We start from the raw sequence: 123,912 nt of genomic DNA on the forward strand, positions 1-123,912 counted from the left end.
CCGTCGCAGATGTGTAATTGCGACAGTTACAACCGTTGCAAACTGCAATTTTAACCGTCGCAAAGTACTTATTTTCTTGTAGTGAGAGTATATACCCTTTGGTGAGTATATAATAAAACTACTAACAAATTATACTAAATTAAAATAAGTAACTTATTTCATTCATTTTTTATTATTATTACAATCATCCAATGCCATTATATATAGTATTAGTTAATTCAAACTAAGCACCGACTCATCATTCTTCTGGATCTTTCTAAGAGCACAATTAATCATTTAAATTTAACTAATGCAACTTGGGCCAATTCTATTCTCTAAGTCCTATGTTGATTCATTACAACTTACATGTGATGAAAAGTGATATCAAGTCAAAAAAATGTCGAGAAATACCAAACATGTTTTCTGTATGAAAAATAAGTTACCTCTCTTTCATTTCATACATAAAACTAATTTGATGTTTCACGTCATTTTTTTGTCTTCATATCAAACTCTTCATCACATGTAAGTTGTGCTATTTTATCAACTGCAATCCCACCATGAACATACAAAATTTCAATCATAAATACACTGACACATTTTTCTTGCTTTATTCATGTTTGAAAGAGTTTATCATTTTCCAGTATTTTATTTGCGGGGTTCAATAAGGTATTGTCACACGAGTCACAATCAAAGAAGGTGACACATAAGGATTGACGTTACAAACAACTCTCTTCTTACATTTCGTACAGTTGCAATCAAAGGAGGTGATGCTAGAGAGATTAGTATCCGACATAAATTCGTAATTATATGTTTGACTACTTATTGAAATCTAAATCATCATATATCGATCTAACTCCCACAATTGTAATTATATGTTTGACTACTTATTGAAATCTTAATCACTATATATCAATCTAACTCTCACAATTGTAATTATATGTTTGACTACTTATTAAAATTTAAATCACCCTATGTACCCAAAAAAATTTAATTTAAATCACCCTTTATCTATCTATCTATCTAACTCACAATTGTAATTATATGTTTGACTAATTAAAATCTCAATCATCTTATATCGATCCATCTCCCATGATTGTTCGGAAATGAATTCCCTGACCACAAGTAAATCCCAACCATCCATTTTATTTATGTCTTCTATTTATTTGATGAACTTTGAATCTGAACAATCAAAATAGTATGACTACATGACTGCAGGATGTCCCGGAAGGAAATCCAGGTCCCGATTGTACTAAAAAAATGTTGACTACATGTAATCAAATTTTGACATACAAACAGAGTAACACACCCCATGACAGCAGTTAAGATGTCTTAATCAATTTCTCTTTTCAGTTTAAAACTAACAAATCAAGTAAGGTGTTGTTTCCCTCTTCACCTTCATCAATGTCCAAAAATTTCACCAACAAAAAACATAACCCACACACAACACAGCCAAATAAAACCTTAACAAACCGACAAAACAACAACAACAACTGAATCTAATCTAAAAAAACATTAAATTCTCCGATGAAACGAAACCACAGTTCCCACCACCACAACCACCACCACCAAAACCACCACAACAACCACCAGAATCCACCACGAAAATGGCTCATAATCCCAACCTTAACAATCTCTCTCCTTATCTTCTTCCTGATCATACTTTTCCCTCATTCAAAACCCTCTTATTCATCTTCTTCTGAAAATCCAAATTTTACAACCCATTTCAATCTTCCAAAACTACCCAAATTTGCATACTTGTTAACAGCAACAAAAGGGGAAGTTTCACAGCTCAAAAGGGTTCTTCAAGCAACGTATCATCCAAGAAACTATTATCTTCTTCATCTTGATCTTGAAGCTTCTGTTGAAGAGAGGGTTGAGATTGCAAAGTATGTGAAATATGAGAAAGTTTTTGGTGTTTTTGGGAATGTTATGGTTGTTGGTAAAGGTGATTTGGTTACTGTTAAGGGTCCTTCTATGATTGCTTCTACTCTTCATTCTGTTGCTTTGTTTCTTAAAAGGGTTGGTGATTGGGATTGGTTTGTTAATCTTAGTGCTTCTGATTACCCTCTCTTCTCACAAGATGGTTAGTGTTTTATTGTTTTTATTTTGAAGTTTAATTAATCTCATATAGATTGAAATATAGGCAAAATTAGATTAAGGTTTTAAATTGCGGTAGTGGTCACATGTTTTATATCGGTCACGATCTAGTAAGTAGAGATACAAACATGACACTGACACTTATACATAGACATTGGTAATAATTTGAGAAACTGGAAGTGATTGAATGTAGCAACAATATGTAGGTGTTGTGTTAGTGTCAGATACCGACATATGTTAAACACTAGACAATAGACACACCTTCAGTTTGATGTGTCGGTGCTACAAACATCCTTAATATTGTGGAGAATCATAGTTAAATGAGGCTGATGCGCCTCAATTGCGGGTATATTGTAGTCATGGAGTCATCAAAAACCTTGATGTCGTGTGTGGCTCTCAGATCATAATAACTGATTTTCGTTAAAACCCTAGTTGTAGTTACATTGCCATCTTTGATATTGGTCTGTGGTTTACTTGCTAAGGCTTTTGACAGTGGAACCCTTGTGTCACCATGAAACGGGCCATTCTAGCAATTCACTATGTTTATTGTACTGACCTGTGTAGAGAGATAATATCACTTAGATAAGTAGTTGGAGAACTTTGAGTGTCTGCACCTCCCTTATGCAAATGCTCCAGCTCTCTTAAATGGTTTTCGTTTCTTCTCTTCAATTATTTATAGTGTTGTCAAATAGTAGCTATCGCAGCGGTATAGTGTAGCAGAATTTTCACAAACCATTTTTGTTCCGCAATACATGATTTAGTGGAAAGTGTTGCCAAATAGTGACTATAGTAGTGCTAATGTACTCTAGTGTAGCAGAATTTGAACAAAAGCTATTTCCGCAATCCGTGATTCACCAAAGCTAATTATTTATAAACAATGTGATATCCTATCCGCTCATACTAGCTACGGCCACTAACTAACTAGTGTAGTTATCTAACAATAGTCGTATACTTGGCCTTCTGCAATTCCTGCTACATACAACAGAGAGTGGCAGAAGTTCGGATGATCCTTCTAAAAACTTCATCAGCTCCAAATCTAGCGTTCGATTTCTCTATAATAATTCCTGTTAACAAGATATAATCAAAATCCCAAATTTTGAATTACATATTATTGCAATGATTCCCATCTCATTTAGTGCTAAGATCCACACCAAACAAAAATAGAGCCAATGTCATTGTGTTGAACTTTGAAGTTTGAACATGATTATCATTTTGTAATTCTAGGGAGCACTTTAGAGCACTGATTTTGCAGGAGACTAGGTTGTTACAGTCCTACAATTTATTCATTGGTTTATGTTTTCTCCATTGTTGGGTCCTTGCTCCGTGTCTTTTCCACCGTAATGGTTCTTGTTCTCCATCTTTGCAACTTCTTTGCTCCTGTTTTTCGTATATTGACGCAATAGATTTTCGGGTTGCTGTCATTGAGTATCTAATAGATACTTGGGTCGAGCCTATCTCAACACCTACAATACCAGTTTGTCAGGTAAGGGATGTCTCCCACTTATATACTCATTTTCAGCTATATCTCATCCAATGCAAGACCATTAACAGATACTAAAGTTTTAGATTCCCATTTTATACAACTCAAATATATTTATTTTGCCGGAGTTATTGTTGTGGATCCTAATAAACTCTAATTTCACAAACATAATTTTTTTTGTTTATTTTGCTGACTGATTGCCATATACCTTGTTGCTTCAGATCTCTTGCATATCTTTTCATTCATGCCTAGGGATATAAACTTCATTGAGCATACAAGTAATTTGGGTTGGAAAGAGTGAGTATATTACTTATATCTGTTGATATTATTCTCAAAGTTTGTTACTAAACTTGTATAAAGTCTATATATGATCATGATTTGTGTACTCAAATCGTAACATCGATATCAGGTTTCAAAGAGCCAGACCTATCATTATAGATCCGGGTTTATATCATTCAAGGGTATCTAGTGTTTACTATGCAAAAGAAAAAAGATCTCTCCCATCTTCGTTTAAGTTATTCACAGGTATTTGTTTTATGCTTTCTTTCATTTTTTGTTTTCGTATTTGCTTGTTTTTATATTTACTCCTAAGCATATATGTATGCATAAGTTGCTTTTAGCCTCTTACTATGCCTACAATTATGTCATATATGTTTCTTGTTTATGGTCATACAGATTAGTATATTATTCATTATATGTCTCTTAAGTCTGCATAATATGTTCCTCACATACGGTTGCAATCTCGAGGTTGTCAAAATTGGGAGTTTAAACAAACTAATTTTTCCTATGTGAAATCGGCTCGTACAAGTTTGTCTGATTAAAAACAATATATATATATATATATATATATATATATATATATATATATATATATATATATATATATATATATATATATATATATATATATGACATATATACTTATAGAATAATATAATTGCATCAATAATTTAAAATTTCAACTCAATTATAAAGCAAAAATCTGACATGAAATCAAATTAACAAAGAAGAAAAGGAAGCAAATGTGAAAACTGTGATGAAAAAAACGATAAAAAACTTTGTCAAAAATTCCCTTCGAGTCCAGTCGAGTAAACTAGGATCATTTTTGAGTCAACTCGAAATTGATACCTAGGCTCGTGCAATTGTGCAATTTGATCCATGAGTTAACTCATGATTTAACAATCTTGGTTGCAACTCTCTAGTCAATAGAATAAATAATGCAATATTCTGTTTGGGATTAATAATCTAATTTGGTATTCGACTGCACTATATTGAGTCTATATAAAATCAACCCCGCTATGTAGTTCACACACACACGGTTTCACCGTATGTCTTTTTTTGCTTTCTCTTTCAACATTTCTACAATATCAATCTTTAAAACTGTTCTATATACTGGAATTACGACTGGCCAATAGCTATATTTGTTGAAAACTGCTCCACATGTTTACCTCTTATTTTCAAAATATGTTTAGCACAATCCATAAGTTCTAGCTCAACTGGAAAATGTTGATATTGCTAGGTTGGACGCCTCCACCCGGGTTCAAACTCGGGATCTCACAGTTCTGTGAGTTTCAGTGGCGCATGACACTTCATCTACGGACCAAAAGATGCCCTTTTGCTTGGTCCTAACCTTACATGTACAATTTTCAAATGCTTCTCAAAATCATTTACCTAACAGCATTTTTGGTTTTCAGGCTCTGAATGGGTTGTCCTTACAAAACCATTTCTCGAGTTCTGTGTATGGGGTTGGGACAACCTTCCTCGAACTCTCCTCATGTATTATACAAACTTCCTTTCATCGAACGAAGGCTACTTCCATACCGTCATATGCAATCACAAGGATTATCAAAACACAACCATTAACAACGATCTGCGTTACTTAAGGTGGGACAACCCACCAAAACAACAACCATTGTCTTTGAAATTAGAGCATTTCAAAGACATGGCGCATAGTGGTGCGCCTTTTGCTCGGAAATTCGACAAGGATGATCCCGTTCTTGATAAAATCGACAAGGAACTGTTGGGAAGATCGGACGGTGGCTTTACTCGTGGTGGTTGGTGTATTGGTGATTCTCTCAAGGGAAAAGATCCTTGTGGTATTTATGGAAATCCTATTGTTGTAAAACCTAGTTTAAGATCCAAGATTCTAGAGAAATTGATGTTGAAACTATTGGATTCTGAAAATTTCAGGTCTAAACAGTGTAAATAGTCTTTGACTCTTTGTTATTAATGTGAAAATTTAATTTTGTGAACAGTTATGCTATATTTTGACCAACCTCTTTGTTTTAATGAGTTAGTCAAAATGGTCTTATATTAAGGGGCAAAAGAAAAAGTGAAAAATGGTATTATAATTAGGGATGAAGGATGTGATATGTTTCTTTTGGTCTTAACTATTTGATTCCTAGGAGAAAGTGGCTTAGTAATCCAAATTTTGGATGAAAAGTAAGTAAAATTTGTTTAAGAATTGTTTCGGTTAGGAGTAGACCATGGATTCTTCTGCAAGATTAGTTCTTAACTAAAGTTTATTAACCACTTAAACTCAAGTACTCAACCACTTAGTTTAATATTAAGTTATTTGATTAAAGAGCTTCTTTTTTCGCCACCAAAGTTCTTAAAAATCGCTCTCGTCTAGATTTATCCATCCCGACAAAGAAAATCATTGTTTTTTCCGGATTAGCAACATTCGGACGCAAGAAAATAGTACGCCAAATTAATATTAGGGCGGTATATTTATAGTTAAGGTACATCCACCTAGCTCCTAGATCTTGAAAAATACTTTGTAGATTATATTGGGCCTTCGTTTGAGTATCGATCCAAAATGGTTTGGGAACTGCTATTAACACCTCCTATATAAGTCATGTTTTCCCCTAAAATACTCTTGTCTGAAAGTAAACTTTCAAAAGCAATATAATATATTTCCAAGTTAATTTACCTCTCAATTGAACTTTGAGTTTATATGATCTTTTATACATGTTTGAGTGTGTGTGTTTTTTAAAAAAAACCAAAAATTGCAACAAAATCAAATTCCTTTAAAGTCAATCCCAAAATAAAAGTTTGATATTTCATTAATATGACACACAATTTTTTCTTGTGTTTATCTTTCTCTAAATGGAGAATAAATGAAGAGATAATAAATGGAGGGAACCTGAACTCCTTAAGAATGGGATCATGCCTTGATTTCCAATGGACCAATTGCAAATGGTTGCTAACAAGATAATATTTGGTTATTTGAGAAAATTTCTCATCCCACTACCCACTTTCTCACCACACCTCTGGAAATTTCATTTTTGCCCTTGGTCAAAAAATTCGGAACGCGTTTTCCGAATTTTTTTAGTTCAAATTTGGAAAAAAATCGGAAAACACATTCCGAAGTTGTTTTTGAAGGCAAAAAAAATTCGGAAAACGCGTTCCGAATTTTTTGACCAAGGGCAAAAATGGAATTTCCAGGGGTGTGGTGAGAAAGTGGGTAGGTGGGATGAGAAATTTTCGTTATTTGAGGCTCCACCCGATCAATCATAAATAAAAGCATTGTCAAAGTGATTAATATGATCCAATTAGAGAAAGTACTATACACAATCCTAACTACTCGAAAACACCATACCACACATGGCTATAAAAGGAGGAAGGGGATTTTACAAAAGTTACAGCAAGGTGTTGTAACGAATTTGAACCGTCCGACTTCTGATCAGCGGCTGAGATCGTTTTGCTTTATAAAATTGTATTTAAAATGTGGACCGATTGATCTCTCAAATCAACGACCAAAATTTATTAATACGTAAATCCGTGTGTGCTTAATTTACTGCAGTGAATCCAGATCCATAGGCTAGGCACTGAAAAAACAAATTGTACTGAAAAAACAAATTGTTAACGGCAAAGATCATATTCATCTTCCATTTTTAACGGCAAAGATTAATTTTACAAGTGATACTCTATTCACTACAGTAAAAAAAATACCTCACCCCACACACAATACATGAAAACTATGTAAGTAAACAGTCTATTAAATTTACAAACCATTTATAATAAAGACAAGAGAAATGATTTTTCCTTGCTATGAGCCACTTCCATGAGACAAGCTTAATGTCATCAACCACTTCTTCTAAGCAGTCATTTTCCATATTAGTGCTTGCCTCCTAGCTAGTTCGATTTTTTTATGTGGTTATATAAGCACAATTGTTGCAAATCCAAGGCCAGTGAGACCACATTTCTAACCCTTATCAAACTCAAACATAACAAGTTCTAATGGAGGTGAATTTAAGAAACTCGAATAGAGAATCCAAGTCCTAAATTAACATCGATAACATAAAGAAAACGAAAAACACTCTGAAGGAGGGGAAAACAAATCAAACGTGAGGCGCCATATGTATTCCCCATAACACATGATATATAACAATGTCCTAAAATTTGTTTGTTTAAGAATTAGGGATCAATCAATTACAAAATTTGCAGCTCAATAGTATTTAAAATTCTTAAATAATCTAAACCATCATAGTAATTAAACTATGGATTAAATTAAAGTATCTTGCACAATAACAAACCATCATAGTAACAAACCATTAGAAAAGGTATCTTGCACAACAAATTGTACATAAAAAAACTTAGGTTATACAACTTCATTTTTAGACCACACTCACATTGGTTGAAGTAAAAGGTGAAATTTCAAATCAACATCTTCTACTACAATGTAGTAAATCTTTGGGATCTCCTTTCAATGAGTAAGTACTGAAAGAATGAGAAACTTCACAACATAGGAATCCACAATTTCAGTTCAAATTCCTCCTTTTTAGGCAATAAAAAAACTCAATTAGGTAATGATCATATAATCTAACCATATATCAACATAGATACACTTTTATAAAAAAAAAAAAAGTTATTCTTCCCTATAAAATGTGTTTATAAAATTGTCCGTAAGTCATAGTCCAATTGACAAAAAATGTCGAAATTGTTAGACCGAACATCATAATCGAAGTTTAAATCACGATTTTCTCACTTACGTTTGTGAGTTTATAATAACTTTATTATTTCGTCTATCTACCAAAATAAAATGTGTTTATAAAATTGAGTAAGCAATTGATATGTGGCGCGTGGGAGTGAGTGGAATGGATAAATAATATTCCCATGCAATGCAAAAGCAAACAATAGTGGGGAAGGGTACAGACCGGACCAAGAAAAAGTTTCATTTGGTCGGGACACTAATTCGACTATAGTACATCACTAAAGCACCAATATATACCTTTTTTTATTATTTAATAATTTAAAAACACTCATACATCTCATTCTTTACCTTAAATTTATGATTCAGAGGTCCAATGCACGAGGTAATTCTTATTAAACAAGTTTGAGAATAGTAGATGTGAAAAAAAAGAAAAAAAAAATGAATAGTAGATGTAAGTTTATCACAGTTAGTGTGACAAATTCAAAAAAAATTAAATAGTAGGAGCAATAAGCATGTATATAATTGAATTTATGATAGTTTTCATTATAATTAAAATTATAAACATGCATCATAGTTTGTTTTTTAAAAGGAAATATACACCAGAGTTTTTTTTTTCTGATAGAATTTCACAAATATATTTTTCATATGTTTCATATTTTAATTTTTTTTTGTAAGATTCATATTTTAATTTTAATATCATCAAAAAAATATTTGGCTATTCAATTGTTTAATCATTTATTACTCATGTGATTTACATATGTTTTCTTAATGATATTCACATCAATATTCACATGCAAGCAATTAAATAAGTTGTTAATTTTATTAAAATTTGAAGTCATGATCTCCTTATCACAAACTTGCAATCCTTAATTTTAATTGTAACTATTTCTCTATACTCATTTAATATTTGAAAGTTACATTAGACATGATTGATTCCATTTGAGCTAAGTGAACTCATATAAGTGTTTAAATTAAATCTCTCATGACACATTTTTTTCATCTACAAAGACTCAAACTTTATAAGTTCTTAATGAGAAACCAATTAGACCATATATAATTCAACAATGAACTTTACAATATATAATCACATGATAATTTTAGTCCTAAAAATAAGCACATGATCATATATAAATTAAACTTCTAATAATTAATTACTATTTGCTAACAAACAAAGACTGGTCAGCAACTAGCACACTGATCTCTCTGTCTTAGCACAGTACTTAAAATAAAGAACCTTACTAGTTAAGAAACACACCACCTTCTCAAAACCCTAGAAAGCAACAAAATAAAATAAAATATTATATAAAGTATATGTTATGGAGAGGGAGAGAAGAAGAGAGTGAACAAAGCAACACAAAAAATTATATATAAATACTCAAAACACCCCTCCTTTACTTTTGCTACTCATTTTGGCTCCTCTTGTTTCTTTCTTTGCTTTCTCTCTTCTATCTTCAACTCATCACAAACACAAACACATATACACAATACTCTTTTCTTCTCTTTATTTTGTTGATGTGATATTTCTCTCCACTATTATCTCTAACCCTTTTACAAAAGAAAAAGCTCCAAAGAGAGAAACTATGACTTTTACATCCATACAAGCAGCTTATCTTGATGCAGCCAACTGGCAACAACATGAGGTAAATAATTTTAAGTGTTTTTTGAATTTGGTTCTTCCTTTTGTTATTTTGTCCAAAAGAAAAAATAATTCAAAAGATAAAAAGGAAAAAAAATTATTCTTGTTACTTTTTTTATACCTCTTCTTGAATATACCAAAATATTTGATTTCTTATCACCTTTCTTTCTTTATTCTAAATTTATATTTGTTTTTCTAATTATTTTTTTTACTTTTTGTGTATGTTGATATTTCAGCAACAGAATCATCTTCAACATCCGGGAAACGGTGGTTCCGTTTCTCAACAATTGTTTCAAACACCACCACCAGCACCACCACAGACGGAGTCTCAACCTCATGGAGGAGCAACAACCGGTGGATCAATTAGGCCGGGATCGATGACTGACAAGGCAAGGACGGCAAACATGCCTATGCCAGAAGCAGCACTGAAATGTCCACGTTGTGAATCAACCAACACAAAATTCTGCTACTTCAACAACTACAGTCTCTCTCAGCCCAGACACTTCTGCAAGACTTGCAGAAGGTACTGGACAAGAGGGGGTGCTCTAAGGAATGTCCCAGTTGGCGGAGGCTTCCGAAGAAACAAGAGATCAAGCAAAAGTAGCAACAATGGTAACTCAACAAAGTCTCCGGCTAGCTCTGACCGCCAAACCGGTAGTGCTAGTTCAACAACCTCAATCACATCCAATAATAATCACTCGTCCGCCGATATATTAGGCCTTACACCTCAAATGTCATCATTAAGGTTCATGACACCATTACATCATAACTTCAATAACCCTAATGATTATGGAGGAGGAGATTTAGGGTTAAACTATGGATTTAGTTACATGGGAGGAGGAGGAGGAGTAGGAGATTTAGGAAGTGCTTTAGTTGGTGGAAATGGTAATCCAATTTTATCTTCAAGTTCTTTGGAACAATGGAGGATGCCTATGCCTATGCCAATGCCTCAACAACATCATCAATTTCCATTTTTGGCTAATTTGGAGGGTTCAAATGGTAATTTATACCCTTTTGAAGGAAATGTTCAAAATCATGAGATGATAACAAGTGGTGGATATGTGAGGCCAAAGGTGAGTTCAACTTCTGGAATTATGACTCAACTAGCTTCTGTGAAAATGGAAGAAAGTATTAATAGGGGCTTTTTGGGAATTAATACCATCAATAATAATAGTAATCAAGGAAGTGAACAATATTGGAATAGTGCTGTTGTTATTGGTGGTAACTCTTCTGCAGCTAATTGGAATGATCATGTTTCTGGTTTTAGTTCTTCTTCTAATACTACTAGCAATCAAATGTAGAATTTTATAGTGTTATGTGTGTGAAGTGAAGCTTATTATGGTTTTGAATAGTGGCTTCAATTTGAGTACATCAATTGCTTATTTAGATCAACTGAAAACCCTAGGGATATGTTAACTTCTGTTTTTTTTCCTTCTTTTAATTTGGTTTTTATTCTTATTTTTATGATGTTTTTCTATCTCCTTTTAATAGGTTTAGGTTACTTTGTATGAGAAGGTGGAATATATATATAGTAACAATATTGTGAGTTCAAATTATATCAAAAAAAATATTGTGAGTTCAAAAAGGAATGGATATTATCAATATTTTGGGCTGAAGAATTTTGTTTTGATTTAATTTAATTTTTTGGCAAATTTCATAAGTTGTTAGAGAGCTGTGATCATAAATATCATCATCCCTCAAAATAATTAACACTTGTTTATACAATAACAATGCAAAATTAAATATATATGTTGGCAATTTTTGTTTTATCAAATAGTCGGTGGTTAGAAATTCATCGCTCTATATGAATAAGAGAGATATTTCATGTTTGAATTTTAACCCTGTTATATAATGTGATGTATCTATTAACTGAACTATGCTTACGAAACTAATTAATCATTACCTAATTAATTCCTTTTTTTTTACATAAACCTTATCTAATGTTAATCATAGTTCCAAATGAGTATATATATATATATATATATATATATATATATATAGGGGAGGGATCAAATTACACTGGTGTAACATTTGAGTAATGTTACACCGCGCAATAACGCTTCAACGAATACAAATTTTACAAAATCCACCGTTGGATTGAAAGTTTATATCGTATAGATCATCCATGTTAAATTTTACAAAATTCTAAAATCGTTTGATAAGTTTTTTATATAGATCAAAATTAATGGTTTATGCGTTTTTATTGAATACCGTTAATCTTGATCTATCTCAAAAACATATAAAACGATTTTAGATTTTTATAAAATTTAACATAGATGATCTAGACGATATAAGCTTTCAATCCAACGGTGGATTTTGTAAAATTTGTATTCGTTAAAGCGTTATTGAGCGGTGTAACATTACTCAAATGTTACACCGGTGTGATTTGATCCCTCCCCATATATATATATATATATAACTATAATTGTGGTTGTAATATAATTTTTTTTAGATGTATTTGAATTTTGTAACAATACCAAGGTTTTTTTGTTTTCACTCACTAGTTCCTAGGAGAAGGGGGCCTAGTAGTCCAGAGTTCGGGGTGAGTTCTGGTATTAAGTGGTTTCATTCCCCTCCCAAAGCAGTTGTGGGGGACCGAACCATGATCCTCTCTACCAAGTACAGCGTCAATCACCACTAAACCTACTAACATTTATTATCACTATCAAGGTTTTGTAGCATATATAACTGCAACTACAAATTTAGTGTAAAGTAACATCTTTTATTAATCACTTGCTATACTGTTTAACTAATAGTCAAAGTCAGCTTTGATCAAGAGTTATACAGGAACTTCTGTTTGAGAGAAGAGTAAAGTTATAGAACAAACTTAGTAAAATATACTTGTCTTTTCAATCACTGTATAAATTGTAGATATATTAAATACACACCTTAAAAGTGCGATTTTGTTCTATTAAAATTCGTATTTCTTCTTTTTTGCCTTTTATTAAGATTCTTTGTTGGACATATGTCTTTAATTTATTAAATACATATAATTTTTTGTGTGTGTATAGTTCAGTTGACACAAACATTTGTAATATGCAGAAGTTGGAGTTCAAATTCAAATTTTGTTATTTATTCATTTTAAAAGTAAAATTTAGATTACGTAGCCGAAAAATAATTAAATATGCAATTATGCCTTTCTAATATTCAACCCAAAAAACGTTTGCCTTCATATTCAGACTGGATCTTAGGAATTCAGACATAACACACTTACACCATTCTATCAAGTCGAACACAAGATATGTTGCGCACCTTCTATTTATAGAAGGGGCAGAAGCTACCAATTTTTTTACTTAAGACCCATATCCAGGACAAGAGTTTCATCCTCTCTACTAAATTCTTAGTCATCGAAGACCCCCCAACAAAGATGACATTATTTTTGGAGGTCGAGATCGACCATACAACATGTCAAATTAAAGGCATACCTTGGCTAATCCGGCTCCCAACCCATAGCCCAATAAAACTCTCAAATAAACCAATAATATATACCCGAGGGGACACAAACTCTCTTCCTAACCATCTTATTCAAAATTATAGTAATTAATAAATCAATTGTAGGTTTTACTTTAAAAGCTATAGATAATGTGACAGTAAACCAACACAGTTTTCAGCTAGTTAAAGCATCCGTTCCTCATATATTATGGATTGCTTAAAAATTGTTGAAAAAAAGATAAGATTAATGTTTATTTATTTATAAACATCTTCAAATACAAAACTATACACAATCATACATCGACCCAATCATAGTACATGTTAAAAAGGTTGTGATTGTTATGTTTGTTACAAATTGATGAAAAACGAGGACACAATACCTATTTGTACGGGAAAGTAAAAAATAATCAAGGACAATATCTTTAATTCTAAAATTCATGATGTTGTATTTTGGATAAAAATAAAAGAAAAATGTTATCGGATGCTTTATTATGTGTGGAATTTTGTGCGGTGAAAACCTCATGGTGGAATTTTGTATATTTTTGTTCATTGAATTATAAATGGTACTTATGTTTAGATCTTAAAATTGCCTATCAATCCTATGAGCTTAAGTTAGTTGACAGGACATTATATTATATATGCAAGGGTTGGAGACTTATAATTTGGAACAAACGGAGTAAACAATAAGTCATTTAATCACATAACTTAATTTTTTTAATTTTTTAATTTATGAACGTATATTCAAATACTTTTAATTTAAATTTATGTCAACTAAATATTTCTCTTAATCAAACACCTTCTCTATATTCAAATATACTATAATTTGTATATACCGTATATATGCGTCTAAATTATAAGCCGTTTTTACTCTCTCTATCTCAATTTATACTAGTACCTTTTTTTCACCATCCGTATCCAACCCATTGTACCATCTAATCTGATTCGACAGTCAGTTCAAATATAAAGTAATTCTAATCCCCTTTTGATTGCTCCTTATATCAAGTACAATATCAATCACAATTAGAACAATTAATTAATAATTGGTTGATTTATACTAGCTAGTACTCTATCCACACACCTTCTCTATATTCAAATATAGAGTACTAGTATAAGTTTTTGATTACCATTATTAAGTACAAAAAAGAGAGAGTAATTTGTATTTTAACGTTGTGAAAGAAAATCTACGAGTCAAGCATAGTCAAAGCACAAAGATCTAGCAAATACTACAAATCTACTAACAGTATTACTGCCACACACACATAATAACATAAACAACATGACATGCCAAGGAATACTAGAATGTACTGTCACACACATCACATAACTTCACGCGACTAAGCGCGTGAAACTCTCACACTTCAAAAAAAGACAAGGAATTGCTTTGTCAGTATGTTTTGGACCATAGGAATCACAACATTGGTTATAGTGATTGGATCCTTCGTTGCACGCGCCTCAATGTAGCATTGGAATTTGTAGCTTTGAATTGAACATTCTAAATTCAGATATGCATGCTTTTAATTCTTATGGTGTGTTACACTGTTTTCTTTTTTTATTAGTTTGCGTCCAACCAAAGAATACTCTTGTTTGTTTCTTCATTCTTCTTCTGTGCCAGATGATACTATTAGTACTGCACTTTCCTTTTTCTTTATTTGTTACAAAATCTACTATACACTATACTCAAATTAGGGTATGCTAACTAAAATGGAACCCCTAGGACAACATTTTATCTATCCAATTTTTATCAATAGTTGACAATTATTTATAGCTTCCAATTTCAACTGTTTGATGTGTTTGATGCATTCCGATCTGTCGATTCATAGCTTCACCAATCGTATGCTAATTGAAGTAGATCAATTTTAGCTTCGATCGATCTTTTTTATGAGGAAAAAAAAAAGGGGACGAAAATATAGTATTTTTTATTGGGAAGGAGGTATTCAACAGAGATTGAAGTAGAGCTCTTAAGATGGACTATTCAATTCGCATCGATCAAACTGGCCATCACTTTGTGGCATTTTAGAAGTCGAGCTATAAAAGCCCTCATCGTTTAATATGGGCTCCAGAATTGGTGCCCAAGTCCGACCATATTAGCTACTGGCTTTTTAGGGCGTTTGTTTTGTTTATATTTAAAATTAGTTTTAACTAAATTTAGAAAACTAAGTAATTCGAATTTTTCTATCACTTGAATTTTTCAATTAACTAAATTTACATTTAAACAGAAATAATTGAAGCTAAGCACATATTTTCACATAATTAAGTTTAAATTTATAAAATAAATAATTTAAAATTACTATGTATGTAGGAGTAAAAAAGTACAAGTCAATAAATAAAATACTATTCCATTGATAATAGTAAATATTTAATGGAAAATACTAAACAATGCCTCCAGGATACTAGTTAAGCATATTAATATGAAAATTTGTCTTGAAAATTGTATATTCAATGTCTCAAAAGTGTAAAATTAGCTTATCACCATTAATTTTATCTTTTAATTTTCTTTTTTGGTATGCTTAACAAGTGTCTCAAGGAAAACTATTTAGCATAACCCATATTTAATTTGTTGCAGGAAAAAATAGAAAAAATATAATTATTTTTTAATAAATATTTGATATATATAGCTATATAGAAAATAAAGCTATAGCTCAATAAAAATCAATGGCATAAAAGACTATGTTACAGTTAAAACCTATTTGTGTCAAGTTGAATTTTCAAATATATATGAGCCAAAAATAAAGTATGTTAATCAACACTACAATATCCAAATGCTTGGAATTAACTCCCACAAGAGAATAATATGATGAAAAATAAAATGGTGGCTGCAGGTTCTAATCTTTTTGAAAGTTCCTCTTGATCCACACCCATATAGTAAATAACGACAAAAATAAAATATAATGGTACAAAGAGTATACATTTTTTATATAAAAGAGGAAAATAAACTTTTAGTGCTTATAAAATTTGAAAATTGGATTGGCTATGTTGAAAGAAAGGAATCTTTGTCAAGGTATATGGCTTTTGCTAGAACCAAGAATGTTTTACCAAGAAGGAATAAAGCATATTCAAAACCTAGAAAGAGATACTTAACATCTCACCTTCACTCACGGTTGGTCGGTCTTTGAGTCAACATATTATAGTTATTAGTGAGTTAGTAATAATATTGTTGATACAAGTTCACTTCTTTTGTTGTTGATTGTGTTGAAATTTCATTCAACAATAATGGGAACATATAATTTTGGATTTGATGAACTTGATCCCAAAATTGTCGTTTTTTTGAAATTTGGGCATGTCATGATGATTCTATATGTTCTTTATGGGGTGAAATGATTTGGAATTGGAGTGACAACCTAGACCAAAGAATAAATTGAAGTATAAACCTTGTACTGATGGAAAGTGTACTAAATGGAATATCAATAGGGCTCAGAATTCCAAGACACAAATAAATTTATGCACTCAACATCTAATGAGTGTGATTTAGTTGGTTAAACAATGTTCACATCGAACATTTTATAAGTGAAAATATCCATAAATTCAATGCCTTAAGGTTTTTGGTGAAAATATGGTGTTAGAGTCACTTTAAATGGGTCAGTATGTCGATCCAATCTAGTAAGACTCTCCCTCATGGCCCAACAGTCTAGAAACTAGTTTGTCATCTTCTAGAGCATCAAACATCGTGTGTTTGATATATCTCTACTCAGATTTTTGTGATGGTTCGTGTGTTTGAATGATCATGTTAGAAATAATATAAAATCATTTATGTGACTTTTTTCTAACAGCTTAAACTTTTGGGATAATCGGTTATTTGACATGGTATCAGAGCCTCTAGGACTAAATGGTCTAGAGTTCGATCTCTGCTCCCCTCACTTTCTAATTAAAAGTGGAATTTAAACATATAGTAGGTGAGTCTATGCATTATCCACGCTTCAAGCTCAAGTGAACTCTTGCGTGAGAGGATATGTTAGAAATAATATAAAAGCATTGATGTGGCTCTATCCTAACAGCTTAAGCTTTTGGGATAATCGGTTATTTGACAATTCATTATCGTTAGGGAAATTTGATTTGTGGTAACAAGTGGTTGCTACTTCAAGATTGGATTGTGATCACTTGTGTCATACTTTGTTGGAAATCAATTTCTCTACTAATTTATAGCTAAATTGTGGGCTATAAGTAAAATGTTACCGAACAAGTAATTTTTGTTAAACAAGCTTATAAACTAATCAATTTGTTCAAAATAACCAACCTATTTTGTGAAAAATATTGTCTTAAATGATTGGCATTTTAATTCTCAATACAACATTATATTTTGAATTGTATGCTCTAATTACTTTACATTTATACTAAAAGTGAATAAACTATTTTCTCAATCTCAACTCAATTTTATTGGCTTGCTCTCAACTCAATATCTCAATCCCACTTAACATTTAATGTAATATACATTATATATATTATTTTTGTTACTCCATTTAACAACCACCGATGACCGATCTCTGTTAGAATTTATGGGAAACATAATATGAATTCTCTCTTTTTAATAAAAGGCCTTAATAAAATTATTTTCATACGAATTGAAGGAGCTAGGTGGTTTTAGAATTGGGTATTTGGTCTAACTTATCCTTACAAAATCGGCTTGTAAGGTGAGAATTATCTTTACTTTATAAACACATATTCAGGTCATCTCGCAATTGATGTGAGATTTCTTAACAAACCCCCTCACGCCCAACTATGAGTTTGGTACGTGGATATAAACGGTGGGTGGTCCGATAGTGAGAACCTAATAAAATGTGGCTCAACGGATCGTGAAGAGTCTCATATACCATCTTAAAATTGAATCTTGAGACTAACTCATCTATACAAAATCGATTTGTAAGATGAAAATTATCTATATTTTATAAACACATATTTATGTCATATCGTAACTGATGTGAGACTTTTTAATAGACCGAACCGAAAGTAATATAATAGCATTACATTGTTTATATAACGTGTAAAGTTTTATAATGTGTAAAGTTTTATAAAATGGGGAGGGAGAGTAAAATTTCTCCCACATTCCCACTCCCTCATATCGTTGTCTCGTTGGTGATCTTCATGGACAGATGCATGGACTGAAAAGGAAAGAAACTGTGATGCCAATTAAGTTGTGTTCTGAATCCTCACGTTCTCCCACATGTTCTCAATCATGTACATGTTGCTGGAATTTAGATTCCCCTCCCACTTTTTTTATCAATTAATTAAGTTCAATATACATTTATTTGCTAAGCAAAAGAAAATAATTGAGAAGATGTGTCCCATCTTGACATGACCCATATCCACTTAAATTAACATATATACGCCACTACACACCTTATAGCTCTGCTTTTTCTTTATTCTTCAAGCTTGAGGTCCCCTATCAATTCTTCCAAATTAATTTCCTAGAGCAAATTAACCCTATTAACAAATAAAAAACATCAAAACAAAAAAATAAGACCATTTAAATAGAGCTTTCAACTAATTCTTATAAACATGAATAAAAAAAAATTAAAAAATTTGAAAGTATATAAGAGTTGACTAAAAAGTAAGGACAAGAAAATTGTGACAAAAAATATTTGAGGGATAAAAAATTATAAGAATTAAAAACGAAATTTGAGATACTTATAGGGACCAAAAAAATAAACAGCAAAATAAAACTACAAGTAAATAAGGACGCACACCACCACAAACTAGAACTCATCAAAGGCACTGCCACGGGAGGAAAAATACCCCTAGGGAAGATAGATGTAAGGATCAACCACAAATAGGACAAGTCAAAGAGGGACTGCAATCTCTCTGACCCATTGAGACTTATCACGACATCCAAACAAACTTGATTGGTTCCAGCATAAAGTATTGTAAATATCTCATTCGTAAAAGGAACGGGGGAGCCGGAGTTTTTACCTATAACCACTTTCAAGTAAAAGTTTTACCTTATTGACTAGACATACGACATAAAATGTTCCTTCCGAAAAGAATACGCCATTTCGAAATTTTCAGATAGTACACACAATAGTATATCAACTTAATAACGACTCTGATCTATCTCTTCTACCCTCATGTCCAAAAAAGCCTAAAAAACACTGAAACACCACGATGAGGCACTGGCTACACATCCAACCATCGAAGAATATCATACCAAACTGGTGAGATTTGATTACATGGATCTAATGAGTGATCAGTTGATTTAAGCCCTAATCCACCTAACACATGTAGAAACACTAACATCCTATGAAACCTTGATACGTGACACGATACCGATACGATGATACGAAATTTTTTTCAAAATTCCCGATATGATACGTCCGGGATACGTTATTTAAAAGTTAAATTTAAAATTAAATATATAAGTGCACAATATATAAACATAACTAAAATCGATAATGATAAAAATTAACATTCAAATTACTCAAAATAAGAAAACAAGTGACAATTACATATATTAAGTTAAGTACTACCCAAAAAGGGGTGAGATGGGTAGCTCAACTGGTTAAGCTAGTTGAGATAAGCGTTAAGGAGTTGGAGGTCCAGAGTTCAATTCATGATAAGGATAAAAACTAATAAAGACATAGTTGGTAACATCACACTTTAACATTCAATACTTAATAGAAAATACGAATTGAATCAGTCTCCTCTCCTATACGTTTCCATCATCAAAGAGGATTAATTGCCCGATACTTTTTCGATCGATACACGTATCGGAGAAGTATCTGACAAGTATTGGTTATATTTTATTTTAAAAAATAATATCAATTGTCGATACTTCTCCGATATGATACTTCTCCGATACGTGTATCGGAAAGTATCGAACGAGTATCAGTATCAAGTACGTATCGGATACGATACTTTGTCATTTTTAGAGTATCAAGACTTCACAGCTAACATCCCTAACTAATTACGCCCTCCGTATACCAGATAAAATTAATGGGACTGTGGGTAACAAATTGATCATATGCTTGTTTTCTTTTTGTTTAATTTGAGTGTTATCCAGCCTCTCGATACAGAAACGGATATATACCGAAAGTATAAAAAACAAATTATTGACAAAGAGATTCTTTGTCATGTTTTTCTCTTATATGAGAATATGGCATTGTATATGGACCCCTTATTTCATGTGTCCTTTTCAAGCTAAAAATGCAATCCCTCTTATCTTTTTTATAAGGAACACTTGAAAGAAAAAAATTTGGTTATTTTTATTAGAAATTTTGATCAATTTTCAAATGTTTTAAATGTTCAATTTCATTTATGCTCTTATTTATTATGAAAGATGATTTAAAAATAGGAGAATGTTAACATGTGCATATATGACACATGTTAAGGAAGCAAAAATAGAAATCATGCTTTAAAATTTGTACATTTTAACTTTTCAAGTATTAAATGTTTTGTATCATTAAATATTAAATTTCTATATTAAGATACCTTATCATGTGCCCCACATGTTAACATGACCCTTAAAAATAAGGTGTTGTTAACATGTGCATATATATGCCCATGTTAAGTAGTAATAAATGAATCATTATAATAAATTATTCTTTGTTGGGTCCCATTTATTTTACTTTGAAAAAAGCAGCATTATAAAGTGTCTCAAAATTTTTAAAGACAAAATTACCCTCAATACACACTCAAACAGTGGTTATTGTGTTAATGCAGAATCGCTTCATCTCCTTCCTGAGTAGGAATCAAAGCGCACACAAAACATTTCTCCTTTCTTTCTTCAAGAGGTAGAATATTTCTCCTTCCTAAGTGGGATTTTTGTTCATGGGTTTGTTTCAAAATTTGATTTTGACAATGGTATGTGATAAGAATCTCGAAATTCAAATCTCCATTTTGATTAATTTAATTAACAATGGTAGTGTGCCGTTCAAAAAAAAAATTAACAATGGTAGTGCTCATAATCAATATTATGGTGGCACCCTTTCCTCAGAAAACTAGAACCTTTTCTCAGAAAATTCATTTTCTTCAGAAAACCCAGCATCTCGTGCTTCAACAAAGGAACTAGAACCTTTCCTAGTCCAACATTGACCATAATATCAGACTTTGCTTCAACAAGTGAGTCCCTTAGATTTTGGGAAACGAAAGAGGGGAGAAACAAATCGCGTATGTCGTGTTACAGGGTGTGAGGGTAATTTTGGCAGAATACAAAATAAAGGATCTTTTTTTATATTTTATTTTACTGAAATTAATTTTTCTTTTGTTAAAAATAAAAGGCAAATGCTAAATAGTGCCCTAGGGGCACTCGTTAAGGATTCAAATTTAGAAAGTTTTACTTGGAAATAGTGTAGTCAATACAACAAAAGTTTATATTTTGATGTTTTCCATGCACAACTTTTATTTTATTTCTTTTTTTGGTTCCTTAACTAGTGCCCCGGGGGCACCGGTTAGCAAGACCCAAAATAAAATAGGTGGACTAGCACACATTTATTGCTACTTATCATGTGCCTTAGATGCACAAGTTAACATTGCCCTAAAATGGTATACATGGAATAAATTTAAATTTTTAAATGTATTAAATGAAAATAACTATGTTAAATGTGTTTCCTTGATCTGTGTGATTTTTTCAAAGTATTCCTTATGAAAAGGACCGAAGGGAGTATATAAACACTGCAAACCACACATGCACAAATGTTCTCAAATTAATTAACTCAATAGTTGTGAGTTTATTTACAGATTTACTTTTTTTTTCTTTTTTATATCAATGTTAAATTTGTATTTGTGTATTAATATATTGGCTAAATTGCAGTTTTGTCCCCCCACGTTTTATAATTGTGCGATTTTGGCCCCCCACGTTTTAAATGTGCGATTTTGACCCCCCACGTTTAATAATTGTGCGATTTTGGCCCCCACGTTTCAAATGTGCGATTTTGGCCCCCCACGTTTCAAATGTGCGATTTTGGCCCCCCACGTTTGCCCCCTTTTGCATTTCTTGGTCCCCGTTGACTATTTTGACCAAAATTTGCTGACATGAATTTTTTTTTACACGTGTCTTAATTGTATTGGCCAACCAAAATTTATTAATTTTTTTATTAAAAAAAAAAATTTATCATTTGACCTTTCCTTGATTTTTCTTATTTTTTTTAAAAAAAATAATAAATTTTGATTGGCCAATACAATTAAGACACGTGTAAAAAAAATTTCATATCAGCAAATTTGGTCAAAATAGTCAACGGGGACCAAGAAATGCAAAAGGGGGCAAACGTGGGGGGTCAAAATCGCACATTTGAAACGTGGGGGGCCAAAATCGCACAATTATGAAACGTGGGGGGCCAAAATCGCACATTTGAAATGTGGGGGGCCAAAATCGCACAATTATGAAACGTGGGGGGCCAAAACTGCAATTTAGCCTGATATATTCTAACAATTTGAATGAAAGAATTACTTTTTAGTAAATTTTTGTTTTTACTAATTTACCGGACTAAAAGTGGACTTGTAGATTAATTAGTTAACTAATACTTAATTACAATCTTAAATCTGGTTTGAATATAGAGTGAAGATCAGTTTTGACCTCTCACAAATTTTGAACGGAACAATTCAATCCGTCATAAAAATAAATTACCCAAATTAGTTTTTAAGAATAATTGTGATCCCTCACAAATTTATAAATGTATTTTAGAAAACTGTTTTTAAGAAAAGAAAAACAAAATTTCTTGAACTTGTTTTACTTTTTAAGTTTTAAAATAAAAACTAATACAGAGAAAATAATTTTGTAAAATTGAATTACGTACCAATCAAGTTTTTTAGGTTTTAATTTTTAAAAACTGGGAAACAGTCACTTAATATATTAGCATAGATATACTTAATTCACACCCAAAGAAAACAAAGTTGTTCCGTAACGGGTTCAAATTTATTAATTTGTACATTTAAAAGTGAGACAATTCATAACAAATTAGAGGTAGAATATTTTGAATGCATGATGCATGTGTAACTCTCTAGCTTTTGCAAAGTGCATTATCGTGTTGCTCGTTCAAAACAAATATATATATGATGACATAAGACATGCATAGTGGAGTTAGTTGCGTGTGCCAATAAATAATACGATATAGTATAGAACACAAGTCGATTTTGCCACACTTGAATAAGACTACACTTTGAATACCATTAAAAAGAAACTACACTTTTTATGTGTTAATGGTTATTGGAGAAGGTTCGTGATAGTCTATAATTTTGATTGTTTCTCTTAAAAATTGAATTTAGGTTTTTCAAAACAATTGAAGTTAGGTAACATATTATTGGATGAAGATCATAAAATTAAAAACATAAATTTAACATAAACTTAACATAAATGGAATTAAGCATCAGATAAATTAAATACTTCATCTTTATTGTTTTTGGGTTCCATCATGCATGCCGCGATTTTTATCAAAGGTCTTTGGACGGATTAAGCTTGAACAGAACATATCTCACCATGTAACGTCACATTCTAACTCGATCGATCCCTTCGTATTGTACTGAGAGAAATTAGAGAACATGATTCTCACATCATCGTTGGTCTGAAGTTTCATGTTGGTGTTCGTCTAAGACGACTAGCGGATGACATTACTCAATACTGACCACCCTTCTTGAATCACATCACTTGACTTGAGACAACAGTTGAGTTGGTCTAGCTGGTGCTTCAGATCGCCCATGGTACATTGACATTGATCTTGAACAACAGATTTGGTTTTTTGTTGTTGTAGTAAACTGCAGGTATGTGAGTGTTCTTTTTGAATGAAAAAATGTTCATTTTTCTGGGTTGTGAATGAATGAAAAATGAAACAAACAGCCCTATTTATATAGGTTTTGGTGCATTTTTTCTACACAAATTGTCTGGTGCGGTTTGTTTACTACTTAGTAGCGGATTCAATTTGCTAGATAACCTAGGAACTTGGACGGTGGTCGTAGTTTTTAGTCTTTGGTAAACTGTCAATGGTCAAATATGGTGATTTGCCACCAGAGTGATTGTTACATGGCTTTGACCAATCACACGCAACCGAAAATTTTATAAATTGAAACTTTTCTTTTCTCTCATTCTCATTTCTCTTATCCCATTTCTTCTTTCATTTGTATTAGTTTAGCATTTTGTATTTTCGTTATTTCAAACGTAAACAGTCACATAGTCCATGGCCGGTTAATCATAACGATCTCATCCATGTTCTTTGATGACAATGATTGAGATCGTTATGCTAATCAGCGATAACCTTTTTAGGGCCTATTTGAATCATTATGACTTATAACTTAGAGACATCAATCCAGATTTTGCTTTTATCACTAGAGGGAGATGTCAATTGGGGAATCTACTATGTCGCTATTTTTTTTATTACTTTTGATGTACTACTTTTCTATCCAATGTAATTTTTTAGTTTATTTTATGTTGTTCAATGTAATTTTGCTACTTGTTGTAGTAAAATCAATAGAAAGATCCTTACTAAAATTTAAAGTTGCAATATAATTCCTAGATTCCCCCTGTTTATTCGTAACAGATCTGTTTATTACTATTTAAATAGCGAATGTCAAATAATTCAAAAAAAATTCTAGGGTCTCTCGGGGGGCATGAAATATGAAAACGTTGGTTAATTTGAATATTTTTTTATCCATTCGCTACATATATAAACTTCATATTTATAACATGGTAAAAAAAAATCGACAATCAATTTCCTATCATATAATCGAATTAAAATTAAGACAAATGAAAGAATTTAGCATGACATGCGAGAAAATTCAGGGTGCCAAAAAAAATTATGATAATCAACACAGTGACCCTTTTTTGGTGCTACATGTACAACTGGTATATATTGGCCCTTAACTTTCCAATTAAAAAAGAAAAATTCTCTTCCCACTCCACACATTTCTCTTTTCCACACTAATAAAAATTTTGTGTACTAGGGGGTTGAAAAAGAAACATGACGGGTGGGAAGAGAATTTTTCATTAAAAAATTCTTTAGTTCAGCCCAAAATAGGTTCTAAATACAAAGATGACCCTAATCATGACCTCTTCATTGTTCTTTTAACCCTTCATTGTCTTTTTTATTATCAGTTAGAGTAAATTTTAAGGTGTTATTTTCTATTTTAAATATATCACGTGTGTTGTAATTTACTTTATTTAAATATGGACATTGTTCCTTATCTTGTAAACTTTTTAATTTAAATTATATAAAAGTTTCAAAGAGTTGCACACAAGATGTAAACTTTGTATTTATAACATGGTAAAAAAATCGACAATCAATTTCCTACCATACAATCAAATTAAAATTACTAAGATATTATGGTTCATAGGACATACTTGATCTATATAATATGTTTATAATTGAAAAAGAGCTGAAACCACTTGATGTCAGAATTGACCCCGAACTAGATTAAATTGGTGGTGAAAGCAAAGAAAAAATTATGTTGCATTAAAATTGATTTATCAATATATTAAATTATTTGTCAAAAAATTAAGGGTAAATAGGGTTTTACCCCCTGCAAAATAGGCCAGTTTTGCGTTACCCCCCTGCAATTTTTTTTTTGTGATTACCCCCCTGTAAAATGAAAATTCCATCATTTACCTCCCTCAGTCGATAACATGGATGCTGACTGGACAAAATTGATGACGTGGCACGTACAAGTGGAATTAATTTATTTTATATTTATTTTTTTATTGTCAATTCATTAATGAATATATAATTATTATTTTTTTTTAATTAAAAAAACTGAAAAAAAAAAGAGAAAAAACGATAGTAATTAGGGTTGAAGGTTTATCTTCTTCAATATTGCTATAATTTCATCCTTCTCTCCAAAAAAATCAACAACAACAAAAGTTATCCCCTCTCTAGGAAAAGAAAATCAATCAACACACCAATATACTCAACACTTAAATCTTCATCACTTACTTATTCATCATCTTCAAACCCAAATCTTTATCACTCTTTGGAATGTTTAAATTTTTTGTTACTTTGACTTAGTTTTGTATCGTATAGTTGTGGTTATAGAAGAGAAATAATTTAGGGTTGTTAATAAGATGTGAAATTTGAGAGAAATTTGGGTAAGAAGATTTTGTTGATTGTGTGAGATTTGATTTGTGATTACACCGAAAAGAAGAAGAACAAGAATGTTTATAAATAAATTCTATTAACAATTTTTTTTTATTTCTTTTTCTTTTTAAAAAATTAATAATTATATTAAGTTATTTATCTACGTGGCACAAAAACTTTAATAAAAAATTAATGAAAAGCCACACATGCATCCCACGTCATCAATTTTGTCCAGTCGACATCCATGTTGTCGACTGAGGGGGGTAAATGATGGAATCTTCATTTTACAGGGGGGTAATCACAAAAAAAAATTTTACAGGGGAATAACGCAAAACAGGTCTATTTTACAGGGAATAAAACCTTATTTACCCAAAAATTAAATTAATTGATTTATCTCACACTTCTCAACATTTAAAATGTACGAGTCAAACCATTTAATCTCCATTTTAAGGTTTGTATTTTCCTTTATAATTTCATTGATTTAGAGACTAAATTATCCTATTTTTACCCTTTCAAACACGAAAATGGTTATGTATATTATCAAAATGAATTATCCACACATTTCTCTTACATTAACAATCTATTCTGCTGCCATTACCATCATCCACATATTTCTCCTCTCATTCAATCTTTCTTTTTTCCTTTTCAAAAATGAATTATCCAATTCTAAAACCCCAAACAACACCTTACCAACATCCACAAAATCTCATCCCACAAATCAAAAACTGCAAAACCATACAAGAATTAAAACAACTTCACGCTATTTTCATCAAAACAAACAAAGCACATGACCCAACAGTATCAACAGAACTTCTCAAACTCACTGCAACCTCAAATTTTCGTGACCCCATTTATGCACTCTCCCTGTTCGGCCAAATGCCTCAACCAAATTGCTTTGCTTGGAACACTATCATAAGGGCATTTTCTGATAGCAGCAGTAGTAATGCTAATAATGCCTTGTTGATTTTCTGTCAAATGATGTTTGATGGAGTTGTTGAGCCTAATAGCTTCACTTTTCCTTCTGTTTTGAAGGCTTGTTCAGTTGTTGCTGGGTTGGAAGAAGGGAAACAGGTTCATGGTTTGGTTGTAAAGTTTGGATTTGTTGATGATGAATTTGTTGTTAGCAATTTGCTTAGGATGTATGTCTTGTGTGGGAGTATTGAGGATGCTAGTGTTTTGTTTCATAAGAATGTTGGTGATTTGAGTAGTGAAATAAGGGTGAGGGATAAGAGGAGGCAAGAGGGTAATGTGGTTTTTTGTAATGTTATGATTGATGGGTATGTAAGAATTGGGAAAATTGATGCTGCTAGGGAGTTGTTTGACGAAATGCAGCAAAAAAGTGTGGTTTCTTGGAATGCGATGATTTCTGGGTATGCTCAAAATGGGTTTTTTAAGGAGGCCGTTGACTTGTTTCATAGGATGATGGAGATGGGAGATGTGTCTCCGAATCGGGTGACTTTGGTTAGTGTTTTACCTGCGATTTCGCGGCTTGGAGCACTAGAGTTGGGGAAATGGGTGCATTTGTACGCTGAGAGGAAAGGTGTTCGGATTGATGAGGTTCTTGGTTCTGCTCTTATTGATATGTATGCTAAGTGTGGGAACATTGAGAAGGCTATTCAGGTCTTCAAGAAGTTGTCGAAAACTAATGTTATAGCTTGGAATGCTATGATTGGTGGCCTTGCAATGCATGGTAAAGCCAAAGATGTGTTGGATTGTTTTTCAAGGATGGAAAGAAGTGGAATATCACCTAGTGATGTTACTTACATTGCAATTTTGAGTGCTTGTAGCCATGCAGGTTTAGTCGAAAAGGGTAGATCAATTTTCAATGACATGGTTAATAGGGTTGGATTAGAGCCTAGAATAGAACACTATGGGTGCATGGTTGACCTCCTAGGACGTGCTGGTTATCTAGAAGAAGCCGAGGAGCTTATAACGAATATGCCAATAAAATCAGACGATGTCATATGGAAGGCCTTGCTTGGTGCTTGTAAATTGCATAAAAACGTCGAAATTGGTAGACGCGCGGCAGAGGTTTTGATGAAACTTGCTCCTCATGATAGCGGGGCATACGTGGCTCTTTCGAACTTGTATGCATCGTCGGGAAATTGGGATGGGGTTGCTGAGGTGAGAATGATGATGAAAGAATTGGATATAAGGAAAGACCCTGGATGTAGTTGGATTGAAATCGATGGTGTTATACATGAATTTCTTGTTGAAGATGATTCTCATCCTAGAGCCAAAGAAATACATTCAACGTTGAAGGAAATTTCCAACAAGTTGAGCTTGGTAGGTCATATTCAAGACACTACACAAGTGTTACTTAAGATTGATGAGGAACATAAAGAGAGTTTGTTACACTATCACAGTGAGAAAATTGCTGTTGCATTTGGATTAATTAGTACATCACCAAAGACACCACTTCAGATTGTGAAAAACTTAAGAATTTGTGAAGATTGTCATTCATCAATGAAATTAATCTCAAAAGTTTATCAACGTAGGATCATTATTAGAGATAGGAAACGTTTTCACCATTTTGAAAATGGTTCATGTTCTTGTATGGACTATTGGTAGTTTGACACTCTGCTACTGAGTGAATCTAACTTCCTTTGCTTGTCATTGAATATAGAGCCTCTGTAATCTGTATTTATTCATTTATATACTTACATAAACAAGTATGATGCATTACTTCTTATCCTAGCTATTACTCACTCTTCCTTTCTTTCATCCTTTTTTTATTTGTTGTCAAGATCTATTACTCACTCTATTTAAAATTAAATGTAATTTAAAGTTCTTTTATAAATATTAAGAAAAATAATATTGAAGTTTCTATATTAGGCCACATGTTATCCTTTTTCAATAAATTAAAATGAATTGTGATTGAAGTATTGCATGATTATATATTATATATGTTGTTATTTTGATTTTTTAAAATATCAAATATATTTCAAAATATAGAGTTAGTTGGCCCTCCAAAACTATTCCCTTCAAAATCCTCCAAAACTCCTCCAAACTAAATAATAATTTACCAACATAGCGTGCGTGACACAAATGTTAGATACTTAAGTCTCTTATTGATTCAGTCTAGTGTTTAATCTATGGAAAGCATTTTTTTTGGGAGATATCAACATCTTAAAATAATTGCAATTAGCTCGAGAAAATTAATCTATGCAGTTACATGTAAAGAATTCTTTTGGTTTACAAAAATCGAAGTAAAAATTTAATTGAATGACAACCTAGGAATCATTATTTGAAATTAAGTTGTTTAGATACCATATGAATATATGATTCTAATTTGGAATCATCCTTTCCATCCTAGGAATCTAGCAACAATATAGATAGTGAAAGAAACAAAGTTAAGTGGAAGGTAGGATTCATCTTGATTTGGATGTTACTAAAAAAATATTCAATAGTATGCTAGTTTTTTCTTCTTTTATTTGACAAAAGGTTGGTTTCAAAGTCCATAGACAAATACTAATTGCCTTAATCAACAAAAAATAGTCTAAATGACAAAAAATTGACTCATAGCACATCAAAGTATAGGTTTAAATTTCATTAATAGATAAGTAATAATCTAATATGCAACTAGAACACCAAACTTGTTAAAAAAGTTTCTGATATTGTTTTTCTTTTCTTTTTCAGCTGTGGTCAATGACTCAATGGTCACACATCTCTGTTTCTTTCTATATATGCATAATAATACATTGCTAATTTGCTACATCATAATTCAATTTGTTCAGTAACTAACACTTTAATCCCCATTTCTCACCCATTATCTAACACGGTTCGATATCCACAACTTCGATCGGAAGGAAACCGTAACCACTTGATGTCAGAATTTATCCGAACCAGGTTAAACGGTCCAGTAAACAGGATGACAGTGGAAAATAAAAATTTTAAAAAAGCATAAATTTCCTAAAATATAAAAAAAAATAAAAAAAATTAAGAGACTTCACACTAAAGCAGAAGCATCTGGAAGACCCTGCATCAGATCATTAGCTCTCGCCGGAGCTGCAACCGACGACGAATTCCTCCGCTTACCGGCAACCAAAGCACGGCAAATCGGACAGCTAGACCGATTTTTAAGCCACAAATTAATACAATCAGCATGAAAATAATGCTTACAACAACTCAACTGCCGGAGTTTTTCACCGTCACTGAACGCCGACAAGCAAACAGGACACTCACCGGCGATTTCCTTCACATGAACATCCGTCCTATACTTCAGTTCAGATATAGAAGCTGCTGATTCACCGTTTATAGGTTCATCAGAAGCAAGTGAAAGTTCGCCGGAGTTTTGCTCCGGTCGCCGGCGACAAAATGGAAATCCAAAAGCAAAGATGAAGGTATAGATTAAAGCTGGTATGGTGACAATAGCGATAAGAGCGAGTAGGAATTCGAGAGGAGAGAGATCAATGGAGCTAGATGGACCGGGGAAAGGCGGTGGTGGTGTTGTTAGGATTGCGATTTGTGCGGCGGTTAGTGGTGGCGCTGAGAATGGTAACGGTGGTGGATTTGTGGTTGGAGTTGAAGGAGTTGCGTGTTCCATGATGAGACCGTAAGAGAAGTTAGAAGTAAGTGTGACTGTTGTTTATATGTCATGTGGTTTGTTTTTGGTTTTATAATGAGCTGGTGATCGAACACAGGATCTATAGAAAACTATCCAAATCCTTTACTACTAAAATATGTTAGAAGTGACCTCGAATTATATTAAACTGATAGTGAAAAAAAAAGTCACGTGGTTTGTTTTGGTATGATGAAAAAAGTGGTTGAAAATAATGTTTGTTTATGACAAATGAAAGTGATTGTTATGTTTTGGTTTGGGTTGTTTGAGGTGTATTAGGAATTTTTTAGTTTTTAATAATTGAGAAGGGTGATGGAGTGAGAAGTGAGAATCAATAAAAATATGGATTAGATTATCGATCGTTAGTTGGTTCAGTGGTGATTAATGCTGAACTTGATAGGAAGAATTACGGTTCGATATCCGCAACAGTGATGGGGAGGAGACTTAAACCATTTAATGTCAGAACTGACTTTCGAATCAGATTAAATTGACGGTGAAATTAAAATAAAAATAAAAATATGGATTAGGTCTTAATTAAGAATATAAATATACACATTCACATTCATGTATAAGAAATAAAAATTATAAAATTGTTGATGAAGGTTGGTTTAATTGGAGAGGGTTAGACAATTCAACTATCTTGAATTAAGGGTTAAAAGATTAGGAAGTTTTTTTTTACGGTAGTTGGTAAGAAATTAACTAGGTGTGATTTCAACTCTCATTGTTGAGATGAAAGATTTTTTAGTGGATTATTTATAAGTATAATCGTAAATGTTCTTTGCATTTTGAGGTCTGTTCTGATTCTGATGATTTTATTCATTTATATGCTTATTTTATCAAAGAAAGATATAACTCACATGTTACGATATACAATTGAGACAAGAAAGTCTTTTGTAAGCATGTGATCATGAGTTGTTAATGTCAACGTGTTAAGTGGATCTATATACTTTGAAGGATTGATCTATAACTTCGGACCAAAACAAGGTCTAAAATGATAAAATAAAATAAAAAACTTTTAAGTACGACAAGTAAAATGTCTCATAAATATAAAAAGATATACTCCCTCCGTCCCAAAATATAAAAGGAAAATCGGTCAACCAAAATCAATGTATCTAGTCCAAATTTTTAACCAAATACATCAACTTTATTTGACCAATTTCCCCTTATATTTTGGGACAGAGGGTGTATCAATTAACATGCTTAACTAAAATATTTTTCATCCACTAACAATATATTGGTTATGTACCAAAAAAAAAATATATATATTGGTTCAAGTGGTGCAAATCTAAGCTCTTTAAACATGTGGTCAGAGATTCAATCTTTAACTCTTATATATAGAGAAAACATTAACTGGTGGTGAAAATTTAGTATCTATGATAATCCAAAAATAAAATAGAAAATATTCTGCATTTCCAAAAGCAAAAATGTTTAAATAAAAGTACAATAAATTATTATTATTATTATTATTATTATTATTATTATTATTATTATTATTATTATTATTATTATTATTATTATTATTATTATTATTACTATTATTATTATTATTATTATTATTATTATTATTATTATTATTATTATTATTATTATTATTATTATTATTATTATTATTATTATTATTATTATTATTATTATTATTATTATTATTATTATTATTATTATTATTATTATTATTATTATTATTATTATTATTATTATTATTATTATTATTATTATTATTATTATTATTATTATTATTATTATTATTATTATTATTATTATTATTATTATTATTATTATTATTATTATTATTATTATTATTATTAACAATAGAAAGAACTCTATTTTGTGTTAATGAATATTTTTTAGAGTTCATTTTAGACCTCAATTAGTGTTTGTGTACTTGACTTCAACTAAGTGGATGAAGCTTCTGATATATGGCTGCTTATTCCACAAGTAGTAATGACAACCGACAAGATTGTAGTTTTCGGTTTATTAATAAAACATAAGACTTAATTGTCTTGGAGTCTTTTTGGAATGAGAGTGGATTCCCTGCATAAACATCATTATAGTTCAACATAAACATTTAGGAGTTTAGCTCTTTAACTCTTGTTCTTGTTTCTGGTGTTTGATGAAGTGAATGTGCGCATAAATAACTTCATTTGTTGGTTTGATTAGTTGATATCAATAGTTGTAGAGTGGCAATAATTTTTTTTAACATGTTATATGTAGCAAGTTTCCACCACATAACTAATCTCTGTAGGAGAATTGAATTAGTGCTCAATCGAATTTTTTTCATACGCAAAAGTTATATAGAGCTTGTGTGGTATCCTATAATAAATATTGGATGGAGGGAGTCCTATAATCCTATATATCTGTCAAAGTTTAAAATTACATTAAATACTTTTATTTTTCAATAATAACCTTAACCATTCTCTAAACTTCCACAAATTCTTAAAAATCTCCCCTTTCAAATACTGCAGCAGCTCCCATACCAGAACCTGAAATGATGCAAAATTCAATAATGTTATCAAACAAGGAAATGTATAATAGTACAATCTCTCACATTTAGATACTAATGATCACAGAATCATATTTTCTTGCATTTGAATTGGAGAAAGGTCAAAAGAAGAAATCACCTATGCACATTGAGATTACACCAAAGCGACAATCCTTGCCACGGCGCTTCATCTCATTCAACAAAGTTGCGACACAGCGTGCACCTGAATAATAGACAGGAGGAAAATTCACCAAATATTGTAAGCATCAGAAAGTCAGCATTAAATCGATTTATTCAAGTTCAACTCTTGTGATTGCAAGATTGCTTGCAATTATCATAAAGTACAAACATATTAGTAGTTCAGTCGTTGCAATAATATAAACATTATGCATATGATTAGGAGCACCAAAGTTTGATCATGGGTTAGAACAATCTTCAGCCAGACTTTACTTACTCGCGACCGAACTGCAGATTACTAAGACCTCTATATTTGAGCTTACTCTTGCTTTAAAATAGAAAAAAATATGGATTCAAAATATCTCAACTTTACCTGTTGCACCTAAAGGATGTCCGAGAGCAATGGCGCCACCATTGACATTGACCTTACTTGGATCAAGCCCCAATTTTTTGCTGGAATAAACAAATTGTGATGCAAATGCCTACACAAGACCATCAAATTGCTAAATGCTTAGAAAATTTGTAATAGAAAGTTATTTGTTATCATGAAAACTGATAAAATTTTACCTCGTTGATTTCAAACAAGTCAATGTTACTAAGTTCAAGACCGGCCGATTTAACTGCAGCTGGAATAGCAAAAGCTGGGCCAACACCCATGACAGAAGGATCTACACCAACAGCAGCAAAACTCCTACAACATTTAATTCATAGATTTTAATCTTAAAGGAATAGCGCTCGACACATAGTGATAGCGATAGTGCTTGACACATTCAAGGACCAAACTGACTGTTAAATTGTATCATTATTGTATACCTGAAGATTCCAATAATAGGAAGCCCCTTTTGGACAGCCACACTTCTCTTCATGAGGAGTACTGCTGCAGCACCATCACTAACTTGGCTAGCATTCCCTGAAAATAAAAATAGTTAGAGGGAACATATTCACAAGCTATCAGATTTTTTCATAGTAACAAAAATTAACAAGAAAACGTCTTTTGAGTACCTGCAGTTGTGGAACCATCCTTTCTAAATGCAGGCTTCAACTTTGCCAGATCAGTCAAATTTGCGTTCGGCCGGAAACCATCATCAACGGAAACAATAATTTTCTTCTCCTCTCCAGTTTTAGGATCCAAAATCTTCATAAACAAAATCATCAGTATAATAATATTACAAATCTTAAAAAAATAAATTCGTCTTGGCAGTTGGAACTTATACCTTTGTAGAAACAGGAACGATTTCTTCTTTGAATTTACCAGAAGCTGTTGCAGCTGCTGCGCGCCTATGAGACTCGACCTAATTAAACATTAAAAGAGTCAATTCAACTTCATAATATTTTTCATAGATTCTTTTTATAGTACATTAAATGCATGTTTCATGCTTACAGCAGCCTGGTCTTGCTCCTGCCTTGTCACACCATAACGTTCCGCAACATTCTCAGAAGTGATTCCCATAGGAAGAAGGCAGTCGCGGGCTTGTACAAAGGTTTCGGTCTGTTAAAATAATGAAAAAGTAAAGATAAGTAAACTAAGTTTCAAAGGAAAATGTGTGGAAAAGATAGGAACTAGTTATGTGTTCATTGAAAGAAAATTTTATTATACAAACTAGTGTTTAAGCACAACCTATTTATATAATCATGAAAAAATGTGGTTAAAATTATTTTCATCTGTAACATGTCCTCATAAACTATTATGAAGAGTTTATTGAAATAAAACTAGAAACAGCTTATGAACATTTCATATGTTGTTTTCATATGCTCTCCTGAATACCCTGACAAAGTGCTTATATTAGTATATAAGCTCAAATAACATGTTCACAAGCCAATACAAAGACATCCGTAGTCTAATCAACTCAACTTCTCTAACTAACTAACTAATTTAAGAGGTTATTTGTGAGGACTTTGAAAAGCGCAACTTCAACGTACCTTTGGATTAGTTTTGCGAATCCTTGAAATACTATCTTGTGACATACACTCTAATCCAGCTCCAATTCCTTCATCAAATAAGAGGAAGAACATTAGACCAAAAATATTACAAGGTCGTAGCATTTAAATATAGTATAGACTATAGAATCATTCTTAGCTTCTTTTCTTACCAATGTCATAGAACCCAGCTTTTATGTAAGCAGCAACATCAGAAACTGCTTGAAGTCCGGATGAACATTGTCTATTGACAGTTCGAAGTGGCACAGTCTCTGCTTGAAATATGGAGCAGATCAATCATGTATTGGAAATTAAGCTAAAAGAACATACTAATTTTAAGCATTAAATCAATTTTTTTCATCACTAGCAATAAAACTTAGTCTTCCAGGGTTTACGACACTCACACTACGCACCAACCAACCACTTCGATTTGACCCTAGTGGTTAAGCATTAAATCCAATGAAATCACCTTGTGAATTCGCTCAACAAGTTGTATATATCATGTGCTTGTTATCATTGATGGATGAATAAGGAATGAAAAATTTACCCGGGAAACCAGCATAAAATGCAGCCATTCTGCACTCAATTGCTCTTTCGGATCCTGGTCCTAAAACTGTGCCGACAACTATGTCTCCTACTTCACTTGGATTCACATTTGTTTTCTCTATCACAGCCTACACAATATAATTCATAAATAAGAAATCAACAATAGAAGAAAAAAACAATAATTAAGAAAAGAAGCTTAAGATAATTTTGAACCAAAACATTTTTTAATTGATAATATCAATCATAATCCAAATTAAAGATTCTGTTTCTCTAAAGTTAAGATCGAGAAACTCAACTGTTCTGATTTTTATTACATGTTTTTTCTCACAATCTCAATGGTTTAACATGGCTTTACTGTAAAAAAAAAAAGGCTTTTTTATTGCAAACATGCATTTGGATCCAATAGTATGTTTTCCCTAAAGGTACTCCATGATACTTTGTGTCGAAAAGTACAAAGACTATTCGAAAAACATGTATTTTATTGGCGACTCTGCATGTCTCCTTTCACCCCAGACATTTCAGTTTGAGTCGTCTGACCCTCTAAATGCGAGATTTGAATGGCAGTTTGCCGCATTATGCAGACAGACTAGCTTGTGGGTGAGACTCAACCACTGTTGGTAAATCATTTTGTAATTTATAACTGGTCTCTAAAGTCTAAACCATTTTTCTTATCTGATATCACCTTTTTCAATCTTTTACATACCAATTGATTAAACAAAGAAGTTTACCTTGAGAACTGAGGCTAGTAGATCATCTGGAAGGGTATCCTTGAATCCCCCGCGCTTTGCTTTGCAAATAGCAGTACGATATGCACTGATCATTATTGCAGTAAAATCAAAGTCAAAAGTTTATGATTGCCCTTAAAAAAGTCAAAAAAATTAAAAAACAAAAACATGTTCACCTCTATGAACCACTCAGATAAACACAGACACCATGCACAAACACACCAACATCAATATTAATTTGAGAAAATAGAATATTGTAATTGAATCTAATTACTTGTGTCAGCTTCACATCAGTGACACCAACGCGTGTCGAATACCAGACACACTTTCAATACGAAGTGTCTATCTATGAAACATTGACACACAAAGATGGCGCTAGGCTAGCCCTTTTGAGGGGTTCAACTAAACCTCCCAAACTTAACAAAAATGTAAATATACTTTTTGCAACACTAGCCCAAAAAGCTCAAGTACTCAAAAGTTTGAACCCCTAGATCAGGATCCTAGCTCCGCCATTGTTCACACATACACGGACACTGCACATGACACTAACACTTTGACACCAATAATAATTTGTAAAAAATGAATAACAGAATCTAACTACATGTGCCAGTGTCATGTCAATGTCTCAATGACATTGACACATGTCAAACACCAGACACGCCTTCAATAATGAAGTGTCAGTGGCTGAGTGCTAAATAGGATCAATAGTTTAAATTCATATTGCCATGTACTGTAAATTAAAGAACTTACGCTACAATGACCACATCATTTTCAGATCCACCTGTTTGACCAGCAGAACAGAATGTAGCCTGAAAGGTAAAAAACAAAACATCTATAATCAAAAGATACAACAAAACACATTACTACATGAAAATTGTATGAAGATGTAAACTTACAGATAGATCAGTGGATTGATGAGTATGAGATGATGAAAAAACTGAATTTGAAGAATTTGGATTTAGATGTTCAAGAAGAACTCTCTGTCTTTCAATTGCTTTCTCCATTTTTTTGAACTCAATCTTTTCTCTATTGTTCTGCTTAGTATAATATACTACCAATATAATATAATGAATGTAATAAATGATAGAAAGAAGAAATTGACTTGAAGAAAATTGAGTAAACGCAATGACAAGTTGCACACACAACAACTAAATATTATATAAAAATAATAATTAAGACAAATAAAAAATCTTTTTTTTTTTTTGACAAATAAGAAAAAATATATGAACATGTTGTGCAGTCAAACGTTGAAGCTTACCTGGAAGGTGCTATAAATTAGTTTCAGAAAAATTGGACCTTCTTCTAACATGTGTATAAAAAATATTTGTTTGAAGAAATTAATCTAAATAAATTTAAATTATTTTGAGAGATTAATGTTGGTAGTTGTACACAGATGATATTTTAATTTAAAAAAATTAATTTTATTTTGACAATAATAAACATCATTTGTATTGTTTTTTTTTCCACATTAGTATATTTTGTTAGCTAAATTTTTTCTTCTAGAGGTCAATGCTACGAGAAAAAATATTGAAAAATGAAAACGTGTTTCATTCATCCCCTTTAGCTCACATCATACCAAACTATACGGGTCCTACATAGGAAAAGGAAGAAAACATTTTTAACATGCTTTTCTCTAATTTTAAAATAAAATGTTCTCGTGAGTCGTAGCTCAATTGATAAAGACATTGCAAATTATTATAGGGACTGAGATTCGAACCCTACTACTCCCATTTATCTTAAAAGGTGAAATTCTAGTCACTAGAGTATTGTGTAGGAAGAAGGATTTTAACTTGGTCGTCTTTGTCTTGTATTCCAAGTCATGTTATACAAACAACAAATATTCTCAATCCTATTTGTGAAGAAGCAAAGGAAAATTGTGGAGACTCTATATGGGGTTCAACCAATCAACATTGCAAATGTCATCTTGTTTCTTGGGATAAGATTTGTCGTTCAAAAGAGGAGGGTGGTCTGGGATTTAGTAATGTTCGGATACTGAACCAAACTTATATTCATAAACTTGTTTGGAAAATTGTTGCGGATGCTGACAAGCTTTGAGTCCAAGTTATGAAAGTCAAATATAATTGTGGCATCCTTTATACCCCTAATATTACAGCTCGAAGTAACCCCTCAAACATTTGAAAAGTGTTGATTTCGAATTTAAAAACTAGTTAAAAATAATTTTACAACCACTGAAGAGATTACTGGGTTGAGTCGCGGACTAAGTCGCTCTCTTTAAGACGTTTCGTGGCACTGCCCAAAATTGTGCAAGCAGATTATCAACCACGCCGTCCCCAGGATAAAACAACCCAGTTACAACTATATACCGATATGCTACCGCACTGTAGAAATCGGTCAAAGAATACACCTTCTTGAATGGTACTACAATACCACTCGAATTGATGATACGACATCAATCTATAATTCATCGGTGATTCAGTGGTACTACAATACCACTCAAATTGATGCTACAACCTCAATCTATGAATCAACGGTACTACGATACCACATGTATTGATGATACTAGAATATCAATCAATATAATGACACTAGGGTCACTCCAATATGGTATTAAGACCAATCTTCAATCCAAGGGATAATGGTGCTAAGACCATTATTTATTTGAACGAACTAGTGATACTTTTATCACTCTTAAACCAAACTACCGGTAATAAGGTTTCTCTTTTATTCAAAGCTTCAACTTATAAAATATTCTAATATACACAAGTAATTTTATTAGAATTAAAAGTCTAACAAAACAATAGAACAAGTTCAATATAAACATATCAAACTTAAAATCTACGAAGAAAGTCCATTATATTCAAAACATAATTTAGAGTGAAATAACTCTCAAAATCATCTTTAGTTATGAACCTTTATCAAAAACACCATAACATGACTAATATAACCTATATTCTTCATTCATTAGTCACAATGCACGGATATATGAACCGTAAAAGCAGTTACAATCAAATTGACGAAGAAAACCATCAATTGATAAAATAAAAAATTAACAAGTGATCTTATATCAATTAGCAACAAGTTTAGGGAATTTATGACGTATCCAAATAGATTATTGGCATCACGAAATTTGTCAAGTAAACACCATTGCATGTAACAAGTGAATTCCCATTAAGCTAAGTGTTAAATATTAAATTGAAAAACAACAAGAATATTTATATAGATGCAGTCAAACTTACTGCCACAGATGCAAAGTGGTTTGTTGTTCCCGCAATAGCTTCAAAACCTTCTTGTAAGGAGTTTGAAATATTATGATCATGAGATGCTTTGAATTCACACTATGTGATTGTTTGGCTCATGATCATATTATCATTTAGATCACTAGATATTCAACCTGATTTTTTTTTTCTCTGACGGCAGCCTAAAATGTGTTGTATTCTCATTTTAGGTTGATTAATTAACTAGAGTTTATTGTCCCATAACCTTAAAACGGTTACATAGTAACTTAACAGTTATGAAAAATAAATCACAAATGAATCAAATAAATAAATCTGAGACTTAATTTATTTATTTTCTCAAATTATACTAGTATGCTAGAACATATTAGTATGTTCTAGTACCCGATATGAGACTTGTTAGAAAACGGTTTACTGACTTTATAAAAAATAGAAAACGAATTTTTCAAAATTGGCAACGAAACAAATTATTGGCTGAGTCGCGTACTAGGTCGCTTTCTTTAAGACGTTTCGCGGAACTACTCGAAGAAGTGCACTGTAGTATATCAACCGCGAAGTCCCCAGGATAAAACAACCGTTTTTCAATTAAATACCGATAAACTACTGCACTGTAGTATCGGCCATAATAACACCAAATATGGTACGAAATTTCGAACCACTCTAATTGATATACGAATATCAATTCTACGGCTACAACCGTTCAAATTTTGAAACAACAAAATAATTTTCGAAGAAAAAACAGAGAGAAGGAAAGAAGCAGTTTTCTCAGAATGCAGAGAAAAAGAAGTGAGTTTCAAACTGAAGAAATGAAGTGTATTTATAGGCAAGTAGGGAGCTGGAATCAGAGGATTTTAAGGAGCTGAATTTGCTCAGCCAAAATTCAAACGTGACAAAAAATTAGGGACACGTATTTTTGACCGTTTAACAGATAAAAATCTGTTTCAGACTTGGTCTAAGCACATTTAACATGTGCGAATTAAGGGACACGCATTAAAGAAATTTAAATTCAAAAATTTCTTTTTCTTAGTATTAAAAAATTAATATATCACCCAAGCCCGGCCCATCCTGAACGGACGGACGGCGGCGCGCGCGTGTGATATTCGACATTGTGTGCGGTCTCCCTTTCTTACAAAAATGGGTACCCCAAGGGCACACCCTTGGTTGCCACCTTGTGGTATATAAACACTACCAAGTAGTGTGATCTTTCCAATGTGGGACTCAAAGAGTCTTTTTTCAATTCACACTATTCATGGTTCTTACACTTGTGTTTATTTCAATACCAAGTTCCCTCCAAATTCTTCATCATGTTCCAACAAGACTCAATTTTATTTTCAATTCACACACCAATGTGAACTTTGTCCCAACAAAAAGTTATTTCAAAAGTTTGGGAGCTTGGCAAGCCTCATATCAAATGCAATAACGTTACTTATAAAGTACATTTCATTTGATAGTCCGGAAGGATTATTACCAAATTGTGGTGTCTTGGAGAGCAATACTCAACTTCTACTCCTATGAATGCAACCGAGCATTCCACCTCATACTATGTAATGGGTGGGGATTTGAATATATATTGGACACTCGAGTGTTTGAGAATATCTGCAACTTGATTGAAAAATTGAAGGACCCATTGTTGAAAATAATGATAATTCTGATTGGGATATATCTATCGTATTAACCCAACTTATAGCTTTAGTAATAATTACAACTGTTCAACTAATGTTTATCCTTTGTATGGTCCCATTTGGCATTGGCAAAACCCAACTCAGATTCACGTCATTCTTTGAAAGTTAGCCCATGGATTGTTGCTGAAAAATGAAGTTAGAGCACATCGCCAAATGCTAGTCTATAATACTTGTCCCAAGTGTCAATCTCGCCCAAAAAACCATCTTGAGAAAGAGATGAAGTCCCCTCTTACATCTCTATATCAAAATCCGAATCGAAACTACATGTATTGGTCAAAACCTCCTCCAGAGTCATTCAAGTCACTACAAATAAGTCTTATGTCCATGGTCAAACGCCTTGAGTGGCTTAACTTTCAATTGCATGTAACTATCAAATGAAACATCAACAAACAACCATATCCAATATTCCCATACTAATTGATAATAAAACAAGACTCCACTCTCATTTAAAACAGGGTGCGAAAAGTAACCCGTTTGCTTTCATACAATTTCAAGCCCAATAGAATCTAACTATCAAATGAAACATCAACAAACAACCATATCCAATATTCCCATACTAATTGATAATAAAACAAGACTCCACTCTCATTTAAAACGGGGTGCGAAAAGTAACCCGTTTGCTTTCATACAATTTCAAGCCCAATAGAATCTTGATTTATATTTCTCTTCTATTTTCTATTTTTTTTTTTGACGCTTTTCTATTTAAAAATTAGGCTTAAATATAGTTTTGGCCCCTCAAGTTTACTAATTGCTCGATTTTGGCCCCCCTGGTTTGAATTGCTCGATTTTGGTCCCCCATGTTTACCTCCTTTTGTAATTTGTGGCCCCTCTTGACTATTTTGACCAAAACTATGCTGACATGGATATGCTTTACATGTGTCTTAATTTAACTGGTCAAAATAAATGTGTATAATTTATTTTTAAAAAAAATAAAAAAATGAAAGCCAAATAGGCAAGGTCACGTGAGAGTTTTTTTCATTGTTGTCATTCCCAATTACTTCATCAGAAATAAATCTGAGATATTCAACATCTTCTTCTCATCTCATCTCATCCCAGGTTCTCATATTCTTCTTCTTCCAAATTAATTTGGTACTCTATCAACTTGAACAATTTTAATTGGTTGCTTCCATGTTTAACTCACTTTCTCAAATTTCGTGGGTAGAGTTTGAACCCTAACAACGAAGAAATCAACAACAACAACGATCTCGACAATTCCTCCGCCACTTCCAAACCAGATACGAACACATTTATGAGGCAACCAGATACGAAAATTGACTCTGCTGCACAACCTGGTGCAAGTGGATCTCAAGTTCAAGGATCACAAACTGTTGCACAATCTAGTGCTCAAATTGGTGCACAAACCGGTACTCAAGCTGCTGCAGAATATGGTACTCAGATTGGTACTCAAATTAGTGCAGAAAATGGTACTCAAAATGGAGTAGCTAATACTTCAAATCCAAAAAAAGGAGCCAAAAGGGGAAGGAAGAAGAAGAATGAAGATGCAGTGGGCACACAACACTCAACAAAAAAACCATAGTCATATGTTTATGCATTTACATATTTGTTGTATTTGTTTTTGGAGTTGACAAGACTATTGGCCATTATTAGGCATATGTCAAAGTTTAATGGATTGTAATGTCTTTTTTTTATCGTGTTTTGTTTATTTTGATTTGAAAAGAACATAATGTCATTAGGCATATGTCAAAACAATTTGCCATTAGGCATATCCTTCAAGTATGAATGAATATTTTGAATTTGCAACATGTGATATATGACATGCTTGAATTAACAAAATATGATAGAGTTAAGCAATTTTGATTGGTATTAGTAGTTTCCATAATGTGATTGAATTGGAAATATATAACAAATGTAGAATTTGATCACCATGTTAAAATTCTGCACTGTCAATGAAAAATAAAATTCTGGAAGAAGGTTTGAGTTATGTAAAAGAACCTAAAATTGAAGTTGAGAAATTGAACTTAAAATTGAAGGTTTCTAGTGATCTAGAAGAAGCTGATGATGCCCCAATATAGTTTGATTCCGAATTTGATTTTTTTTTCTTCTTTTGAAAATTTAGTTAAGCCATTCTTCAACTCCTTCCACTGTTTTCCAATGCTCACCTGAGCAGCTTCATGAAGAGCGGCGGAATTGGGTTTGGAAGTGGCGGAGGAATCGTCGAGATCGTTGTTGTTGTTGATTTCTTCATTGTTAGGGTTCAAACTCTACCCACGAAATTTGAGAAAGTGAGTTAAACATGGAAGCAATCAATTAAAATTGTTCAAGTTGATAGAGTACCAAATTAATTTGGAAGAAGAAGAATATGAGAACCTGGGATGAGATGAGATGAGAAGAAGATGTTGAATATCTCAGATTTATTTCTGATGAAGTAATTGGGAATGACAACAATGAAAAAAACTCTCACGTGACCTTGCCTATTTGACTTTCATTTTTTTATTTTTTTTAAAAATAAATTATACACATTTGTTTTGACCAGTTAAATTAAGACACATGTAAAGCATATCCATGTCAGCATAGTTTTGGTCAAAATAGTCAAGAGGGGCCACAAATTGCAAAAGGGGGTAAACATGGGGACCAAAATCGAGCAATTCAAACCAGGGGGGCCAAAATCGAGCAATTAGGAAACTTGGAGGGCCAAAACTGCATTTAAGCCTAAAAATTAAAAATCACTTTATTCGTTCAAAATAAATAAAATCTGACTGTGTTCTTCGTAATTCAGAATTGAACAATCAAAACGCAAAACGCAAAACGCAAAACGCGATCTATCTGAATCTAAGAAAAAGTTTAAGCTATGGCTTTCTTGAAGGGAAAAGCAGTGATCACCAAAGTGGCAGCTTTGGCGAGATTTGGTGTGCTACCAGGTGCCATGGTGGCTGCTCTCGTTTACTCTCCTCCTAATTACGCTGACAAACAAGCCCCTGCCACCACCAATTAGGTAAATTATTCCTTCAATAATCCATTCTGTATAATTCATTTTGGTTTTTGTGATTCATAATTTAATTTTTTTTGTTCTTGTTTTCTTGATTAGTTTATTTCATTAACTAACTACTTTTTGTTGGAGAGGAGGTGGATTCATGCTGGAGAATTTATAATTCGATGGAAAATGTTATATTGAATCGTTAATTTAGTTTCTGAAATAAGTAAATATCAAATTTGAGCCTAAAATCGTAAGACATAATTAATCACTTAATCGTAATTTTTAATGGATTATTTTGAAATGTTGTTAATATAGGGGACTAGATTGATAGAGGCCTGTTTGGATAAACAGCTTATTTGCAGCTTATAGTATAAGCGCTTATGTATAAGCTTACATAAGCTATTTTTATAACTTAATCGTAATTTAACGGATTATTTTGAAATGTTATTAATATAGGGGACTATATTGATAGAAGCCACGTTTGGATAAATGACTTATTTGCAGCTTATAGCATAAGCGTTTATCATGATAAGCGCTTATGTATAAGCTTACATATGCTACTTTTATAAAATCAGGTTAAATTAAATTGGTTTCGTATATGCTATAAGCTGTTTTCATAAGCTATCTTGGAGAACTTATTTAAATAAGCTGAAAAAAGCGTATGAAAAAATGTCATAGACTATTTTTATAAGTTTTGTCAAACTGTCTCACTAAACTTATAACACTAGATAAGCTGAAGTAAGCCAATTCAAACAGGCCCAAAGTCCTACAACCAAATCGTGTATTTACTCTTTCTGAAATTGTAAGGTGATGTCTACGTAGTCTTTAAAATTGAAATTAACGAAATTTCAAAATATCACTGATTTTGAAAATTGTCAATAACATTAGATCCTGCCCAATTAATTGCAGGGACTGGTGTAAAAAGACTAATATGATTAAAGATTTTTAAATTCAGGAGCTATTTTGGAATATTAATAATTTCAAAAGATTAAATTGACAATGCCTTACAATTTTAAGTACTAAATAAGTGATTTACTCAAAATGCTGTTTTTTGTTGTTTGTTATATTTATAATGATTACATATTGCTAGTTTGGGTAGATCTGTAACCTATCTTTGGTTGTTGTTATGGATTGCATGACTATTGTTGCTACTTTCTTTCTGTTTTCTTCTGAAGTGATGTGCGACTTTTATGCTTTTTTTTCCTTTCTGAATATCCATTAGGTTTTAGAATGCTTTTTCTTGTCTTTTGTGTAGTTTATACAACGGTGAAGTGTAGTAGCATTTTAGATGGGGCAATGATGCATCTAATTTGATGTATTCAAATCCTTAAATTGGGTTTCAAGTTGTAGTTAGAGAAGAATTTGAGGGTTTCTATTAGTTCCATAACTTTGTGTTCAGATTAAAAAAAAACCAGTTGTTTCTTTCTCTTTGTGTCTCTATTATTCTCTCATTCAATAAGTTCTTGAGAAAATGGGTATTGTGCTTGTTGGCAATACCGTACGGGGGTGTGTATATGTAATAACTAACAATTAGAGAGAAGATGTTGGAAATTCTTGACTTATTGAAGTAAATAAAAGCATTTTGAAACATATTAACTCATAATAGTTGGTCAATCTTTATTTAGGAATTTTTCAGTTGAACAAGGGCCAATTATGTGTTGCGATGTATTTTATCAATTAAAAGTATTTATATTCAATGTTATCAATGAATGCAACAATCACATCACATGGCTTCCCCATGATAATTCTGTTAGTGGTGCGGAAGCAATACAGAAATTACAGCCAAATTTTGTTTTATTTCCGGGGATTAGCTGCAGGAGTTAATTGAGTGTAGTGGGATCAATCAAAAATCATTTTGTCAATGGTTGACTGTGTAATATAGTGATTTGTTTAAATTGCGTTATGCAACAGTACTATGGTATCCGCTGTAGCAATTATTTCTGACATCATTTTGTGCTATAGCTGTTTGTTCAATAGTGTTTGTTCAAATTCCGTTATGTTATAGTGTTGCTATAGCTGCTATTTAACAACACAGGAAAAAACAGTGTAGACTAAGATCCTTTGCTAATGATTTTTCATAATTATTTATTAGGTTTTTTAATTCCTTCTAATCACACTGCCTTCTGTTTGACCCCCTTTTCACATTCGAGCCTCCATTGGTTTTCTTCTCATCTGACCAAATTACTGTAGGCAAGTTTGCATAATCTTCTTCTCACTAATTGCTATTCCATACTTCTCTTGAACACGGTTCATAATCTTGTATTTTCTGTATGTTCACTCATCCACCACCGCATCTAATCCTCTACATTTATATTTGCTTTTGTTTGGCACTTGACTGCCCCACATTTTCGATACCAAATTCTATTCTCTGTGTATGGAAGTTTTTAATGACCTGAATTGCGATGCTTATCAACTACTTGAATTTTCTAAGGTTCTGTTTGGTTTTTGTTTTTGTTTCTGTTTTCAATTTTTGTTGTCTCTCTTCTAATACCTAAATCTATTAATATAAGTTCCTTCCATACATGTGAATGGCAATTAACATTTACTCTTGTTTGCTATTTTGGACTCAAATATCTTCTCAGCCTTAGCTATCCAATAGGACCATTTTCATCATAGTTGGGCAATTCAACTTTCTAAAAATCCTTCTTAAACTCATTTGGAACCTTATCTTCAAGTTTCACCGAGTGAACATCAAGATGCCTTTGATCACACATTTTACTATTTCTAACATTCTTAGAACTTCCTGCAAGGTAGCCTCTTTTTTGCTTACCTAAATCCTTCAACAATCAAAGAATTCCATCCATACTGTCAAGTTTCTCATTTATCCAAAATCTCGCATCTGATTCTTGTGGTGGAATTGGAACACTGCATCTTGGCATTCATGTCTTCCGTGTTTCTTTCTCCAATGAAAATCGAGAGTGTTTTTTTGAGGCACCCAATTTAATCTCCCTCCTTTTGTTTATTTTTAATTGTAGAACATATTGCCTCCTAAACTGTGACTGCCTATGCAGCTACTATTAGATCAGCCCTGCCTTTAATTTTGTTTTATTATTTTCTATCAGACCTTCAGATCATGAAATTTAATATTCCATGTATTGTTAGCTAAGTCATAGAATTTTGTACTGGGCCTAACTCAACCTTACAAACCGGCTTGTAAGGTGAGGATTGCTCCCACTTATAAACATATTTTCAAGTCATCTCTCAACCAATGTGGGACTCTTAACACTAAGTAACATGTACCTGTAAGCTTTTTCTTTCTTGCGGCATGTACCTGTAACCTAACTTAATATTACTCCTTAATACATGTGTTTGCTATTGTTGAAAACAACTGCCTTTAAATTTAATTGTTAGTGACTCACAAACATACCAGTAATATATACTTTTCTTTTTACAGAAATACCTTCAACATAATTGAATCTTATTTTGTGACACTATTGTAATATTATGTTGAACTGGTGAACTAACAGTTTAATTTTTCTGATGGAACAGGTGCACGAGCGCTTCATGAAGAACATCAGCAATATGTGAGCTTCCTTTAATGAAGCATGTTCTGTAATAAACTGTGTGACTAGTTTTATTGGAATATTTAGATTGTGATTTTTTAGGGAGACAACTTGTTTCGTATGGATTTTGTGAAGTTCGACTATTTTATTTCTTTCGCTTCACTGAGAATAATTACAAGCAATGCACATTCCCATTTATTATCAAGAGAAGTGCTACATAATGCAATGTTTTTCATACAAATTGCACAAAATTTGAGCAAAATTATGTACGGGAAATCTTTGGAAGTGCTAGTGCTACATAATCCATAATCTGATGCTCTCTCGGTTTCAAAACCAACGCATTTTAGGAAAGAAAAAAAAAAGTTTTCAAATGAATGTCGTTTTCAACTTGCAATGCTTATTAATTATTACTCCCTCTGTCCCCAAACTTTGGTCTTTTTAGAGTTTTGCACGTGGATTAAGAAATAATAAACATTAATAAGTTAAACCATTTTTATCCTTATTTTATTAAGAAAGAGAAAATTCATTTAATAAATGCTTTAGTTTTTGTAAGAGTATAAATGGTAAAGTATCACTAATTATGTCTTGGTTTTTCAAAAGGACCAAAGTTTTGGGAAAAAACTAAACAGTTAAAAGGATAAAAAATTTGGGACGTTAAATTGTGCCCTCCATGAACAATACTCTCAAGACATTACTTTTATTTTGCATATATAGTGAAAAAATACCAATAATTAAGAAGAATAATTTGGTAAAATAACTATTATCTTTCTTCTATTCATTGTATTTCTTAATTCTTAATATATTGTAAAAAATTTAAACGATATTGAAGGAATATGGTACTCATTAAAAAGAATATCTAAATTCGGGACATACATTGTTACATTTGCTTTTGCTAGTATGTTGCTTTTGTCTATTGTTCATCAATTATTGTTCCTTGAATTATTGCCATTGCTTTTTCTTTTTTGTCGTTATCATCACTAAAAAGAAATAAAAGCATGATTTCTACAATTATCACCTTTTATTTTGGAAAAAAAAAGATGCTTTGCTTTGCTAAAAAAAAAAAAGAAAAAAGAAAAGAAGATGCTTTGCTCTAATGACATTATAGACTATATATATCATATACTATCTTTTAAGGACATGCACTATCCCCTCTGAAAACTTTTACCGTGTGAATTCAATCTATCAAAATCTTTGCACCTTGTTCACTTGTGACAAAAATGGCTGAAGGTCTATTGTTTAACACGATTGAGAAGCTGATTGGAAAGCTGGGTTCTGTGGTTGTTGAAAGCTGGAACATGAGAGATGATCTTGGAAAGCTGGTGGAAAACATGTCTGAGATCAAGGCTGTGGTTTTGGATGCAGAGGAGCAGCAGAGCACCAACAACCATCAAGTTCAACTTTGGTTGGAAAAGCTCAAAGATGCTCTTGATGATGCAGATGACTTGCTTGATGACGTCAACACTGAAGAGTTAAGGCGACAGGTTATGACCAATAACAAGAAGGCTAAAAAGGTTCGCATCTTCTTCTCGTCTTCTAACCAACTTCTCTTTTCTTTCAAAATGGTTGGGAAAATTAAGGAACTTGGTAACATAATTGAGTCCCTTAATGTTGATAAAAGAATTTTTAATTTTACAAATCGCACTCCTGAGCAACGAGTTTTCAAGCGAAGAGAAACTCATTCCTTTGTTCGTGAGGAAGAAGTCATTGGAAGAGAGGAGGAGAAGATAATGTTGCTAGAGAAGTTGTTTGACAACAACATCAATGTGAAAGACAATGTTTCAGTTATTTCCATAATTGGAGTTGGTGGACTTGGAAAGACTACACTTGCTCAACTTGTATACGGAGACAAAAAAGTGAAACAACATTTTGAATTGACGAAATGGGTGTGTGTTTCTGATGATTTTGATGTAAAAGGTATTGCTGCAAAGATCACTGAATCAAACACTAATGTTGAGATGGATAATGTGCAGCTGGAACTTCGCAAAAAAATTGAGGGCAACAGATATTTGCTTGTCTTGGATGACATTTGGAATGAGGATGGTGATCTTTGGCTTCAATTGATGACACTACTGAAAGACGGAGCAAAAGGAAGTAAAATAATTATCACCACGAGAAGTGAGAAGGTAGCCAAGGTATGTCGTTCATCTTCAATCTTCTTTTTAAAGGGTCTTGATGAAAAACAATCTTGGAGATTATTCAGTCAACTAGCTTTTGAGAATGAAAAGGATCTAGAGAATGAGAATTTGGTGTCAATTGGCAAGGAAATTGTGAAAAAATGCTCAGGTGTTCCTCTCGCCATTAGAATCATTGGATGCCTAATGTTAACCATGGAGGATTGGTCAACTTTCAAGAACAAAGATCTTGTGAAAATTGATGAACAAGGTGGCAATAAAATTTTTCAACTTATCAAACTAAGTTATGATCACCTCCCCTTTCATTTGAAAAACTGTTTTGCTTTTTGTTCTTTGTTTCCACAAGATTTTTTAATTGAGAAGCAAATGCTGATTCGACTTTGGATTGCACAAGGATTTGTTCAGTCATCAGGCGAAAATATCAGTTTAGAAGATATTGGTGAAAAGTACTTCATGGATTTTGTTCCAAAATATCACCGAACGGTTTGGCAAGGTATGTTTCCAAATGCATGATATTCTGCATGATTTGGCCAGTGTTATTTCAAGAAGCGACTATGTTTTAGTTAATGAAACGGGGCAACATGTTGACAAAGACATTCGTCATGTCTCTTTTGGCTTTAAATTTGATTCTTCCTGGCAGGTTCCAACTTCTCTTCTCAATGCTTACAAACTAAGGACATTTTTATTACCACTTCATACAATTTATTATGAGTTTTCAATGGAAGTGTCTGCGCATGCTTGTAATTCCATCTTGTCAAGTTTTACACGGTTTCGTGTGTTGCATCTTAACTGCACAGTGTCAATGAAGATTCCATCTTGTATTGGTAGGATGAAACATCTAAGGTATCTTGACCTTTCTTTAAGTCATAGAGTTAAAGAGCTTCCAAGGTCTATAACTGGATTGATTAATTTGGAGACTCTTTTACTCAATCATTGTTTTAGCTTGAGAGAGTTGCCCAAAGATCTTTGGAAGTTGGTAAGTCTTCGACATCTTGAGTTGGAGAGGTGCTCTGCATTAACTTGTATGCCACGTGGAATAGGAAAAATGACTAAGCTTCAAACACTGACACAATTTGTGTTAGATACGACTTCCAAAGACAGTGCTAAAGCTAGTGAGCTATGCGGATTAAGTAATTTGAGGGGAGAACTAGAGATAAAAGGCTTGGAATGCTGGAGGCATTGTCCTACAGAAGCTAAGCATATCAATTTAACAGGGAACTCACATCTTCATCGGTTAAAATTAAATTGGAATTCACTAATTGTTGGTGATGTCAATGACCTGGAAAAAGATGATTCAATTCTACAGGACATAGTGCTGCACTCCAACATCAAGGTCTTAATAATATGTGGTTTCGGTGGTGTCAGAATGTCTAGTTTGGTCAATTTATCTTCAAATTTGGATGAATTGAGTTTATTCAATTGCACGAGATTGCAACATCTCCAACTTGCACAGTTGCATGTCAAACGCATCATCATGAATATTTTGCCTTCCCTTGAGTGGATAGTCAACGACAACAATGGTGATAATTCATCAACATTTTGTGCATCACTCACAGAGATAGATCTTTATATGTTACCTAATCTTAAAAGATGGTGCAGGTGTAGTGAAGAAGAAATTTCTAAGGGTTGTCGTCATCAATTTAAGAGTCTTGATAATTTATCGATTGATAATTGTCAAAATCTAATTTCCATTCCACAGCACATAGATATCAAGAAAATAAAGCTTTGGAATGTCACATCAAAGATATTACAACAAGCAGTCACTCATTCCAAGGTGGAGTTTCTTGATATAACTTTAATACTTAATTTTAAATCTCTATGTGGAGTCCTTCAACATTTCACTGGAGTGTGTGAATTGAGTATCAGTCGTTGCGAGGAGTTTGATCCGTGCAATGATGAAGATGGTTGTTACAGCATGAAATGGAAAGAACTCACAAACCTCAAAGTGTTGACTTTTGAAGGAATCCCAAAAATGAAATATTTGCCTGAGGGGCTTCAGCACATTACCACTTTACAAACTCTAAGAATCAAAGATTGTGTCAACCTTACATCTATACCTGAATGGGCAACATCACTGCAAGTGTTAGATATCAAAAAATGACCGATGGTGACGTCTCTGCCTGCGGCGGTGGAAGATCAATAGGTCCGATTTGTGATTTATCACGTTCTCTGCTGTGGACAAAGTTATCAACTGAGGTATGATTGAAACTATCTAAAATTAATATGTTTTATTTGTTTATTATTCCATTCCTCATCTAATATATGTTTTTGTTTTGGCATATGAAGTTAAATTGGAAGCTTGCTTAGGGAGGAATGAATCAGCAGTTAGTGTGACCAAATAAATAATTAATATGTCCCTTACATTGAGGTAAGCACGACTTCACAACTTATACATTAAGTTAATATTAACATTGTCTATTAGTCTTATATCATTATATAATGTGGAAATTTTTTCCTATTAGCAGGTTAATAAAACTGCTCAATGGACATCAATAATGGACCGGACATCTAACCAAATTGTTAAGAGATATACTGTCATATCTGTCTTAGGATGTCGAGCTTTCCCATCTTTAAGAATGATGGAAAGATGGTAACTACTCAAGTCAAAGCCCCTAGACAAGCATAAAATGTGTAGGTTCTGTCAATTTTCTCCTCTTCGGTTTATAATGATGGTATAAAATGTGTATGTTCATTTTTGCTAGCAGGTTGAAACTTATGTTGATCGTACCGATTTCTTATTTCAACCTAACTTCTCAAGAACCAGAATGTGCCTCTCAATGGCGTCTCCGAGTTTTAGGAGGCTACGTGCAAAATATAAAAGTGGTCCTTTAATAAAAAAAATTATCGATTTAAATTGCATATAATATATATAAAAAAAATATTCTTATTCTTGTAAATATGTAAATTATCAATATTATTGCATTAAATGAAATCAAATAGGACAAGAAATACAAAATAATTATCTTTGTATATAATGTCAAAAAGGAACATCCTAATCTAAGATTAAATTTTATGCAACGATTAAAATGACTAGAACTATATTTACGAGTATAGATAACTAATCTATTGATACTCATGTGATATTTTATGAACATTAACAACTAGTATTATTTTAGGGCCTAAAAATTAATCTATTAATATAGATATGCTATTTTATAGATATAAATAATATATAAGTAATATTATAGAACCTCAAAATTTTGAGTTGAGGCCCTCAAAATTTTGAAGCTCGATGCCGTCGCACATGCCGCACATGTGTGCAAGCCACCCGCTGGTGTCTCTACTCTTACATTTTTTAAGTGCCTCTCGTATAATATTTCAATTTAGCTAGTCTCCTAAATGTGTTTATCTAATTACCCTCTGAGGTTTATTATAAGGGTTCTGAATTATTTCTTGTTTCTAGCTGAATTTATAAATATGGTTTGCAGAAATTTGATTACATATTCACATTTTACCTCCATTGCTTGTTAGAAAAGTTAGAGTTTTTCATGATTTTGGTGTCGTTGATAAGTGATAACTATTGGTAATATTGTGTGGTTCCTGTTTTACCAATCTGCACAACCAGTAAAGCTTCTACCATGATAGCACAGGACACCTATTATACAGGGCTTGTCCTGTGTCCGACATGTGCCTGCAAAGTCATACCATTTCAATTGACATTCCAATTCACAATTCTCATATAATTTTCATGACTAATTGAACAAATTAAGCAGAAGAAATCAAACTTTTAACCATATATGTTAATAAATAAATGATAACAAATTAATCAACCGAGTCTTCAATGAAATTTACTGAATACTGAAGACTTCAACTATGTATTTATTTTTTTCATGATATGATATTAGTTACAACTATATAAATGTCATAATTTAATATAATGTTTATTGAAATTTTTGTAATCACAACTATGATGGCATCAACCACATTTATATAAAATTTATGGGAGGATATCACATATTTTTTTTCTACTTATATCTACCTTCTTTTTGGTTCTTATCAACTATGATGGCATCAACCACGTTTATTGAGGGAAGACTCAGCTCTCCTAATAAACAAAACATTCCTGTTGTATTTATCATCCGTCATTACTAATAAAAAAATATGAATAAACAATCATTAAATTCTTAAACAAAAGAAGAACAAATGCTTTGACCTTACATTACATCTTTGCAAACTAGATCTGATATCTCTTAACAAAACACTCTGAAAACTTGTACCTGTCTGAATTCACTTGTGACAAAAATGGCTGAAGGTTTGTTGTTTAACACGATTGAGAAGCTGATCGGGAAGCTGGGTTCTATGGCTGTGGAGACCTGGAACATGAGAGATGATCTTGAAAAGCTGGTGGAAAACATGTCTGAGATCAAGGCTGTGGTTTTGGATGCAGAGGAGCAGCAGAGCAACAGCCATCAAGTTCAACTTTGGTTGGAAAAGCTCAAAGATGCTCTTGATGATGCAGATGACTTGCTTGATGACTTCAACACTGAAGAGTTAAGGCGACAGGTGATGACCAGTGACAAGAAGGCTAAGAAGTTTCGCATCTTCTTCTCATCTTCTAACCAAATTTTCTATTCATTCAAAATGGCTGGGAAAATTAAGGAACTTGGTAAGATAATTCAGGACCTTAATGTTGGTAAAAGAACTTTTAACTTTACAAATCGTACTCCTGAGCGACGAGTTTTGAAACAAAGAGAAACTCATTCCTTTGTTCGTGAGGAAGAAGTCATCGGAAGAGAGGAGGAGAAGAAAGAGTTGCTAGAGTTGTTGTTTGACAACAGCATCAATGTGAAAGACAATGTTTCAGTTATTTCCATAATTGGAGTTGGAGGACTTGGAAAGACTACGCTTGCTCAACATGTATACAACGACAAACAAGTGCAACAACACTTTGAATTGAAGAAATGGGTGTGTGTTTCTGATGATTTTGATGTAAAAGGTATTGCTGCAAAGATCATCGGATCAAAAACTAATATTGTTGAGATGGATAAAGTGCAGCTGGAGCTTCGCGAAAAAGTTGAGGGCAAGAGATATCTGCTTGTCTTGGATGACATTTGGAATGAGGATGGTGATCTTTGGCTTCAATTGATGACACTACTGAAAGACGGAGCAAAAGGAAGTAAAATAATTATCACCACGAGAAGTGAGATGGTAGCCAAGGTATGTCGTTCATCTTCAATCTTCTTTTTAAAGGGTCTTGATGAAAAACAATCTTGGAGATTATTCAGCCAACTAGCTTTTGAGAATGAAAAGGATCTAGAGAATGAGAATTTGGTGTCAATTGGCAAGGAAATTGTGAAAAAATGCTCAGGTGTTCCTCTCGCCATTAGAATCATTGGATGCCTAATGTTAACCATGGAGGATTGGTCAACTTTCAAGAACAAAGATCTTGTGAAAATTGATGAACAAGGTGGCCATAAAATTTTTCAACTTATCAAACTAAGTTATGATCACCTACCCTTTCATTTGAAAAACTGTTTTGCTTTTTGTTCTTTGTTTCCACAAGATTTTGAAATTGAGAAGCAAATGCTGATTCGCCTTTGGATTGCACAAGGATTTGTTCAGTCATCAGATGAAAATATAAGTTTAGAAGATATTGGTGAAAAGTACTTCATGGATTTTGTTCATAAGTCTTTCTTTCAAAATATCACCAAACGATTTGATGGCAAGGTACATTTCCAAATGCATGATATTGTGCATGATCTGGCAAGTGTTATTTCAAGAAGTGAATATCTTTTAGTTAAAGAAAGGGGGCAACATGTTGACAAAAAAAATCGTCATGTCTCTTTTGGCTTTAAATTGGATTCTTCATGGAAGGTTCCAACTTCTCTTCTCAATGCTTACAAACTAAGGACATTTTTATTGCCACTTCATACAATTTATTATTATGAATCTTCAATGGAAATGTCTGCGCATGCTTGTATTTCCATCTTGTCAAGTTTTAGTCGGTTTCGTGTGTTGCATCTTAATTGCACAGTGTCAATGAAGATTCCATCTTGTATTGGTAGGATGAAACATCTAAGGTATCTTGACCTTACTTTTAGTATTAAAGTTGAAGAGCTCCCAAGGTCTATAACTGAATTAATTAATTTGGAGACTCTTTTACTCAATTATTGTGAAAGTTTGAGAGAGTTGCCCAAAGATCTTTGGAAGTTGGTAAGTCTTCGACATCTTGAGTTGAATGGTTGCAGTAGCTTAACTTATATGCCACGTGGAATAGGAAAAATGACTAATCTTCAAACACTGACACTATTTGTGTTAGATGCGACTTCCAAAGACAGTGCCAGAGCTAGTGAGCTAAGAGGATTAAATAATTTGAGGGGAGAACTAAAGATAACAGGCTTGCAATGCTTGAGGCATTGTCCTACAGAAGCTAAGGACATCAATTTAATGGGGAAGCCACATCTTCATCGGTTATCATTAAATTGGAATTATGAAGAAATTGTTGGTGATGTGAATGACTTGGATAAAGATGATATAATCCTACATGACATAGTTATGCACTCCAATATCACGTCCTTGAAAATAAGGGGATTTGGTGGTGTGACAATGTCTAGTTTGGTCAATTTATCTACAAGTTTGGATAAATTGACTGTAGAGGGTTGCACAAGATTGCAATATCTCGAAATTGCACCATTGCATGTCAAATGCATCTGGTTGTGGGATTTGCCGTCCCTAGAGTGGATAGTCAACAACAACAACAACAATGGTGATAATTCATCAACATTTTGTGCATCACTCGCAGAGATAGGTCTTGAAGATTTACCCAATCTAAAAGGATGGTGTAGGTGTAGTGAAGAAGAAATGTCAAAGGGTTGTTGTCATCAGTTTAAGAGTCTTGATCATTTACTGATTGATGACTGTCGTAATCTAATTTCCATTCCACAGCACACAGATATCAAGGTAATAGACCTTGGTGATGTCACATCAAAGATATTACAACAAGCAGTCACTCATTCCAAAGTGGAGTTTCTAAAATTAAATAATATACTTAATTTTAAATCTCTACGTGGAGTCTTTCAGCATCTCACTAGCGTGTGTGATATGCATATCAGTAATTGTGAGGAGTTTGATCCGTGCAATGATGAAGATGGTTGTTACAGCATGAAATGGAAAGAACTCACAAACCTCAAAGTGTTGACTTTTGATAAACTCCCAAAAATGAAATATTTACCTGAGGGGCTTCAGCATATTACCACTTTACAAACTCTAAGAATCATAGATTGTGTCAACCTTACATCTATACCTGAATGGGCAACATCACTTCAAGTATATATACGTGGATGCCCGATGGTGACGCCTCTGCCTACAGCGGTGGAAGATCAATAGGTTCAATTTGCGATTTATCATGTTCCCTGCAGGGGACAAAGCCAGGCTCCATCATCAACTGAGGTATGGTATAAACTTCGTTTTCTATTATTCTAAAAGAGTTCACTTTCAATCTAAAATTAATAGGTTTTATTTGTTGATTATTCCATTGTCTAGTTATATTGGAAGCTTGCTTAGGGAGGAATGTATCAACAATTAGTGTGACCAAATAAATAATTGACATCCCTTTCTTTGAGGTAAGCACGTGACTTCCTAACTTACATTAAGTTAATATTAATTACCTAGCTAGTTAACATTGTGTATTTAATGTTATTTTTCATCATGATAATAATATGTACATAAGATTAATTTGTTAACATTGTGTATTTTATGTTCATATTTGCTGGCAGGTTGAAACTTATGTTGATTGTACTGATGTATCATTTCAAGCTAACTTCTCAAGAACTAGAATGTGTCTTTATTCTTAAATTTTTTAAGCACTATTCGTGTAAAATTGCTATTTTTTCTAGTCTCCCAAATGTGTTTATCAAGTTACCCTATGAGATTTATTATAAAGGGGCTGAATTATTTGTTGTTTTTAGCTAATTTATAAATATGGTTTGCAGAAATTTGATTATATATTCACACTTTATAATGCAATATTTCTCTTAATTGAGATAAATTCACGGAGATTTGAGACAAAAAAAATAAATAAAAACTTATTTAATGAAATGCCTTAAACTTGTTTGAGTTAAAATAAAACTAGAACGCCAAAACCAACAATGAACTGGTTCAAGTGGTAAGGGTTTTGGTTCACTTAAGCATGTGGTCAGGGGTTCGATTACTGGCTTATGCGTATGGAGAAAATTTGGTTGTGAGTGGACAACCCATCTCGTGTGATCACAGGTTCCCCAACGGAGATTAGTCATCGCTAACAGCGGTGGAAACTTCTACCAATATCATGGTAAACCAAAAAAAACTAGGATGTCAAAACACAACCAATCCTTATACACAAGCAAACCCTAAACCCTAATTTGTTTTCCCTCCATTTTATCTTGCAATTTTTATTAAAAAAAATATAATTTTGTCTTGACTAGAATTCGAACCCGCAACCCTTCAGTGCAAGGCAATATTTCCAACCACTATGGCAAGTATACCAATTGTGATTAAAATTATGTGCAATAAGTGATAAGCACCATCAAAAAGATATCTAAAAAATATGACTCTATGCATAAAAAAATGTACGGAAAATAAACAAACATTAAAAAGATTATATAAAGTTTATTAAAACAAATTATAAAAAAATATAGAAACAATAACAAGATTAATTTAATTAAGATTATAGAAAGTTTATTAAAACAAATTATAAAAAAAAATGGAAGAGAAGATACAAAACATAAATTGGAAGATGAGTGTATTTGCAATTGTTAAAAGTTATGTGGTACGTAACAATTGAAAATTAATTATATTTTAATAATATTATAAATCACATTTTAGTAGACCAATATACTTAAGACACTTAGGATGGGCTACCTAACCCAATCTTATAGAATGGGTAGTTAAAAATTTGGCTTTTAACAATATGTCAAATGGGTGTTCTGGAAAAACCAGGGATAGGAGAGGGCAGAGGCGGAAGCACTGGTGTTCAATGGTTACAAAATATTAATATGTCAAATGTTCAAATTGAAACCGATTGCCTCCAAGCAATGTTTTAAGAACCGGACCGGAGGTCGAACCGTTGTGACACCTGGTTCAAGGGTCAACCGGTCGGATCGGTTCAACCGTTATTGAACCGTTTTATATTGAACCGTTCATATAATTTTTTCACGTGTTTGAGTCTATGGTTGGAAAGGAAAGATTTTTGATTTTTTAACCTTTCAATTTCAATCCATCGTTTTTTTTAATTAAAAAATCAGTTTTTTTTTTTTTTTTTTAAGTGAGAGAAAAACCGGCCGGTTTTTCCGGTTCACCGGTTCACACCGGTTCATACCGGTTCACACCGGTTTTTGACCGGTTCCACTGACTAGCGGTTCTTGCTAGTCGTCCGGACCGCCGAGGGCACCGGTTCGTGGTCGAACCGGTCGGACCGGCCGGTCCGGTTCGGTTTTTAAAACATTGCCTCCAAGTGGTACAAGCTATAAAAAAGAAGTCTAGAAACAACACCGAGTTTGGTGTTATTATTGAGTCGTGTCATAGATTATTAAATATGAGTCAAAACTGTAAGATCAGTTATGTTAGCAGACAAGCCAATCGAGTAGCTCATGATCTTGCGCAGGCAACACGTTTTAATGTTAGTCCCCAAATTTTTGATTATTGTCCACCTTATATTGAAACTATCTTTTATTTATTTACTAGTTTACTAGTAAAAGGAATGTTGAATTGCTCCTAGGCCTTCATTGTGATGATGTGGCACCTCTAAAAAAACTCCATATTTTTAATGAAAATTTACCAACTTCTCTTAATTATTAAAAATATCTAAAATAAAATTTATCCTCCACAAATTAAATTTCATGTCTAATGATTAATACATGAATAGAAAAAGAAACCCCCATAATTCCAAAAGACTATATTTTGGCATATATAAAATGATAAATATGGATTAATAGAAAACGTAAATGACTAAATAATTAAGAGTAACCTAAATATCCATATACTTGCCCAAATAAAAAACTTAATTCGTATATATGGATCAATAAAACATTCATACGTAAAAACCAAAAAAAATATATCCATATGTCACTAAAATATGTACATATAAATTATATGTATATATATAATTTTTAGTATTGTTATTAAATATGATATATAATCTAATTTTCTAAAAATACCAAGATAAATCATATTAATATATTATTACACATTGCAAGAGGTTAAATCAATAATCAAACGATTAATTACAAGGGATAAAAAACAATTATGATTGACCCTTAGGTATTCATATGATGCAACTATAACTGCAAAATTATTATTATTATGTTATACAATTAACCCTCATGATTGTTGGAGTTCCTTTCAATAATTATATATAAAAAAAACTGTATGTTTTACCACAATGGTCTTTAAAAATATTGATACTCACACATCACTACTTGCTCATGGTCTCATATTTTGTAATCTTATTTTTTTCTTTTTTGTGTTTTCGAACCTTCTTTGTAGTAATTTCATCAAGTCATGTCTACTCTTGAGTAAATCAACTACACTATCTTATTGTTTCAAGGAAAAATGTAATTCTATTTTCAAATGTATTTTCCTCATTGTTTTTGGGATAGGTTTTTTTTTTCTTTCAAATATAGCAATGAAATGTATATTCAAGAATAACATTGCGACAATGAAAAATATATATAACTGCAATTTCTTAACTTTTTTTTAGTGGTACTTGGTTTTAATAGAGAAGATTTGGAAATGTAATACAAGTTGGTCGTATGAAGCAAATTTGGAAGAATTTAATCTCTACTTGGTTATAGGTGTTTTCATATGCTTAATCATCTTGGTTAGGATTCAAATTAGTGGATTGGGCTGGTACGAAGGTTTTCAAGTTTGCAATTGAGCTAAGTTGTATTTTAATTTTTTTATTACTTTTAGAATAAACTCATTTAAGTCACTAAGAAAAATCGTAAGATTTCATTTAGTTTCTAAGACAAATATTAAAAGTATCTCACTATCTACCTTAAATTTTGTTTGATTGATGAAGGAAAAGTGGCGTAGCAATTTAGTCACTACTTTACAATTTATACTTTTTTATTACACCAACATTTTAACTACTAATTTTGATATTTCATTGCTTAAAAAGACACATAAAATTAAAGATGCAAACAAATTAAAGAGAGGATAGTGGCATAAACCTCACTAAGAAAAATAAAATTAAACCAAAATAGAAAAGAAAAAGAATTAAGCATATGGTGAAAATGATAAACGAAACCACTAGCTAAATAATTCTGACCAATAAAAGGCAAAGAAATCTTAATAAGTAATATAAAATGTTATATTATATTTATCTATTTTATTATTTAAATTAGGGGGGTGTATTGAATTGAGATTTGAATGGATTTTAAAAGACTTTTTTATAATAAAAATGTCTTGAGGTATTCAATCAAGACTTTTATAAAATGTAAACAAATCTCGTGGTATTCAATTAAGACAATCAATATTTTTTTTTCAATCCAACGAAATCTGTTGGTATTCAATTAAGATTTCTCATGATTTATAAAATGTCTTGTGGTATTCAAAAATATATAGATTTGAATGGATTCTTTCTTTGAATGGATTTTAATGGATTGTGTGAGACTTTTTAGTTGAAAATACACATACATTTTTCTTTCAACAATCTCACGTAAAACATCAAAAAAATTTCAAACTCACTCCAGACTTTTTTTCCTGTGTGTTTCTTGATAGTTCTCTCCCACTCCACATTCTTTTTCTCCACCACCACAATTTCCTAACATATGCAACTCAACCATTCTTTTTCTCCACCTGAAGGTTGTCATGGAAGGGACGTACATAATATTTCTATTCCTTTGAAACTCAATTGATCAAAACGATTTTCTGATTTTTTTTTTTATTGAAAACGATTTTCTGCTGCCTTATAAAATTGATCTTTAACATAATTTTGTAACCAAGAAATATATATATAATTCTGCAACTTTTTTTTTTTATGATTAGTGTTTTCTGATAAAGTTTTTAGTTCTCTTTTCTTTTTTATGATTATTTTAAAAAAAAATTGATTCATTGATTTTATTTGTTTATATTAATTCCTTGATGTTTTTTAAGGAATGATTGATTGATTATTATATTTTTGGAAGAAATTTGTATTGAATTTATTGAGTCGTTTAAATGTTAAAATTCCATAAAGTTCTTTGAAATCTCAAAAGTCTATGTTATAAAATCTCACAGAGTCTTGTGTTAAGAATCTTGAATGTAAAACGTCGTTCAAAAAAGTTTTTTAAATCTTACAAAATCAATATAATCTCACAAAGTCTTTTAAAATCTTCAAGATTTTCTTTTGCCAAAATAGTCTTTTGAAATCTCAATCCAATACACTCTCTAAGCATAATAATATTTAGGAGATAAGATATTATAGTTATGAGTGAGTACATAGTGAGATAGTCTTAAGAATAAGATGACATGTTGAATGTTAAATTCTTATAATATCATGCAAACTAAAAAAAGAAGAATAGTATTTCTTAATCTTTGTACTATCGAACAGGTGGAGGGTGTTGAAAAAACTGTCATACTAAAAAAAATGACCAACCAAAAAAAATGTAAAAAAACAATAGACTAAAAAAATTGGGAATAATAAAGTCTGGATAAAATTCCACCAAGTCAATATGTGAGAAGAAACTTCAAAATAACGAGAGGGAAGTAAGTAGAAAAGCTACTTGATAACTTGAATTGCATAGAAGGAAATAAACAGTTACGCTATTCGATATGTAATTTTCAAAAAACGAGATCACGCGGTAAATAAAAGTATTTATATATGCTTGCCTCCAACTCTATTGAAATAAATAAGGGTTACATCAAAAATAAAAAGCAAGGCCACATTTTACTATACAATTGCAACTAATATAAAGAAAGCTACGATTACACTATTAAAATAAAATATAATGCATCTTTTCAAATTTATAAAATATTATAAGTGATCTATTACATTAAAATATAAAAAAAACTACGATATAAATCAATGAAAAATATCATTTCTAAACAACTTTTTTATTTATTTGTAGACACGGGCCGACCCAAGGGTAAAGCGGCCCAAGCCTTAGCTTTAGGCCCCCAAATATAATTTTTTTGGTAAAGGATTTAAGTCAGCCACTATATATCTTTATCTTTTTAAGTATATATATATATATATATATATATATATATATATATATATATATATATATATATATATATATATATATAGAGTCAGGATCCGTTGACACCAACTAGTTTGACACCAAATGTTACACCTCTCAATAACGTTTTAACCGATATAAATTTTATAAAATCCACCGTTGGATTGAAAGTTTACATCATATAGATCATTTGTGTAAAATTTCAAACAAATCCAAAATCATTTGATATGCTATTGAGACACATAAAGATTAACGGCATTTAAAAAAATACAAAAACCGTTAATTTTGATGTATCTCAATAACATATCAAATGATTTTGGATTTATTTGAAATTTTACACAAATGATCTATATGATGTAAACTTTCAATCCAACGGTGGATTTTATAAAATTTATATCGGTTAAAACGTTATTGAGAGGTGTAACATTTGGTGTCAAACTAGTTGGTGTCAACGGATCCTGACTCATATATATATATATATATATATATATATATATATATATATATATATATATATATATATATATATATATATATATATATATATATGTGTGTGTGTGTGTGTGTGTTATTCTATTTTCAATATCCATTTTTCACCTTTTTGTGGACTGAAGTTTAAATATTGATTTGTGGAATAAATGTGGTCATTGCAGTGTGATGATTGTGGGGCACGTCAATTTGATCGGAAGTTTTCCTTCTATTTAAACCATGGATTTGGTATGTTTTGTAAAAAAAAAAATGTATGTCTCAACTACATTAGAAATCATTTGAATGTATATGACCTATGCAAAAGTTTTGAAGTTAAATGTTATAATTTATTTTACGACCAATAATACATTGAAGATAAGTTAAATAAGCTATTTTAATATCTATTATTTAACTATATAATATTATTATATTTATAACAATTATTATTTTTCATTTATAAAAATATTTTAATTATATATTTAATCGAACCCGTGCAACGCACGGGTTTACCCCTAGTTATTATAAATGAAATGTCCCGCTTAAAAAAAAAAAAAAATATGTACAAGCTAGTTTCCCATCAAATAGCAATAAGTACAAGGTTTCCACAGCTAATCATGGTCCTCACAAAATATTGAATATAATTATGAAAAAAAAAATTATTAAGTTGAATATGTTAAATTTTAAGCAGAATTCCAAAGCAAAAACAACGAAATGAGATTCATAATCAATCCAATTGATGATTGTTGGTGCCGCTACAAGTTTTGGTTGCACCTAGTGTCTCTGCTTATTTATCTTTGTTTTATTAAAAAAATTAAGAATAAAAAATGTAACGGATAATGGAGACATTTTGTACCATACAATCTCAAGAAACACGTGGTTGCTATAACATTTATGATCTGAAATTTTGGCCATAAAGTCTGTAGCGTTTGCTTTTACTAGCATGTGCTTTTTTGTCCATCGATCACAATTATTGCTATATTACTTTTATTTATTAATGAACTGAATCATACAGTATTATCCTTAAAGAACACTACCCCCTCTGAAAACTTATCCTGTGTGAATTCAATCTCCCAAAATCTTGTGCACCTTATTCATTTGTGAGAAAAATGGCTGATGGTTTATTGTTTAACACGATTGAGAAGCTGATCGGGAAGCTGGGTACTATGGCTGTTGAGAGCTGGAACATGAGAGATGATCTTGAAAAGCTGGTGGAAAAAATGTCTGAGATCAAGGCTGTGGTTTTGGATGCAGAGGAGCAGCAGAGCAACAATCAAGTTCAACTTTGGTTGGAAAAGCTCAAAGATGCTCTTGAAGATGCTGAAGACTTGCTTGATGACTTCAACACTGAAGAGATAAGGCGACAGGTCATGACCAGTGACAAGAAGGCTAAGAAGTTTCGCATCTTCTTCTCATCTTCTAACCAACTTTTCTATTCATTCAAAATGGCTGGGAAAATTAAGGAACTTGGTAAGAAAATCAAGGACCTTGATGTTGGTAAAAGAACTTTTAATTTTACTAATCGCACTCCTGAGCCACGAGTTTTGAAACGAAGAGAAACTCTCCCCTTTGTTGGTGAGGAACAAGTCATCGGAAGAAAGGAGGAGGAGAAAGAGTTGCTAGAGTTATTGTTTGACACCAGCATCAATGTGAAAAACAATGTTTCAGTTATTTCCATAACTGGACTTGGAGGACTTGGAAAGACTACGCTTGCTCACCTTATATACAACAACAAAAAAGTGCAACAACATTTTGAGTTGAAGGAATGGGTGGTTGTTTCTAATCCTTTCGTTGTAAAAGGTATTGCTGCAAAGATCATCGGATCAAAAACTAATATTGTTGAGATGAATAAAGTGCAGCCGGAGCTTCGCGAAAAAGTTGAGGGCAAGAGATATCTGCTTGTCTTGGATGACATTTGGAATGAGGATGGTGATCTTTGGCTTCAATTGATGACACTACTGAAAGACGGAGCAAAAGGAAGTAAAATAATTATCACCACGAGAAGTGAGAAGGTAGCCAAGGTATGTCGTTCATCTTCAATCTTCTTTTTAAAGGGTCTTGATGAAAAACAATCTTGGAGATTATTCAGTCAACTAGCTTTTGAGAATGAAAAGGATCTAGAGAATGAGAATTTGGTGTCAATTGGCAAGGAAATTGTGAAAAAATGCTCAGGTGTTCCTCTCGCCATTAGAATCATTGGATGCCTAATGTTAACCATGGAGGATTGGTCAACTTTCAAGAACAAAGATCTTGTGAAAATTGATGAACAAGGTGGCAATAAAATTTTTCAACTTATCAAACTAAGTTATGATCATCTACCCTTTCATTTGAAAAAGTGTTTTGCATTTTGTTCTTTGTTTCCAAAAGATTATTTAATTGAGAAGCAAATGCTGATTCGACTTTGGATTGCACAAGGATTTGTTCAGTCATCAGATGAAAATAGAAGTTTAGAAGATATTGGTGAAAAGTACTTCATGGATTTTGTTCATAACTCTCTCTTTCAAAATATCACCAAACGATTTGAAGGCAAGCTGGTATGTTTCCAAATGCATGATATTGTGCATGATCTGGCAAGTTTTATTTCAAAAAGTGACTATTTTTTAATTAATGAAACGGGGCAACATGATGTTGACATAAAAACCCGTCATGTCTCTTTTAGCTTTAAATTGGATTCTAAATGGCAAGTTCCAACTTCTCTTCTCAAGGCTTACAAACTAAGGACATTTTTATTACCACTACATTATGCTGGCAATTATGAAATACAAGTGTCTGCTTGTAATTCCATCTTGTCAAGTTTTAGACGGTTTCGTGTGCTAAATCTCAACTGCACAGAGTCAATGAAGATTCCATCTTGTATTGGTAGGATGAAACATTTAAGGTATCTTGACCTTTCACGTAATCGGATTGAAGAGCTCCCAAGGTCTATAACTGAATTAATTAATTTGGAGACTCTTTTACTCAATCATTGTTATAGGTTGAGAGAGTTGCCCAAAGATCTTTGGAAGTTGGTAAGTCTTCGACATCTTGAGTTGGATGAATGCTATAGATTAACTTGTATGCCACGTGGAATAGGAAAAATGACTAATCTTCAAACACTGACACTATTTGTGTTAGATGCGACTTCCAAAGACAGTGCCAAAGCTCGTGAGCTAAGAGGGTTAAATAATTTGAGAGGAGAACTAGAGATAAGAGGCTTGGAATGCTTGAGGCATTGTCCTACAGAAGCTAAGGACATCAATTTAATGGGGAAGCCACATCTTCATCAGTTGAGATTAGAATGGAATTCATGGAATTCACAAATTGTTTGTGATGTGAATGACTTGGAAAAAGATGATATAATCCTACATGACATAGTTATGCACTCCAATATCACGTCCATAGCATTAACTGGATTTGGTGGTGTGACATTCAATTTATCTACAAATTTGGATGCATTGTGTGTATACAAATGCCCAAGATTTCAATATCTCGAACTTGCATTGTTGCATGTCAAAAAAATCACGTTGGGAGATTTGCCGTCCCTAGAGTGGGTAGTCAACGACAACAACAATGGTGATAATTCATCATCAACATTCTGTGCATCACTCACACAGATTGATCTTTATCAATTACACAATCTTAAAGGATGGTGTAGGTGTAGTGAAGAAGAAATGTCAAAGGGTTGTTGTCATCAGTTTAAGAGTCTTGAAATGTTATGGATTTATGATTGTCATAATCTAATTTCCATTCCACAGCACACAGATATCAAGAAAATGCTCCTTAGTGATGTCACATCAAAGATATTACAACAAGCAGTCACTCATTCCAATGTGGAGTTTCTTGATTTAAATAATATACTTAATTTTAAATCTCTAAGTGGAGTCCTTCAACATCTGACTACATTGTTTAGATTAACTATCGTGGATTGCACGGAGTTTGATCCGTGCAATGATGAAGATGGTTGTTACAGCATGAAATGGAAAGAACTCACAAACCTCAGAGTGTTGACTTTTGATGGAATCCCAAAAATGAAATATTTGCCTGAGGGGCTTCAGCACATTACCACTTTACAAACTCTAAGAATCAAGAAATGTGTCAACCTTACATCTATACCTGAATGGGCAACATCACTGCAAGGGTTATATATCGAACAATGCCCGATGGTGACGTCTCCGCCTGCAGCGGTGGAGGATCAATAGGTTCAATTTTTGATTTATCATGTTCCCTGCAGGGGACAAAGCCAGGCTCCATCATCAACTGAGGTATGGTATAAACTGTCATTTTCTATTAATCTAAAATTAATTGGTTTTATTTGTTGGTTATTCCATTCCTTATCTAATAATATGTTGTTTGTTTTGCCATATGAAGTTATAATGGAAGCTTGCTTAGGGAGGAATGTACCAAATAAATAATTGACATCCCTTTCTTTGAGGTAAGCACGTGACTTCCTAACTTACATTAAGTTAATATTAATTACCTAGCTAGTTAACAATATTGTGTATTTAATGTTATTTTTCATCATGATAATAATATGTACATATGATTAATTTGTTAACAATTGTGTATTTTATGTTCATTTTTGCTGGCAGGTTGAAACTTATGCTGATGTCTCATTTCAAGCTAACTTCTCAAGAACTAGAATGTGTCTTTATTCTTATTTTTTAAGCACTATTCGTGTAAAATTGCAATTTTTCTAGTCTCCCAAATGTGTTTACCTAGTTATACCCTATGAGATTTATTATAAAGGGGCTGAATTATTTGTTGTTTTTAGCTAATTTATAAATATGGTTTGCAGAAATTTGATTATATATTCACACTTTATAATGCAATATTTCTTCTAATTGAGATAAATTTACGGAGACTTGAGACAAAAAAAAAACTTATTTAATTTTTTTTTGACAATAACAAAATGATATTCATTCATTCAAATTGATAGATTACATCAAATACAACCACATAATCAACATCGCTAAAAACATAAAGGATGAATCTGCGAACAAAACTCACAGCATCCGAGTTAATAGCATACAACGGCAAAATGCCTACAACAAATAATATGATAAAGTTAAAGTCACCGAAGTATCCATGCCTCCGGATCTGCAGCGTTGAAGCCCAAATCATTGGTTGAATCTGTAATTGACTGAAGCCGATCTTTTCAATAGAAATCAAATGAATACCGCAACAATAAGGGACAACAAAAACGTCGCACAAGACGACGAACAACACAACGCCGCACTCAGACGGCGAAATCACAAAAAAGAAAACACAAAAGAAAAACTTGATCAATGTAAAGATCACTTATTTAAATAAAAAGTAAAGGAAAAACAATTATGAGGGGTGATTTTGGGTCAAAAATTGACCCTAAAACCACCCCTCCTTGGTAGATCAAGAAAAAAAAAAAAACTAGGTTAAGGTGGGGGTGGCGGCTATGAAGAAAAGGAGAAACTATGTTTTATTTGAAATGGTCTATAATGAAATAGCCAACTTATTTAATGAAATGCCTTAAACTTGTTTGAGTTAAAATAAAACTAGAACGCCAAAACCAACAATGAACTGGTTCAAGTGGTAAGGGATTTGGTCCACTTAAGCATGTGGTCAGAGGTTCGATTACTGGCTTATGTGTATGGAGAAAATTTGGTTGTGAGCGAAGAACCCATCTCGTGTGCCTCACAGGTTCCCCAACAGAGATTAGTCATCACTAATAGCGGTGGAAACTTCCTACCAATATCATGGTAAACCAAAAAAAAAAAACTAGGATGTCAAAACACAAACAATCCTTACCAAGGTCAGCACCAATTACCACTAGACCAACTAATAATCGGTGAGTCCCAATTAATTCTACAGAATAAGGTTATTCAAAATGCCATACAATTCCATAAATGAAACATTAATGCAATTTATAGAGGAGGAACAATGAAAATGAAAAACAAGAATCACCCTAACACACTTTATTCATTTCTCTTCCTAACCATTTTTTTACATGAAACAATTGAATGTCTAATAAACAAATCATAAAGTATGAGACTATAATATATTACAAAACAATCCAATATATAGTGACAATTCTAGATAAATGAGAATTTTTAACAACTGAAACCATGACACACAGATAGAACAATAATGAGAATCAATGCAATTATGATAGCAAGAACTATGAGCTTGATCTTCATATTCTGATACCACATTTTTCTCCTCAACTGTGTTCCTTGCTGCCTGAAATCTTGTGCCTGCAAAATCATACCATTTTTCTTTAAGGGTATTGAAAGTATTCTATTACCAAAAAACCGAAAGAAAATGGACAATGGAATTTTCTTTTTTAAGAGTTTCTCTTTGGAGTTTAATCGTATACATTGTCATCGTAAATTAAGCATCTAACCTGAGAACGAAGGTTCTCTGTTTTATCCACCAAAACCTCAATTTTTTCTCCCCTGTCAATAACCTGCACATATATAAGATATCGTTAATATATAAGATATCGTTAATTGAAGCACGGATATATACACAGACAACAAACATGATACTGACACAGACACGTAGACACAAAATAGGTCTTCGATATAAAGTAACGATACTACATAATTGATATAGTATCAATATGAAGTTCATCACTACCTTGTCAATATTTTCCATCATAACTCCTTTGACTTCAGAAACTTGAGCTTTCACTTTAGCAAGCTTGCTAACTTCCTCTGGATGTTCAACACAATATTGCATATGCTGCTTCAACTTTGGTCTAAAGCATATATATCATAAGTATTAGAGACTAATAACAAGTATATGAATATTTTGTATAGCCAGTTTAGGACTCCAAATTTACGAAATATCAAATTACTCTATAAATTATCTAATGTCAGTCAAAATGTTGCCTCCATCAAGTAGCTTTATTTCATCCTGACATTGTGGCTTGTTCAAGTTGATGCCACGTCATACAAAATCCTAAGCGCAAGTTTCGTTTTGGTTAAAAATTTGAATTTTTATGCGTAGACTCCTCATTAGTGTTAATTGGTTATAGGATTTGGTGACGGAAGTCCAATACACATATAAAAGCTTTTTAAGTTTTTAACCGATCGATATATAAAACTTATAGTTAGAATTTTGTGTGACATGGCATCAACGTGGATAAGTCACGGGTCATTTAATTTGACATATTATCAACTTAAAAAAGATACTCGGGTACTCGACAGAGGCAGCTACTTTGTTTGACCTTAAAAAAAATTCGAGGAGTAATATGATATGATATTTTGTATATTTAGAGCGCCAAATTACTAGAAATTTACAATTTCAAAACCCAAAATGGCTGTTTAATCATATAATTAAGTACCCAAAATCTTTGTTAAGACTTCTAGTAGTTGCTGTTGTAGCTCTTCCTCCACCATATCTTTTGTTAAAATCATCCTTAATCCGTTCAAGAAAAGCAATTGGAATTTGTCTTTCAACAGACTCCACTGCTACTACACAATAAGCTACAAAATAGTAAAACAAATTATGAAAAAAGTTCAATATGAAAAATGAAAACAATATAGATGAATGAAGTGATGAACTACTTAAGATCAAAATTTATTTTCTACAAAAATCATAAATTTAAGTTGATGCCACGTCATTCAAAATCCTAAGCACAAGTTTCATTTTGGTTAAAAACTTGAATTTTTATGCGTAGACTCTTCATTTGTGCTAATTGGTTATAGGATTTTGAGACGGAATTTTGATACACATAAGAACTTAAGTTTTTAACCGGTATAAAACTTTTAGAATTTTGCGTGACATGGCATCAACGTGGATAAGTCACGGGTCACTTAATTTGACATATTATCAACTTAATAGAGCTACTCGACAAAGGCAGCATTTGGAATTTGTCTTTCAACAGACTCCACTGCTACTACACAATAAGCTTCTTTTCTTACCAATGTCATAGAACCCAGCTTTTATGTAAGCAGCGACATCAGAAACTGCTTGATGTCCGGATGAACATTGTCTATTGACAGTTCGAAGTGGCACAGTCTCTGGATCAATCAATCATGTATTGAAAATTAAGCTAAAAGAACATACTAATTTTAAGCATTAAATCAATTTTTTCATCATTAGTATTCCAGGGTTTACGACACTCACACACACTACTTTTAGTTAAGTCACTCAACAATTCGTATATATCATGTGCTTGTTATCGTTGATGAATGAATAGGGAATGGAAAATTTACCTGGGAAACCAGCATAAAATGCAGCCATTCTGCACTCAATTGCTCTTTCGGATCCTGGTCCTAAAACTGTGGCAACAACTATGTCTCCTACTTCACTTGGATTCACATTTGTTTTCTCTATCACAGCCTACATATTATAACTCATAAATAAGAAAACAACAATAGAGAAAACCATGGAATACTTAAATAAGAAATCACATTTGTTTTCCATTCCGCAGCACATAGATATCAAGAACATATACCTTAAGGAAGTCACAGCAAAGATACGTACTACAGCAAGCAGTCACTCATTCCAAAGTGGAGTTTTTTTTTTTTTTTTTTGAACGGCAAAATGATATTTATAAATATAAAACGAATTGGAAAAAAGTACAAGTGGTACTCAATCCACTTCTAAAGAAAAAGTACAAATAGTACTCCACCCAATCCAAAGTGGAGTTTCTTGTTGTAGAAGATATACTTAATTTGAAATCTCTAAGTGGAGTCCTTCCACATCTCACTAAAGTGTGTGATTTGAGTATTATACTTTGCAATGAGTTTGATCCGTGCAATGATGAAGATGGTAGTTACAGCATGAAATGGAAAGAACTCCCAAATCTCAGAGTGTTGACTTTTAAAGAAATTCCAAAAATGAAATATTTGCCTGAGGGACTTCAGCACATTACCTCTTTGCACACTCTAAGAATCAGAGAATGTGTCAACCTTACATCTATACCTGAATGGGCAAAATCACTGCAAGTGTTAGATATCAAAGATTGCCCAAAGGTGACGTCTCTGCATCCAGCGGGGGAAGATCAATAAGTTCGATTTGCGGGTATGGTTGAAACTATCTATCTCTATTAATCCAAATTAAATACGTTTGACTTCTTTGATTTTAAAAGAGTCCTCTTACAATTTAAATTAATAGGTGTGATTTGTTGATTATTTCATTCCTTATCTAATAACATGCTGTTGTTTTGCTTAGGGAGGAATGAATCAGCAGTTAGTGTGACCAAATAAATAATTAACATCCCTTTATTTGTGGTAAGTATGTGACTTCACAACTTACATTAAGTTAATATTAACTACTAGCAAGTTAATTTGTTAACATAGTGTATTTGTTAACATTAAGATTTGGCTTCCTAATTGTTGTGTCTAATGTCATTATGTCTTTCTTAGGATGTTGAGTTTTCCCATTTTTAAGAATGATTGAAAGACGGCAACTACTCAAGTCAAAGCCCCTACACAAGCATAACAAGTGTAGGTTCTCTTTGTTTTCTCCTCTCTGGTTAATATGTACTATGTTCATTTTGCTGGCAGCTGGTTGAAACTTATGTTGATCGTACCGATGTCCAATTTCAAGCTAACTTCTCAAGAACTAGAATGTGTCTTTATTCTTAAATTTTTTAAGCGCTATTCGTGTAAAATTGCAATATTTCTAGTCTCCAAAATGTGTTTATCTAGTTGCCCGCTGAGATTTATTATAAACGGGCCGAATTATTTGCTGTTTTTAGATGAACTTATAAATATAGTTTGCAGAAATTTGACTATATATTCACATTTAAACTTGCCTTGCTTGTTAATAAAGTTAGAGATTTTCATGATTTTGGATTAATTGATAAGTGATAAGTATTGGTAATATTATGTGGTTCTGAGTTTTACCGATATGCACAACCATTTAACCTTCTTCCAGTTTGGGAATGGATTCTCTCAAGTGTAATTTACACTTGAGAGAATAAAGTGTGGTTTGTTACCATTGATCAAGAGAGAGAAACATACAAAAATTTAGAGAAAATGAATTTAGATGATGTTATATTACACTTTACTCTCTCAAGTGTAAATCACACTTGAGAGAATCTATTCCCTTCCTTTTTTGAGTATGCATGCATGCTAAGAATGCAACAATCACATCATGGCTTCCCCATGATAATTCTGTTAGTGGTGCGGAAGCAATATAGAAATTTCAGCCAAATTTTTGTTTTATTTGGGGGGGATTAGCTGTAGGAGTCAATTGAGTATATTGGGATCAATCAAAAACCATTTTATTTTGAAAAAAAAAAAACAATGTTGCCAATTGTGGACTGCATAATATAGTGTTTTGTTTAAATTGTGTTATGCAACAGTACTATAGTGCCTCTATAGCAATTATTTATGTGACAACATTTGTACTACATAGCATATCACGGAACAATAGCGATTTGTTCAAATTCCTTTTAAGTTATATTGACTCTATAGGTGCTATTTTAATATCACCCACAAAACTGTGCAGACTAAGATCCCTTGATTTTTCATATTTCTTAGGTTTTTTCTTCCATTCTAATCACACTGCCTTCTGTTTGACTCCCCTTTTTCATGTTCAGGTTTCACCAAATGAACATCAAGATGCCTTTGATCACGCATTTAACTATTTCTAACATTCTTAGAACTTCCTGCAAGGTAGCCTCTTTTTGCTTACCTAAATCTTTCATAATCAAAGAATTTCATTCATACTGTCAAGTTTCTTTGTCATTCATCCAAAATCTCGCATCTGATCCTCGTGGTGGAATCCATGTTTCTCCAATGGAAATCGAGTGTTTTTTTGAGGCACCTATTAGATCAGTCATGCCTTTTATTTTGTTTTATTATTTTCTATCAGACCTTCAGATCATGAACTTTAATAATCCATGTACTGTTAGCTAAGTAATAGAATTTTGTACTGGGCCTAGTTAAACGTTACAAACCGGCAGTGAGAATTGCTTCTACTTATAAACATATTTTCGGGCCACCTCACAACCAATGTCAGACTTTTAACACTAAGTAACATGTACCTATAACCTTTTTCCTTTTTTGCGGCGTGTACCTATAACCTAACTTAATATTACTCTCGTTTATTCGCAGCATCAAAGTGGCGATAGCGCCCTACATCAACAACAAAATTGGGACCAATCCCATGGACATTGCACAGAGAAGTTGGTACTTGAGGCAGACTCACCAAATCATCAGCAGTCAATCTCACCTTTTTCTTTGTATCTCCCTTTTTAGCTGTCTTAGCTTTTCTAGTGTTAAAAGCATCAATTATTTCTGAGGGTTAAACCGACAACATACTCCCTCATCAAAGTGATACTTCCCAGAGAAGGGAAAGTGAACATTCATAACATAAAAAAGAAGACAGTACATGGGAACCGAACAAGTCCCAGAGAAGTGACTACAGAGCCTTTCATCAATTGAAACGGGAGAGAGCCCCCAATCTTGTGAAGGACCAACATTCACGTCAAGGTAATCAAAGACTCTCTCTTGGGTATCGTACGACAACCAAATTCAACTCTCAAGAACCCTAAATATCTTTCCCCATTTCGAATTTATCTAACCTAATCTTTAAACACCGATAATTCCTCTCTCATATACACCGAACTTTAATTTTTATCAAATAAAACCCACCAATAAATATGCAAGGTTAAAAAAGCAATAAATTAATAAGCATAAGCAATGCAATAAGAAATCAAACTTACGGGGTTGATTATGCAAAGGAAGGTATTAACACCCTAAGCATCTGTAGTACTCTATAGAAACCTTTGTAATATATATGTTTTTGGCTAAAGTTGTTTGCTTGTAAATGATTGGGTAGATGAGAAAAGAAATATCTTTTTGTTAATTTTTTATTTGGAAGGACATCAAAGTCTTATGCCTACGTACTAATGAATGATCAAAACCTCGTAGTTCGGGGTAAAAGTAATAAAGTGATTTGTTTGATTGTTTTTAGGAGAAGAGACAATTTGTCATCTTAAATTAAGACTCCTTTAATCCACCACAAACATGATGAAGATTGATCTTTGCTTCACAATAGGGAAGAGCTCCAACGTGGATATTAAATCAACAAATATGCCACTAACTCTCCTAATTGGAAAAGAATCAATATCTTTCGATCAAATTTTATGGGGAATTTGAATTTTCAACCATAGATTACTCATATCTAAACTTTTTGAGAAAAGAGTGTTAAACGTGATGAAGATTGATTTTTGTGAGTTTTTTTATTTTATTTTTAGTCTTTTGAAAATGTTTGGATAAGCTCAGGTGTGTTAAACCATTTATTGGAAAAAAGTTGAAAATCTCTTTATGAAAGTCAAGTTTTCTCAAAACGGATTTATTTTATTTTTTTTGAATATAAGTTTTTTTGAATTTTTAGGGTTTTGTGTTTTGAAAGCCTAAAAGAACAAAGATAGACAAGTAAACATGCAAGCATGCAAAAATCACATAATGACACAAAGTCAACAAAACAATCTCTTCCCTTAAATTTACCCAAAATTAAATTAAAATTAAATTAATTTTCTTGAGTATTTTTTGTAATTTTTGTTTCAAAAGAAAAGAAAACTATTTTTTAGTTTTAGTTGTTATTAGGCATTATTTAAAAGGGGGTGTAAATAGAATGAGCTTAGAACCCAACAAACAAACAAATAAAAATAAATAAATAAATAAATAAATGAATGAGTAGTAAAACGCAGCACTGCTGCTATGTTGTTGTGGTTGTGATGGTTGGTTTGGAGAATAGTGGAGTGAGAGGCGCAGCACTCTGCTGCTTTGTTTCTTTTATTTTTTCTCTGTTTTTTCGCTCTCTATTTTTGTTTTCAATTCCCCTCCCCTTGTTCTTCTGATTTCTTCTTCTCAATTTATAGAGCAATTTCTGGGGTTTTGTCCATTGGATTAATTGAGATTGAATTGATTAAAGTGAGGTTTGGAAGGAAATTTGAATTTGGTGTTTTTGCTTTTGGTTAGAGTGTGATTTTGGTGAAAGAAAAGTGATGAAAAGTTGGAAGAAAGCATGGGAATAGAAATGGCATGCTCTGTTCTTCTCTTTGTTTTGTTTGACTTTTGATAATAATAATAATAATAATAATAATAATAATAATAATAATAATAATAATAATAATAATAATAATAATAATAAATAAAATGAAAAGGGTGGAGGAAGAATGCAGCAAATACGCTGCTTCTTATTTATTTTTTATAATAAGTTAAATATAATAATAATAAGAGGAAAGAAAATAATAATAGTAATATAATAAAAAGATTTGACTTAAGTTAACACTTTTTTTAGATTTTTTTTTAATAATAAACAAATTGACATTTTTTGGATTGTTTTCAATAAAAATAAAAACTTATCTAATTCGACATATATTTTTTTGGATTTTGTTAGTGATGTATAAAATGCAATGATGATGGGAATATGAGGTGGGATCTTAGGTAAAAAATTGAGGTATGACACTTACAAAAAAAAATTAATATATTAGATTTAAAAATATATTAGATTTTCCGTCAAAAAATAAAATAGATTTAAAAATTAAAATAAAAAAATTATCAAATAGAAAAAATAAATCACGCAAAAAAGAAAAATGCAGAGAAGAGAAGAAAAGAAAAACGCAAAGAAGAAAAGGGCAAAATTATCATATTTAAGCCTTTGAATTCTATTATAAAAAAAAAAATATGATATAGATTTGGGCTTAGTAATTGAGTTGGTTTCAAAAACTGAAAATAGAAAACCAAAACATATTTTACAAGTTTCAGTTTTTTAGTCCCCAAAACTGAAAAATACAAATCAGTTGTCAAAACTTTTTTTCAAAAATAGTTTATCAACAAGTTTTTAGTTTTCTAAGTTTTAAAAACTAAAATAGAAAATTTGAGAAGTGTTTCAAACAAGCCCTAAATATTTGTGTATTTTCCAACATAAACCTTTCTTCAGTTATCACTCTTTCTTTTGAAAAAAAAAAAGAAGATGCTTTGCTTTGATAAAAAAAAGAAAAGAAAAGAAGATGCTTTGCTTTGATAAAAAAAGAAAAGAAAAGAAGATACTTTGCTTTGCTTAAGAAAAGAAAGAAAAGAAGATGCTTTGTTGTAATGACATCTTTATAAACAATATCATATACTATTGAAAACATTTACCGTGTTAATTCAATCTCTCAAAATATTGTGCACCTTATTCACTTGTGACAAAAATGGCTGAAGGTCTATTGTTTAACACGATTGAGAAGCTGATTGGAAAGCTGGGTTCTGTGGTTGTTGAAAGCTGGAACATGAGAGATGATCTTGGAAAGCTGGTGGAAAACATGTCTGAGATCAAGGCTGTGGTTTTGGATGCAGATGAGCAGCAGAGCACCAACAACCATCAAGTTCAACTTTGGTTGGAAAAGCTCAAAGATGTTCTTGATGATGCAGATGACTTGCTTGATGACTTCAACACGGAAGAGTTAAGGCGGAAGGTGATGACCGATAACAAGAAGGCTAAAAAGGTTCGCATCTTCTTCTCGTCTTCTAACCAATTTCTATTTTCTTTCAAAATGGTTGGGAAAATTAAGGAACTTGGTAAGAGAATTGAGGCCCTTAATGTTGATCAAAAAAATTTTAATTTTACTAATCGCACTCCTGAGCAACGAGTTTTCAAACAAAGAGAAACTCATTCCTTGGTTCCCGAGGAAAAAGTCATTGGAAGAGAGGAGGAGAAGAAAAAGTTGCTAGAGATGGTTTTTGACACCAATGTGAAAGAGAATGTTTCAGTTATTTCCATAATTGGAGTTGGAGGACTTGGAAAGACTACGCTTGCTCAACTTGTATACAATAACAAGGAAGTGCAACAACATTTTGAGTTGATGAAATGGGTGTGTGTTTCTGATGATTTCGATGTAAAAGGTATTGCTGCAAAGATCATCGAATCAAACACTAATGATGCGATGGATAAAGTGGTGCAGGAACTTCGCAAAAAAGTTAAGGGCAAAAGATATTTGTTTGTCTTGGATGACATTTGGAATGAGAATCGTGATCTTTGGCTTGAATTGATGACACTACTGAAAGATGGAGCAAGAGGAAGTAAAATAATTATCACCACGAGAAGTGAACAGGTAGCCAAGATAAGTGGTTCATCTTCAATATTCTTTTTAAAGGGTCTCGATGAAAAACAATCTTGGAGATTATTCTATCAATTAGCTTTTGAGAATAAAAAAGAACCAGAGAATAAGAATTTGGTGTCAATTGGCATGGAAATTGTGAAAAAATGCTCAGGGGTTCCTCTCGCAATTAGAAGCATCGGATGCCTATTGTATTCCATGGAGGCTGAGGAGGATTGGTTAACCTTCAAGAACAAAGATCTTATAAAAATTGATGAGCAAGGTGAAAATAAAATTTTTCAACTTATCAAACTAAGTTATGATCATCTACCCTTTCATTTGAAAAAGTGTTTTGCATTTTGTTCTTTGTTTCCACAAGATTTTTTAATTGAGAAGAAAATGTTGATCCGACTTTGGATTGCGCAAGGATTTGTTCAGTCATCAGATGAAAATATAAGTTTAGAAGATATTGGTGAAAAGTACTTCATGGATTTTGTTCATAAGTCTTTCTTTCAAAATATCACCAAACAATTTGATGGCAAGGTATGTTTCCAAATGCATGATATTGTGCATCATTTGGCAAGTGTTATTTCAAGTAGTGACTATCTTTTAGTTAAAGAAAGGGGGCAACATGTCGACAAAAAAATCCGTCATGTCTCTTTTGGCTTTGAATTGGATTCTTCATGGCAGGCTCCAACTTCTCTTCTCAATGCTTACAAACTAAGGACATTTTTATTACCACTACATGGACTTTATGATAATTTTGAAATACAAGTGTCTGCTTGTATTTCCATCTTGTCAAGTTTTAGACGGTTTCGTGTGCTAAATCTCAACTGCAGAGAGCCAATGAAGATTCCATCTTGTATTGGTAGGATGAAACATTTAAGGTATCTTGACCTTTCACGTAGTCATTTGATTGAAGAGCTCCCAAGGTCTATAACTGAATTAATTAATTTGGAGACTCTTTTACTCAATCATTGTTATGGTTTGAGAGAGTTGCCCAAAGATCTTTGGAAGTTGGTAAGTCTTCGACATCTTGAGTTGGATGGTTGCCAGAGATTAACTTGTATGCCACGTGGAATAGGAAAAATGACAAATCTTCAAACACTGACACCATTTGTGTTAGATGCGACTTCCAAAGACAGTGCCAAAGCTAGTGAGCTAAGAGGGTTAAATAATTTGAGGGGAGAACTAGAGATAAAAGGCTTGGAATGCTTGAGGCATTGTCCTACAGAAGCTAAGGACATCAATTTAATGGGGAAGCCACATCTTCATCGGTTAAGATTAGAATGGAATTCACAAATTGTGGGTGATGTGAATGACTTGGAAAAAGATGATATAATTCTACATGACATAGTTATGCACTCCAATATCACATTCTTAAGAATTGTAGGATTTGGTGGTGTGACAATGTCTAGTTTGGTCAATTTATCTACAAGTTTGGATGAATTGAGTTTAGACAATTGCACAAGATTGCAATATCTTGAACTCACACCGTTGCATGTCAAATACATCTGCTTGGGGGATTTGCCGTCCCTAGAGTGGATAGTCAACGACAACAACAATGGTGATAATTCATCAACCTTTTCTGCATCACTCACAGAGATATATCTTTTTCAATTACCCAATCTTAAAGGATGGTGTAGGTGTAGTGAAGAAGAAATGTCAAAGGGTTGTTGTCATCAATTTAAGAGTCTTGAAAAGTTATGGATTGTTGATTGTCATAATCTAATTTCCATTCCACAGCACATAGATATCACGGAAATACATTTTCTTAATGTCACAGAAAAGGTATTACAACAAGCAGTCACTTATTCCAAAGTGGAGTTTCTTCAATTATATAATATACTTAATTTTAAATCTCTACGTGGAGTCTTTCAGCATCTCACTACAGTGTGTGATTTGAGTATCAGAAATTGTGAGGAGTTTGATCCGTGCAATGATGAAGATGGTTGTTACAGCATGAAATGGAAAGAACTCACAAACCTCAAAGTGTTGACTTTTCATAAACTCCCAAAAATGAAATATTTGCCTGAGGGGCTTCAGCACATTACCACTTTACAAACTCTAAGAATCACACAATGTGTCAACCTTACATCTATACCTGAATGGGCAACATCACTGCAAGGGTTATAAATCGAACAATGCCCGATGGTGACGTCTCCGCCAGCAGCGGTGGAGGATCAATAGGTTCAATTTTTGATTTATCATCATGTTCCCTGCAGGGGACAAAGCCAGGCTCCATCATCAACTGAGGTATGGTATAAACTGTCGTTTTCTATTAATCTAAAATTAATTGGTTTTATTTGTTGATTATTCCATTCCTTATCTAATAATATGTTGTTTGTTTTGCCATATGAAGTTATAATGGAAGCTTGCTTAGGGAGGAATGAATCAGCAGTTAGTGTGACCAAATAAATAATTGACATCCCTTTCTTTGAGGTAAGCACGTGACTTCCTAACTTACATTAAGTTAATATTAATTACCTAGCTAGTTAACATTGTGTATTTAATGTTATTTTTCATCATGATAATAATATGTACATAAGATTAATTTGTTAACAATTGTGTATTTTATGTTCATTTTTGCTGGCAGGTTGAAACTTATGCTGATGTCTCATTTCAAGCTAACTTCTCAAGAACAAGAATGTGTCTTTATTCTTAAATTTTTTAAGCACTATTCGTGTAAAATTGCAATTTTTCTAGTCTCCCAAATGTGTTTATCTAGTTATACCCTATGAGATTTATTATAAAGGGGATGAATTATTTGTTGTTTTTAGTTAATTTATAAATATGGTTTGCAGAAATTTGATTATATATTCACACTTTATAATGCAATATTTCTCCTAATTGTGATAAATTCACGGAGACTTGAGACAAGAAAAACTTATTTAATGAAATGCCTTAAACTTGTTTGAGTTAAAATAAAACTATAACGTAAGGGTTTTGGTCCACTTAAGCATGTGGTCAGGGGTTCTATTACTGGCTTATGCGTATGAAGAAAATTTGGTTGTGAGCGGAGAACCCATCTCGTATGCCCCACAAGTTCCCCAACGGAGATTAGTCATCGCTTACAGCAGTGGAAACTTCCTACCAATATCATGGTAAACCAAAAAAAAAACTAGGATGTCAAAACACAAACAATCCTTACCAAGTTCAGCATCAATCATCACTAGACCAACTAATGATCGGTGAGTCCCAATTAATTCTACAACATAAGGTTATTCAAAATGCCATACAATTCCATAAATGAAACATTAATGTAATTTATAGAGGAGGAACAATGAAAATGAAAAATAGGAATCACCCTAACACACTTTATTCATTTTCTTCCTAACCATTTTTTTACATGATACAATTGAATGTCTAATAAACAAATCATAAAGTATGAGACTATAATATATTACAAAACAATCCAATATATAGTGACAATTCTAGATAAATGAGAATTTTTAACAACTGAAACCATGACACACAGAAAGAACAATAATGAGAATCAATGCAATTATGATAGCAAGAACTATGAGCTTGATCTTCATATTCTGATACCACATTTTTCTCCTTAACTGTGTTCCTTGCTGCCTGAAATCTTGTGCCTGCAAAATCATACCATTTTTCTTTAAGGGTATTGAAAGTATTCTATTACCAAAAAACCGAAAGAAAATGGACAATGGAATTTTCTTTTAAGAGTTTCTCTTTGGAGTTTAATCGCATACATTGTCATCGTAAATTAAGCATCTAACCTGAGAACGAAGGTTCTCTGTTTTATCCACCAAAACCTCAATTTTTTCTCCCCTATCAATAACCTGCACATTAATAAGATATCGTTAATTGAAGCACGGATATATACACAGACAACAAACATGATACTGACAGAGACACGTAGACACAAAATAGGTCTTCGATATAAAGTAACGATACTACATAATTGATATAGTATCAATATGAAGTTCATCACTACCTTGTCAATATTTTCCATCATAACTCCTTTGACTTCAGAAACTTGAGCTTTCACTTTAGCAAGTTTGCTAACTTCCTCTGGATGTTCAACACAATATTGCATATGCTGCTTCAACTTTGGTCTAAAGCATATATATCATAAGTATTAGAGACTAATAACAAGTATATGAATATTTTGTATAGCCAGTTTAGGACTCCAAATTTACGAAATATCAAATTACTCTATAAATTATCTAATGTCAGTCAAAATGTTGCCTCCATCAAGTAGCTTTATTTCATCCTGACATTGTGGCTTGTTCAAGTTGATGCCACGTCATACAAAATCCTAAGCGCAAGTTTCGTTTTGGTTAAAAATTTGAATTTTTATGCGTAGACTCCTCATTAGTGTTAATTGGTTATAGGATTTGGTGACGGAAGTCCAATACACATAAAAGCTTTTTAAGTTTTTAACCGATCGATATATAAAACTTATAGTTAGAATTTTGTGTGACATGGCATCAACGTGGATAAGTCACGGGTCATTTAATTTGACATATTATCAACTTAAAAAAGATACTCGGGTACTCGACAGAGGCAGCTACTTTGTTTGACCTTAAAAAAAAATCGAGGAGTAATATGATATGATATTTTGTATACTTAATCATATACTTAAGTACCCAAAATCTTTGTTAAGACTTCTAGTAGTTGCTGTTGTAGCTCTTCCTCCACCATATCTTTTGTTAAAATCATCCTTAATCCGTTCAAGAAAAGCAATTGGAATTTGTCTTTCAACAGACTCCACTGCTACTACACAATAAGCTACAAAATAGTAAAACAAATTATGAAAAAAGTTCAATAGGAAAAATGAAAACAATATAGATGAATGAAGTGATGAACTACTTAAGATCAAAATTTATTTTCTACAAAAATCATAAATTTTATAATAGGGAGGGTAAGTGTTAAAATTATAGCATACTCCCAAGTCCCAAGCTATAATATCATTAATAGACCATCAGCCAAATTGCCATTAACTTATAAGATTAAAAGTGATTTTCATAATTAACTAGTAATAAGATTAAAAAGTGATTTTCATCACCAAGGCAAGGCAGATTAACTTATGCTTTTTACACAAATATCAAAAGCATCAATAGATTATTTTCATCACCAAGCCATTAAGCATTAATTATATCAATAAAACATCAACTAGTATTATTCATCTATTTGGCAAGTTTAGACCAATATAAACTCAAAGTACTCTTTACTTTCATGATTAAGAATTTGACATGGTCACATGATCGATGCCAGTTTGACAAAAAAAAAAAAAAAGTTTTGAAACACAAATATATTTTTGTTTGTTTTTGTCAAATTGGCATCGATCAAATAATTGTCTCTAACGATATAACAAAATGAACCGTAAACTTCTATTTTTGGGAGCCAGCGTTATTCATGATTGATTATTTTTGTAAAATGATTATCAGTGTCACTTTAATTAATAAAAATTTATTCTTTCGTAATGAACATGACAAAGATTATATAGAAAAGAAAAACAAGATATAAGGAAAAAAAAAAAATCCAAAGAAAAGAAATTAAAAGAGATTATTACTGAATCCATTATCGACGAGGAAGTTGAAGGTGTGTCCATCACAGTTATAAATGAACTTGTTATTAGAAGCAGGAAGTTTTTGCAGACACTGTAAAGCTATGGTGGTGAAGTTTCCTGTGAAGTCACTGTGCTCTGCAAGAATCAACGTACCACGAGCAACAAAGCTGTATATCAACGATTGTTGTCCCATCAATGATCACAATAGATAACTCTTTGCAACAATAGATTCAAAAGCTGCAGAGAGAGAGAGAGAGAGAGAGAGAGAGAGGTGTCAAATATGGGGGCTTAAAGGAGTAAAAACAGGAAGAGGACAATGTCAAATATTCATGTGAAATGAAGAAAGTCTTATACTCTAGAAGGGATTATTTTTATTAAGTTGAGGAAAAAATGCACATTTTTTTGATATCATTATTTTTAAAAAATCTAATTGGTTCTAATTATATTTATAATTCTTTGAAAAGTTAATGGCGGCTATTATTTGAAAACAGGTAGAAATTTCGTTTTCATAGCATGAAGCAACTAGACAAATTGGGTAGGATTATATGTAGATATGATACTACTATATTTAATATATAAAGTTTATAATTCGTATGCACCAATAGAAAATAAAAATATTCAACAGTTGAATTCAAAAAAAATAAAAATTAGTGCTATTAGACATCTCACCACAATTGTATAGACTAATCTCTTATGATAGTTAAAATTCATTTAAGGAGTTGATTTCTTCTGACATAATTTTCAAGTAATATCGATTGGAAATCGAACTTATGTCTAAATGGAAACAAGACATATTTGTACAACAATATTTCCCTTTTCACTTGTGACTTGGAAACCAATTATTCTTATTTACGACATGGCTAAAAACGATAAGGATATATTGTGTAATTATCTTTGTTAGATGGCCCATTACATTTACAACCATCATATGAGAAAGTGATTGGAAGCTGAGGCTCCCATATCTCAATCAAAGGCAAAGAAAGTGTCAATATCACGCAACCAAACATGAGTAAATAATTAATCAAATGTCGTATACTACTGCTACACAATTAGTTAATCACACCTTTGATTCAAAGAGCTACATAATTAGACAATCACACCTTTGATTTAAAGTGTGTGTGGTAAATAGAGTTGTGTAGGACTGTTCATGGTTCAGTTTAGTCAGAAAATTGAAGTGAACCATAATAACCATTTGAAAGAACCGAACTATTATTGTTTCAGCCGAACTGTTAATATAATTTTTTTGACTAATGAATCCATTTTTAATGACGAACTAAACCTTTATTTCATTTCAATTGAATCCAAAAATTTGCAAAGGTGGGGTTTTGAATTAATGAAATGATTGAGAAAGATGCAAGTGGTCACAAATTTTTCTTGGTGGGCAGTGTGTTTTCTGGTGAATGAATGGTTATAAGAAATTTCTCAAGGCATGAAGCAGATTTATGGGATGAGAACTGATTGTTGATTAATCTATTTGAATAAAAAGATTCTTAGCCTGTGTTTTTCTTATTATTTACTCCATCACATATAACTGTTGTGTTATTAGTTTGACATTTGTATCACATCTTTTCTTACAAATGAAAATTTTCTGGATTTATAGGGAAAATTTTGTATCGAATTTTTCATTTAGTTATTTGAGATTCTTGTGGTTGTCATATTAGACCGATGAACCTCTTATATCTATAATTGTGTTTCTTATTTTTAGATTATATAATGTTTTAATCTACCTTCATTTTTTGCTTGTTCAAAAAAAATCTACCTTCATTTTTGTTTATCAATGTTTTCCTAACATGTGCAATTCGGTTACTAACAGTTCGGTTTGGTTAATTGTAGTTCGGTTCTAGTTAGAGAACTATGCCTGGACAATAGGTTCAGTTCGCGAACTGCTATAATCGGTTCAGTTAATTTCATGCCTTGATCTAAACCACTGTACTCATATAAATAGTTTATCCAGGTGCTGTGCTATTTTATATAGCATGTAACTATTTATGAACACTTTAAAAATCATCTATAGTTCGACTGATTTTTCCAATAGTATTGTGAATTTTTAAAACTAACTCAACATCACAAAACCAACACCAATTAGCATACGTTTATTTCTAATCAACACAGGGATATTAGACCACATGTATCTGGTCATGGTGAAAAATTGATACATGTCTAGTGCAAGACAGAAAAAGAACAAAATCATTACACAGGCACCAAGAAAATCAATTATACACACAACAGAAAATTTACATACATATTGAAGCTCAAATTAAATAGAAGCATTTTGCAGTAACATGACAATGTGACAAGTGAGTGCTCTGGGGATGTACATATAGCTTGAAAAAAGGTAATGGGTTTGACCGGCTTGCAATGGATCACGAACAACCAAAACATTTACATATAGAGAAAAAACTAGATGTAGATGGCTCTGTATCAGACTCAGGTTTCTTTTGAGGAAGCTGCTTAAAAAATGCTTTCACTGCTCCAGTTACCCCATCCTCATTTTCCATGGCCTTGGCGAGTTCAATTGCGTTCTCCTTTACCTGTAAGTAGTATAGCGACAGAACGAAGCAAGAATTCAACAAAAATTGAGATTGCTTCTTTACATCTAAAATTATGAGGCCGTACAATGTAAACGAGTGGTTGCAACACTCTCTTTAACACACTTGGTATTTTAGTGGGACACACCATATACAGTAGTTAATAAGATGCATTAATAATTTGCAATATTCATATCACACAAGGAATCTAGCCTCAGCATCACACAAGCTCCTTTCGTTTGGCTAATAAACATAAAGGTATAAAGAAATGAGTTTTTCATTTACCTTGGGATCTAGCATAAAATTTATGGCATCAATCAACTTAGGAAGCGAAAACTCGTCAACTGGGATAGGTAGAGGGCCGACTCCTCTATCATGTACTCTCTCACCCCAAAAGGGTTGATCACCAAAAAAAGGAACTATGGTCGTTGGGCACTACAACAAAAGATACCAGTTATTAAAAGCAAAACCAAATGATATGATATTTACTAAGGGTTCAAAAAGGAATTAATTTCTTACAGCAGCTTTCAGCCCCGCAGCTGTTGTTCCTGCTCCTCCATGATGCACCTACAAAAAATGGTAAAAGAAATAAGAATTTGCAGTGCTAATTGAAACAAAATTTAAATAGCAGAATTTCGTAATTTGATAGAATTATGATGTTTGTTATCTCCAAATGAGATTTTAACTTTTTGAAAAAAATGCTCAACCAAGAGAATTGAACTAGATGATCTTACCACTGCTTTGCAGTGTAAAAATAGCCAGTCATGTGGAATATTATCCAACGAGTATATAGAGTCCTTTGGTTCTGTCACTGGGAAAAAACATTTTGTTAAAGAAACATAAAAGTAATAGACTACTCAAATGAAAGCGTGAATAAGAAAAATCCTTACAATTCCCAAGACCTCCCCATCCTTTACTGATGATACCTCTCTGTCCCGTGGTCTCCAGTGCTTCTACAATTATTTGTGTCATCTTTTTTGGATCTTGAACAGGCTGTAACGGAAATGAGATATAAGTATAGAGAGAGAGAGAGAGAGAGAGAGAGAGGAAGCCATGGGATGAAAAAGTATAGAAATGTCTTTTGTTACATAGACAAAGAAATTGTGCAAGAGACATACGAAGGAAGCAGTCTCTCCGTGCTTGTTTGGAACCAGTGTTATCAATCCACAATACCGGATAACTGAACCCAAAAACATTATAGTTGGATGACTACTATAGTGAAAGTTTTATAAAATTTATATACTTCATATATGTTGGAACCCGGAAATGCAAATATATGAAATGAAAGATAAAATGGAACAAAAACTCTTACAATAGCAAAATGAAAGATAAAATGTAGAAGGAAATGAATTCCAATCTACCCTTGGAGCTAAGGTCCTTAAAGAAAGAGAGCAATCTACCCTTGGAACTAAAATCTTCCATAATCCCACATTTGGTCCTCAAAGTAAGACAAAGTGAAAATTGAGAACCCCTAGAGCAGTTTAGGTGTTTTTAAATTGCAAAATACCCCAACCAAAAAGCCTTGATGATTATTTATTCTAAAGGGATTTTTGGAATTTTCGATCTCATTCTAAGCTGTGGCAGCTACGACAAACCACTCTACTATTGTGTATCTTGTAGCAGCTAGGGCCACTGCGCTATTGGCTACACTGTTTTGGAAGGTACATCCAGCATTAGTACATAGAAATCATATTGATAAGATAAATGCATGATGCAAATAAATACACTCACCAGGCTACCAAACCCAATATAAATCGGCTTGTCACCGTCTTCAAGCCATTTTACAAGGTCCTCGGGAGGTTCGTAGTTTGATGCTAAATCAAGAAAGCAAAACCCTACTACATCGATTTTTGGTCCCCAGTCTGTAAATAAAAATAATAATATATTGAACACTAAGTAAAATGATCTGAATAATTGTATTAAAAATATACGAGAGACTATTTATATACCAGAAAGAATCTCTGGTTGATATGGGACAATCAACATCTGAAGCATAGACTAATGCAGATGGAATAATAAGGACTTCAACATACCCCCTTGCACTCAAGACTGAACCTCTAAAGCATGGACAAATGTGGGAATGATTCACATGACCTTGGCCAAATACAGATCTAGGACAGACTCTGATATCAACATAGATTTTGAGTATAACTGAAGTCCACAAAACTAACTTATATAAGGTGAAGGGTTTTTTTTTTGACAAAATATAAGGTGAAGGTTGTCAAGCCTTATAAGTTTACTAACGGCAGATACACATGATTTGCATGAAAGATGAGACTAAGATACTAAGTAAATTAACTATACAAATAGAACAGAATAGAAAATATTCTCCTAAATAGGTGGTACTTTCCAACAGATATGAATAATTTATTAAGCACCATCTTTATTAGCCACATAGACCATTAAAAATAGTGGCATGCACAAAAGAACAAAGGAGAGATTATAAAATCAAGGGACATCACTCCGTAGTTTTAAAACCCGAACCGGTGATCGACCCGGTCAAGGTACTGGTTAAATGGGTCACTGGTCGGACCGCATGACTGTTACTGTTAACCCAGTCAGTGTTAAAAAATTTCAAAATAATCATGACATAAATTTCATACTTTAAAATTACAAATAATGAAAAACTCTATATTTAATCTTATGTATTAAAAAACAATGAATGAATTGAATGCATCAATGACTACAAATACACAATATGAAGATTTGGATTGAAAGTCACCTTTTGGTTTAGGAACAAGATGAGGACTCCATATATATGCGTGAGGAATGTCAGTTTCGGAACCTTGTGAGCCACTTAAATATGTGACTGGTCGTAGCTTCAACTTTTTCTTTCTAAGATCATTAATCATGTCTCGTATTCCAAGCCAAATTAATGAGTCAACTATTTGATATGAAAGCTGGAGTTATGAATAATCAAATATAAGTCAAACACGGTTGCAACAAATTAGGTGGTCGGGAAGAACCAGATTTAATTGATGAACTCACCCTATAACCAGCCTGTTGCTTTACACGAGACAAAGGGTGTGGAAATTCAGTTGTTGGCCTGGGTAAAAAAGATAAAATACATACAATGCACTTCAATCACAAGGGAAACTATAAGATCAATTATGAAAGACTAAAGGAAAATTAGCAAACAAAAGACTAAAGGAAAATGTGAGAGTAAGATAATATCACCAAGATGAAACTTACGTCCATGGCATTGTGAAAAAAATATGAATTGGAATTTTTAAGGCCTCTGCGACATGGGTATGCCCTATTGTGAGTATTTAACAGTGTCAGCAACAAGAACAATGATATGCATTACAGAGTAGTATCTTTCAATGTCATCATAAAAGTAGAAAAATGAGATCAACCAACAAGAAATGTGAAAGAAGGAAAACATTATCAGAAACAATAATTCAAAATTCAGATAGAGTAATGAGAAAATAGTCTATCATGTAAAAGTTTTCTAAGAGAAAAAGTTTGATTGCATCTTAATATTCGGTTGCACATCAAATTGTTACTAAATAAAAATGCACAAATTCAATTAACCATATTATAAAAAATGTAAGTAACAAGAAAGCATACCATATGCTGGGGGATTGGCAATGATTGCATCTGCTTTAAAGAGGACTCCAGAATCAATATCTGGTTCTTTACAGGCAGGAAGCAGAGAGTTAATAATTTCTTTCATTTGATTTCTCTGTACAGGTATCTCAGAGGGTCCCGATGGCAGAAAGCCCTTATTTTTAACCATATCTGCACCAGCAATAAAAAGTAAAAGTAAAATCAAATAATGCAGTAGTAGGGAGGATACATGTAAAATTTCATGATCTGAACTTAGTATATAGTTTATCCACGATACACGTCACATTTTGAAGTCATGCAAGACATATTCCTAACAATTTTCTGTAACACATTAGTTAGGAAAGTGGAATGATCAGATGACGAGTAAGCCACTTATTTATTTGCTCAACCACAGGAGTGATTATTTCTAACGAGGAAATTTTGTACATGTGAAATTTCTTCTCCTACCACTTTCCCAAACAAAAACAGATTGGAAGGTATTATGGACAGAAGAAATGAAGAAAACCATGCATTAAAGCCACTCAAACACCAGAACAAGAAACCGCAGTTGGTACATAGCACATACATCCGGCAAGGACTTTCGGATCTCCCCCTAACGGATAAAACTCCAAGCCAGCTGTTAAAACAAACTCCTTAAAGTTTGAATGTGTTGCTAATCTAACACGATGGCCATAATCCTGCACGTAAATGCGAATAAGGACATCAATTTTGTATACAATAATAAGTTAAATACAATTATTAACGAGGAGTGCTAGCAACACACACCCATCTCAACACACTTTATTTCATGGGACCCATATAAATTTCAACCAATAGCAGAAAGTGTGTTAGAATGTTAGAGAGTGTGTTATTAGCATTATTCATTATTAACATAACTAAGTGTTTCATATCACGTGTTTTAGTCGGTGGATAACCAAATAATACAATGTAATAATTCAATAAAAACAGAGCAGGTATAGGTAACAACTTCTGTAGGACAAAAAAATGGGAAACTCCAAGCTAACTAAACATACAACATAAAATACATCAGCTACACATATCAGAGACAGGTGAAAGAGCATTACCAAAAATGGAATACAAGTTTATCGTGTCTATTTTCACTTTATTAGTTTAGAAGTTCAAGTGAAAACATTTTTCAAAAGAGAAAAGAAAACACAACTATATATATATATATGTACTGTCAAAGATCAACTCTCTAAAAAGCATGAAATTATTATGTGAATGCCAATGAATTGTTTTATATCTAAAATACTCATTCACGCAAGAGTCCAACTAATGACTACTCCCTCTGGTCCCTTTTATAAGGAACACTTTGAAAAAAAAAATTGGTCCTTTTTATAAGAAACTTTGACCAATTTTCAAATGTTTTAAATGTTTAATTTCACTGATGCTCTTATATGAGAGAGAGAATATTAAAAATAAGTAAGTTAGTTGAATTAAGAGTAATTAACTAAGGGTATACATGGAATAAATTTAATTTATAAGAGTATTAAATGAAAATAACTACGTACAATGTGCTTCATTGGTTTGTGTGATTTTTTCAAAGTGTTTCTTGGGTTTCAAGAGTCCTAATCTTTTTTTCTTCTTAAAAAAAAAGAGTCCTAATCTTTTGGGATTCACATGTGAACCATTTACAGGCTCACCTTGTTCTAATCAAAGCAATAAGGATCAAAATATTTATCAATTGGTCATATAGGTTATGATAGCACATCAAGGACCAACTCTCCACATAAAATCTAACAAATGCTTTTAAATCTATATTATACATAAGAATTGGAAATTTTAGACTTAAGAAAATGTCTACACATAAAATCACTCATCCATTTTACCAAAACACCATGCATCTCATTCTCATGTACCAACAACGAGCAGAATATGAACAGTGAAAACAGAAACTTGAGACATAATAAATGGCATCTATTACTATACCTGCAAGCGTTTTCCTATTGCGACAAATGGCTGTACATCTCCTCGTGTTCCAACAATAAGCATTACTATATTCAACGGAGGGATGTAATCAAGGTCTGTTGCACAATGTGAATCATCAATAACATTATTTACATGTTTGGATCTACCACCAAGAGCCTCAGGTTCAACATCTATGGGAACATCAAATTCTACAGTTCCGTCATCTTTAACAGTAGCTATTCTGTTCAAAATTCTAAGCTGCACAGTTGGAAACATTAAATTAAATTCCAGCTACATTTGATTAAAAACAAAAATAAAGATTTTGATAAAGGTCAGAGGAAACCAAAAAAATAAAAATAAGGCACGATGTAATATAATAATTCAACAAAATCTTTCACCTACAATTTGAGGTATGTTACATCGATCAAACAATGCAATAATTTATTATAAAAAAACATGTCTATTAACAAATCATTTAAATTAAATTAATTTTGACAAAATTTTGAGTGTGAATATAAATAAATAATGATATAGTGAGAGTACAATTCTATATTTTTATCTAACTCTTCACTCTAACTTGGTAACCATTAATTATAAGCGAGAGAATAAAAACCATATTAAATACACGCTAACATTTAAGACTTGTTTAGCATCCTAGCCTTGAAATATTTTTCTTGTCTTTTCTTTTTTTCCACTCTAATTTCTTAATGATAAGTTGGATCGGAGGAAGTTGCCATGGAGCAAAGCCAACTGACACTTTAAGAGACTAAATTATTCAAAGGAAGATTTGAAGTGAAAGGGCAAGGTTACCTCTACCTAAAGTAGGTCTAGATTTAATCCCAAAAAAAAAAAGGTCTAGATTGACATAAGTGATTTCACTTTATATGACTTGTGAGAGAGAGGGAGAGAGAGAGAGAGAGAGATTTGAAAGGGTTCATGTAGCAAGCACAGCTGCTCTGTTCTGGCTGCGGCATCTAGGGTTTCCCTAGGCTTCGACAACTCTACACCCGACACCGGAAAAAAATAATATTAACAATGTCACTTCTATGCCCTAAGTCAATTATTCTAAACCAAATTTCATTATTATTACTCTCAATCTAATATGGTATCAAATCATCCTCCAAGATCCGTCGGGCCACCTGCTTTCAGGTTTCCGCTATCGGGTCACCCACCATCCATATACACACACTAAGCCCAACAGTGTTGGGCATGACAGGGGTGTTAAGAGTCCCACATTGCATGAAAGATGGTCTGAAGCAATATTTATAAGAGGGGGCAATCCTTACCTTACAAGCCGGTTTTGTAGGGTTGAGTTAGGCACAATCCCAATTCTAATAATTACAGGCTAAATCTCTCGAAAGGTCCAAGTTTTCCAATTCCCCCAACTGGTGTGAACTTGCACTATTAACTGAAATGTATGCAAGCTTGTATTTGAATCTTCAGCTCAAATTCAGATCATTTTAGTTTCTTTCAGCTTATATAAATCTGGAATTACTTTCAAGTATTTTTATTCAATAATTCACAAAACTATATTCTTATTAATGGAGGAAATTTAGGGTGTTACAATATGTATCCTCACAAGGAAAAGTTGCAAAGATTCTCAACAGAGTGTCAAGCAAGCAGCCCATATTTTGAACAATTTAAAGCTCAGAATGGAAAATACCTATTCATCGATTTCAGAGGGAGTGTTTGAAATTAATGATTAATGTTCCACTGCCCAAGTAACATTAGAATTCATAGGATTCAATGATTCATGGCATAGTTAGATTTGTTGTATCTTGGATAGCATTCAATTGAGTGTGTACTGAAGGAATGAACTACAAAACACCAATGGCTGCATTATTCAATACCAAAGCAATACCTACACTGATTTCCGGTTCTCATAGCCCCTACGGAGAAAATGTTCCCCCATACAAGCAATATATGCTCGCCAAGTTCCCCCTAATATGCTCAAGCACATCCCCTCCTGATCTCGCCTCTCTTTCGATGTGAACTTCTTAGCATGTCACTAATGCATCTAACTCTCTGAGACAAGCATGCGGCATGCCAACTGTTTCTTATTTCTTTTTCCTACAATGCTATTTTAGTATTAGAGGTCTCTCAACCCCTTGACCAAGCAGCATTACATCTTTTTATGCATTCAGTACCTTATCAAAATCCCCCATTTTTCGGAAACTCCCAAGCACAGATGAGGTTTACTTGAAATCTTCCCACACCTCATTTTCCTAACCATATCTCCCCCATCCAAACCATAGCCAGAGAAATTTTCCTTTCTTTTGGGGAACAAAATATTCCTCATTACCAACAAACATATAAATATTTAAAACTTTTAGGGAACCAATGACATCATATACATATGATTCCACAGACATAACAGAAACAAAAAGCTAAGAAACAACATAGATGAACATTATGTACCTTTTCCTGTACAGGAAGTTTGTCATTAAAAATTTGTGCTGCATCCTCTGGCCTTAGATGTCTCTGCCTCTCTGTTTTTGACCTTTCCAACTTAAACTTACTTGGACTTGACTCCGATTTATCTCCATGGGTTATATCTACCGGCAATGTGGTCACTTTGGGCAACCCCCTGCTAGGAATGCCTAAATACAGGGAGAAAACAATACCATCAAAGTTAGAGCTAAAATTAGGTACTTATCAAATAAAGAATCAAAATGGCATGATACCACTGCAGCAAATAATATTAAAATGTGTAGAAGCTTATATAATTAGTGAACATGGTTATACATTATAATGGAAGTGATACGAATACCAATCGGACGGCCACATACGCGTGACTGCAGCAAATTGCTGACTGCAGTCAATCCCGGTCCCCAAGAAGAAAATTATAGATAAAATAATTGAGTATAACCTTGAATATTTTTCATCCAATGGTGATTGAATAACGGGTATTGGATAATGATGGAAGTTCGTCTAAACATGGAAGGTTTAGATATATATAAAACTTGGGTTTGGATACTCCAAATGAAGATCATTTTCCTAGAAGATCATTTTCCTACAAAATCTCTCTTAATAGTTTGACCAATAGTTTTTCTGAGGCTCCCCCTGTCACTAACTAATGTATTATCCTCCATCAAGTCAATTCTTCTTAATGATACATCTACATGAGCCCACACCACCTAATAAGAGACTCTAACATTTTTTATAATCTACTACAATTTTCTCTCTAATGATTATACTTCTAATCCTATCTTGACATATTTAATCACTCACCCTCATAACATTCTCATATCAATGAGAATGGGCTACTATCATATTGGCTCTTTACCTCCCAATATTTAGTCGTATATACAACATCACACAGATCTTATGGTTGTGAGTTGAAATTCCCTTTACACATTCCTGCATGTTATTAACCCGGCTTATAGTTAAAAAAAAAAAACAAATGAGGAAATCTAGTTGTTCATCTTCATCACCTGCTATAGTTATGGTTACCTATTCCCTACAATCAATTTGTACATAAGGGATAGACTAGTACTTCTCCTTAGTATTGAATTCTTCAATATTTTTTATATTGCGGAGCCGGAATGAAGATACATGGGTGTTGACTTCAGTTCAGGAAAATAATTAAAAGTGAAGACTAACTGCGTCAAGCCATGGGTATGACAGAAACTGATATAAGTGTTTTTCTTTTGGTGAAGGGGACTACATTAGCGCTACAAACACTTGGGAGACAGAGGGGACATAAGCCCTAGTGTAGGATTTATCACGTGAGGTCATCAACACACTTCGACAGCAAAACTTATGAGATTTATCCTACAACTTTGGGATTATATCTAATAATAATGTTCTAATTTAGTAAGCACATGTGTTACAGGAAACTTAGACATAGACATAATATACTCCCTTCATCCCGAAATGAGTGAAACATTTGCCCATTACACATATATTAAGGAAATGTTATAATTATAAATAAAGAAAAAAATATTAGCAATTATATCAAATTAACCTTATCAAGCAAATACTCATGCATTCACCATTACCATAAATGTAAAGTAGAAAAGATATTAAAGTGAAAGTGATGCAAGAAGTATTAATTAGAGGGTAAAATTGAAAAGAAAATAAATAAATAAATAAATAAAGGTAATTTTTTTATCTTGCATAAATCAGGTATATGCGCGCAACTGCAGAGAGTAATCCTCTGCGAATCCCTCGAGCCTTAAAAGTAATTAACATACACTAAAATGACAATTATTTATTTTTACAAATGTGACAAGAAATCAAAAAACTACTTAACATTACACTTCAATTGAATTTTGTTTTTTGTTTCTATTGACAAATATAACTCTCCACGCCCTTAAAACTCTCTTGTTGTCCATACTTTCATTTCATGTCATTTCATCAACAAAAAACACTCATAAAACCATAGCAAAATGTAAGTCACCTTTCAAATAATTCAACTTTCAAAGTAATCAATAACTTCTTATTTCAACATCTATTTTTCTAATTCGATTAACTAAAAGTATAAAATCATGAATTCAACACAAGAAAGTAGAAAATCCATATATAGAGAGAATTGAAGTAACCTGATTTTGAAGAACTACTACTACCGTTATTAACAACGGAAACTCCGTTGGAAACGGTACCGATACTATCCACAACTTCCTTGCTAGTGTTTCCGTTTCCGGCAACTGGTTCAGGCTCGAGTTTGACCGATTTATCGCTGGAACTAGAAGAACTTGAAGAAGAGTTCCGGCGATTCTCCGGTAAATCCGCCATTTCCGGCGTCGTTTCCGACGCGAGATTCCGATGAAAGCGACCTAGATTCGTTGCACGGTTTCAGAGAGAGAGAGATTGGATTGAAGTGTACGTGAAGTGTATGTAGAAATGAAAAAGTGCTATTTGCGGTTGATTCGCTTCGTTGTAAAAATTAGACCGGGCTTATTGGACCGGACTGGACCGTTTATTGGGTCGGTTTGTGACACGTGTTTGTGAATGTGGGTGCGATTGTTGTAATAATGGACAGAGAGAGACAGCGAGTTTACAGGCTGCCGCACACGATTCCATTACCATTTGGATATTTTTCTGACATAAAGGAAACAAAAACTTGTTTGAGCTGGGACTGGATCCTCTCCCATGAGGTGAGAGGTCCAGTGGAATTTTCACCACTCAAATCAAAACAATTAATATTAAAATTTAAAAATATAAATATTGAAGGGTGGAGATTAAAACTGGAGGAAATCCAGTGAAATTCTCACTGGAGAGAACCCCTACCCGTTTGAGCTGTTTCAAGTACAAATTTTTCAAAATAGCGAAGGAATCTTTGTTGTGCATAAAAATAATATTATTTGAAAAAAAAATTGTTTAATTTAATACTTTAAAATTTTATCTTGTTCTATGATGTTTTGTTTCGTACATATGAAATCAAATCAAATATTTCTTGAGTGCAATTGTATCTATAAGTGGAGATTTATGTGGAGATAGTTACATTCGAATATATGAAGGTGGATGATTGATTGTGGGGATGGAGGAGGAAGTCCCTCGATAGAGGTTTCGAGATGAGATATAATTTTATCTCTAGCTTTGTTGAGATTTCGTCCCCGAATATTTTATTAAATACAGTAATTGAGTATTTATTTGTGCATATTCAAGTGTTTTATATATTAATTATATTAATTTATATTTTTACACTTGTATATGAATTGTGTTTATTGTTGGCACAAGACTCATAATAATGTTACTTTTTTTGTTTTATGATTAAACTATAATTTTTTACAAGTTTATTTAAAAATAATAAAAATTTGATAATTATTTTTAACATTGATGTGTCCCGCAAAACTATGTGATCTAAGGAGATGTTGAAAAAATACCTCCAGAAATGGGGAATAAAGATGTGGAGCTAGCATATTTTGAGAAAAGAAAGTTGCGAATAATTCCCCACTCAATTTATGCCCTTGTGACATTATGAGAACTCGGTTTGAGAGACTTTAAGCTAGTCATGTTAGTCGCATCTCACGTCTTTCATGGCTGAACTGAAAATTTAATACCGGTATTGCTAACATGCGCACAAGTAGTTCGATTGATAAGTCACTAGATTTGGTCTATTGGTGAGGGGTTTGGATATTACGCTATAAGTTCCGGGTTCGATTCTCAGCTCATTGTAAACCAAAAAAAAAAAAGTAGTTAGATTGATGATTGGACTACCCAACAAAAAGTTACTTGAAAGTTGTAAGGATTTTCGATAGGAATCGTGGATAATTATTTTCCAACCGAGTGTCGAGATGAAGTTAGGTGGTGAAATTTTGACAATCATTAGGTGAACATGATAGTTGAAGAGTTTGCGACATAACTACTCACTATCCATATACTTTAAAATCCGTATAAGCATTACCGGAAGTTAAGTATGTTGAAGATCGAGGGACGTGGTATACAAGAGTCCTCTATTGCAAGAGGGCATCGATACTTCAAAATTGTCGATTATTGCTCTTCAAGTGCCACAAATTTTGCATCAAATATCAATACAAAACTCCTCTTAGAAGAAAAAGTCAACTAAATAAAGAAAATATCAAAAATAAATGGTTTGATATTGAATTTTATTTAGGATGTACAAAGGTTCAGTATATCTCCAAATATTACACCTTGTCACAAACAAAGTCTCCAAATATTACAAAGAGACCATTTCACATCTTTCACAAGACATTGAATACAAACAACCAAATTGGCACTGAAATTCCAAAACCAAAAAAATCAATTTTAAAATGAATGAAATATCTTTTGTGAAGATAAATATGTTTCAGCTAGTACTCTTGAAATAATGGAGCAATAAGTTGCAAAATACCAATTGATTATACAGTTAAATGAATAAAACTTGGAACATGAGAAAAAGAATTTGAAGCCGTGTTCCTAAAATCTACTGTCAATTGAGCAAAACATTCACCTTAATTGAAGAATCTGTTAAGATAAAATCCCTATTATTTTCAGCCTTAGGATGTTCAAAAGTATTTAATCTTACTCTGACGTGTAGCGGTTTCGTGAAAATAAGGTCTCTTAAATCACCTTTAGATTGCAATAGAAATGCATTCCATGAATCTCTCTCTTTTTTACCAGATCTCTTAGAGCTCAAAAAATCAAGAATCCTTGCTGCATATTTCTCCTGGTTGCCATCATTTGAGTTTGGAATTTTTTTAAGTTTACAATACAGTACAGCAAAAATAACAACCTGCATCAAATGAAAAATATAGTATTTAGTATTGACACTCTTTGGCTTAAGCGTATTGAGGATGAACAACACTAAAGTTCATTATCCAGCATTAATGAACTAGGGTTTAGTGTTTACACCACTTGGTCATGGAGGCTGTGATGAAATTCCATGAACCATCTCCCCGAAAAGGTTAAGGACTTAAGGCCCATGAATGATTTTTGAATCACGTCTCTAATAACAACCAAAGATAATCAAAATTATACATTTTACCAAAAGAATAGATACTTTTAGATGAAGCAGCAATGGAGAATTGAACAATGGTTCAACTGAAAAATAGACAAGTTTTTTACTTGTAAAGAAATTATTCAATGGGAATTTTAAGAAAATTGTCGTGCGAGTGGAGAATTCAGATACCATCAGAAACATACCTCACTTGTTCCTGGGCTAGTGAAGACACTACTTTTAATGTGAATTTTATCATCTTCCACAACTATATTTTTATCCAGGTTATCATCTTCAGTAATTTCAAGTTCAGGTTTTAGAGTGGCGACAATATCCAATTCATTGTACCACTGTTGTGCAACACCAACCTACACCAAGAACGGGAGTGAGTGCAAATGCATAAATAACCAGACTACTTAACTAAAGAAAGTTTCCATTTGCAAAAGGACCTTATCTATGGAGTTTGGATCATCCATTCCAGAGATTTCAGTAGCTGCACCTCTTGCTTGACGCCATATACAGGATTCTTGCAATGGCTCTACAAGCTCAATATCAGCAGGAACATCCACACTCAACTGTATGTCAATCTTGCCTGTAACACATAGCACAGAAGTTCTAGATAAAAAACGATACTTGAGAAATAATAGTTTGCGGTGAAGTACACTATTGTTGATGATTATGTACTAAACAGAGAATCTAAAAGATTTCAGAACGGTACATGCAACATATAATCCTTGATATATGAACAAATCCAGTGAGACACACCCACACAACGCATTTCAGAATGTTTAAATTCAGACCACCCACTTGGGTTGGTTTATTGGTATTGGCTTGGGACCTGGGAGTGTGCTTCTCTTGAGGTCTGAGGTTCGATTCTCTCTGGTGCCAATTTGGGTGGGCTAATTTAGCTTCTTCAAAAAAAAATAATGTTTAAATTCAGAAATACCCGGTTTTAGAATGTAATAAACTGACCTGGTAGCAAATCAAAATGTTGCAGATGATTGATTGCTGTATCTGAAAGTCCATTTCCACTGTTAAGATCAGTAATATGATCGAAAAGTTAGAATGGGTTGAAAGAAACATATTCAACATACAATGTATACAAACAAAAATGACGAGTTTGGGAGTAAAAGAACCAAGAAAGCTTCAAGAGAAATAGCTTACCCAGCATAAAATATATCCACAGGGGAAGTCAACCAATAAGGAATACCAAGTGACCCTAAATTAGATAACTGGAAGTCCAAACAAACGCCAGATTCAATATTGACCTTCATAATCCTCTGTCGATCTAGTAAGACATAGAAGTGAACAATTTATATAATTGCATCTACACAAGAGAACATTGATGACCAAGGAGAAAAGGATTACCCTTATCGCAAATGAACATGTGATTTTGAAAGGTTGTAGATGAAGATAAAAGATCCGAATGTGGGAGGCCATCCAGCACACACACATTATTAGTTTTCTGTTGAAACTGGTCACAGGGAATCTTATCTAATATGGATAAATTTTGTCCGATTAGCTGTCCACAGATCTTAAGAATTCTAGGAGAACCTGGTTTTAAATGATAAATAAATGTCAAAAAATCCAATGGCTAAAGAAAGATACGAGATTTTTTAATGTGACAATACAAATAATACAAATCAAACCTTCAAAAACTTCGTCTACTTTTCCTGAACCGAAATCCATGGTCCATAAAGTTTGAAACCTGTAAGTACAGATGATAAGTATCAACGAGTGAGAATCACAACTTGAACCATGTACATTGAATTGAGCTCAAGATCAAAACCGAGTAGGGCAAGGGGGATTAGGTGTAAATGGTATATACCAAAAAATGTTAAAAGTAGTGAATCACTCACCTGCGATCTATAATATAGAGAGTGTCATCATCTGATTTCAACAGATGCCATGGGAAATATAATGATTTAGAATCGAGCACTTCAGGTTTTTCCTCTACAATGGTCTCCACATGGCTTTCTAGACCAAGCTTACTCCTGACCCAGTTCCATATGCGACCACCTCCATTGTTAACAGTGCTTATAGGATAAATAGTTTCCACTAAACGTGCTCCCATGTCCGCTCTCCTAATAGCATGGTTCTAACAAAAAGAAAGAAAAAAAATACATGATAAGGGATAACTCTATCAAAGGACAGGTTTATAAAATTGCTAAATAAATCCACAAAAAGAAAGAAATCTCAAATCAAATATATAATTGAACAATTTTTACTGAAGTCATTCCCCCTTTTGGATGTCAGAAAACATGAATGCAGAAGCAGCAAATCTACACGCCTCTCTAATGCTTAAATATGGGTTTCCAGGAAATGAAGAAACCTCATATAGTTAAACATAGCATCTTAGAAAAATACTCCAAACTCAAAATAGAAAAAACAAAGATTATCAAGGTTTCCCAAAACATTATTGAACAGACAATTAGAAGAGCTTCAGAAAGTAGCTTCAGCTGGGAAAACCCGGCATAAACTTACAGAAAGGAGCCCTTTTGTTCATAGAGTAATTCAAACTCCGTAATATTAAATATCTAAAGTCCCCTCCTCCCCATCTTGAATTGTTTCTTTTTCACGATATAAATTCTGCTAATGCATATCCATATATATGCTTGGTAACTGATAGGTAACTCCCTTAGCTAGGTGAATAGTTAGTTAGAGAGTGAAATATGATAGATTATAAATAAAAATATGCGATGTTTAGTGAGGTTTCCATGAAATTATTAAAAAAATTAAGATGTATATAGTTTTAGGTCTCTTGGTTACCAGATTGTACTTGAATTTTCTGTCAATAAACACTATTTTTCTTCCGTAATAAGAACCGATTTCTATTGTCTGGTATCAAAGCTCCTTCATATGGAGAGAATTTCATGGTTTGATTAAGAATGGTATACTGGGCGGACAGCGTGAGAAAATATTGCAAAGACTGAGGTCATAAAGGGGAAAAGGCAGCAGAATGATGGTTACGGATACATGCTAGTGTTACGATTAAAGAGGCTATGGTACAAGAAATCTTGAGCAAGATTCATAAGCTGCAGAGGAAATCCTCGGGAGTAAAGTGAAGTGTCGCAAACAATTTGGAGAGCAAAAAATTCATAAGATACTCGTCATCAGAAACAAGCAAGGACCAATGGAGAAAGACCAAGATGCCAACCATTGCTGATCCAAAACGCAAACAAGATGTTGCTGGAATTGTGACAAGATGGCGCATTGTGTGAAAACAGGGATGTACATAAAATTCCCATCATATGTGACAAAGTTGGCTAGAAATCTGATGATAATAATTGTATAAATCAAAATATATACATACCTCTGAATCCAAAAAGTATAAGCAATCTTCAGTAGCATGGTAATAAGAACCAGCTGGACGCCTTAATTTAGCAGATTCAAAATCACCGTCCTCAAATCCTGGGGAAGAGCCAATCTGAAGAAGACACATGAAAGTATAAATGTAACGTGTTAGTTTCATTATTTTCTCTAGATAACAATAATTGAAGAAGAGAAAGGTTAATTCATTTCATCATGATGATAAGGATGCATACAAGGTCAAAAAGGTCCAACAGTGTGCAAAAGAAAGGACACTTCAAAATACATGAACTAAAGAATGTGTATGTCTTCAAATAAATATTAGCAAACAATATGGCAGCAACACAGCAGTTAATTAGAATGGAACACGAATATTCAAAAATGTTACATAGGTGTCACACACTTCTAAGCAAAGGTAATTAAAAACCAAACCGGATATTGAATTGGTATAGGTACTGGATCAAGGTTCTAAGGTCCAATTGGGATCCTACCGGTAATAATCAAATATATATTTAATTTTTTAATGTGTAATATATAAAGCAATAATAAACAAAATTGTTTTAGCCAAACACTACTATTTCACCATTGTTTACTCCATTGGTTTCAATATATTTTCTTTAAGTTGAATTTTCCTTCAAGTCACAACCAAATATCTATAGCATTACCTTTTGTTTATTATTTAATTTAATCCACGGACCTAAAATTACTACATTATTAGACATAAGATAAATATTTATTTATGGCGGTATTTTTAGTAGACCTACATGAATTCACAGCACACTAGTAATGTAGCCTCCAAATCACATCACATTGAAATAATTGCTTTTCATACAGATTGAATAATGCTGTTAATAACAGTTTCCTTTCTACCCAACCTGTGCAAGCTTAACTAACTTAACCAGAATTAGTTCAGTATTTAACTTTTACAATATACCTACAATAGTATCATCTATCATTTATTTATCCTTTGCCTAAACACGCCTACATTTTAGAGGGAGGTGTTCACAGCATGACACCGGTATATTATAAGGGAGACAAATGGAGCATATACATTGATGTTCAAAGACATGTCAGTCTTACTATCACTAGACAGAATGGAAAAATAAGCTAATAATTTATAAAGGATCTGGAATAATCAATTAGTAATTAATAACTTATAAAGGATCTGGAATAATAATTAGTATACGTACACAGTTAATAATCTTCCCATTGTCATCGCATACAATAATCCTATGATGATTGCAATCAGAAATGAAGAGGCGGTTATGACTTTCATCTGCAGAGACGCAACCTATAAAATAGGACAATGATATAGAAATATTAAATTAGTTAAAAAAGAACCAGGACCATGAAATATAATTTATTATTTCTTAAATATCCTAATAATTTACTATCAAAAATCTTGTGATTTAATTTCTCAATTTGCTAAAACAAATGATATTTGAAGTCTAAGAGACTATAACTTGAATATCCACATTAGGAAAGGATGACTGGTCAAGGCAATGAAAATTGAATAGAATTAGGAGAGGGTTAGAGGAAAACTAGGTGTCAAAAAAATTGAACAGTCTACACATACATATATTTATATCTATGTAGTCAATGCAGTTAGTGGGTAGCAATATGACTGCCGTAAAGCTGGTACAAGGTGGGGGAGATGAAGCAGTTTTAGAGAACAAGAAATGAGAGCCTAATTTTATTGTCATTTGGAATTTTAGGGTGAAATGGCCAAATAGTCCAAAAAAATAACAGCTATAAGTTGAAGGAAATAAAGAGCTATTTATTTAAGGATGAAATAACAAAAAGTTCAAAATTGTAAAAGAATAAGACTTCTTCAGCTAATGGTGGTGCTACAAATGCTACTAAAAACTGCAATGCAATGGGGTTTTGGGAAGCACCTAGCGGAATCAGTTCCTAAAAAGAGCAATAATCAGCAATGGATCCGTAACATCTAATGCTACATAAAAACTGTATACATACTAGGGCATCTTCCATTATTTGTAGCTAATGGTGAAAAAATCAAAGAATACCCTTGAAGATAAACATAAACATAACCTCATCAAAAAACATAAGTTTACAGGCAAAGAGTACCCTTGAAGATGGATAACTTGGCTCTGAACCAAAGGCATCAAATAGTTGCACCAGGAAAAACAATACAGAGAGTGTGGCAATGTGGTTTTGTATAGTAGTATCTCATGATTGCAGCCATTTTCAATGTTATCGAATTAGACCAAGTTTACTTTGATTATTAGACCAACTCCACCAAAAACTTATTTTATTATGTTTGGGGGGGAGGATTTAAGCATAATGTATATCCTACTGAATTTCATGCTTGCTTTCCCAAAACCATTATGCTTCACAAAAACATAAACAGCTGTTCATTATTTACATTTAATTTGATTCAATCCACATCAATGGGTCGGATAGAGATAGACACTTTACATTCACAAATATGTATTTCTAATTGGGAGGAGGAAGATATACAGGAAAAAATGTCAATCGACCTTTTGGTTGTTACCTGGGTAATTTAGAAGTAAATTCTGTAGAGGAGAACAAATATATTGATCCTTGGTGATAAGATCCTGCTTCCAAGATGTAGATCTCAAGACATTGAGCAACTTAGAATCCTCACTTGGTTGCTTCTGTAACCCCTGAATAGCTACATTTGATGCCAAAGTCAAAAAACATGAAAAACATTCAAGTGACACATTCTCTAAATGTTGAAATGTGCCATTACCTTGACATAGAATTTCAAGACTGACATCCTTCTCATGACAAATTATTGGGCTCTTGAAACTATTAAATAGTATGTAGAAATCACCTTTCTCTATCTATACATACCAAAAGAATTATAGTAAATAAAATGTAACCAATAAAACCAAATATATATTCAAAAATAGATAGCCAAGAAATAAGACAGGGAGTACCTACAAGAAAACAGTTATGGACCAAACCAATTATCCAAGTAGAAACTTCAGTTATTTAAATTTTAAACAAAGGCTCATGATTGCTATTATATCTAATATGCCTTTCATATAAGGACCTTTTTGACTTGGAGCATGAACAAAACACGAGCCAACTCTACCTTGTGTTGAAATTCTTTTTTATTTAGAAGAATGGGGATGACAAGGATCAAACTCGTCACCAACACATCTTAGAGGCTTTAGCACCACGTCAGAGACTAACTCCTATAAATTAAATTCTTAAGAGTCTTGCTAGAAATATATTTGCAATTAATGTTCATCAATGATCCACTTAGCTAAGATTCATTGTATGGTAAAGTAGATTCAATGCATTTTCTGAAATTGAGTTAGCACTAATTATTCCTCTTGTAAACTGTATTCTATAATTTATTAGCCTTGTAATCTTAATGTATATAAATTAACATTATGCTGAGTGATCTAATCACTGAAGCATATTCAGTACCATTTCATCTTGTACTTATCAAATATCTCAAGTTTCTTTCAACAAACTTGGTCTAAGAAGTTTTCTGTAATAAAGTTCTCTTAACTTATATGCCACAGGTGTTTTACTGATCATCAATATCAGGGCTTATTCTTATCTCCTTTATTTTGTGATTCTGCTTCTGTTCCATATGACCATATAGTAGGGACGGGGAAATTTAGGGACGGGGAAATTTAGCAAACTATTAACAGCGAAAATTCGTCGTGGAAGATATATTAGTCTCTTCATGGAACAAATATTAATGTATATCAAAAGCTACAACAACAACTACTAGGTAGGGTTGGATATATTGAACAAATCAAACAACGCCATATCTTCAAAAACTAAACAACGGATTTTACCACACCTGAGGGAATGTTCGCTGAGACAACAAAATAGGGAACGTGATATTTTCAGTCATCAGTAACTGGATTAGGTTCCCACGATCGGAAGAATCAGTTAATGTAATGCCCATAACAGTAATATGAGGGAACCTGCAACCAAAATATTTTATTAATATTATTATTACGAAAAGTTCATCCCTACTTGTATCAAGGTTAGGAGGAATGGAAATAATAACCTTCCTATACCTCTCCTGAATTGCCTTCAACTTTTGAAATATAATGCCACATTCGAAGTTTCTTGCAGCAAGAACCAAAAATGTTCCATGAATGCCGTGAATGCTATGAATTCCAAAAAATTGTTTATTTTTAACAGATCTGTTTAACCAGTAATGATGGGGTCCTGAAATTTCAAATAAAGAAGTAATTATTTAATATTTAATAAACGAAAAGTACAGATGATGGAATGTTCAATTCATTAAATCCCAAATGCAGTAACCAATGTGTCTTAGAATTGGACCCATGTGAAATGTAACAAAAAAATGTTTCATACAATTAAAAACATAGAACTGTAGCTGAGCATATAATTAATCCCATTAAAACTGAAAAAGTAGTGCCAATCACAGATTGCGAAAAATAGAGGTCTGTTCAAATCTGCCACGCTACAGCCATATAGCACCATTATTTGACAACAATTTGTAATAAATCACATATCAAGAGACAATAGCAGTTGATTCAAGTTTTGCTATGCTATAGCGCTTCTATTTGGCAACACTATGAAAAAGTATAAAATTTGCAAGTTATTTATGTCACTTCACAAGAATAAAAATAAAATGCTTGGATCAAAAATAAAATGAACTGAACTTGTCTTTAAGATCATATAATCAAAACACAAATAGATAAGCAAAACCGATACCTTCAAGTTCATCCAACGAAGATTTTAAGAAAGACAAAAAATCAACTTCAGGAGCATGTTTATTTGATACATCGGCCAATGTCGAGAACCTGAATATGACTGTCAATCAGAAGTCAGGAAACCTAACAAAGCAAGAAAATCATAAACACCAAGAATTCTAAATTCTAAATTTAATAACCTTCTGTAAATTTTTAATCCCTATAATAAACATTTTTTCACCTTAGTCCCTAAATAAATTCTTCCCAGTTATGATCTGTTAAACATAGAAAATTTTCTTTTAGTCTTTGATTTTTGGTTTTAATCCCTGCAATATTCAATCTATGTTGGAATCAATCCTAGATAGTTCCAATTTCCAGTGATTAATATCAAAATGGTATATTTAAATGACTAAAAGGTTAGTAACATTTAATTCATATATGCTATAAGTATAAATGTTTTTCTAGTTTCTACAATGTCAGAGGCCGTTTGTTATAGCTTATTTTAGAAGAAAAAAAATCACTTTTTTATAAAAATAATCACTTTTAATTGTTTCGCATCTATTTGTTACAGATTTTTAAAATAATCAGAAGCTAAAAATAATCAGAAAACAACTAAAAATGAGAAGCTACTAAGAGTAGCTTATAAAATAATAGATATTTTTTAGAGGAGAGAGAAAAGAAATGTTAAAAGAAGAAAGTTATTTGTAATTAAAAAAATCACTTTTATAAGTTGTATCCAAACAAACTAAAAATTATTTTATTTAAAAAAAGTGATTTTTATTATAATAAACAAACACAAATTAATTCAACTTTTCTAAAAATCTCTAAATTATTTTGCATCAAAATCACTATTTTTTTAATCCGTAACAAACGGACCCTCAATCTATCGGTAATGGATGTATAATCATAAGTTCATAAACACTTCTAAATTCACACATATGATTGGTTGTGATTTGTTTTGCAATGCAATCGAGCTAATAAAGTTGAAAAGAACTAAACAAACACCACCACACCGAATAAAGGGAACAAAAATTGAAATTTGAAAAAGCAATTACCTATGTTGATGAAAACCTCTCACTAAACCCTCATTAGCAATTGATTTAGGAGAAAATGGCACTGAGCTTAAACCATTACCATATTGCTGATAACAATGACCTAAAAAAAATAATATTAAAATGAAATTAAAATTAGTTGAAGAAACTAAATTAAACATTATGAAAAGATGAAGATGAAGTAATTGAGAAGAGACCTGAGTAGTAGAGAAGTGGTTGTAGAAACCACCGTGAGATTTCTTTTACACGGCGATACCTCAGAGAAAGAGTCATTTCTCTCTCGCTCGATGGGTGTGTAGAATTTTCTGAGGTTTTATAGTTTGGAGAAACCAAATTCTTGAAGTAGAAGTGAGTGGTGGCGTCCTGTTAAAAGAATAAGGGTTTTTTTTTAAGGAAAAAAAAGGGTTAACAAAGTCATTAGATATTGGGATCCGGATTCTCTCCTTCCCCAACTGTCTCCATCTCTCTCCTTCTCTCAATCTTGACAGTTCGATCGATCTCGTGGTTGAAGTTTTTACCGCTATTTAGGTGGAGTGACTTAAAAAAAAGGTGGGGTGACTAAATTTTGTGACAAATTTGTGGATACTTAAAAATAGTTTTTTTTAAAGTAAAAAAAAAAAAAAATTCAATTGATTTTTTTTGTGTATAATGAAATTGAAGATCGAATTCATAATCTCTATCATACTACTCAAATAATTACCAAATCTAGTGGCTTATCGGTTAATTGGTCAGTAATCGAACCCTTAATCACTTTTATGGACTCAAAACTCAAGAGGTTGTGTTCCTTGAGTCTCTTTGTATAGCTACAAGATCAATCCTGATATTCAATATCATTATATTGTGACTATATATATATATACACGAAGATGAATTGAATTATTCAAGTATAAAATGGTCATGCTAAATAGTGCACTCGGTGCACTTGTTAAGCATACCAAAAAAAAAATATTCAAAAAATAACTTTTTATACTTTTGAGGTATTGAATGCACGCATTTCGAGTCAGAATTTCTATTTTTAATTGCTTAACCAGTGGCGATTCCAGTAATATTAGAGAGCCTAGGCAAAATTTTGGAGGGAATTTTATCAACCAAATTTCTAGATACAATAATATTTAAAAGACAAAGTTGTTTCTGCAATTCAAAAACATATTTAAATTACATTAGTACTTCTCTTTTTATGCAAAAGAAAATATTCTTCACAATATACACTTGTAGTATGCCTATTGTAAGGCTTGGTCAATTATGAAATCAACATAATATAATGTAATTTCCCCTAATGAAAGAAATCCATAACAAACAACTGTGAGAAAGAAACTGATATCTGATCAACGAGACTACATTTCAAACTGAATACAAATATCACAAGACTATCTTATTCTTATTTAATATTGTGTATAAGATCAAACTGAGATCAAGAATACAAGGTTTGTCATCAGCTTATAAAAGAAAGAAAGTGCTTCATCAACAAAGGTGATTTTGATCCATCAAAGTGAACACAACACAAATGTCCACAATTAAACAAAGTTTTAGTTGCAGTTACGATGACAATAATATCACAAAGTAGAAAATCACCAAGTTAGTTTACAACAAGAGGCATCATGAAATCAAATAGTTTTTAGAACAAAAACCCTTCATTCTCACTATTTTAGAACAAAAACACTATTGCAGAACCAACCAAAACTACTTATTTATATAACCAAAACAGCTTATTTATATAATCACTTAACAATCAAAACAGCTTAATAAATTTAAAATTCAAAACAACACCAAATCATCAAACAAAGATTCTAGATTGAGAAGGTTAGGTTGTTAAAAATTAATTGCAGTATGTTAGTTTGCTTACCTGAAACGAGACGAAGAGAAAGAGTGAGTGCGGTGCGGTGTGGTGCGGCGCGGTGAGCTGAGCAGTGGTGCGGCTGCGCGGAAGATTGAACGGCGTTACGGCGAGGTGAGGGAGAGAGATTGAGAGCAGTGAGAGAGGGATTGAGAGCGGCGGCCGGTGGCGGTGGGTGAGAGAGGAACAGCGATTTTGAGAGAGAGGGATCGAGAAAGAGAAAGCAAATTCTAACTCTTCCTTTTTCTGTTTTTGTTTTCATTTAAAAAAAAAAAAAAAAAAAAAAATATATATATATATATATATATATAAGGCTTAATTAATAAAATGGTTCCTTAAAGACATTTTTGGTTTCATATTGGTCCCTTAAAGAAAAAAAGGTCTAAATAGGTCCCTTAAAGAAAAAAAGGTCCGAATAGGTCCCTTAAAGACATATCCGTTAATCAGTTTGGTCCTATTTAGACCTCTTTTTAGGGACCAAACTGATTAACGGAGATGTCTTTAAGGGACCTATTCGGACTTTTTTTCTTTAAGGAACCTATTTGGATCTTTTTTTCTTTAAGGGACCAATCTGAAACCAAAAATGTCTTTAAGGACCATTTTATTAATTAAGCCTATATATATATATATATATATATATATATATATATATATATAGGAAAATGCTAAACAGTGCCCCGGGGCACTGTTTAAGGAGGCAAATATAGTAATATAACATTGAACTTTGTGCAGTCAACGTCTCAAAATTCTAAAAAGTGTTATTTTCAATTTAAAAATTTTCTTTTTTGGTTTCCTTAACCAGTGCCCCGGGGGCACCGGTTAGCATAACCCATATATATAAGAAGGGCAGCCCAGGTACGTGTCAGGCATGCCCGGCGGTATACTCGCCACTGCCTCCAAGGGGGACTGTTTAGAATTTTCCTAACAATTTGTAAAAACTAAACTTATACTATGCATTGTAAAGTTTCAACGTGCAATTCTATGCCACCATAGTCATCCTTTTTGGTCAACGCGTGTTTGTCGATTGGTTTTTGTTGTCTGTGTATTTGGTTCATGGTTGGTGTTTCTAATGTTTGTTTCTTTGATTATTTTCAGTTTAACTTGAAAGAGACGTTAGTACTTACTCTTTTTTACAATTTGAGTGTAATTTGAAAGGCTGTTGTATGAAATAGTGCAATTTGTTAAAATAACACATTAAAATGGTTTCCGCAATATTCTTTATTCTTTTTCATATTACTAGCTTGTTGTATACTAAGTTTTTTTGTCTCAATTTCTTTTAGTAAAATGTATACCAATTATCAAGTACTATTTTAATTAGTCAAATGTTTTTATTTGAACGGAAAAATGTCAAATTAATCAAGTATCAAATGTTTTTATTTGACGTCAAATGTTAAATATTGACATTTGATTAATCATACGATGTGATGTTACAGTTGGCCAATGTCAAATGTTTAGCAATTTATATAATCGGCCAATGAATTATACAAAGTTTCGCAGCCATATTTCAACAACAAAAAACAAGTTTAGCAGCCATAATATGAAAACTAAAACTTCTTAGTTTATAGAGTAACTCTTTACCAGATATCATATGCACATAACTCAGAGACGGTTTCATTTCATCTAAACATTCTTAGAAAATTCTCAAGTTTAGTCTAATAATAAAATGACATATCTTTAAAGAGATATAAACATAAATTCAATTAAAAAAAATTGAAAATAAATAAATACTCGAACTCTAAAATTTTCTCTATCTTAAATTGAAATATTACCCTTGAGGCCTTGACTCTAAATTTATATAAAGAAATAAAGCACACAGCCACAACTATATATATGGTCATCCGAGAGTCTAGATGTATACACTATAACTTATATAAAGTAAATAAATATATGGGTGCATTTCAAGTCCTCTCCGCCAATACAATCAAAGCACTAAAATCAAGTAATCAAAAAATTGATTTAACTCCATGGGATCTTCAGTTTCTACTTGCTTCAACCAACAAAAGGGGTCTTCTTTATCACCATCCTCTAGCATCTGACCAAATCCAACGGCTGAGACACTCTCTAACCTCTGCCCTTTCCTTTTTCCAACCTCTTGCCGGCCGTCTTAAAATAACGGAACACAAAGACAACACCGTCTCGTGTTCCATTACATGCAACAATGCAGGTGTAACCTTTATTCATGCCGCATCAAAGAATACTTGTGTTGCTGACATCCTAGAATCCACCTATGTTCCTTCAGTTGTCCGTTCGTTTTTTCCTTTTATCGGAGTTAGAAACTACGAAGGCACATCAAATCCATTGTTGGCGGTTCAAGTCACGGAGTTAGTTGATGGTATCTTCATTGGCTGCACGTTCAACCATGTGGTCGGTGATGGAAACTCCACGTGGAATTTCATTAATTCTTGGGCTGAAATCTCACGTGGATGTTGTCATCATCAAATATCTAAACCTCCAACGTTAGAGCGTTGGTTTCCGAATGGTATACAAAGGCCCATACGATTTCCTTTCACTATAGAGCCACAAAATCACTCTGATAGATTGAGTTTTTCGTCATCTGATAACGAAAAACTCTGTCTATCAGAAAGAATATTTCGCTTCACAAAGGAAAAAATTGAGCAACTGAAATCGAAAGTCAACGCAGAAATTAATGATACCATAAAAATTTCTTCACTACAAGCGGTTTTAACTCACCTTTGGCGCTCTGTGATCCGTTCCAAACATCTTGATCCACAAGAAGAAGTCTACAATATGTTCGTGATAGGAGTTAGACAAAGGATTGATCCACAATTGCCAGAAGATTATTTTGGAAACGCGATTATAGGTTGTGGGGTTAAAATGAAAGCCGGGGATTTATTGAAGGAAGGTGGGCTTGGTAAAGGTGCTTGGGAGATGAACAAGTTGATTGCTTCACACTCTAATGAGAAATTAAAGAATCATTATGAGTCTTGGTTGAAAAATCCAAGCTTTATTACATCTGCTAGCATGATCAATAAAGATTTCTTGGCCACTACCAGCTCCCCATGGTTTGATGTTTATGGCAATGATTTTGGTTGGGGAAAGCCTGTGGCAGTTCGAAGTGGCAATAACATAAATGGATTTGTTAGTGCATTTTCTGGAATAGAAGAAGGTAGTATCAATCTTCAAGTGTGTCTTCCTTACAAAATTTTGGAGGCAATGGGAAATGACCCTGAGTTCATGGAGGTCGTGTCCAACTAATGTATGCAGTTCATGATGAATATTTGTAAAATTGATTTGATATCATATCAATACATACTGATTGGAAGAGAAGAATCTATCTTATAAGTTCTACAAGTTTTTCGACAAAGATTATAGACATTATTATAACGGTGAAAAACTTTGTATATATATCATGGTAGTTTAAAAAAAAAATACTGGAATTTGTATTTTGTGTCATATTCTGTGAATAATTTACAATGTTGAAGTCTTTGTTTTTTCATTACCTATGGTTAGAAAGGTTTGACTTTAGGTTTCTTTGATAGTGATACAATGCATGTGGTTACGCATGTGGTTACGCATGTGTATGTCATGCACTAAGTTGTATTGTATTGTTCTTATGGGTAAGCACCCAAATTATGTTGAATTTTCTGAATAAAAATATTGTGTACTTCTACCATGAATATAGTTCTTTTTATTCCTCTCTTATAAAATAATAGTTTTTTTTATTCCTCTCTTATTGAATTTTCTGAATAAAAATATTGCGTACTTCTACCATGAATATAGTTCTTTTTATTCCTCTCTTATAAAATAATAGTTTTTTTTATTCCTCTCTTATTGTGTACTTGTACGATGAATAGTTTTTTTTTAATCAACTAAGTATAAATATTCTAGAGTACTTTTCCCTCTCTTTGATAGCTGAGATTTCTAATAAGGTATCATATGAATCTTTTGATCCAAATCAATGGTTTCAGAATCCATGCTTAAGTAGAAGTTAGAGAAGATCGTTGATTGAAAATGCTTCAGTGAATGTTGTTTTTCAAGCGTCGTTGCAACCTCGTAATCCATGCTTTAGGAGTTCTTTTGATATTATGTTGCCTAGGGACGGGTACGATTTTTGATGGAAAATTTAGCAAGTGTACTAAATCGTCGTCAAGTAGTATAATAAAATCGTTCTTTCCGCAGGGATTGTTGTAAATCAATTGTAAATTGAAGACATACTCATGTAAATTGACATAAATTGTAAAAGGGGGTTCTTGTTTGGTTTCAAGTTCAAATTTTTAAACTTTGGAATTGCTTTGGTGTTTAGATTGATGTAAGAAAAGCGATTGGTCCTTTTTGGGTCATCTAATTACTATTTCTCTTGGTAATTTCATGTATGATAACGAATTAGTCGAATTAGTTTCATGATTTGATCAAAACAAAATTGATTATGCCCAATGTCTTGGTAACATAATCCTCTCTCATGATCATCAATCCCTAATGTCTTAGTAAGACCTATGATCATGTGAGGAAGAAAAACTTTAATCTTTTAATCTCAATTAACAATCCGAAATGTCTTAAGTGAAAGTTAATTGATTAATCGTTCCTAGATCGATGATTTATTCCTATCGTCATAGTAAAACAAATCATTGCAATCATCATATAAGTCGCGAATTCATACAAAGCATTAAGCACAAAGAACAATCAATAGAAACTAACTTCGTAATTCATTAATCATATCATATGACAATCACATAGTTCAAGATCAAAAGTAATTAGAATCACCTAAGGACCAATCATGAGAATTTAGCTAGACATTGCAAATTCAGAAATTACATCAATTAAAATGAAAGAAAGCATCATTACAAGAAGAATCTTGATGTGTTTCCACACTTGAATCCTTGCTTGGTCGCTCTTGATCCTCCAAAATCGCTCCAAATGCTGTTCTTTCGCGTAAAAATTCGATAATGATCCAGATCTGATGTTTCCCTTTTATAAAACTGATCAAAAATAACGTTTTCCGCCTGAGGCACAGAATTTCCGCCCCAGGCGTAAAGAATTACGTTTCAGGCACAAGAAATTTCGCCTGAAACGGCAAAACAGAGAGCAATCTTGGTTCTTCAGTGAAATTTCCGCCCCAGGCGGAAAAACTTCCGCCCCAGGCGTAAAAGTGCTTCAATTTCCACCAATTTTTATCTGCTATCTTCCTTCGCATGTGGCTTCAAATCAATGTCTTATTCTTCATGATTTAAGTCAAAAACCTCTAAAATCACTTGAAAATGGTCTTTATTTCCATGTAATGACTAATGTCATCACAACCCCAAACTTGAACTTTTCCTTGTCCTCAAGGAATATCTCAATCTCCAGGAAAACAAAACACTACCTCGATTTATCTGGCTAAACAAACTCAAACCCAATCAAGTTAGACGTAATTTGCATGATATTTCAATGATCAATTTCGTCATGATTCAAGTACACACAGTTTCAAATTTAGGCAACACAAAGAGCATCAAACAAAGATTGACCATACTTAATTTCTTCACACCCTCACCGACTCTCCTGTTTAAGGGTTATATAATCACTCAATCAACACATCATAACTAGACTACTATAAATTTGCAGACATTCTCAAAAATCAATCACATTGTCATGAGCACACACATTAGAGGACTTTTAAAGGTTATAACGTGGCCTGGTTAAAAGGTGGATGGTGGCTTTTCTGGTAAGTGAGTAAAAAAAAACTTGAAATTAGATACCACTGAGTCGAATAGATACAACACCCCACCCTACTTTGTAAGAATTTATACTTAGAGAACAATTTTCTTTCACAAAATTCCTTTTTGTTTTCAAGAAGATCACCATGATTATTTTTTTTTTTTTTTTTTTTTCGATACTTCTTTTCTTGGTGAACTTTTGACTTTTTTTTCTTTCATAATTTGGAATTTTTTCTTTCATGATTTTTTAGTTCTCTAGTATAGTATATCCACCCCAAACTTAAGTTGTTGCTAGTTCCAAAAGCAACCCCAAACTTAGTGTAATGCATTGTGCAAAAACCACTAAAGGTATCTAATTCTCCAAGAAAATCATTTTTTTTTTTTTTTTTTTATTTATAATATTTTGATAACTTGGGTCAGATACAAACAAAACATTTTTTCTTTAGGCTCAAAAGGGGTTAAACAATGGATAAGCAATGATAAGGGTGGCTAGAACAGGCTCAAGGTACCAAACAACTTGCCTCGTGTGTACATCACAACAATAAATCAATTAAAGAGAACATGCGCAAATTCTAGAGACATAGCTAAGTGTGGAATTCTCATAATCAACAAAAGAAATCAGTGTTTGGGCTCAAAATCTCACAGTTTTTGCTGAATTAAACTATGGTCAATATTTGTGAGAGTCCCTAAGCCTTGCCTAAATCATCACTATGATGCATCCGAAACAATCAAAAACATCACAAATTCATATCACACATTTGGTCAACAATTTTGAATCTAAGATGATAGCCAAACAAATTTCAATAGTGTGAGGTTTTCAAAAAGACTAAAACATTCAAAGAAAACAAAACGACTAGCTCAAGTACTTATTATAGACCAACATCAAGCATGCAACAAATTAAACAAAGGAATCATAATACACAGGCCAAAAAGAATCTATAGAGGAGAAGGACAGTAAAGGTGAATGGCACAAAACCTCAATCCTGCTCGGGCATGTTGTGATCATGATCAAAACGAGGCAGATTTCCAGGAAATTGCATTGATGAGGACCCTCCTTCATCTGGAAGGCCAGCTGCCCTCCTTTGGCGAATGTAGGTAGCACGGTTCATTTCATGTGTAGCCGCCATGCTCCTAACTCTTTGATTGTGAGCTTCATCAAATTCATGCATTGTTGGATATCTCGGATAGAAATATGCCGGGACTTGCTCCCGGTAACGCATGGATGCTTGCCATAAGGCGGATGAAGTGTCATAGTGGTCCGCCATATCAATGCCCTGTTGAGTGCTCATGTCCATTTTCCACACCATGTCAGCAAGAACATTCACATCAAATTGCGGAGCTGGAAAACTCTCCATTTCCGGACCTTGTGGTATGTCATGATGCATCATATTTTCAACATTCTCCTCCCTTTCTTCGCCTCCTCCCTCAACCGTATAATCCATCACATCATCCACATCAGCAAATGGAATGAATGTCTTCCCGAAAGTTTTTCTTCTCACATCTCTCACAAAAGCCGTAGTGACTTTTCTAGGCTCTTCCATTTGATCATCATCAAAAGTAGCAACATTTTGATCCAGACACAGTTTAGTGATCAAACAGAGATGTGTTAGACTATATGACCCGGGATCTTTCTGGATAATTGCAGACAAATCATCACTCAGAATTGTGCCCAAATCGATGTCTTCACCTAACAAAATAGCTTGAAGTGCTAGCCCTACATCCATAGGAATCTCAGAATTGTTCCCACTTGGCTCCACGTTATTTATCCAAAATTCAGCCCAAATCCGTGGAAAATCCAACAATTGAGCGGTTTTAAACCGCTGGGGTGGGAGCTGTCTTGATGGTCTCACCCACACACTTCCGGGTACAGTCAGCTGAGATTTTAAAGCCTCACGCTTATCTGATGCCATGGTTGCCCTATTCTCACGTCGATGATTCAGAACACAGAATTCAGGAACATTAAAATGAAATATCCTATTTATAGTTTCCGGGGAGTAGTCTACATCTACCCCGCGTACTTTAGCAATCCGTGGTGACGAATTTTTCACTCGCCATGCATTACTCAAAAATTCTAATGCTAAAGTACGATTTCCAGACCGAAGACAGAAATTAAACTCATACCAATGCCTGTTGCGGAATTCTGCTTCAATTAAGGGAAATGCTAGCACTTCATCCGTGAGACGCTTTTCAGGTTTGAAGTCCTTACTTTTGAGAGTCTGGTACCGATTGTAGGCCGTTGGACGAACAAAACGTGACCGAGGAATTTCAGTCACAACCGGCGTTGGAGGAGGTGGTGATTGCTCTCTAGGCGGTGATGGTGGAGGAGAAGGTGAAGGTGACGGTGTAGGAGTTCGGACTACTCTCCTTTTCTTCACCACTTTTGACCTTGATTTTGAAGACCCAACTTCAACTTCTTTATCCTTTGAGGATTTTTTGAATATGTTCTTCATGGTGAGAAAGGTAAAGATTGAGAAGGGTGATTGATGGAAAAGATGAAGATTTATGGTGGTTTTTGGGTGAATTTTCGTGTAGGGTTTTGAAGGGTTTTTGATTTTGGTTTTTGGAAAAATTTGAAGAATTGGTTGTTGTTGATGATGGGTTTTGAAGAATAGAGTTGGATGGAAGAATTTTCGTGGGTTTGGTGTTATGGGTGTGAGAGAGGTTGTTGTTTTAATGGAGTTTGAAGGATTTGGGAGGTTTAGGTTCAAGAGGGGTTTGAGATTTGAGGATGAAATTGGTGAAAGATAATGGGTGAATTTGTTGTGGTTGTTGTTTTAATGAAGGATTTGTGTTTGGTTTGAAGGTTTGGATGGTGGTTAATGGAGAATTTGTGTGAGGAAGGAGATGAAGTTTGAGAGAAAGGATAAGGTTTGTTGAAGAAGATGAAGTTTGAGAGAAAGAATGAGGGTTTCATGTGTTTACGCCTAAAACGTGACTTTTCCGCCCCAAACGGCACTTCTTACGCCCCAAACGGCAAAACAGAGGGCAACCAACATTTTTCAGAATTGTTTACGCCCCAGGCGGAAAACCTTCCGCCCCAAACGGAAAAATAAGTGACAGTCACTTTCTTCAGTATTTTTTTACGCCCCAAACACCAACATTTCCGCCCCAAACGGCAAAACAGAGAGCAATGTTTTTTTTTTCTTCAAACTTTTCCGCCCCAAACGGCACTTTTACGCCCCAAACGGCACACAGAGAGCAACCAACATTTTCCAGAATTTTTTTACGCCCCAGGCTCCATTTTTTCCGCCCCAAACGTAATTTCCTGGTTGTACACTTTTCACACTCCTCTTTTTTTCAATTTGACCTGCAAAACACAAAAAATCAAAAGAAAAACTATTACGGTTAAATAAAACCTTGGGTTGCCTCCCAAGCAGCGCTACTTTTAGCGTCATTAGCTTGACGGTCTCGAAACCTCAAGGGTCTTCGAAAAGTACTGCCACCTTGTGGCGATTAAAATCTCCTCCCTTATAAAACTTGAGTCTTTGTCCATTTACTTTGAAAGATTTCTCCTCCTCTCCTGGTGTAAAAATTTCCACAGCCCCGTGCGAAAAAACTTCCTTAATGACAAACGGACTAGACCACCGAGACATCAGCTTACCCGGGAATAACCTTAAACGAGAATTGAACAACAAGACTTGCTGTCCTTTCTTAAACTCCTTTCTTACCAACCCTTTATCATGATACTTCTTTGTCCTTGCTTTAAAAATCACGGCATTTTCATATGCTTGCATCCGCCATTCTTCAAGTTCGTTCAGCTTAAGCAATCTTTTCTCACCCGCAAGACCTGCATCAAAATTTAAAAATTTCACAGCCCAATATGCCTTGTGTTCTAGCTCAACCGGTAGGTGACATGATTTGCCATAAACTAGTTGGTACGGAGAGAACCCCAAGTGTGTCTTGAACGCGGTTCTATAAGCCCAAAGTGTATCATTAAGCTTCATTGACCAGTCTTTCCTTGAAGTAGAAACCGTTTTCTCCAGAATTTGTTTCAATTGCCGGTTAGATACTTCAACTTGTCCACTTGTCTGAGGATGGTATGGAGTGGCCACCTTGTGCTTGACATTGTATTTCTCCAAGACATTCTCCAAGTATTTGTTACAAAAATGTTTGCCTCCATCACTAATGAGAATTCTAGGAACCCCAAACCGAGTAAAAATATTTTCTTTAAGAAACTTGACCACGGTATGAGAGTCATTTGCTTGGCAAGGAATAGCTTCCACCCATTTTGTAACATAATCTACACACACCAATATATGAAGGTTAGACCGTGAAGATGGGAAAGGTCCCATGAAATCAATCCCCCAACAATCAAAAGGTTCTACTTCGAGCATTTGGTTTAGAGGCATCTCATCCCGCTTTGAAACATTGCCGGTCCTCTGGCAATTATCACATCTTCTAGCAAACTCTACACAATCTGCAAACAGTGTCGGCCAAAAGAAACCACTTTGAAGCACCTTTGCTGCTGTTCGTGGACCACTGTGATGACCACCATATGGAGAACTGTGGCAGTGCCACATTATACTTTGCGCCTCTTCTTCATCAACACATCTACGGATCAAGCCATCTTGCCCCACCTTAAATAGGTATGGATCATCCCAAAAATAGAAGTTAGCATCTCTAAAGAATTTCTTCTTTTGTTGATAGGAATAGTCCTCCGGAATTTCATTTCCTGCTTTGAAATTAGCCATGTCAGCAAACCAAGGCCTTTTAGAAACCATCAGCAATTTTTCATCCGGGAACTCTTCATTAATGCACTTCTCTTTTGTGGTCACCATTGGATTTTCTAACCTTGACAAATGGTCCGCGACCACATTCTCCACACCTTTCTTGTCTTTTATCTCCAAATCAAATTCCTGCAAAAGTAGTACCCACCTCAAGAGTCTAGGCTTTGAGTCGCCTTTTGTGAGGAGGTACTTAAGTGCCGAGTGATCTGAAAAAACAACAACTTTCGATCCAATCAGATAAGAGCGAAATTTTTCCAAAGCAAATACTATCGCAAGCAACTCTTTTTCAGTAGTTGTATAATTGATTTGGTTTTCATTCAAAACCTTGCTTGCATAGTATATAGCATGGAAAAATTTCGCATGTCGTTGGCCAAGCACCGCTCCAACCGCATAATCACTTGCATCACACATTAATTCAAAAGGGAGATCCCAATTAGGTGCAACGATTATGGGCGCGGTGACCAACTTTTCTTTAATCACAACAAAAGCATTCAAACATTCATCATCAAATTTGAATTCATTTTCCTTCACAAGGAGGTTACTTAAGGGCTTAGCTATTTTCGAAAAGTCTTTGATGAAACGCCGATAGAAACCGGCATGACCCAAGAAACTTCTCACTCCCTTAACATTAACGGGAGGTGGCAATTCCTTAATAACCTCTATCTTTGCTTGGTCAACTTGAATGCCCTTTGAAGAGATTTTGTGTCCAAGCACAATACCTTCTTTAACCATAAAATGACATTTTTCCCAATTTAAAACTAAATTGGTACTTATGCATCTCTTCAATACGGCATTCAAATTGGCTAAACATTTATCAAAAGACTTACCAAACACAGAAAAATCATCCATAAATACCTCGATTGTGTCCTCCATCATATCAGCAAAAATAGATAGCATACACCGCTGGAATGTGGCCGGTGCGTTGCACAACCCGAAAGGCATCTTCCGGTAAGCAAATACTCCAAAAGGACAAGTAAAAGCTGTTTTCTCCTGATCCTCTGGGTCTACCACAATCTGATTGTACCCAGAATATCCATCCAAAAAGCAATAATAGGCCTGCCCTGCAAGCCTTTCCAACATTTGGTCCATGAATGGAAGAGGAAAATGGTCCTTCCTTGTTGCCGAGTTCAACCGCCTGTAGTCTATACACATCCGCCACCCAGTGACGGTGCGAGTGGGTATCAGTTCATTTTTTTCATTTCTCACAACTGTCATACCACCTTTTTTCGGGACCACATGGACAGGACTAACCCACGCACTATCCGAGATTGGATAAATCATACCAGCTTCTAGAAGTTTAAGAACCTCTTTCTTCACCACTTCTTTCATGGTTGGATTTAGTCTTCTTTGAGGTTGCACCACAGGTTTGTATTCATCTTCCATTTTTATTTTATGCATACAGAATCCGGGACTAATCCCTTTCAAATCAGAGATGCTCCAACCCATGGCTTCTTTATTTTCTCGCAAGACTCTAGTTAGCTTTTCTGCTTCCAAAGAACTCAACCTGCTGCTTATGATTGCCGGTTGTGAAGCATCTTCTCCTAAGAAAACATATTTTAAGTGAGGGGGGAGCTCTTTCAACTCCGGAATAGTAACTTTTAGGTCCTCCTTACCACTAGCTTTCTCTTCCACAGCATACACATTTTCAAAATCTTTTTGTGCTTCTTCTTCTTTACATGATTCAAGTTGACGGAGACAAATTTCAATCTCCTTGTCCCATTCCTCTTCCAAATCATCGATGGAATTAACAATTACTCTTTCTAAAGGTAAGGATGGTGTTTCTTCCACTAAGACATCTTCTACCACTTCTTCAATCACATCAACCTTGTAACATTGTGGCTCATCATCATGGTGTTTCATAGCTTTGAACACGTTAAACATGACTTGTTCCCCATGTGTTCTCAACATAAGTTCTCCCATCTCAACATCAATCAATGCTCTTCCGGTAGCTAAGAATGGTCTACCCAACAACAACGGTTCTACATCTGCATCGTCTTCCATATCAAGGATGACGAAATCCGCCGGAAAAACAAACTCCGCAACTCTTACCAACACATCATGAAGTACGCCGTAAGGATGTACAATAGAACGATCAGCTAAAGAGAGCTGCATCTTTGTGGGTTTTGCAACAGCTCCGGGTATCTTCTTCATCATTGACAATGGCATTAGGTTGATGCTAGCTCCTAAATCACATAGAGCTCGACCAACGGAGATGTTACCTATTGAACATGGTATTGTAAAGCTTCCAGGATCCTTCTTCTTTTGAGGAAGTTTCTTTTGGATTATGGCACTACATTCCTCTGTCATCTCCACTGTATCATCGTCAAGAGGTTTCCGCTTCTTTGTCATAAGTTCCTTCATGAACTTGGCATAAACAGGCATCTGTTCCAACACTTCAGCAAAAGGAATGTTAATTTGGAGATCATGAAGCATCTTCATAAACTTTTTGAATTGTTGGTGATCATTAGCCTTTGCCTTCTTCTTGCGCGGATATGGCAATTTAGCATGGACAGAATTTTCTTTCTCCTCTACACCCTTGCCTCTCTTTTCAACTAACTTCTCATCATTCTCTTTTTCAATTTTTTTCTCTTTCTCATCTTCAATTAACTCCTCTTTCTCAATCTCAATCATTTTCTCCAACTCATTCTCAACTTCTCCCTCATTCTCATTTTCAACTTCTCCCTCAACATTATTTTTTTCTTTCACTCCCTCAACACTAGACTCACTCTTTTTCTTTG

The 123,912-nt window shown here is 33.0% G+C and overlaps 13 protein-coding genes, 1 long non-coding RNA gene and 1 pseudogene across 19 annotated transcripts; 9 read left to right on the forward strand and 6 right to left on the reverse strand.

The window, feature by feature from the left end:
- Positions 1-1,343: 1,343 nt before the first annotated feature.
- Positions 1,344-5,810, forward strand: LOC123920333 (beta-glucuronosyltransferase GlcAT14C). Its single transcript, XM_045972600.1, has 4 exons — positions 1,344-2,062; positions 3,778-3,853; positions 3,966-4,081; positions 5,251-5,810. Exons 1-4 carry the CDS (start codon positions 1,504-1,506, stop codon positions 5,763-5,765), a joined length of 1,266 nt encoding a protein of 421 aa, XP_045828556.1. The 5' UTR covers positions 1,344-1,503; the 3' UTR covers positions 5,766-5,810.
- Positions 5,811-9,753: 3,943 nt separating this feature from the next.
- LOC123920336 (dof zinc finger protein DOF2.4-like) lies at positions 9,754-11,744 on the forward strand. Of its 2 annotated transcripts, none has more exons than XM_045972606.1 (2): positions 9,754-10,132; positions 10,362-11,744. In XM_045972606.1, exons 1-2 carry the CDS (start codon positions 10,073-10,075, stop codon positions 11,427-11,429), a joined length of 1,128 nt encoding a protein of 375 aa, XP_045828562.1. In that variant the 5' UTR covers positions 9,754-10,072; the 3' UTR covers positions 11,430-11,744. The 2 variants fall into 2 exon arrangements, with proteins under 2 accessions (XP_045828562.1, XP_045828563.1); XM_045972607.1 differs by having other exon boundaries at positions 9,755-10,132; positions 10,365-11,744.
- A 15,320-nt stretch (positions 11,745-27,064) lies between these two features.
- LOC123881737 (pentatricopeptide repeat-containing protein At5g48910-like) lies at positions 27,065-29,198 on the forward strand. Its single transcript, XM_045930469.1, has one exon. It carries the CDS (start codon positions 27,195-27,197, stop codon positions 29,112-29,114), a length of 1,920 nt encoding a protein of 639 aa, XP_045786425.1. The 5' UTR covers positions 27,065-27,194; the 3' UTR covers positions 29,115-29,198.
- A 985-nt stretch (positions 29,199-30,183) lies between these two features.
- Positions 30,184-31,179, reverse strand: LOC123921923 (RING-H2 finger protein ATL33-like). Its single transcript, XM_045974651.1, has one exon. It carries the CDS (start codon positions 31,087-31,089, stop codon positions 30,493-30,495), a length of 597 nt encoding a protein of 198 aa, XP_045830607.1. The 5' UTR covers positions 31,090-31,179; the 3' UTR covers positions 30,184-30,492.
- A 2,177-nt stretch (positions 31,180-33,356) lies between these two features.
- Positions 33,357-38,188, reverse strand: LOC123923455 (3-ketoacyl CoA thiolase 1, peroxisomal-like). Its single transcript, XM_045976141.1, has 14 exons — positions 37,845-38,188; positions 37,699-37,757; positions 36,952-37,036; positions 36,225-36,351; positions 35,851-35,949; positions 35,681-35,748; positions 35,142-35,249; positions 34,975-35,052; positions 34,763-34,895; positions 34,574-34,670; positions 34,328-34,451; positions 34,134-34,242; positions 33,723-33,806; positions 33,357-33,584 (listed from the first exon to the last, which is right to left on the reverse strand). The coding sequence occupies exons 1-14, from the start codon at positions 37,950-37,952 to the stop codon at positions 33,538-33,540; spliced, it is 1,326 nt and encodes a 441-aa protein (XP_045832097.1). The 5' UTR covers positions 37,953-38,188; the 3' UTR covers positions 33,357-33,537.
- An 11,114-nt stretch (positions 38,189-49,302) lies between these two features.
- On the forward strand, positions 49,303-53,095 carry LOC123921829 (annotated as a pseudogene).
- A 791-nt stretch (positions 53,096-53,886) lies between these two features.
- Positions 53,887-58,328, forward strand: LOC123921826 (disease resistance protein RGA2-like). 3 transcript variants are annotated; one of them, XM_045974516.1, is made up of 4 exons: positions 53,887-57,618; positions 57,674-57,783; positions 57,877-57,956; positions 58,110-58,328. In XM_045974516.1, exons 1-2 carry the CDS (start codon positions 54,637-54,639, stop codon positions 57,686-57,688), a joined length of 2,997 nt encoding a protein of 998 aa, XP_045830472.1. In that variant the 5' UTR covers positions 53,887-54,636; the 3' UTR covers positions 57,689-57,783; positions 57,877-57,956; positions 58,110-58,328. The 3 variants fall into 3 exon arrangements, with proteins under 3 accessions (XP_045830472.1, XP_045830470.1, XP_045830469.1); XM_045974514.1 differs by having other exon boundaries at positions 53,887-57,783; positions 57,872-57,956; XM_045974513.1 differs by having other exon boundaries at positions 53,888-57,783.
- A 6,339-nt stretch (positions 58,329-64,667) lies between these two features.
- On the forward strand, positions 64,668-68,747 carry LOC123921827 (disease resistance protein RGA2-like). The gene is made up of 3 exons (XM_045974517.1): positions 64,668-68,239; positions 68,346-68,409; positions 68,567-68,747. The coding sequence occupies exon 1, from the start codon at positions 65,108-65,110 to the stop codon at positions 68,174-68,176; it is 3,069 nt and encodes a 1,022-aa protein (XP_045830473.1). The 5' UTR covers positions 64,668-65,107; the 3' UTR covers positions 68,177-68,239; positions 68,346-68,409; positions 68,567-68,747.
- Positions 68,748-69,891: 1,144 nt separating this feature from the next.
- Positions 69,892-71,741, reverse strand: LOC123922062 (vesicle-associated membrane protein 722-like). The gene is made up of 5 exons (XM_045974806.1): positions 71,710-71,741; positions 71,299-71,472; positions 70,590-70,710; positions 70,354-70,416; positions 69,892-70,204 (listed from the first exon to the last, which is right to left on the reverse strand). The coding sequence occupies exons 1-5, from the start codon at positions 71,739-71,741 to the stop codon at positions 70,061-70,063; spliced, it is 534 nt and encodes a 177-aa protein (XP_045830762.1). The 3' UTR covers positions 69,892-70,060.
- Positions 71,742-72,335: 594 nt separating this feature from the next.
- LOC123921832 lies at positions 72,336-73,633 on the forward strand. The gene is made up of 3 exons (XR_006814187.1): positions 72,336-72,983; positions 73,134-73,408; positions 73,469-73,633. It is a non-coding gene; the product is annotated as an uncharacterized LOC123921832 (long non-coding RNA).
- A 4,230-nt stretch (positions 73,634-77,863) lies between these two features.
- Positions 77,864-81,806, forward strand: LOC123921828 (putative disease resistance protein RGA1). Its single transcript, XM_045974518.1, has 3 exons — positions 77,864-81,255; positions 81,362-81,441; positions 81,596-81,806. The coding sequence occupies exon 1, from the start codon at positions 78,115-78,117 to the stop codon at positions 81,133-81,135; it is 3,021 nt and encodes a 1,006-aa protein (XP_045830474.1). The 5' UTR covers positions 77,864-78,114; the 3' UTR covers positions 81,136-81,255; positions 81,362-81,441; positions 81,596-81,806.
- A 483-nt stretch (positions 81,807-82,289) lies between these two features.
- LOC123921831 (vesicle-associated membrane protein 722-like) lies at positions 82,290-84,890 on the reverse strand. Its single transcript, XM_045974520.1, has 5 exons — positions 84,542-84,890; positions 83,616-83,757; positions 82,961-83,081; positions 82,743-82,805; positions 82,290-82,595 (listed from the first exon to the last, which is right to left on the reverse strand). Exons 1-5 carry the CDS (start codon positions 84,729-84,731, stop codon positions 82,452-82,454), a joined length of 660 nt encoding a protein of 219 aa, XP_045830476.1. The 5' UTR covers positions 84,732-84,890; the 3' UTR covers positions 82,290-82,451.
- Positions 84,891-86,602: 1,712 nt separating this feature from the next.
- On the reverse strand, positions 86,603-97,852 carry LOC123921830 (sterol 3-beta-glucosyltransferase UGT80A2). Its single transcript, XM_045974519.1, has 14 exons — positions 97,089-97,852; positions 94,963-95,144; positions 92,566-92,802; positions 91,202-91,313; positions 90,637-90,807; positions 90,259-90,322; positions 90,055-90,112; positions 89,789-89,966; positions 88,798-88,928; positions 87,957-88,059; positions 87,801-87,877; positions 87,586-87,633; positions 87,352-87,501; positions 86,603-87,069 (listed from the first exon to the last, which is right to left on the reverse strand). Exons 1-14 carry the CDS (start codon positions 97,279-97,281, stop codon positions 86,902-86,904), a joined length of 1,872 nt encoding a protein of 623 aa, XP_045830475.1. The 5' UTR covers positions 97,282-97,852; the 3' UTR covers positions 86,603-86,901.
- Positions 97,853-99,065: 1,213 nt separating this feature from the next.
- On the reverse strand, positions 99,066-111,083 carry LOC123920050. 3 transcript variants are annotated; one of them, XM_045972142.1, is made up of 18 exons: positions 110,806-111,083; positions 109,160-109,325; positions 108,966-109,065; positions 107,933-108,021; positions 107,266-107,419; positions 107,043-107,169; positions 105,969-106,062; positions 105,750-105,890; positions 104,425-104,525; positions 103,239-103,352; positions 101,785-102,023; positions 101,575-101,633; positions 101,294-101,479; positions 101,090-101,213; positions 100,898-100,956; positions 100,375-100,517; positions 100,132-100,293; positions 99,066-99,721 (listed from the first exon to the last, which is right to left on the reverse strand). In XM_045972142.1, exons 2-18 carry the CDS (start codon positions 109,233-109,235, stop codon positions 99,419-99,421), a joined length of 2,271 nt encoding a protein of 756 aa, XP_045828098.1. In that variant the 5' UTR covers positions 109,236-109,325; positions 110,806-111,083; the 3' UTR covers positions 99,066-99,418. The 3 variants fall into 3 exon arrangements, with proteins under 3 accessions (XP_045828098.1, XP_045828097.1, XP_045828096.1); XM_045972141.1 differs by having other exon boundaries at positions 109,160-110,093; XM_045972140.1 differs by having other exon boundaries at positions 107,043-107,419.
- Positions 111,084-112,340: 1,257 nt separating this feature from the next.
- LOC123923369 (protein ENHANCED PSEUDOMONAS SUSCEPTIBILITY 1-like) lies at positions 112,341-114,425 on the forward strand. The gene has a single exon (XM_045976058.1). It carries the CDS (start codon positions 112,627-112,629, stop codon positions 114,010-114,012), a length of 1,386 nt encoding a protein of 461 aa, XP_045832014.1. The 5' UTR covers positions 112,341-112,626; the 3' UTR covers positions 114,013-114,425.
- The last annotated feature ends 9,487 nt before the right edge of the window (positions 114,426-123,912 follow it).

The sequence above is a fragment of the Trifolium pratense genome, linkage group LG4 (assembly GCF_020283565.1).
Source record: "Trifolium pratense cultivar HEN17-A07 linkage group LG4, ARS_RC_1.1, whole genome shotgun sequence".
Taxonomy (NCBI): Eukaryota; Viridiplantae; Streptophyta; class Magnoliopsida; order Fabales; family Fabaceae; genus Trifolium; species Trifolium pratense.

Coding starts and splice junctions, on each gene's coding strand:
- LOC123921923 (XM_045974651.1), bottom strand. CDS start 31,089: ATGGAACACGCAACTCCTTCAACTCCAACCACAAATCCACCACCGTTA.
- LOC123921826 (XM_045974514.1), top strand. CDS start 54,637: ATGGCTGAAGGTTTGTTGTTTAACACGATTGAGAAGCTGATCGGGAAG.
- LOC123920050 (XM_045972140.1), bottom strand. CDS start 109,235: ATGACTCTTTCTCTGAGGTATCGCCGTGTAAAAGAAATCTCACGGTGG. Junction 101,480..101,574: donor AGTAGACGAAGTTTTTGAAG/GTTTGATTTGTA, acceptor ATTTAAAACCAG/GTTCTCCTAGAATTCTTAAG. Junction 99,722..100,131: donor CTAGCCCAGGAACAAGTGAG/GTATGTTTCTGA, acceptor CATTTGATGCAG/GTTGTTATTTTTGCTGTACT.
- LOC123881737 (XM_045930469.1), top strand. CDS start 27,195: ATGAATTATCCAATTCTAAAACCCCAAACAACACCTTACCAACATCCA.
- LOC123923369 (XM_045976058.1), top strand. CDS start 112,627: ATGGTCATCCGAGAGTCTAGATGTATACACTATAACTTATATAAAGTA.
- LOC123921828 (XM_045974518.1), top strand. CDS start 78,115: ATGGCTGAAGGTCTATTGTTTAACACGATTGAGAAGCTGATTGGAAAG.
- LOC123921827 (XM_045974517.1), top strand. CDS start 65,108: ATGGCTGATGGTTTATTGTTTAACACGATTGAGAAGCTGATCGGGAAG.
- LOC123920333 (XM_045972600.1), top strand. CDS start 1,504: ATGAAACGAAACCACAGTTCCCACCACCACAACCACCACCACCAAAAC. Junction 2,063..3,777: donor CCCTCTCTTCTCACAAGATG/GTTAGTGTTTTA, acceptor TTGTTGCTTCAG/ATCTCTTGCATATCTTTTCA. Junction 4,082..5,250: donor TTCGTTTAAGTTATTCACAG/GTATTTGTTTTA, acceptor TTTGGTTTTCAG/GCTCTGAATGGGTTGTCCTT.
- LOC123923455 (XM_045976141.1), bottom strand. CDS start 37,952: ATGGAGAAAGCAATTGAAAGACAGAGAGTTCTTCTTGAACATCTAAAT. Junction 35,950..36,224: donor ATTTTATGCTGGTTTCCCGG/GTAAATTTTTCA, acceptor TATTTCAAGCAG/AGACTGTGCCACTTCGAACT. Junction 34,896..34,974: donor TCGTTCCTGTTTCTACAAAG/GTATAAGTTCCA, acceptor TTGTTTATGAAG/ATTTTGGATCCTAAAACTGG.
- LOC123920336 (XM_045972606.1), top strand. CDS start 10,073: ATGACTTTTACATCCATACAAGCAGCTTATCTTGATGCAGCCAACTGG. Junction 10,133..10,361: donor CCAACTGGCAACAACATGAG/GTAAATAATTTT, acceptor ATGTTGATATTT/CAGCAACAGAATCATCTTCA.
- LOC123921831 (XM_045974520.1), bottom strand. CDS start 84,731: ATGGGACAACAATCGTTGATATACAGCTTTGTTGCTCGTGGTACGTTG. Junction 82,806..82,960: donor TGATGGAAAATATTGACAAG/GTAGTGATGAAC, acceptor ATTAATGTGCAG/GTTATTGATAGGGGAGAAAA. Junction 82,596..82,742: donor CAGAGAACCTTCGTTCTCAG/GTTAGATGCTTA, acceptor ATGATTTTGCAG/GCACAAGATTTCAGGCAGCA.
- LOC123921830 (XM_045974519.1), bottom strand. CDS start 97,281: ATGGCGGATTTACCGGAGAATCGCCGGAACTCTTCTTCAAGTTCTTCT. Junction 95,145..97,088: donor TAGTAGTTCTTCAAAATCAG/GTTACTTCAATT, acceptor CCCTGTATTTAG/GCATTCCTAGCAGGGGGTTG. Junction 89,967..90,054: donor AGCAACAGGCTGGTTATAGG/GTGAGTTCATCA, acceptor TCATAACTCCAG/CTTTCATATCAAATAGTTGA.
- LOC123922062 (XM_045974806.1), bottom strand. CDS start 71,741: ATGTCACGCAAAATTCTAAAAGTTTTATACCG. Junction 70,711..71,298: donor AGTCTTAACAAAGATTTTGG/GTACTTAATTAT, acceptor TATATGCTTTAG/ACCAAAGTTGAAGCAGCATA. Junction 70,205..70,353: donor CAGAGAACCTTCGTTCTCAG/GTTAGATGCTTA, acceptor ATGATTTTGCAG/GCACAAGATTTCAGGCAGCA.